Here is a 144,179-nt window from a genome sequence, read left to right as displayed (position 1 = left end):
CCCTCCCCAGCTCCCAGACGTACTGCCCGGGCGGCGGCGGCGGTGGCGGCGCCGTCACGCCCTCCTCTGCCGCGGACCCCCCTCTCCTGTGCCGCCCACGGCCCAACACCAGCTGCCCCGTGCCAATCAAGGTGTGCCCGCGCTCGCCGCCCTGCGAGACACGCACTCGCACCTCCAGCTCCTGCTCGTCCTACTCCTACGCTGAGGACGGCAGCGGGGGCTCGCCGTGCAGCCTGCCCCAGTTCGAGTTCTCCTCGTCGCCGTGCTCCATGAGTGTGGCACGCTGCCTCAATAACGCCGACCCCGGTGCCGAGCAGGGCGGCGGGGTGGGCGTCGACGCGCTCTTTGGCCCGGTGCGCCCCGCCAAGATCAAATGCGAGCAGTCGTACGTCACCAACTCCAGCGACGAGTCGGGCTCCTTCTCCGAGGGAGACAGCGTGCAGGAGCGTGGACCAGAGGTGAGTGTGTCAAATAGCTGTTATTATTTTTCATCAGTGGTTCCCCTGACCTGGGGCCTTGTCTGTTTGAGGGGTGGTCACAAATGTAAGAAAATACTGTGGCACAAAATCATTACTTACATTCACCTGCTGTCTGCCTGTATGTTCTCATTGTGATAGCAGTATATAGTCAGTATAGTAGAAAAGGAACCCTGTGGTTGTGGTGAGGGAGAAAATACTGAGGCACTCCATCTTCAGGATTTATTTTACAGATGAGCAAGGCAACAGCTGACCGTTTCGACACTTGGGTCTTCAACACAGTGTCAGTATAGTTTAAAGCTTACCACAAGCTTACAACGCATCGCATCACAGCACACTCTGAGCTTACGTAGCCGATGTACCGTAGTAAGAACTGGGGAGAGCTCCAAGGAAACAAGGCGTCGAACCACTGTCCTATCATGTTAATAATATGTAATGTGGCCATGGCACTCTGTTCCACCTCGGCTAATTAGAGCTGCGGTGGCCCCGTGCTCTCCAGGTCTGCATTAGCAGTCATTAAATCACCGTGTAGAGCAGACGCGGGGCGGTTAGGTATGAGATTTACAGCACCACCAAAGGGCATAGATGCGCTTTGATTTTATTAATCTGCTGTATGCACTGCTGGATATCTGTGTAATGAGTCTGAATGCGAGAGATCCGAATGTAGCCAGAGGATTCTGAGCTCTCTCACCGGGTGGAGGCGTGGATTCTTCGAGGAACGTGATTGGTGGAGAGGTGTTTGTGTGCATGCATACGCACGCGCGTGCGTGCGCGCGTGTGTGCGTGCGTGCGTGCGTGCGTGCGTGCGTGCGTGCGTGCGTGTCTGTGTTTGTGAGCCAGAAGGGTCAGGATTCTCTAAGGGACAGACTGGCCCTCTGATGTTATTCCTCGCAGCGTTCTCCTCCATCCCCCCCTCAGTGCCAGCTCAGACTAACTAGCTCATGTCAGCCTCCGCCACAAACCCTGACATCTATAATCCGCCTCTCATAAATATGCTCGTGATCATGCTCATGGTAGCTAGGCACGCCAGCATTTGGGCTACTGACGTTTGTGGTTGATCACCAATGTGTTGCTGTCGCTGTGAAGGTGCGTCGCATGTCACAAAGAGCAGCAGCCTTTGAATTATTGCAGTGATATTGCCTGCCGCAATTATGATTGTGCATATTTTGCATAATCGTTCGAATCGTTTCCATTATCTGTATAAAAATATCAGGATGAACATGTCATATCTCCATCTTCATCTCCATCACAACATATTTTGTGAGCTTGTAGCTCGGCTATTTTTGAGCAGTGTAAGCGCTCCAATGAATAACTTTGTGTGTCACAGTGTGTCAAGTACATACTTGGTACAGTACACTATGAATACAGTACAGTACAGTACAGTACAGTACAGTACAGTACAGTACAGTACAGTACAGTACAGTACAGTACAGTACAGTACAGTACAGTACAGTACAGTACGAGTTGTATAGGAGTTCAGTAACTATAACAATTACAGTACAGTTGCACCGCTCAGTTCACACGGGTGTGATTTTTAGGGTTAGGGTTTGAAAGTAAGTACAAGTAGGTACATTATTAATTTGAATTATCGGTACCAGTCATTGTCATTTATTTGTATATTTCAGCGGGAACCCCCTTTTGGTGGCGCGCTATGAACTTGTAGGTCTGCTATTTTTTATAAATCGTTAAAATGTGCCTCAAATCTTTCCGAAAATTGTCACGACATCAGGCCTGAATGGGTTAAAGCTGTTTCCTCTTCTGCCCCAGATTTGAACCTGGTTTCCTGCCAGAGTGCTGATGATGCTTGTTACCATTGAGCTAATAGAGCCTGATCAAAATGTGTCAGATCCTGTGTCTAGGTGAGACATGACCTTCGACATCTAAATGTCTGATGAGCAGGGAGACAATATATACAACCACCCCCATTGTATAACTTAGATTGCAATAATGTACTTCTACCATACAGAACATAAAAGTTTATTCATGAGGAGAAACATTTAATACATATTGTACAATGCATCACACCACGACGCGCCGCGTGCTTGTAGATCGGCTATTTTCTAAAACGTTTGACGACTTTTGAAATATTTGAGTAATTTATTTGACTTTGTAAATTATTTGTTACAGGGACAATATTTTAATAGAGAGTTTCTACTTGTAAAAGAGTATTTTCACATTATGATATTGCTACTTTTACGTTAAGTAAATTCTTCCTCCCCTGATGAGTGATTATGAGTGGGCAGAGAGGTGTGGAACGTTCCACCACACGCTACAGTGCTGACACGGATAGATGGACGGCCAATCCTCTAATCATCATCCCACTAATCCTGGCAGGCCAGACGTACTCAGGGCTGCCCGCTCAGCCAGACGACTGTTGTTGTTTACTTGGGGAAAGATCAGTGCAGGACAGACTAAACAGGCAGTGACAGTCACTTGTGTGTGTAACAGTTTGACGCCTTTCACTTTGCCAAGGGAAAATGAGAGACCAAATAATTGTTATGTGTCAACGGGGTAAACGCTTTGATGCCCCGCTCGAATTTCACCTTCAAAATGACATGACATTTCATTTACAGAGGGGAAATGAATGAATGAATGGAAATGAAATGTACTCATCATCAGAAGAGTCCTGCTACTGACAAGGCATTGGGGCTGCATACCACATGGGTGCAATGCCCTGATAGCCTGGCATAGGTCCCTGGTTTGATTCCCGGGCCATTGGCTCAATGTCTTTTTTCCCTACACGGTCTCTCGCCAGCCGCCACAGTTCCTGTCTCTCTCATCACTACCGCTGCCTTAAAGGCTTAAACATGCAGGGGGGGAGGGGTTATCCCTGATAGATATAAGAGCTCAGTTTCACAGTGTGAAACGTAAATGAAAACTGTAGGTGTTTAACTGATGCTCTCTCTGTGCACCTGAGCAAGCAGCCACGCAGAGGGTGTTACATTATGAGTAAATGTTTTGCACTTTCAAGCGAGTGGCGATTCCTTAATGTCTTAGAGACACGCAGAGACATATCTGGACCGTTTAGAGGTCTCCACATGGTCCGACCTATTAGCTGCTATAGTCTATCCTTTCATCCCATAATTATGCCGACTGAGCCAAATGTTTGATTCGAGCATGCAGGATTAGTTTTGATGTGCCTGCAGGTGGACAGACGAAGGTGCTCTGTTTTTCCTGGCCTTAGTGCACAAGGGGGTTCGGAGAAGAAAGAGAGAGAGAAAGGGGGGAGGGAGGGGGGGGGGGGGGGGATGGATGAGAGAGAGAGAAACTGGTGCGTTGCCATGGTGATCAGATCCATAGAGCAAGTCCCCCACTTCACGAAGAAGCCTGGTTTATGCTCTGTCGCACAACGGTGCTGAGCGGTCGAAAATAGCCGACCCACAAGCTCACGACACGTCGCTGATGCAACCGCGCTGTGAGCTCGTAGGTCGGCTATTTCCGGCGCACGGCACCGCCGCGCGGCGGAGTATGACATCCGGTCCAAAGGGGCTGGAGAGACGTGACAGGTTTGTGCCTCTGACCGCGGGGAGAGTTAAACACTAGCACACACACAGCACAGCCAGATATAAGAGAGAGAGAGAGAGCCCCACTGGTAATATGTAATTATTACCTTCATAGCCACACTCCCGGGCATGGGTTTAGATTTATAGACCTTTTGGTAAAAGGGGGCCCTTGCCTTCTGAATGCTGCTGCTGTGTGTGAATCACATTGGATTGAGTTACACAGGACTGAGCTGTCACCAAACCCAGGAGACCTGCCCCCCCCCCCCCCCCCCACCACCACCACCACCCAAAGAATGACTCAGAGACATTTCACCATCCCTGTGTGTGTGTGAGGTGTGTGTGTGTGTGTGTGTGTGTGTGTGTGTGTGTGTGTGTGTGTGTGTGTGTGTGTGTGTGTGTGTGTGTGTGTGTGTGTGTGTGTGTGTGTGTGTGCGCGTGTGCGCGTGTCTCTGTGTGTGCATAGGACTGCAAATACAGAATATTTTAGATTGTTCTAACGATTACTTTCTAGATTAATCAAAAAGGTGAGAAGCACTTAATTTCTTCATCAACTGTATTAAGCTGATTTACCACTTAAGCCCTATTTTATACTTTGTCCTGCAACTGTGCTGCACAGCTATAGGTCCATAGCACGAATTAAAGATGATTTGATTGATGATTAAATCGGCGATTGATTGTACGCCGCGTGCGTTGTACATGTGTGTGAGCGTGCGTGTGCATGCGTGTGCGTCACAGGGCACACTCCCGTTGTTGGCACTCCATTGCCACGCACAATATCCTGCTGTCAAATCTGTATTGACTCACATTCAGGAGTATCTGCCAGCTTTCCACTGTGCTATCACTGGGCCGCTGATAAGGTTTATTATGAATGAATGTTTCCCAGGCGCTAGTTTGTGGTTTTTGCCCATGGCCTTATAGCTGGGGTCAAGGCAAGGTGCTCACAACAGTGAATAAAAGGATAGACTAGTGAGTGACTGTGCAATACACACGTTCACACTTTGTTTTGTCCTTAATGTTTTGTTTTTTTAATTGAGTGATTTTAGGTTGTGTCTTACAAATCCTGTTCTAACCAGATTTTTGTAGTTTTCGTTTTTTAATGTTTTTATGGTAGCTTAGCTTCCCATCTTAACCCATTAGCATTACGTTATGCTTTAGCTATTGAAAAATAGCAGATCTACAAGCTCATAGCGCGCCACCGAGTGGCGCGCTACGAGCTTGTAGGTCTGCTATTTTAGAAAAATCGAAACATAGCTTTTTCAGAAAACTGTCAGGATGTAGAAGACATTTTTAGAATCTGATCTCAGGTCAGAATGGGTTAAGCTTTTCACATACTTGACCTGTGCATCTAGGTGACAAACAATTAAACTGAATGTAAAATGAAGCCCAGTGTCAGCTGACCCTCCTTCCGCTGCCCCTTTAGCCTTTATCTGCTGCAGTGGTTCCCAAGCAGTGGATCGGGACCCATTTTTGGGTCGTGGACCCATTTTTATCGGTCAGGCAGGAGGGAAATATCTCTTCTTAAGTTTTGTATTTCCGGTACTAAAAAAGATAACTCGAACTGGGGCAGGCTGCACGGCGAGCCCCCGCTGCCGTCCTCAGCGTATGAGTAGGACGAGCAGGAAAAAAGATTGAAATGATTCAAAAGAATTAAAAGGAAAAAAAGAAGAAGAAGAAAGATACAAGCTATCTACACATCGCTGTGACACTGTTACGTAGATGAGCTATTTTCACTATTAAATAGGGCTTAAGGGCTTAATTCATTTTTATTAATTTTTTTGGTTATGTTTGTGTGCTTGGGTCCCGGGAAGACAGCAAATGTCTGTTTGAGGTCTGGAGCTGAAGCATTGGGTGAACTGCTGATCTGGTGAAATGAATGCCGCCTCATGCTTCCTGGGTCTCTCTTCATTTTTTCCCCCAGTCAGTCAGTCAGTCGGTCACCCCTCTGAACCTGACTGTACTGTATAGGGCTGTACAAACAGGCTCAGCCCCCAGGGAGAGAGCTGCTCTCTGGCTGTGTTTGCAGAGCATAATGGCAGGGCCCCTGGTCCAGGCGCTATCGGGGACTACACGTAATGAACCACTTACACCCTTTTGGTTGATCGGAATCCCTCAGGGCTCTATACTAGTGACTTTTCTGTTTTTGCTCTAGTCTACACTATAAGCTTGCAGATTGGCCACAGTACTGCTAAAGGTTTCCCCACAAGATGCTGGGGTTTAAGTGGCCTATTTTAGACTTACAGCGCCGTACGATGGTGTATCGCATTGCGGAAATAGACGTTCTACTTCTACGCTCAAACAACACGTCTATATGACTATATGCATTCATATTTGCATGGTGATTCAAGAATTACTTTCTTTTTTGCCATTTTTGTGAAGTTAACTAAAAACACAATATTTGTGTACACACAGTTTGGACTGTTTTGTTTATGACAGGTTTACTGGTGGTCTCAAGGGTATTCCAGGAATCTGGATTATACCAGCTATTTTATTTGCCAGATACAGTATGTGGCTATATAGTTTAGAATGTTTTGAATCTGACTTAGTTTAGAGAATGTTTCGAATCACAATTTGTCAGATTAACGTAGTCATATACAGATAAACTGATAAAGTGTTGATTATTGTTATTTTATTAACATATGTAGATAATATTTTACCTGGCTAAAAGTATGTGGACTCTAGCTTCTGGAAGGCAGGTGTCTGACTGATGACCTTGCATAGAAAACCAATGCGGACATTCCTTTCTCATGACCAGTGGGGTTTGGGTTATTTTATTATTTTGGTTTAAGTGGGCACTTTTGGCAATAAACAAAAATGAGTGTCATTTTCAGTTGGCATTTTTTTATTTCCGTATCACATGTACAGTACATACTACATTGTCAATTTGATCTTTTGTTTTTACGAAGTAGTTTGAACTAGTTTGAACTTTTGAGCTTTCTCCCAAGCGTTGCTCTGCCTTAGTTCAACAGCTTCCAGTGTGAAATAAATGGCATCTTACAAAGAAAGCTGTGCTTTTTTCAAAGTTCACTGGAAATAATGGAGAGAGCAGTGCAGGGTAAGCGCTGATAAAAATAGCCTGCACTGTCTGAACTCACTGGAGACAATGAGTCCCCCTGGACCGGGAAGGAAGTTCTTAAACTGAAGCCTGCTTTGACCCAAGAGGCGCAGTCGCTCCAAGGTGGCCCGAGTCACGTGAGGTCTGCGGGGGGGAGCCCGCTTCCATCTATGGGGTGGCGTGCTTGTTGCTGTTGTGTGCCTTTTGCATGAGCCACATAATTATGTGCTAAGCCTATAGTTTCAGACCGAAGAATTCGCGACTGGACAGAACACTTTTAAGCCCGATTTATATGTTGTGCACTTTAACCACTTGAAAGGGGGGGGGGGGGGGGGGCACTGGCATTTGCTGTAGATTTGCTGTTTTTGGTGAGGAGATTTGGTGTAGACGGAAAAAAGTGGTCAAAGTACAGCTGTGACCCTAGTCCGGCTCTCTAGAGGATTTAAGTGGTTAAAATAGCCGGTCTACAAGCTCATTGCATAGAAATAAAATCTCCGCTGTCTGAATTAGCCCTTTTACACACATGCACAACACATTCACAGAGAAATCCCACTGCTGAGCACGGTTTCACGCCTGGGAAACCAAACATCAGCCAAAGGGGAATCCGCCCATCTTGGCCAGGGGAAACATTAGCTTCTCTGGGCTTACCACTCTGTTGCATTCACTCCCCTTTGGCCTGCCACCTCCATGGAGAAACTTGATCCTGGAGGAGCCCCCAGTGACACACCACCTGGATTCAGACCTGAGTCTCCCTCGTGGCATGGGGGAACCAAACAGCAACCCCCCCACCCCCCTGGCTCTATAGGGAGCTAGAATACAGCAAAAGAGAAGATGGAAATAAAACAGTTAAAAGTAAAATGAAGTAAAACTAACTCTGTATATATGCTGCATCGACATTTATGATTGAGTTTCAACATTCTGGTCTCTATACTGCCTCCCTCCCCAGCCGTTGCTCTCCCCAGGTTGGCAGAGGGAGTGCAGCGCCCAGGATTACAGTTTAGGCAATTCATGACACTGGGTCTGGGTGAAACAAAGGGGTTGCAAAAATCGTGGGATAAAAACGTAAGAAAAAAACAAGAGTTTTACGTGCAAGATTGTGTACATGATGAACGAATAGTATAGTTTTTAAGAAACCTTAAAAATCTCCATATTTCATTTTTATTTATTTTTTCATAGCCTAAATAAATGTTCTACTTTGTCATACCAAATTTTTGGACATACCAGGTTTCCACCTGACAACAACGACATATTGCTGATGCTACATGTGTGAAGAGGGACCTCCACATATAATGACTGCCACTGTAAAACACGCAATGGCGTGATTTCTTTACTGCCGTGTTTGAATGGCCTCTGCATGAGCTGCACCCGATTTGAGCTCTCTCAGTCAATGAGGTCAAGAGATCAGAGACATTGACTGGCTGAGAGGTCAGTCATTGTGTAACTCACACACACACACACACACACACACAGTGCTTTGAATACTGCAAAATGAACCTCACGTGACAACGAGAACATAACCACTTAAACCCCTTTATAGTAGGTAGGTATTATTGTGTAAATGTATAGATCATTCATTTGTTTGTTTTTTATTGATTGATCTTCTCCCACGCCTCCCCTTCTCAGTCGTCACTTTCCATTTTTATGGAAACAACAAAAACGATGGAGCTTGCACAAAACAAATGTCACCCACTATCTTACCTGTAAACCTGTGAAGTGACAATAAAGTTGACTCTGATATTTAGTTAGCCTATAGCAAGCACCCTCCTTTTCCCTTTTTTATACACGCCAAATCTCTTGTGATCTATAATCTCATGATTTGTTCTTTATGCCAAATGTTCACCCCCAGAATAGGGTCACTATGGTACTACTGTACACTGTGGTTCATTTGGTTAACTGGGTCCATAAAAGGGAAAATCTCCCCATGTCCCCTATACTAACACACAGGACTTTACTGTGCAGTCATGTCGATTGAGCATCTCTTTATGAGTCTATTCAGAAGGGCACACTTCTTTTCTCTCTCACCCTCGCTTCTCTTTCCTGGTTACTTTCTCTGTATCTCTTCCTTTGATTCCTTCTGCTTCTCAGTTGGGTTTTTTTCTGGCTTTTCTGCGGTGCTCTATCTCTCTGCTGCTGTATTTCTCTTCTACATCCCCCAGCCCCCACTCTCCTCTCTTATCTCTGTCTCTCTGTCTCTCTGTCTCTCTCTCTCTCTCTCTCTCTCTCTCTTTCACTCTCGCTCCCAGTGCAGTGTGGGGGCGTTAAGCTTGTTTCTACTAAGCGTATCGTCTGGCGGTTGCAAATATTGATCGCAGCATAGAGCAGAGTGGGAGGAGGAATGAGGAAGCAGTCCTGAGAAATCAGCACATTGTTCTTTATCAGGCCAAACATGAAACAGAGCCAAGTGGTGTGACAGGAAGCTCACAAGGCCAAATCAGTTCCGCTGTACCGCTGTGCAGCACAACAGGCCCTGTGCTGTACTCATGATATGATGTGTCTTGTGGTCTGTCATATCGCGCTGGTTCTCAAACGTTCTCATGTCAAGGACCCCCCTCCCCCCAAATTGACGTGTATTTTGGCCGCCGGACCACCTTCTGAAAACATTTTGTGACAGGGATCCCCAGAAGAGACGTTTTTTTTGTTGTTGTAAAAGATGTTCACAACTTAGCAAAATGTGTATGCTCACTGCGCGTCACAATAGCCAAAGTATAAAATATGGTTTCTAGATTCTATATTAATAATTAACTTTTCTGGGCCCGAACCACCATCATGGATGAGCAGGAGATATTTACCATTCCCAACAGAAACACCCATGTATCGGTTTTGGGCGACATATCGGCCATTATTTGACTTTTGGGACGATATCAGTATTGGCAATTATGTAGCAGATGTGTCCCGATTTCTTTTTATCACCTTCAACCTGCCATTTTGGGCAACGTTTTCTAAAATAGTTGATCTTTAATCAACTCTAGGTTTATTAAATTGGCATGCCGTAATCGGAGGGCTAGGAGTGGACTCCTCTATAATTCATAACGTACATGTACAGTAGCACTCGGGTTGTGACGTTTTAAGGCCGTGGTTTTGTTTGCATGAGTTTGAGTCACCTACGACTATACTGTTCATAGAATTTGGTTCAGAAATCTACCTTTTGGAAAATACAGTGAATCTGAGACTGTCCTACAAACTCACGATTGACAAACAATTTTACCGTATAGTGAATGTACAGTAGAAGCCTTAGTTAATGAGTATTTCCTATTAACAAAAAACTAATACTAATGATCTCCTAGTCAATGCTATCTCCTCCCAGATGAATGCAGGGTGAGGCATTTTATTTAATAGCTGGGGCGGCGGCGGTGGATCAAGGGTAGAGTGCTTGGATGGTAACCGTAAGGTTGCCAGTTCGAACCCGGGCTCCCCCAGAGTTACTGTCGAAGTGTCTTTGAGCAAGACACTGAACCCCTAATTGCTCCCGATGTGCTAGTTGGTGCCTTGCATGGTTTCCGCTGCCATCGGTGTATGAATGTGTGAATGTAATGCACAATCTCTGTAAAGCGCCTTGGATAAAGGCGCTATATAAATGCACCATTTACCATTTACCATTTATAGTGCGTCTAGCCCTGGGCCCTTTGTGGACAGTGCAGGGCAGAGCAGCTCACTACTCAGAAGACTGCACGTTAGCATCTGCCAATGAGACAACACAGAGCCTTGTGATTGGTTCACAGCATGCGGTTCTCCAGCCAGCCATCCCATCCCACTGGGCAGTGGTGGAAAGTAACTAAGTAGATTTACTTAAGTACTGTACGTACGTACAATTTTGAGGTATTTGTAGTTTACTTGAGTATTTCCAATTTCCAATACTTTTACTTCTACTCCGCTAGTACATCTCAGGGACAAATATTGTACTTTTACTACACTACATTTATTTGAAACCTTTAGTTACTAGTTACTTTGATTATTATTACATTAAACACTTCAGCCATTTAAAGGAGAATTCCATACTAAAAGGCTTTCTTACCTTTCTTTGTAGTGTTTATGTCCCCACCAAAGAGGTGTTATTTTGTGCAAAAGCTCCTTTATTGGCTATTTCCCCTACCATAAGCCCTAAATGAATTGCATTGAATTGAATGGGAATTGAATGGGAATATGGGGTGTTGTGCTAATTTGCTTATTTCCATCGCTCAAAATTATAATTTCTTTGTATATATCCTCTCTTCATAATGTAAATAATATCCCAAGCGGCACACTTTACTACTTCTTTCGATGGAAATAAGCGAATTAGCATAACACCCCATAGCCCCATTCAATTCCCATTCAATGCAATGCAATTCATTTAGGGCTTATGGTAGGGAAAATAGCCAATAAAACACCTGGACCTCTTTGGTGGAGACGTAACAACTACAAAGAAAGGTAAGAAAGATAAGAAAGCATTCTAGCATGGAATTGTCCTTTAAGGCCATTTGAAAATACCCGATCTACAAACTCGCAATGCGTCACATCGCGAGCTTGTAGGTCTGCTATTTTCAAAAGATTTTAATATATTTGACAAATTGAAATTAGACATTCTGCATAGTGAGCACTTTCTACTTTTGGCACTACATCTGACCACAAAAGATCACAGGATATATTGAATGTGTCAAACTGACATATTGAGACATATTGGGAGGGCTGTGGGCAGTTCAGAAACTAGTCTGTGTCTCATGGGAGGGCTGTGGGCAGTTCAGAAACCAGTCTGTGTCTCATGGGAGGGCTGTGGGCAGTTCAGAAACCAGTCTGTGTCTCATGGGAGGGCTGTGGGCAGTTCAGAAACCCGACCAGTGACATGTGAAGGTTGAAAAGTGGTCCTTTAAAGATAGCATTATTCCAGGGGTTCTCAACGTTTTTGGCTGGGGACCCCCGGAAATGCTTTGACCATGTCTCGCGACCCCCTAATCTGAGTTTGGATGTGTGTGTTCTCGCTCAACAACTGACAAGACAATTTTGTTTCCATTGAGCCATTAAAAACGGGAAAGCATCTGCATCATTTTAGATTTTTGGCTATTAAAAAAGAATAACAGCTCAGGGCACGTCACTTCGTACTGCTCTGTGAGCTTGTGGTGAAATGTGCGTGCAGTGCATAGGTCTGTCGTGGAGGGATCTGGTACAAAAAGATCGTATTTGCCAGTGCAAATTGCCAATAATTTTTTTTTTAAGATTTTTTTGCGGCTTACGCCTTTTATTAGTTTTTTGAAGGGACAGACAGTAGGCTGACAGGAAACGGAAGACATGCAGTAAAGGCCGTGTCGGGCTCGGGAGTCGAACCCGCGGCACACTGCGACTGGATTACCAGTCGGGTGCCCAGGCGGTTACGCCACCGCCACGATTTTGCAACCCATTTTTTTCACCCAGTGTTAATAAATTATCTAATGTAATCCTGGGCGCTACACCTCCGATATGCCAACCCTTGGGGTGCAGCAGACTGACCTCATGCTTCCTTCTATGCAAATAATATTAATTGTCTTTTAAACGTTTTTATTATTATTTAAAAAGATTAAAAAAAAACTCCAGAAATGTTACAAAACCTTTAAGAAATTGTGAAAATAGCTATATCTGCAAGCTCACAAAGAAGAACCCCAGAAAAAATGAGGAAGAGCTCCTGGTAACAGACAAGCCCTATTTTCTTTCTTTCTTTCTTTTTTTGTTGTACTATGGACCCCATTTGCAGCATAATGACCCAGTGAAAGGGAAAGTGAGGGAGGGAGGGATGGAGGGAGGGAGGGGAGGAAAAGGGATCGAGAAATGAAGAGAATGGCTGGGGGGAAAAAGGGCAGCGGCATAAAATCGGGAACAGTTGGGAGTGAATTTATGACCAGTGGTGAAGCGTACTCTGTCATCTCAGCCCTTGATGCCAAACTGGTTCTCCTGGTGGAGTGACTAAATATAGACGCACCATCCCCCTGTCCGTGCGCACACACACACTCACACTCGCGCGCACGACGCACGCACGCACACACACACACACACGCACACACACACACACACACACACACACACACACACACACACACACACACACACACACACACACACACACACACACACACACACACACACACACACACACACACACAGCACAGTAGTTGCTGCAGAGAAGTGGCGTGGCACCTGCCACTTTGCCCACCTGCCCCGAGTCCCCAGCACTCGTCTTCCCATCATCGCCGCCTGGTTACATCAGCCCTCAGCCCCGTGATTTAATCGCCAACAGAGTCATCTTATCCCTCCGCCCGAGACGGACCTGGCAGCTTTAGTGTGATAGTGTTTTATGGCTCCCCTCCCTCCCGCGCGCGCGTGGCTCCCTTTGATGCTGGAGTAGTTATGATGCTGATTGTGCTAGTGAGACTGAGAGAGAGACAGAGAGAGAGAGAGAGGAGAGAGAGCCCGCTCGTGGCCTTGAAAGCTCTGTCCATTATTTATTCATGTGTCTGCATGCAGATGTCAAGTAGAGATGAGAAATAGGGCTCCTGGGCCGAGATATAGAGAAAGGGAGAGGGAGAGAGAGAGAGAGAGAGAGAGAGAGGCCCAGCGCTTCTAATGAGGAAACCCAAGCTGTTGTCTCTCCCTCTCCCCGGGATAGATTGACATCTAGATTTGCTTTCTCTCTCTTTCGGCGGCGGGAGTCATTTCGATTGTGTCATGAGTAGGCACCTTGGTTTATCTCCCTGGAGTGCGGCGCTTGCACCGGGGGTGACGCCTCCAGTCACCGCCGCCACTGTGTGCGCCGTCTGGCTTTCCATAGGGAGGGAGAAAGGGAGAGAGAGGGAAGATGGGGGGGGTGTGGTGGCTCCGGTGCACAATTGTCCTCTACTGCAGGTGTGTGTTTTTTTTTAAACGAGGGCCTCATCAGCCCTACAGGCATTCAGAGGATGCTGGGAGTCTCCCCTGGGACCACCTGGCCCCTGCTATAGCAGCCAGCCAGGTACACGGGTCCCCCCCCACCCCCCTCTTCCTCCTTCGTTTGACTTTGTTCTTCCCCGAGCTCCAGAGACGGAGGCAGCAGCAGGCAGCAGCCATGGGGAAGGGAAAAGCAGAGAGAGAGAGAGAGAGAGAGAGAGAGAGAGAGAGAGAGAGAGAGACAGAGAGAGAGAGAGAGAGAGAGAGAGAGAGAGAGAGAGAGAGAGAGAGAGAGAGAGCGAGAGCGAGAGAGAGCAAGAGAGAGAGGCAGAGAGAGAGGCATGGTTCCACAAAGAACAATTAATTTAGTGAATGATCCTTCATGTTCCTCATACGGGTATGAAACCTTTTTTTGATGGATCGTTGAGCCAACTTTAACCACTTAAACCCTAGCAAGTAGCATCCCAATTTTGGCCATGTCTCAATAGGAAGACATTCGTCCAGGCCAAGTGCAGACACTGCCCTTGAGACACTGTTCGGTGAAGAGCATCTGCTAAATTGTTAATTGAATTATAAAGTTTATATGTTTAAGTCTCTCATAATATCTCTCTCTCTCTGGCTCTCTCTCGCCTCTCTCTTTCTCCCTCTCTCTCTCCTCTGACTCTTTGTTAAAGCATCCGCTTCTCGCTACTATCCTGTTTCTCTTTCCACTAGCCCGCCTAAAGCGAGTTGACAGCTCCCTGGTGCACACAGATACTGCTATGGGTGGATCTGCCTGTGATGTGCTTATGAGAAGGGTTGCCATTACCTGAGGCGCAGAAAAGAGACCATGCTATTGTTGCTCTCTGAAATGGTCTGGAGAAGAAAAGAAAAAAAGAAACCCAAGCATAACAAACACTCTAGATGTTTTTATATCTAGGGGAAATCATCGTCTCTTTTTCCCTCGCCTTTTTTGTCTACCATTCCCAGAGCCAAATGAATTGTTGCATTGCATTTTTACAACCACAAGTCTTTTGTTCTGCATCCCACACCTCCCCCCCCCAAAAGCAACACTGCTGGTACTGTAGTTGCCATTGGAGATAGTCATGCATTTAGAGATCACCTGACATGGGCTTGGATGAGGCTGAGAAGTCACCCGCCCCCCTTCAAAAGAAATCTGTCATATTGGCACCTCGCCAGACTGGAGGGGACAGATGGGAGAGGAAGGAGGACTCTTTTATCCGATCACCTTTTCTACCCCCACCCCCTCCCCCCGTGCTTGAGAACGGGCCACATGTTAAATATGAGGTTGAGAGGAAAGCTGACAGCTCACCAGTTCTGGTGTGTGACTCACATGGATTTGAGACGACAAGCTCTTTCTCTCTGGTGATGTTTTCCTGCCATCTTGTGGTGAAATGTCGGAATTGTCTTGACAAATTTAAGACCATGATACAAGTGTCAACAGTACAGACATGTTAGTACAATGGTAGTGGTATAGATGGTAAATCATAGTAAATAGATCTGGGCACTATACCTGTATATCGATAACCATATGTCATATGAGACTAGATCAGCTGGGTTTTGGATATAATGATAGTGTGATATGGCATAAGAGTTCCTGGTTTTTAATGTGTAAACCATTGTTACTCTTCCAACAATGTTCAAGAGGGATTTATTTTTTTAAGCTAAGCTGAAATAGCCTATCTACGTTTCTAGGCTATTTTAGCTTTTTTATTTTGATATTGAAAATGGATATTATCATTACAATAAGGTATTATCGTCACAATATTGATAATTAAGTGTTTAGTAAAAATAATATTGTGATGTTAGATTTTGTCCAAATCATGCAGCCCTAGTAATAAATAAAGTTCCCTCAATAAAATAAAATTTAAAAAGATTGTCTCCTTTCAATTGCCTTGCACCTGCCATTGACCTGCAATCTCTCTCTCTCTCTCTCTCTCTCTCTCTCTCTCTCTCTCTCTCTCTCTCTCTCTCTCTCTCTCCTTTTTTGTTCAGGTGAAGCTCCCTTTCCCTGTAGATCAAATCACGAATCTTCCACGGAACGACTTCCAGATGATGGTAAAAATGCACAAACTGACCTCAGAGCAGCTGGAGTTCATCCACGACGTGAGGCGGCGGAGTAAGAACCGCATCGCGGCGCAGCGCTGCCGCAAGAGGAAGCTGGACTGCATCATGAACCTGGAGGTGGAGATACGGAAACTGGTGAGAGGAGGTTTATATTGGCTGCATGAGAAAAGTACCCCATGTCTTTACTTTAGTACAAGAAGTAAAAATACTCCATATCTTTACTTTAGTACAAGAAGGAAAAGTACTCCATGTCTTTACTTTAGTACAAGAAGGAAAAGTACCCCATGTCTTTACTTGAGTACAAGAAGGAAAAGTACCCCATGTCTTTACTTTAGTACAAGAAGTAAAAGTACTCCATGTCTTTACTTTAGTACAATAAGGAAAAGTACTCCATGTCTTTACTTTAGTACAAGAAGTAAAAGTACTCCATGTCTTTACTTGAGTACAAGAAGGAAAAGTACTCCATGTCTTTACTTGAGTACAAGAAGGAAAAGTACCCCATGTCTTTACTTGAGTACAAGAAGGAAAAGTACCCCATGTCTTTACTTTAGTACAAGAAGGAAAAGTACCCCATGTCTTTACTTTAGTACAAGAAGGAAAAGTACCCCATGTCTTTACTTTAGTACAAGAAGGAAAAAGTACCCCATGTCTTTACTTGAGTACAAGAAGGAAAAGTACTCCATGTCTTTACTTTAGTACAAGAAGGAAAAGTACCCCATGTCTTTACTTGAGTACAAGAAGGAAAAGTACCCCATGTCTTTACTTGAGTACAAGAAGGAAAAGTACCCCATGTCTTTACTTGAGTACAAGAAGGAAAAGTACCCCATGTCTTTACTTGAGAACAAGAAGGAAAAGTACCCCATGTCTTTACTTGAGTACAAGAAGGAAAAGTACCCCATGTCTTTACTTGAGTACATAAAGTAAAAGTACTCCATGTCTTTACTTGAGTACAAGAAGGAAAAGTACCCCATGTCTTTACTTGAGTACAAGAAGTAAAAGTACCCCATGTCTTTACTTGAGTACAAGAAGGAAAAGTACCCCATGTCTTTACTTTAGTACAAGAAGGAAAAGTACCCCATGTCTTTACTTGAGTACAAGAAGTAAAAGTACCCCATGTCTTTACTTGAGTACAAGAAGGAAAAGTACTCCATGTCTTTACTTGAGTACAAGAAGGAAAAGTACTCCATGTCTTTACTTGAGTACAAGAAGGAAAAGTACCCCATGTCTTTACTTGAGTACAAGAAGGAAAAGTACTCCATATCTTTACTTTAGTACAAGAAGGAAAAGTACCCCATGTCTTTACTTGAGTACAAGAAGGAAAAGTACCCCATGTCTTTACTTGAGTACAAGAAGGAAAAGTACCCCATGTCTTTACTTGAGTACAAGAAGGAAAAGTACCCCATGTCTGTACGTGACGTCTGTCGTCTGTATGACGACGAATAAATGGCTTAAATGGTTTGTCAAACTCAAAATCTATTGTTATTTCTTTCCATCGATTCATTGACATACAAAAAAATAAAAAAATAAAACACTATTATTATATTATTTGATTCATGGAAAGGATAATAACCAGAAGAACACATGTAGTAAGAAGAAAAGAGTGGAAGGTGGCTGACTATACTGTCCTGTGTGTGACCCCCTGCGCAGGTCAACGAGAAGGACAAGCTGCTGACGGAGAGGAACCAGCTCAAGGCGTGCATGGGCGAGCTGTGGGAGAACTTCTCCTGCCTGTCGCAGGAGGTGTGCCGCGACGTGCAGCTCAGCCCCGAGCAGGTCCAGTCCCTGCACCACTACTGCCCCGTGCTGAGGCCCAACTCCACCGCCTCCGCCAGCAACAACAACAACAACGTCCTCAACCCCGCCAACAACGCCGCCGCCGACCCGGCCGCCACCAGCATCGACCTCACCGGCGGCACCGTGCGCTCGGGCTCCGCCACGCCGGAGCCGCCCGGATTCCTCAGGTCGCCCTCGGGCGCCTCGGAAGGCGAGCCCGACCAGGCGACGGCGGTGAGGAACGGGGGGCCGGCGGACGGCGCCGGGGTCAGGGAAATGATGGACGGGCGGCGGGAGTCGTCGTACATGGAGTCCGTGGGGCTGGAGAAGGCCGGCAGCCCGACGGTGACGGTAGATTTTTGCCAGGAAATGACTGACAAGTGCACGACGGACGAGCAGCCGAGGAAGGACTGCGTGAAGTAACGGTGGTTTTTCTCTGTGTTGGTGTTGTTGTTGTTGGATGTTGGTTGTTGTTGTTGTTGTTGTTGTTGACATTTTTATTTTGTTTTTCTATGTAATTTTTGTATTATTTAATTTGTGTTTTACTCTTCTGACAACACCCCCGTGTCTCGGGGGGAGGGGTGGGGGCGGGTCGTAATGTCGACACGGTCAGCCTCCGCCAGTGTTCATTGAGAAAAAGAAAAAGAAAACAAAAAAATGCTTTGTTTTTGTATTTATGTCTTTTTGTGCTGTTTTAAATTTGTATTTGTTTTTTAAAGGTCGACACTAAAGTTGTCTTAACAGCAGCAATACTGTTCTCCGGGTATATATTCTCACTCGTCTTCATCGACAGAGTGGGATCTTCTCCTCACCGAACCCTTACAATGGTGCTATGTATTCTTCTCCTCACCCTCGGCAGCAGACCTCCGCGGTGGTCTCACCACCGCTCCTCATCGTGTAAAAAAAAAAAAGCCTAATTTATGCTCCGTGGCACGGCGACGGCGGTTGCGCGGTGGAAATAACCGAGTTACAAGCTCACAACGTTGTCGTTGTGAGCTTGTAGCTCAGCAATTTCAGCCGTGGGACGCCATTGTGCCACGAAGTACGAGTTGGACTTTAAACAGACAGTCGTCTCTCAGTGACACAGGGATGGAACATGGCTTGCATCTCCAAGTCGCACCTCAACGGACCTAACAGACAGCAGCTCACTTCCTCTCCTCTTTCTCTCTCTCTCTCTCTCTCTCCCTCCCTCTCTCTCTCTCTCTCTCTCTCCGACTACCTGTGGTGTAATGCTGCGTTCACATGGGCAGATGCAAAGCTACAGTCTACCATTCATTGTCAATGGATGCCAGCGACTTGAAGATACTAAGATGCATCCGACATTTGTAGCTGCTGCAAAAGCTACAACAGCTACAAATACACTGTGTAGCTTTGCACCTTTCTATCTTTTGCATCTGCCCTTATGGAATGCAACATAAGATTCTCCGTTCTCTGCCTTTTTCTCTTTTACCGCCTCTTGTTTTCTCTCTATCTCCCACTCTGTCTCAATCTTCTTTCTACCTCTATCACTCTATCTATCTTTCTGCCTGTCTCTCTTTCTCTCTCTGGCTTTGTTCAGACTGCAGACAAATCCGATTTCTAGATCAAATATGTTCTTTTGGGCCGACCGTCCACACTGTTATTTGCATGTGATCTGATCGGACTAGGGTACTCAGTAGATTGGTGAATGACAAGTATAAATCAGGCTTCAGTGTCCAAGCGTCCAGACCAAGACACATCTTTAGAAATCAGATTTGATTCCTCTTCACAGAGGAGTAAATGATAAACAAAAACCAAATTGATTCCAATCTGGATAGGCCAAAATGGTGATTTGGGTTGACATCCTGAACACAGCCAGTCTCTCAACTCTTTCCTCTCTCTGGTTACCTTATTATCTCTCAGTGGCCACTCGTCACCGCGATTCAAACTCAGGAAAAGAATAAGAAATACACACAAACAAACAAACAAACAAACAAAAAAAATCTTCTGAATGTTCAATTCATGGAAGGACCGTGAGAACACAGCTTCTTCTGTACATGAGAATTTTTTTTACGATGCAGTCAGACTGTAAAATGTTCATATGCAAAAAAGAAAAAAATAATAAGAAGAAGAGAAGAAAATGTCTTTCTTTCAGCGTCTCACATTTGTATTTGTGTACAGCAGACGTTTTGTACAGGGCGGTTTCCCGAAACATTCCTCTTGGCCTTGCTCTCAGCACTGAATCGAAAAGGGGAAAGAAAAAGAATGCTTCTTTTTTCCCCCCCTCCTTCTTTTTAACCACTTAAACCCTATAAGTTGACCGGGGTCCCTCAGGGCTCCATGGTAGGTCCACTCCTTTTTTTCTTTTTTTTTCTCGTCTAGACCAAATCTCTTTGCTAGAAATAGCCGATCTACAAGCTCAATTGTAGATTGTCTATTTCACCCCCAGAATAGGGACGCTAGGGTTCAAGTGGTTAAAATGTCCGTTGAACGTTACGTTCCCACGCATCAGCAATACCATTGTATTTTGGACGTTGTGAAGGTGACTTTGAAGTGCTTACATGGCAGAACGTGTAATGTATATATAGTATGGAGCATGATGACCGTAAAAGTAATGTTGTACAGGTAGAGGCTTTAGACGTATTTTTCTTTTTTCACCCGGGGTTCTATCAAGCACCTTTTTGCTAAGGGAAAGAAGAAAAAGAAAAGACAGAAAGGAAAAAAAAACATTATCTACTTTGCTGTTTCCTGTCCTGCCTACGGAATATTTGCCATAATGGTGGGTGTTCTTCTACTCAGGAAATCAGCTCACAGTGCTCACACATACGTGCACACACACAGACAGACACACACACACACACACACACACACGTCACACATGCACACACATACATATAACACATAGCCTACTTCAACATAATGATCTAATGATTTCGGAAGCCCCATGCATGTATAAAAAGAAGGAAAAAAAGAACGAAAAAGAAAGTTGACATTCATAGCGAGGACGTGGCTGTTTCAAAGTGTGGCATGGGTCACGTCCTTTGAAATCCTCCTCGACTCCTCTTTAAATGTGAAAAGAGTTCCGCCTTGTGTTTTAGAAGAAAATCTTATTTCTTATCAGTATTTTAAAGATGCTATATGTGTACACTCTCATGGAATTTCTCCAGTGTTACCGTTCAATGTCTTTAGAAGTTTCATCAGGAAAGACTGAGGGAAGAAAAAATATATATGATATATTATTGAGCCCAGAATACGATTTGAGCCCAGTTCAGTTCAGGCACTTTTGTCTCCTGCCCCAGGCACCCAGACCAGATAGCACTGGTTGTCTCCTGCCCCAGGCACCCAGAACCAGATAGCACTGGTTGTCTCCTGCCCCAGGCACCCAGAACCAGATAGCACTGGTTGTCTCCTGCCCCAGGCACCCAGAACCAGATAGCACTACATAAAGGGTCATTTGACGTTTCAGATCCCTTAAAAAGTCTGAGACCGGAGCACTTAAATTGGCACTTGAAAAAAGGAAATATTGAAACACCAATGTGATTATTATAAAGCTATAAAATGTAATATCCCTGTGAAGAAAGTTTCTTTAAGAAACAAGATTTTGAAAAGCATAAAACAGGTCGTCGTCCCCCCCCCCCCCCAAAAAAAAAGAAAAGAAGCTACTGTTTTTTGTATGAGAGTGTTCACAGCTTATATTCATATTTTTTAGGATTCAAATAAGCTAATTCCGAATTCAGTTGACGTGCAAGCAATGTATGTGTTGTCAAGATGATTGGGTAATAATCATAAGATAGTAATGCGTCTTGCCCTAATTGTACATTTGCATGCTGCCTAATAGCTCTAAGCCTAGTTTGTTTATCTAGCTTATGTTTGCCTCGCAAGTTCTTGCAAGTTCTCTCTCTGGAACTGTCAACCATTAAAAAAAATTGTTTGCATTTCCTGAGTGGAAAACAAAACAAATCAATCAAATTATCTTTATCTTGCCCTCAACAAAGATGTGCTTCAAATTATAGCATATTTGAAAGAGAGCCAATGTATGATGAAAAGTTAATTAAATTGGAAGAAAAAGCTTTATCTATAGCTCTTTATATAACCCCAATCCTTGATGGGAGTATGGCACCCCCTGTAGAAACACTGCCCGAATGCTTTGGATATAATATTTTTTCCCATTTCACTTTAAAATGGATAAGCTATAGATAGAAGGATGACAGTACAGTACTGTAAGGCAACGTAACAACAGTTTTACGGATATTTCATACAGTAGCTGTAAAAACTATGATATGGCAAACCTGTATTTTGAGTCACTTACTAGTCAAGTCTTTGGATATGCATACACTTGACCAACTAAACCTGTAGGTTTGAAACAAATTCTCGAGTTGTGAAATGACAGAAAACCAATATTCTCCTCCCCTATTCCCATAGTTGTACATTTCTATACCTAGCCCAAAATATGATCTCACATGTACTTAAGTGTATTAATGATGGTTCTCAAAGTACTAGAATCTCAGCTGGTCTCAACCACAAACACATAAGACACTCGCACGCACAAATATTAGTATAAAACTGAAAAACATACACATTCTGTATACCTTCTTTTGGCATCTTTATCGACATGGTCTGAGTACAGTTGTGATCCTGATGTAATTTTCTTGTGTAAAGGCTGATTTATACTTCATTGCCTGATAGTATGACAAACCTACCATATTTTCAGCTGAAAAGGTTTTATTTTCTGGTTTTCTGTCATACAATGCCAGAGATAGAATTGTCAGTCAACAAAGTATAAATTCAGCCTTAGTGAGGCCCTTTATCTACTATAATGCTCCGTTCTTTCTTTTGTGCTTTATTACTGAAATGGAACAGTATTCAACATTCTAAAATACTATCAGGTTCTTCAAAACCAGTAAGCTAAAGAGAAACAATCTATGTTACAGAGTTGCATTCCTGCAAACAGTATGCAAGTCAGTTTGGTCGTTTTCTTTCTTGTTTATGGCATTGGTTCTAAAAATAAATTAATAATAATAATCAAGGACCCCATAATAACTCTGAGAGCGTACAAATGGAATGCTCTCAGAGTTACAGACCTGTAAATGTCCATTTGGGACGTCCTCAAGGAGGATCCCACTTTGAGAACCAATGTATGTTGAACATAATTTGGAAAGCCTGATGTTCTATTGGAAAAGCACAGACTCAGAGGTTTGTCTACATAATAGTCAGGGAAATGTAATTTTCATAATGTCCTCCATTATAGATCATTTGTTTGAAATGCCATTACAATGCTTAGGTTTTAAACCTGTGCCCCAGATGACTGTACTAATTACTTCCTCTCTTTGGGTGAAGGAGTGCTAACTAATGGACTCGCCTGGTGTAGTATTTGGTTGTATGAAACCCTGTGTAGTGAATGCAGTGTTTGGAGAGAGGTTATCAGTGGTTACAAGAGACACAACCTCACGTCACCAGACCACCATGTTAGAGGAGTGACAATAGAATTGAACATTGTCATCAATCCCCCTCTACCGCCCTGAAAGCGGGAAAGAAAAGGAAAAAGAGATGGTAGTGCAATTTGTTTTCTTTTGTCGTCACTTGTTTGATGTGGTGGCCTGTTTATCATAAAGCCACTGCTAATCAGCCTCCACACCTTCCGTGACAGGCCACCAGTCCATGACATTGACAGTCATCATCATCATGAGCATTGGTGGACAGATGAGTTTGTGTGTTATCACCTCTATTGCGCCTCAAAAGGTCTGGTTTACACCATAATATGACTATAACTTCTGCACTTGTATAACGTCTCAGGTTTGCCAAGTGTTTTGACAGTAATTCTTTGCATCATTTACTCAAAGAAAGATGTTGCTGGTTCGTTGCCAGTTAATTTGACCTCTAGATATTTTTGTAGGGACTTGCTTTGTTTGAAAGTCTGAGAAATGGTCATAGCCTACAGATGATGATTTGGTAGAATTATTAAGCTAATATAATATCATGATACAATTCAAAGCATTTCCAAATACCTCAAAGTCTTTTAATTTGATTATTTTTACTGACAAATATTATACGAAGAATCCCCAGGTTGCATTATTTTGTTCAAGCCAAACGTGCATGAGACATGCATTGGATCTCATGGCCCTCACAACAGAGTGGTTTGAGGGAATTACTTTTTCTGACTACATGTACCGTATGTGAATTTGAATGCTCTTAACTTTCTTTTTTTGCTGTGTTATTTGTCCTGTTAAGTTTGACTGTTATCCTTTTGTTTTTGTTGCTGCTTCTCTAAAACAGACACTGGTTCTTCAACTCCAAAGGTTGTTCCAAAACGAACATGAACATATAAACTTGCCTTTCTCACATATTGCTCTACTTTATAATGATACTGGTTGAATAGGCCTACACACAGGATGAGATCATTGCGTTAAAAGAATATGAATTTGAAAAAATAAGAAAAGTTTACAAAAAGGTGTCATGTCATGTTTGATCAGTTTTGCCATGTAAAATTGCTTAGGTTCAATTGGACTGAATATTGCTGTTTGGGTTTAGTTTTTTTGTAAGGAGACAAACAGATGAGTTTCCTCAACTTTGTCTTTTCATCCTAATGTTTGGGATGTCTCAGCATCAAAGCCTGATTCATACTCCATTGCATAGCGGCGTTTTGCGTCGAAAACAGCCAACTTACAAGCCCACAACACTTCGTGGTGGGCTTGTAGGTCTGTCTATTTTTGACCCGCGACACAGTTGTGCGTCAGAGCATAAATTAGGCTTTTCATGAATACAAGTGCACCTCCGATATTTGCCTTAGAACTTGCAGAGGCCATAGATCACATTCAAGTGAAGGGAGTGTATGCAGGGGTCCCGGAACCCCCCCCCCCCCCCCCCCATCATCCCTGAGTCACCAGTGCGGACTGTCTCACACTTATCTACCTGTGAATTCCTTCATACCTCTCATAACTGGTCAATGACTGTATCAGCAAACTGCATCAGGTGTTTTTTCTACATGCTTTTTACACAGATTCTATGGATTATTGTATTAGTACATTTTTGGTGCATCATTTTTAATGTAATAGCTCTTAAGCTTGTAGTCAAAAGTTGTTTTTTCTCTCATTTTTCTAGATGACTGTTTTGTGTTAATATTGTCAATTTTTGAAATAGCTGTTATTTGCTTATTCTCTACTAAGAGTTCTTACCTTTATAATTTTTAAAATGCTACATGACCCTAATGGATTAAAATGACTTAATAACCATTGTAAATATGGTATTGTGCAAACCCCATTTTCATTCATTTCAATTGCTAGTGTTATATAAATGACATTTTTGTCTAGACACCATTTCTGTTTATGAAATAAAGAAACATATCATGCATATCACGTTGTCATGCTGTGAGTTATAAGCAAACAAATGTCCATTCATTATTTAAAACAAGACAAGCTGAACTAGAAAGGTACGCAGATCTCCACCAGGAGGCACAGTCACACATGTCTGATGCAGGATCTTCAAACTGTGTCTCTCTCCCTCTCTCTGTCTCTGGTAATAACCATAAAATCACACCTGTGTGAACTGAGCGGTGCAACTATGAAACATCCAGAACCTCAGGAACGCGGGAACACGGTCGAGAAATGACAGAGTTACCATGTTGCAGCTTTCCGTGCTTCAGCCTTCAGGAGTGTGTAGTGATAACTGATAAGTAGGTTATACTGATTTGTTGTGTAATATACCGGTATAGGCCGGTAGTTCCTTTTAATAACTCACAAGCATGAATTGAAGGCAATAGCATCCAGAATCAGATTCAGAATCAGATTCAGGTCAAACAAAAGTGTGTGAAATTAGTTTTTGTGTGTAAGTCATTTTATCAAGAAAAACAAAGCAAGGAAAGAAGAGGGTGGATCGAGATCAAGGCAGGAAAACAATGAAAGTTAAGCGCTTTTTTTTACAAAAAGTACAGGTAAATGGTTTTCTTCTCTGTGTGTCTTAGATATTTACAAACTTTTAAATAAGGTTTTAAAGTTCTGCTTTTGGGTCCAAAATACAACGCTCAACAATATTGCTGTGGTGGTGGTGATTTCCATGCCTTCCATTAAAGCATGTTTTGAAAATGAACATTCTTAAGTAGGCTACATGCATGTTTGTGAAAGTTCTGTGGTGCAGAGTTCTAGTCCACAAAGTGAGTTTAGTGTTGTTTTAAGTCATTTAATGCAATCAAATAGGACTTTCTGTTTGGATGTATGGGGCTGTAAAGGCCAGAAAGTAGTTTTTTGCCACTCAGTAGGATTCCAGGTTTGATGATGATGTCACGCTCATACCCTATATTGAAGTGCTTGTAGTCTGGATTATGAGAAAACAAATTGTTACATTAGCTCACATTCCAGTACCATACGTATGTACAGTGGCATGCACAGACATTTAGAGGGGCAGGTGCTCAAGTGAAAAAAGGGCATCTTGTGCAGCGCAGGCAATTTGGAGCAGGTGCGATGATGACAAAGAGTATACAATGTGGAAGAAGGGACATCCGCACACTGCCACTTGCTAGTTCAGAGCAATTTTATTAATTGAGCAACGTTTCGGTCTTGCGACCTTCCTCAGGCTTAATTCAAGAATGGGCTGACATTGTCACTAAATACATTTCAGGAAGTGTAAACAGCCAATCAAAATGCATGTAATTTATCCAAACAGATAACAGCTGTGAAGAACCTTGTCAGTTGTCACGTGACTTGAAGGTGCAGTGTTTCTGGTGCTTTAGCTATTGAAAAATAGCAGACCTACAAGCTCATAGCGCGCCGTGGCGCGCTACAAGCTTGTAGGTCTGCTATTTTTCTTTAATCGAAGAACCACTGACATAGAAACATATAGCTTTAGATTGTGGGGGCCTAAATAATATAGTAGAAGCGTTTTTTTATCAAGATTTGATCAATGTCACCGCACGGTCCACACAAAAAAAATAAACCTTTTTTTTCTTCTTTTTTTTTAAGAGCACATTGCCAAAAAGGGCTCTAGCACCCCCTAGTGTCTATCTGTGCACGCCACTGGGTGCGGATCCTCACCAGCTGCAGCGCTTCAGCAATCTGGTGGGAGTATAAACTCTGCTCTACCCTTCAGTTCTTGTCAGATCATTGAGTAATGTGTTTGTGCTTTTCTTGAACCCAGAACCTGCGTGATTCCCTGGACTTCGCCTCACCTGCTCTGCCAGCCCAAGCCTCAAGTTTTGGCTTGTAGGCCTATACTTCAAGTTCTTGTTTGACCTTTTTGCCTACTTTTGCCTTTTTTGTTGCTCACTGGACTGGTAAATAAACATATATTTTATAACTTATACCATGCCTCTGTGTTTGAGTCTGCATTTGGGTTCACCTTGACTTTAAGTAAGTAGTAGGCCTAGTAGTAGTAGTAGTAGTAGTAGCAACTTAAGGTCATACAATAGGTTGAGTGTTGGGTAATGCGCATATGTAATGCAATAAAGGTAATATTACCGAAACGTGCAATATAATGTATACTACTTTTATAAAAATCAGTCTGCATTACTGACCAAACTTCATCCATCCACAAAGCACATTATAGGTATGTTTGGCTCATGAAGCCAGTAGGCAGGGTGCTGACTTAGTGTAGTGGTTAGAGCATAATGCTTTTCATGTGGAAGGTTGTGAGTTCGAGCCCTGCCTGGGGTCGACCACCCCGTCGACGTCAGCAAGGGCATGCAGTCGCAACGGGTTCCTAACACCATATCAAATGCATTCAGCCCTCCAGATCTGAGCAAAGTCTCCTGAGGAGGCGTGTCTGAAGCCTGTCCTGGACGGGGTATCCGGACGCAAAAACAAATCCATCCACCCATGAAGCCAGTAGGCTAACTTTTATTTTCATTGTTGGAAGAAATTGCAACTGTTCTTGTATATGAACCTGCTTTTTTGTGTTTATGACGATGTGTTTGAAATTGTTCATTAGCCGAGGTCTTACAGCAAATACGGTATGTAGTCTTGTTCTTTGTATTTTCCACATGACCGAAATGGTCCTTTACCTCATATTGAAGGTACATGGGTATCTTGGTGTTGTATCGAATCTTGTGGACCAGACACATTGCAAGATGCTGTACTGTCGTCAACCCTATAAGCCATTCCAGCCTGTCAAAGTGGGCAGGGGTGAGGTGGGTTTGGGGGGTGAGGCCCAGTAGTGGCCTGACCAGAAGGTATAGGTCTATTGTGTGTCATATGAAAACACCTACAAAAATATGAGTTAATTAACAATTAAAATAAATCTATATCTGTATCTTATAATTAATTAATCTGCCTGCACAGTGCACATCTGTTTCCAATATATAATAATAGAAAATATTGAATTGTTTAATTTGAGCATTTAAAAAAAGTTATATGTAATATGAGTCTTTCTCAGACAGTAATATGTAAATGTAATATAATATACTGTAAAGTGAAACACTAACTTGGAACTGGAAACTATACAATTTAACATTTCGTATCCTCAGTGATGTATGCCAATGTCATCATGGTTTCGGGTCTCACAACATCATACCCCTCACTTAGGTGACCCAGCCGGGTGATCAAGTCCCAACTTGCGTCCCAATAAGTAATATCCCACTAATTCCACTAATATATTAAAAATATAAAGTAGTTTACCCAACCAACACTGAATAGGTTGAAGTCCTATCTCTACTAACATTAATATTTAGAACATTTACATTGAAGACAATGTGACTAGAAGAGGCCAGCATGCAGAAATAATGCAGTTTAATGCTTAACCATAGAACACTAACATTGAAAATTGTCACACCATCACTATACGTTATACGATATAATTTCTATAAAAAATTCTCATCAAAATATATAAGTACTACAATGCATGGAAATTTGAGGTACTCTTCTTTAATATTTCAACATGAAATTGGTGAAAAATGTGGGTATTAAAAAACAAAAAAGAAGGGGGAGAAGGGGGAACTTAATTATTTGGTCCACACACATTCCTGAATCCTGGGACATGTGAGAATGGTCACAAACTAATCCCTAACGATGGGTGAAAATCACATGAAGACAGGCCTGTAGAAAAAACAGGGAAGGGGGCAGGGAAACAAACCTACCTTCCTCTACTGTATACGTCGTGAACATCCTGAAGGTACCCAAGGACCCACCCAATTCACCCAATGTTGGTGTTCTAGGTTTAATTAAATACATTTAACATGTCGGTGGCATTAGGTTGTTTCATATCAGATACATTTAAAACGGATGAATGATATGAATTATACACACATACTGTTATTTTAATTGAGAAAAATCGATACAAATAAAACAAGCAAACACCAAACATTAACAACAAATTCTGAACTTTTTTAAATTCACCAGTGCTATCACAAAGACAACAATTTTAAGAGCCCTTCTTGCTCATTCTGTGCAATAAATCCTCAAAGTTGGTCTAAAATATTTGTATTTATTTTTTTGTGGTTCCTCTGACCACATTTTGAACCACTGGAATCTTTTGTAAAATGAATTTCCCAGCAGGTCATGTCTCATTTTATGAGCAGTGCTATGTGCTGGGGTGTTGGTGTCAGCTGGAGCTGGTGCAGGGTAAACCACAGCAAACAAATCAATATTCCAGCCAGGGTTCAATTTGTACAAAAAAATATATAAATATATATATAAAACGTGTTAGGCCTTAGCCAGGTAGTAATTACAAATAGTGACAAATAGTGAAAATAGGGTGTGTTAGAAAGATTTAGAAAAATATAGAAAATAATTGAAATATTTAGAAAACTTTACTCAAAATAGCCAAGCCATGGGTGATGTGGTTAACATAGCCTTTTAATTAAAGAAAAAGTTAAATTGTGATATTATCAAACATATCAGTCTACATTTCCCAAAAGGAAATGCATGCATTTAAATCAGTCTGGCCAGAAGCATGAAAAAAGCAAATCAACACTGGCCTTTAAAATGATTTGAATGACCAAAATAAGGGGGATGTATCAAAAGCAGAGCCATGGACCCCCCATCCCCAACAGTAAATGAAACTGATTCTAGTGTACACCAGGATACTAGGTTGACACTATTTTACATTATTAACAGATTAAATTAAAATCAAGAAAGCAAACTCTGATTTGCACATGCTTTAGCAGATTTACCAGTGAGTTTGATTTGTGTCTATAGCCCCACAACAACCACCAGTGCATTAGTATAAAACATATTCATAGAACATATATGTATCAAATCCAAGACATTCATGTAGGTTATAAATTAAGCATAATTCATAAAGAAGTCACCTGAAGTAAATGTTTTTAATGATGTTTTTTAGGTATTGCATGTTAGCTATCTGTTTTGTACATTTGGCCAAATGTGGATTAATTCAGAATCTGTATAGTTTGTCTTTATATTTTCAGCCTTAATGTGGGATATAAACTCACATTATTGAAGTAAATAAAATTGTGGGAACTTTCTCATACTGCAACATACAGCCATAAAACACAGCAAGTGAAATTAGAATGCTTATTTAAAGGGAGTGTTTGGAGATAAAAGAAAGGAAATGTTAAATTGTATAGTTTCCAGTTCCAAGTTAGTGTTTCACTTTATCCTGTATCCTATATGAATTCTTTCTCCTCATTGGATTAAATGAAAAACTAAACACCTGGATGAATTGAAAATGGAGGACCCCTAGCTTTCTTCACAGATGTGTTCATAAAGATGTCTAAAATCACATATAAATTTGTTCCATCCCAACTTTGTGACATCTGCTGAAAGTTGGGGTACCATTGAACAACCAATATAAGCAACATTTTCCAAATTTGGGGAATTTTGCCTTATATTGATTGTTAATGGTACCCCATCTTTCAGCAGCTGTCACAAAGTTTCCCAAGGGAGTTGTTATATATTATAGTAGCCACCTTTATGAACAGATTTGTGAAGAAAGCTAGTGGTAAGCATTTATTTTGCAGATTTGCCACACATTTCTAAATTTTCAATCAATCAATCAAACAATCAATCAATCAATCAAAACCCCTAGCCTGGAAACCAGACGAATCAGCCGGGGGGGGGGGGGGGGGGGGGGGGGAAATTCCCATGGGAGATTGGTCTGGCACTCTGGCACATAGTTTGAATTACATTTCAGTTGTGGGTGACCAATCTGAGCCCACTATTTTAAAGTGAGACTTTTTTTGCTGTGACGTTGGAATCTGTTTGTAATCTACACAGTGATATTAGTCTGACCATGCCTGGCTAAGGGCTGAACAAACACTAGTCAATAGCAATGATTACTATCCACATATCTATCTATTTAACACTTATTTTAACAAAGAAATATCTGTTTATTTTTGGCTCCTTTTCTCAACACTAGAGGTCTTCATTGCCAGTTATTCTTTTTGGTGGTGGGGTTCTATACCTTATATCAAAGAATGTGCCTTCATAAAGATTAAAGCACCTTTTTATCATTATCACGTTTTGCTATCTCCGTTGAGCACCTGGTTAGTTCCTCTTTTTCTAAATAACTTCTTTGTTTGGACCTATTATAATATACCAGTAAATGTAAAACATACTTCATACTGCAGATATTTCTTTTGCGTTTTGTGTTACATAAACATGAAGTAACCCTGAGGACCAGAAGTTGAATATCTCCTTGGCCATGGGGATTCCCCTTTGGATGAATGATGTTTGGTATCATAGGCTTGAATCCAGGTACATTAGTTAATCATAACATACTTGAAGTGAAGCTTTTCCCACCAATGAATGCACACTACAGTACATAATATGTCATCATCAAACAAACAACCAATAAACAGGATGGTTTTCGCTTTGCAAAGGTTCAGGGTCCCTTTATGATTCCCATAGTCTTAGTATAGTTTACTTTTTCATGATGGATGACAGCTCCAGAATCATGCTCTGAAAGAGACAAGCGCACACAGCATAAAGGTTATTGACCACGCCAAAAAAACCCATAAAAAAATCATTATGGTAGTTTGTCACATTTCATATGCCTGAGACTGCACTGGATGGACAACTCTGGACAATATGTATTTGGCTCCCTGGTCTTCCTGAAATGATGGGGGATTGCTTTTGTCTAGCCTTCCAATATGTTTCTATTTAGCTCTGCTAGTGGCAGGGATGGCTGTCAGTTTGCTGGTCGGTCCATCCAGTAATTTTGTCCCAAACAAGATATCGGAAAATATACTGTGCAGTGTGCACCCTGATTCGTGCTAAAAGATGAACCCTACTGATTTTATAGCTTTTGCTGTTCCAGGATTGGCACTAATAACTGGCAGCACAAGCAGGGCTTTAATGTGCACTCGTTTAGTTCTACTTTATTGATCTCCGTGGTTGTTGAGTTGACCCATCTAGTAGGATTACAGTGTCTCTGAGGTTAGCACGGACACGGTAGCCCCACAGTGAGAAGGTCCCGAGTTCAGATCCGGTTCAAATGGGTATCCACTTTCCACAACAAAAGAGGTGAATATAGGGGCATACTCGTGTCAGTGCACTGACACTGACCCTATAGCCAGTGGATGCCCACTGCTTCACCTCTGTTGTTGTGGAAACCCATCATGAACCGGATTTGAACTCGGGACCTTCTCACTGTGGGGCTACCGTGCTAACCTCAGAGACACTGTGTCACCCTACTTTTGGTAAACTATGATGATGTAAGTGCTTACTGCTTACCATCCTTCTGACTGGTGGAGGGGGCGTTGTGGGCTCGCTCTCCCCTTGCGACAGGCGTTGGGCCTCAATGTCTTTTCCACTCTGAGTATCTCCACTATTAGATGAACTTGTGACAGTGTGTTCAGACATTCCCCGTGACATGAAACTAGCTTTCCTGGCAATGGGGAAGGGAACACTGTCGGCAGAGTCACTCAAGTCACTTAAGTCCTTGCAGGCCTTGCCCCTGCTATATTTGCGCTGTAGGTTCCGCAGGACATCTCCATGTGGTGTCTCCATGAGGGAAGCTAGCCGTGGCTGTGCCCCAGTGCACCTATGGTGAACATCGCTGTGAGGCCCATTGGACTCTGCATCGCTGCTGCATGAGTTGTTCCTGTTCTTCTCCAAGGTGCATCGGCGGCCTGTGGCCCCCAGCTGCAGACCCTGAATATCAGCATGGCTTTGCAGCCGTGATTGTCTGGGCAGTGAAAGCCGGGCGGCTTTGGAGGACGCGTTATTGATGATGCTTGGCCTCCCCTGATGTTGAGGGGTTTCCTTTGACCTAGATAGGCTTTCGTCATCTCTGTATTTGTATCCGTACAGACTCCGCTTGATTTTTTTCACCCCGAGGTGGAATATCTCCAGGAGATTCAGGAACAAAGACACCCCGGCAATGACGAGCATGAAGATCATGAAAATGTTCTTCTCCGTTGGCCTCGACACAAAACAATCTACGCTATTGGGACAAGGGAGCCTCTCGCATTTGTACAGAGGGCTAAGACCGATGCCATAAATTGCACACTGGCCAATAATGAAGCCCACTTCCACCACAGACCGGGTCAAGATATGGAATACGTACGTGCGCAACAGGGAGCCCCTGAGCGGAGCTTTCCTCTGTCTCTTCTGCTCATCCAGCCTCTTGAGCTCGCTCCTCTTGTTGGCGTCTTGGACGGGGTCTGTCCCCTCCGGCTGGGCCTTTAAAATGACTTTCTTCCTGTGCCTCTCCTTGTCCAGGGCCCTCAGGCGGTATAGCGCGTGGCCCATGTACACCAGCGACGGCGAGGACACAAATATGATCTGTAGCACCCAGTAGCGGATGAGGGATATGGGGAAAGCCTGGTCGTAGCACACGTTCTTGCACCCGGGCTGATCCGTGTTGCAGACAAACTCACTCTGTTCGTCGTCCCACACGTCCTCGGCGGCCACGCCGACAACGAGCATCCGGAAGATGAACAGGATGGTGAGCCAGATCTTCCCCACGATGGTGGAGTGTATGTGGACCTCTTCTAAGATGCCGCCCAAGAGATTCCAGTCCCCCATCTTGTCACATAACTATTTCGCTGTAAAGTGCCCGAGGAGAAAGCACAAGTGGTCATTTTAAAAGAGTTTCACTGAGATCATGTTGCTCAGCTTAATCAGCAATACCAAACAAAGATGATTTAAAAAATATATAAAATACTTACAGTATTTCGAGGACCTTTTCTCCACTTCACTCAACCTCGTTCACCTTAATTGGTAAGCCTACATTAGGGTTTCTTGTTGGTCCATGGAAGCCAGCTGACACCCCGCTTCACTCTATGCATTGCACCAGAATATTCACTACTGTCCTTCTGAATGCAAACTAGGGCTATAGAATGAAATCATTGATTGACCACGTGATAAATAATGCCCCAAGGTTAACAGCCCCCCCCCCCAGCCACCACTGTACAGCAGGATATCAAGTCAATACACAGTCAAGCTATTTTTATCTTTAAAACTAAATTATTATTATCTATTATTATTTCTCAGCATAACCTATAATGATCTTACAAATTTGAGTCTTTAACCTGCCTAAACCAATTAATTCTCTTAAAATATTTCAAAACAAAAATTGCAACCATAGTTGATCAATTTTTATTTCAGAAGAGCCTAATGCTTGAGTGGTTAAAGTCCTATCACTATTTTAACGCAATGTCAGTGGCTGACACTTTTATCAATTATCCACAGTGGGCCTAGCCTGTACATTTGATTTTGTTGCCTATCATTTATGTATTGTTTTGTAGTTTATTTATTTTCTTTCTTTTTTTAATAGCTTGAAGTACCAGGCATTGAACCCAAATCAGGTACGCACTGAACTCAGGTTTGGTTGTCTTGACTTCTATGGTAGTAGCTGGTTGAATCCAGCAGGTCATCATGGCAGCCGCAGGCAGTGGCCTCAATTTCCATGCTTGGTGGCCCACTTTGGGAATATTTATGTCATGACTATACTGTACAACCCATTGCACTGCCTACCAGTGGCACGTCAGCATGCTGTTGTAGATATTTTATTGTGATGTTGTTGACAACAAAAGTACAAAACAAACAACAAAAGTACCAGCAATACTGCAATGTAGAAATGTTCTGTTACAAGTAAAAGTCCATATATGTACAGTAGCCTATAGGGCTGAAGCGGTTAATGTATGTTTTCAAATAATTGTAGTGGAGTAAAAGTACAATATTTGACTCTGAAATGTAGTGGAGTAGAAGTAAAAGTATTAAAAATGTAAATACTCCAGTAAAGTAAAGTAAGACAACCAAAGCTTATTTTTTTTCTTAAATTAAATTCAGTTAATATGGCTGTAACAGTGATTTCCATCATTAATCTCTGATTGTATTCATTTAACCACTTTAATCCTGTTATTTTTTTGTTCTGCACCAAATCTCTTTGCTGAAAATAGGTTGTCTACACCAGGGGTTCTCAACCTGGGGGTCACGACCCCTCGGGGGGGGCCGCCAAGATTATTTACATTTTTTGACCCGTCTGAACTGAGTGGTGCTGTGCTTGAGCTTGTAGATCTATTTTCACAATTTTTGCCTCTTATATTTGACAATTTGGCCAATGTTTGACCAGTTGAAGTATACGGTAGTTTGTTGAATACTTTTGATACAGTAATGGTCTTATTTTCTTAAAAGGTATTAAAAAGTCATTAAATTGCAACTAATCAGTCATGTGGAGACCCACCTAAAATCATGTGGGGATTTCTGACCAACCACAGGTTGAGAACCACTGGTCTACAAATGTGTCGTGTCGACGTGTGAGCTAGATCGGCTATATTCAGTGAATATTAAGATTATGACATGACCAGAATAGGGACACTAATCTATGCCATGAATATAACCATGAAATCATGGTAAAACATGCAGGTATCAAAGTACAAAAGATGGTAAATGCTCATCATGTTAACTTAACCCAGATTTTAAATACAGCAGTCAAAATGTAGCTTCGTTTTGTGGGCTAACTGGCACACATAGGAAATGCTGCAACACTAATCACAGAAAAGTTACAGTATAAAGTACTAAACCTAGTTAAATAATTTCAAGGATAAATAAATAAATGTTTATTTTCAGTGAAGAAATATGTACAATATTCACATTGTTGCTTCAACATTGTTCACAAATGAAGGAATAATTAAGAAGCAACACATTTATTTCTATTAACATATAGACATGAATTATTATAAGAAAAGATTATCAACCTTCAGCAACACCACACCACACCACACCCAGTGTTGGCAAGTAACTTAAGTAATATACTACTTTCAGTAATATTATTACTTTTTTCCAGTAATATGTAACTTAACTAATTACTTTCACATTTTGAGTAATAATATTACATTTACTTTTTTTCAAAAGTAATATTATTACTATTTTCACGAGCCTTGGTGGAACTGTGGGTTTGAGTGTTTATTTATAATGGTAGACTGGGTTGAAGTCAAGTTGCTTTGCAGACTGCTGATCCGCTCTAGATCTAGACTCTAGAGCGGATATGGAAACGATGCACACTCGTCGGTACATAAGTGTGAAGTATCGGATGCAGAAGGGCGGGCCTTAAACCGTCCGGAACACGGAACAACAACCTAAACTAGTGTGTGTAACTCGTTAGACTGCACTGTTAGAGAGAAGAGATGTAAATAACAATGGAGGCACAACAAAGTGTTATAACATTCAATACTTGGAAGTATTCGCATTATTTTGAGTATGTCCGTGATCAAGACGAGATGAACATTATTGTCCGCTGCAAGTTGTGCATACGGAAGAAGCTATATTCCACGTCGAAATCTACTTCTAATCAATGTGTACAAATGGATCCATCATCATGAGTTAAATAAACACTGCAGAATAGGGGAGGGGGGACTGCTAATGTTGAAAATGCAAAGTAAGACTTTTGGGGACAAAATATGCAATTACTGGGGGCGAGAGAAAAAAGTAATAAGTAAAGTAATAAGTAACTAGTTACTTTTCTCAGGGAGTAATATGTAGTGTAACTTTATTACTTTTTTTTAAAGTAATAAGTAATAAGTAGTATATTAGTGTTAAAGTAATATTTTGCCAACACTGACCACACCCCACACACACACACACACACACACACACACTACACATTTTTACGTCATATGGTGCAGACTCCAGACGGTCTGCTAGGGCTCACAGCATGAATTCAGGAAAAACCAAGAAAAGAAAATCAAGTAGAACAGATTTATATTCTTCAAATGAGGCAAATAGATTTAGACACCGTCAAGGTCAACAGAAATTACTTTATGAGTATTGCACAATCTGGAATTATAGAAACCTTTCCACAAAAACATATGGTCAAAAGGAAACTGAAAAGAAAGAAAAAACAAACACTGCAATAGGGATATGCTATGTGTTAAAAAGGCTAAGCATGCAATTAAAAAACATTGACTGCAATTATGCAGGTCAAATAGCCCTTTGTGTTGACCTTTTTACCTTGTTTCTTAATTTTCCAAATTTGGAGTAACGTACTGTATGTTCCTGCACGTGAACGAAACGGAACACACCTAACATGTAAATAAGAGCCTGTTTGTTATGGTAGCTAGAGGAACAGTCATTCTATTCTCACTGGAAGCGTGTGATTGTAGACCACCAGTGAGTAGGAAACAAATAATCACAGGTGACTGACTTTGCAGAAAGTCTTCTCTCTACAGGATATGGAAAGCATTGACCCATCTGCAATTATCCTGGCCAGAAACTGGCAACGAAGTCTGTCTTGAAAATCAAAGATCACTTGACAGGCCATATGATGATAATGATGATTGCACCATTTCAGACAGTTCAGAAACCTGCATATTGTTTGAAATGACCGCAAATCATCAGAAGGAAACATTTTTGAACCAACCCCATAGTCCACTGTGGCAACAGAAACGGCATTAGTGAAGAGGACCCATATAGAGAGATTGAAAAAGACAAAACATTCCTGTGTGAATGGCCCAATACACTAACAACATGTTATAATTTAAAACACTTTCACACATCCATTCATTCTCATAGAAATCAGCTCGTCCCTTGCTTCTTAAAAAGCTTCATGAGTTGAGAAAACCTCTCAGCAATCTGAAGAGAAAAAGAAAATAGTTAGGCTAGCTCTCATGAGGACTACAAACGTCAGTATTATCGAGCCATGAAGCCATGAGAATACGCTGTGTCAGACATACCTGGCTTGCTGGCTTGTTAAGCTTTTCGCTCAATGCAGAGAATGTTTCTCGTGAAGCGCCTCTCGTTTTGAGGTCAAGAAGAATGGCTCGATCTTCATCTCTTTAAAAACAAGACAGACAATTAGGGCTTTTCATAATGATACTTTGATGTCTTTTTAAAACCATTTTCAAAGAAATTTGATTATTTAGACAGGGCATTTAATGCACAAAATGGTGTCAGACCCTGGACATTTAAAAGGAACCAGGCGGCTATTTGAGGTAGAGCTACAATTTCAAAATATACAGTGTATATATGGACTACTTTACTTGATTATTTTAAGCTTCAGAAAACTTTTAAATATGCATAACCAACTGCTCACTAACCTGGTCCATGCCATCACTACTTCTCCCTTTTTCCTGATGACATTCTTGGCTGACAGAGTGTTAGGGGATACTGGTGGAGATGGGGATTTGTCTCCACTCTTCTCTTCCTTTGAGCTCTTCTTCCCTTTGTCCTTTGGACTTTTGGAGACCTTCGCTTTCTTGTTCTCTTCCTTTTTGGCTCGCTTTTTGTCTTGGTGGTGCTTCCGTTTTTTTCTTGGGGTCGTTTCAGACACCATTGAACACGGCATTTCGTCGCCTGATGAGTCCAACAGACGTGATGGCGGGACTTTGTTGCTTCTCTTTGATTCTGAGCTTTCTGTGAGGTCGTTCATGCCATGAGCTGAACGTGGATGAGCTTTAGAAGGGATTTTCGTTTTCCTTGTGGAATCATACGAGACTTTCTCCTCCTTTTTGACACGCTTTGAGTTAGATTTCTCCTGGTGCTTCTTCCGTTTTTTGCAAATCCCACTAGCCTTTCTGTCACTACTCTCTGGCGTGCTGCATAGGTCCTCTACAATGCACAGCGTTCTTTCGGACATCGTTGAACTCTCCATTTCGTCGCTTGACGAGTCTGAAAAAGGTGGTGGTGGGACTTTGCTGCTTCGCTTTGATTCAGAGCTTTCTGTGGGGATGTTCAAGCTATTAACTGAAGGTGGGAGAGTTCTGGACGTGCTCTCCATTTTCCCTGAGGAATCGTCTGACGAAACACTTGATGAGGAATTTGTCCTTTTATGAGACGACTCATCGGACGACGGAGGTGGTGAAACACCTTGCGGAGTAGGTGTCTCTCTAGTGTTGGCTTCTTCCTCCGTTAATGTTCGACTCAAGCTGTCGTCAGCGGTGAGGGTGACATCGCCGTCTGCGGCTGCCTGGCGGATCTTCAGGATGAAGTGATCGTTGGAATTCTCCATCACCACCGCCTGCATCGGCAAGTGAGGCTTGAACTGGAACAAGGGCATGGCTAGTGTCTCCATGGTCATGCTGCTACTGGACGCACAGCTGGAGTTGTCCGAGTCGAGTGCGAGGTGAATGTCCTGCTCCGAGGCGTCCTCGCAGTCCTGCATGGCGTCCTCGCTCAAGTGAGCACTGAGGACACTCTCTGGAGTGGAAATCAGCTCCATGGTCATTGGATAATCCTGCAGGAAGCTGAGGTGACTGTCAGACTTGAGGGGCGATGGAATAGTAAGAGAGACGGCCAGATCTTCTGCTAGAATGGAAAAGGTCCTCTGTTGCGCCATACAGGACCGTGGCATTGCCGTGCTGATTGAGGGCACCTCTAATAAACAGTTGTCATCAAACAAAGCCGGATTTAACGGGTGCTGAAATTTTGACTGTGCGGAGAACATCCGGCCTGGCGAAATGCTTGGCCATCTTGCGATAAGTTTGGAGGGAGTGGTGAATTTGGATGGAGACGTAAATTTAATTGGGGTGGTAATGCTAATGAGACTGTCTCCAGGTAGAGAATCTTTCCTTGGGGTACCGAAGGTCCAGGCAGCACTGGCACTGCTGTCCCCAGCAGACGCACTATTCTCTAGCAGGTCAGATCCTTGTAACAGACACTTAAATATCTCCCCCATTTGTGAGTCCCTGGCTAGGTTGAATGTTAGGCTGGTCGCTTGCTGTTCCGTGAGTATTTCAAAATCTCCTCTGTCTTGAAAAGAGCTATTTTGAGAGAGAACCAGAGATGTCCTGCTCCTTCTCTCTGGAGTTGTATTAATACTGTTGAATTGCGCCAGAGATTGCGTACTAGGCCGAGCCTCAGGATTACTGTCCTTTCCCACCTGGGTCATTCTGATATCTTTACCTCTACTTCCAAGGCCTGTCTTGCAAGGGGCAATGAAATGAGGCGTGATTCTCTTCATGGCGGTTTGAACAGATTTCTTATCCTTTTGCGGACTTCTAAAATTTGGAAGCACACGTGAAGGAGAACGTTTGGGTGCTTTCTTCTTTCTGCTAGGCTCCTTGTCCTTAGCGTTTGCTTTTTCAGGGTGGTTCCCTACTTTTGCTGTATGGTTTCCCTCTGTTGGCTTACAATAGCTGACCATTGTGTCATGAATGTCCTGGAAAAGGTAGTCAAGTTGAACATTGACAAAGTCCCACAATTTCTGCTTCATATTAGGGGGCTGCTGAACAAAGATGCGGTTGACAATACCATTGGTTGACAACTTCTTAAAGACAGTGTTGAACATAATCCGAAGCTTGGATTTCAGCTCTACCACTTGACTGCATACGTTGTCAAGTTTGGCACCATCCACAAACTCTAAAAAAGATGTGTGGTAATTGTCCATTGTTCCATAGAAGGTCTTCTTTGGGAAAGTTTTGTGTTTCTTCATGTACTTTTTTCTCATCTGATAACGCACTGTCTTGAAAGTTTCCATTACTTCTTCCATGCTGGAGAAAGGGGTAGAGGAAGCTGTTGGACAAACGATTTTGAAGCGCCTATTAAATGATGTGGGGCTTTCAGTCACGGTGGCCTCAGCTTCACTCCTTTCTTTTGAAACAACCCGTTTGCGGCATATCTTTTTGGAAGACCTAGAGGCCGACTGGGGACTCTCCTCGTCCGTGGTGGGCCTCGCTGCTTCAGGCACCTTGGGAGAGAGAAGAGGAGAAGGTGTAGTAGATTCTTCCTCACTTCCACTGATGAGCTCTCCTTCCTCCAACTCCATGTCAGTGAGACTGGAAGGAACACCTGAGATATTGTCCACTTTGTGTGATTCGTGTTTAAGAGAACTTGGATGCTTGTTCTCTTTGTTCACGCCCAACTTTGTGGAATTGACGCCATCCGATGTGCTGGAGAATTCTGCAAAGGGGAGACAAAAATATTATTTTACGTTGGCATCATCAAATGATGTAATAGTACTGCAAAATAACTAATGAGAATGTCTTGGAATGTGGTAGGGTCATGAGTGCCCTCATGAAATTTGGCATATATGATATCAATATCGGCATATTCTTTCTAATCTTCCTCAGTTATATAATTCAACAATATTAGTATCTCATTCTAATATTTATTTATCCATCCCTTAACAATATTTCTGTTGGTCAGCCCAAATAAAACTTGGATTGCCAATGACGATGACTCCTACTGATTCTGGAGGCTATTAGGCCAACAATTCCACTTGCACACAAGACATCTCAAATTGAAATGGCCAGATTGCCTAAATAATTTGCATTCAAGCTCATTGAACTGAATCAGATTTTTAAAAGGATTATCTGAAAGGGGCATTTCATTATTATCTTTTTGTTTGATTCAATATTTAGATATTCATTCGACCAGCCCCTTGCCTATCCATTCAAATTCTGCTCCATGTTAACCAAGTGAGACTCAATGAAAACACATGTCCCATGTTTTATTACATTTTTGTCCAACATTAGAAAATAAAAAAAGTGTTTTCAATAATATAACATGGTTAATGTGGAGTTGAATGTTGATCGGGCTTATATAGCAAATAGCAAATTAATATCAAAATATTGAATGAAGCAGCTTAAAAACTGTCCGGGGTAGTGTCTTAACCCATTTTGGGCGGGAACCCCTTTTGGTATTAGCATTATGTTATGCTTTAGCTATTGAAAAATAGCAGATCTACAAGCTCATAGCGCGCCACCGAGTGGCGCGCTACGAGCTTGTAGGTCTGCTATTTTTGAAAAATCGAAGAACGACTGACATAGAAACATAGCTTTTTCAGAAAACTGTCAGGATTTAGAAGACATTTTTAGAATCTGATCTCAGGTCAGAATGGGTTCAAGTGAAACACCCCTGAGCGGCATAAACGGAGGTCACCGTCCTATCAAATAGTAACGCTGGACGCTCAGGGCGGAGATTAATTACAGGACGGAACTTTATTGATATCATAAACGAGCGCACCACTCAATGTAATTTCTCGTTGGGACGTCATCCAAAATGTCCCCCCCCCCCCCCCCCCCCATTTTAGTGGATGGGATTGAAAATCTTAAAACGTGAATAACTCTTTATCTAAATCAATCCGTCCAATTCTAACCAAAGATTATGTTTTTGACGGCCCATCGCAGACCCGTCGCTAGTCGCGTTAGAATGAATCATACCTCCCGTTATCGCCTCGGGGGTGTTTTGAAATGTGTTCCGTTGCTGTAAATCGCTGGGTGCTCCGATTTAACGGTCCTAAATACCCTCGGGCGTTCGGGGTGTTAACCATATGACCACTATGTCAAAAGCATTTTTTTTTTTTGTTACCTTTGTGAAGACTTTTGACATGAGCTGGCTTGCCATGACAGCGCGCCTGACTTCTCCTGGTTTGCTGAATTGGGCTCCGAAGCGGGCTTATGATGTCAGGGATGTGCTTCAGGCTGGTCAGCATGCGCATCATCGAGTCTTCATCATGGAGCAGGGGCACGCAACTGGAAGGTTCAACATTCTTCTCTTTCCCTAGATGACCTTTGCTAGAACTGCAGTCCTTTTTTGGCGTCACAGCAGGAGTGTTTTTGAGAGTTTTTTGCACCTTTTTAGGTGCCATCTCCTCTGTCGTGCTGCTTACTTTGGATACGCCAATGCAGCCCGTAGATGAACTGGGCTCACTTGCAATACTATCGCCATCTTTCCCCATCTGAGTGAAGACATAAATGGCCTCATCTAGACTCACCCTGGCTGTTTTAGGGAGCTCTTCTGGGCTTACCGAACTGGACACAGCATCCACATCTTTGGAACCATCTTCCATGCGTGTTTCTTTCTCGTGATTTGCATTGGAGGAAGCAGATGGAGGTGGGGGTTGTTGGCAGACATTGGGCAGGACACAGGGTGAGGTATGTTGAGGTTTTGGGTCGACTTGTTCAGTAGCATCAGAGACTGGATTGTCCCTCGAACACGAGTCAACTGGATCTTTTCTGGCCATATCCACAGGTGGAATTGTGTCAGCTGTAGTTGTTGGGGTCTCCACGCTTGAACTGAGCTCAATGGGTTCAGCAAGGCCAACAGCCTCCACATTTGGACTTTCAGTGATTATTTGTGGTGAAGTTTTATCTTTTTTTGTGGAATTGCAAGTCTTGTTTTCTGAAATGCTTTCACCGTCGCCAGTGAGACGAGTTGTAATCTCTAAACTTCCAGAGTCAACACATTTCTCATCTGCAGCCAAGTCCATATGTTCTATTGTGATTTTTGAGCTACTATGACTATCTGGAACATTTGAGGTTGCATTCTCAGTACATTGATCATCTGTAGCCTTGGACAAAGTAGACACTGAGGTGGTTTTATGATTATGATCCTCAAGTTGCTCACTGACCACATCACTTTCAGTCTGCACTTTGTGCATTTCCAGGGGTGCTTCTTCATCACATTTTGTATCACATTCTTCATCAGCCATTTCAGTAGTAGTTGGAGGTTCGTAACCTTCCACATGCGTCTCCATCTCCAAAACACTGCCCTCTGTTTCATCTAACACACACCACTCTTCAATATTAGGCAGGTCACAGTTGTCTAATGGTTCACCTTGTGGCAGTGGCACAGTGTCTTGATGGCTGCTGTCTGTGGGTTGCAATGTTTTCTTAATTGGTGAAACGGTGAGGTTCAGTTTTTCCATGAAGCACAATTTCCTGTTTGGACTATTTTCCTCCGCAAAACTTCTCTCTGCCACCTTAGGATCATCAGAATGGCCTTTGTGCCTTTTCTCCTTTTTCTTCCTGTGGTCTTTCATTTTATCTGGGCTGTGCTCTTTCGATCTTTTCTTCTCGCTTTCTCTGCTTCTCCCCGACGAGGTGCTCCTGTGTTCCCCCTGCCTGGCATCATCGCCCTGCCCTCGCCTTCTCTCCTCTTTCCTCTGGCGGTCCCGCAGAGGGCTGGCCTCGCTCCTCTGCTTGGTTGATCGCTCGCTGTTTTGATTCAAGCTGGACAGCTTCCGCTCCTTAGAGTCTGTACTAGTACTCCTACTGTGTCCATCCGCATGCCTGGTTCTTCTGAGATCTCGACTCCTAGCAGTAGCAGAGGAGGATCCACTATGTTCAGCAACGGGCGGTGTGAATTTGGCCTTATCACTTCTAGCAACAGTGTCTTCAGAGAGCTCCTTACATGCTATGCTTTGTAAGCGATCTACCGGTGAGCTTTCAGGCCTCTTGGATCTGTGGAGCAGCTCTTTGTCCGTGTGGTTTCTCCTTGTATGGGACTTCAGGTCATACTTCTCTGCTCGATGAGACTTTGTTTTCTCAGGCATGTTACATTCCCTGTTCGGCTCCAGGTTGTCCTTCTCTGCTCGATGGGACCGGGTTTTCACAGGCATGCGACATTCCCCGTCGGGCTCCAGGTTGGCTCTTGTTAGTTTGTGTCTAAGATCTGTCGACTCGGATGTTCTTAGGTTTTTACATTTATCGCCCCAGTGCTTAGGTTGCTTCAGTTTGTCCAACTCGCCGAGTGAAGATGACAAACCACATCTGGATTTGCCAACAGAAGAATCTGCCTGCTTTTCCACAAAAGTATTGGAGTGCTTAGGTTGCTTCAGTTTATCCAACTCGCTGAGTGCAGATGACGAACCGCATCTGGATTTGCCGACAGAAGAATCTGCCTGTCTCTCCACAGCTTCCCTTGATGACCGGGTGTGGGAGTGCGGCCGCGTGAGTTTCGCATCGATGCACGAGGGGTCAGGCCGATGAGTAGAGCCTTCCGTTCCTCTACTAGGAGGCTCAGGCAGACTCCTTTGATGTCGCTTTTGCCTGGAGGGTGACGTCGTTGGAGGCGGAGGAGGTGGCGGGGGAGGTGAGGGTGGAGGAGGAAGTGAGGGTGGAGGATCTGATGGTGGCGGAGGAGGCTGAGGTGGACACTGTGGAGGAGGTGGGGGTGGAGCAGCTGATGACAGCAGAGGTGGCTCGGGTGGAGGAGGCTTGCTGGTGGCGCTGGTTGAAGGGGTCATTCTGGTTGAGCCTGGATCCATCCCTCCATTCATACGAGGTTGATAACGAGAATAATCTCTCCCTGAACTGAGGAGACATTGTAACATAGTCAATTAAGAGATAATGAATCAGTGCAGGCAACAAAGGTTGCACGATTATGAAAATAATGTAATCTTGATGATTATAAATCACAAAAGCATTGTAAATGCACGATTTGTACAGACAGTTCCCAGGAGCTAAGAAAAGAAAAATCACATTACAATGTATTCCAATCTCTGATTGCAACTAGAAAATTCGCAATTTTAAAAAATTGCAGAGTGTGGTTGCCGCAGTGGCTTACATATGCCCCTCCCACTAATATTGCCAGCCAATTACAATTTCAAGTCACGCCTTAGATCATGCGTAAGTAATTCGGAGGGGATTTAACCCCCGAAATTCATGTTTTTGCGACAATCGGTTACATTTCTCGCATTTGCGGCGCCCCCTATGGATGAAAATGGAATTGCTTTTAGAACTTGGTTGATTGAACCACCCCGGACATGTGATTCAAATTTGGGATGGATTGGATATTCCGTTCGTGATTTATGGCATTTTTGTGATATAGGCCCCTCCTACTAACTTCGGAAGACGATTACGGCCGAACGATACGCACTACCAAAAGTCTGCATTTGGTGTTTTAATCGGATATGTCCAGAGATCATGTGTGCCGATTTCTGTGAGATTTGGACAAAATATGTAGGAGGAAAAGCAAAAAGTTTGTTTTGGACAAAATTCAAAATGGCGGAAAATCCATCATGGCGGAAATGGGCGTGGCCTATATGGGGAGATGCGTCATGACCCAAGGAATCCAGGGAAAAAATAATTTTGATTTTACGACCTACGGTTCAAGAGTTATAAGCCAAAAGGTAAAGTGGGCTGTTATAGCGCCACCATGAGGCCGACCTATAAAATTATAATTTTAATTAATTTTAGTGATAATTAAGAAATATCCCTAAAAGTTTTGTAACTATAGTGATTACAGTCTCCGAGGAAAAAATACTTGAATGTGATTTTTTGCCTTTTCCCATTCATGTCAATGGGGAAATTTAATTCACTAATAAATTCATATCAATTAAACTATACAACATTTCTCTTAACAAAATACAAGCACACGATTCCCGATTTTTCCGGTCAATTTGACATATGGCTCAAGTGCGTACAGCGTACAGTGTGGGAGGTATAAAGCGACAAAAAAAAGACTACTGTGAAATAAAAAGAATACGCATGAATAAAGTGTTACAATTACTAGTCTGGTTGCCCCTTTTGGGGCAACCACACTAATGAATTGGGCCACTGTAACATGTTCCCAAAAAGTACCTTTTGTTCAACTTCTTAATTTCTTCATCCTTTCTGAACACCTCCTGCCTGGCGGTTTTCAACAGCGCAGAGATGTTCTTTTTGAGGCGGTTGTTTTCAGTGTTCAACCCTGTATTCTACAGAAGGAGAGAACAAGGTGAAAAGTGAGCAATCATGTAAATATTTTAACTTATATAACCATATTTTCATACTTTTGTCACACGGTGAAAAGTCTATCTACAAGCCCTCTACTACAATGCATTGTGAGGCAGTTAGCTTGCACATCAGCCATTTTCACTACTTGAAACACTAAATAATGACACGACCGAACCACTTTCAGGTTGAAAGTGGTTAAATAACATAAATTACCTGCCATTTCTTCTCCAAAAACATGTTTCACAGAAGACATTCAACTTGACATAATTACAATTTCTCATGACATTGTTATGATTAGTGATTAGTGATGAGCAAATAAGCAAACCTTTATTTCCATCTGCGCTAGTCTCTGATGCAGCTCTTCAATGGTTTTATGAGCTGCTTGAAATCTTGCCTTCAACTGGAGAAAAACAAACAAACATATGATTTAACCTGATTTGTGGTCATATATTAACCTTCTACTAATGCATGTCTTGCCCCTTTGAATCAAATATACCGCAGCAACAACAAATAAATGACAAACCTCAACGTGAGAGGAGTCTCTGCTCTGACCTTCCTCTGCGATCACTTCTTCATATAAATCCATTGACTTGTTCAGCCGAGGAGAGAGGAGAGAAGGCCTCTCTACAATAAAAGAACATCAAACATTTAATTACACTGATTGATTCTCTGTTAATGTATTCTTTATAAAAAAAAAATCACAATTTAGATTGTCTTCAACTAATTTCTCAAAATAGATTAATCTAAAAAATAAAAAAGGGTTCCCACATTCTCCAACAAAAACAGAAATATTTCTGTCCTTTATCAAAGCATCTGAATCTTAAATCTTTTCTTGCACAGAAAAAGCTTTGAGCTCCGATAGAGAAAATAGATTAGGTTCCAGTAATTTTACCTGCAACAACGATTGGACTATCCAGCCCAGAATATATATCCACAGAATCCTCATCGGGCATAGTGGTTAGGACTGTATGAAGACAGAGAAGAACATTTAATAACATAAAGTTGCATGCATTTGACATTGGAACAGTGTAATAACTAATAAGCCATTTATTATATTACAAAATGGAATGGTTTCATGCAGGGTTCCGGACCATTACAAACTGAACTAGACAAAGATATGAATTTTTTTCTTACGGCTGTGGACACCATCCATGTCATCGTACATCTCATCCATTCTTTCAAATCTGTCTCTGGTCACTTTACTTCACATGAGGTACCTGGTAAACACAACAGCAGAAAGTGGCCTTGTGAGAAAATCCACACTGCACAGTGCACACAAATCCAATAGAACAGATTGAAAGATCTGGTATCTAGATCTTTAACACTTAGGATGCTATGGACGTGTATACACATCTTCTCAATTAAAACCAGGGTTTGCCTTGGACCCAGCTAGGAGCTCTCTCTCTCTCCTTGGAGTGGACGTGTATAAACGTCTTTTGGTCCTTTTTGTGGATCTTGCTATTATCTCTGAATCTATGGCGCTCTCCATGGTTTTGATCAGAACGCCGACGTTCTGTCCTCATTTCTGACCAAGCATCTCGTTTGGAATATTAACACTTCTAAAGAGAGATCTGACTTGACAGCGCGAGGTAGTAATGGAACATTATACGTCCCGGTCTTGGGGGGAAATAGAAGGCGGGGTTTTTCAGAGTAAAATCTGCCCATCTGCTTGGCACTCTAGCGCCTTTAAAAAAAAAAACTCTGGCAGCATTAATATACACATCCTTTGACACCCAGGGGTGTCAAACTCATTTGGTGGTGGGATCAAAGGGTGACTTGCACTCACTTTCAGTTATAGAGCTATGTTTTTCATGTTGTCTGAATCACTGCTACAACTAGTATATCTCTCTTTTCTATTGTTATCGTGAAGAATAGCTACTTTCATTATTGATGTTTAAGGAGCCCCAATAAACCATTTGAAAGTAGAACAATTCAATTTAAAGTAGGGATGTTGATAGTTATAATCGCCTAAATAACTAAATCGTAATTAATCTGAAGATTATACAGTTCTATCATTGGGTGGTTTTCTGTGAATGTAATGCTGTCTGCTTGTGGCCGAGGAACACACATACAAAGATGCCATTGCCTGGCCCTGTTTCGTCAATGGTCAAATAAATATTTGGTTGAGGAATATAATATGCCTTTTGTATTATTTCTGTATATCAGCTAAATGTAGATTTGTATGTTAGACATTGAGGGAAATTAGGATTCTCAGTTTTATCAACTAACCGGTTAAACGATCGATAACCTTATCAAAACGTATCAATTAACTATTAATGCATTAATCGATAATTCACATCCCTAATTTGAAGTGAAACATTTACCTCTGCAGTTTATGTTGGGCCAATGTGTGGCTATTCTCAGGTTTCAGCTATAAATCACCCGAGACTCAGAAAATATTTAGATTTTCTGTCACAATTATTACATAATCGCCTAATAGCAATTATTTTTGAGATAATCACAATTATTTATTGATTTTTTTTTACATATATTTTCAAAAAGTGGAAATAGCAAATCTACAAGCTCACAATCCGTGACGATGCGATGTGCCATTTATTATTAATTGCCCTTATTTGTGTTACAACTTACAAATAATTGTAATTTGTAAATCTAAATGTCATTATCATGACAGCCCTAATTGTAAATAGGTACAATTTTTTATCTAAAGATCTACAATTCTACATCTTCCCCAGGAAAAACACATGGCTGCCGCTGACAGCTCAATTACTGTAGTGTGTGAAAACACAATGTGCGGATAATTCCACCACCCAAGAACAAAGACATTGAATTAACATGAAGAGAACATGTTCATAGTAACATAAGATAGTATTCCTTAATAGCTACATAGAAATGTCTATTTGTATGTCTCTAAATGTTTTGATGAATTGAACAATGTGGACCCTGTTGTAAACAAGTGTAATGCTTAATTGGGTCGTCCACTCACAGTTAACAGTCTTTGTATTGAGTTTGTGCTTGAAATGTACTGTAAATTCTGCAAACTGTTAATACATATTTCAATCAATCAATCAAAGTCTGATTCACTAATTCAGTGGTTCTAGGTTCCAGGGACCCTCAGGGTTACTTGAAGGGGTCCCAAGTGGACTGTGGGCTGGGGTAACCTTACAGGTCTGTAACTCTGAGAGTCGAGTGTACACAATGGAACCAAATGGATGAAACGTTTGAGAACCAATCTAATCGACATAGATTGTGTCAGTTTGGAGCATGACAAGCTAGCTTGGCCAGGAATCGGGTATACTTTATTTGTCAACAATGGGATGCTCAGTAAGTTAAAGTTACTAGTAGTCTACTGTATTCATCCATGTTCTAAACTGAGAGGACTGTGCTAGGCAGTAGCACAGCCACTAATCAGACACAAAGAGATCACCACAGTGCAAGAGAACTTTCACCTAATAAGACTTTAGATCCACTTCCGACCTCCGTTTAGTTGTGCGTTATTGTATCAGCCAAGCTTGGCCCACGGCTTGTCGGCTTCATTTTAACGAGCAAGCTCTAAGTTAGCTAAAGTTACTGTGCAGAACACAAAGCAAGACATGTCCTCCATTGATCGGACCTTAATTGCACTTTCAACCTGGCGTGGCGTGGCTATTTTTGGTCATGACATTTTTATTTATTTATATGCAAACTAAACAATAACGAAATTAGCAGCTTTACAAGCTGGTAGATTGGCTGTTTTCGCTAAACATTCTGAAAGTATAACCTATGATTAGTATGATATGACTGTCTATAAGTGGTAACCTCTGGTCAGGACCCCACCATTATTATGCATTAAAAGTCACCTAACCCAAACACACGAGAACAGCACGAAACCACAACGTCTGCATGTCGACCATGGGACTTACTAGTATTCATAATAACAAATGACGATCCAGTTGGCCGTTGTTTTGTGCTATTTATCCGTGCTGTTATTATTGTTTACAAAAGGCTCCGGCTGTCGCGCCAACTCTTCATTGTACAGGAAGTAGCGACATTTCCCGCGGTCTGCTGTCAGCGAGGAGGAATGTTTCTTCCCATCTGGATATTTCCAACCAAAACAAAGACGTTCTAAACGCTAAAATACAAGAACCTCGCGCTCTGGTTCTGGTTCTGATCTGATCAGGTGCCACACGAAAATGATCAGACGACGACAAAAGCGTCTAAAGCTTTATAAAAAGGGCGTCTTTTCCTTTTTGGGCAGTTGGGTTGCTTCTCCACCAGAGCGAGCTGTAAACTGAGTGTGTTGTCGCCTGTTCGTGGCGTCAGCCCCAACGCGACAGCATCAGATCGACCCGGAAGGGTTTCTGCTCTGCTCACATGTGGGGACAGGGTTTTAACACGGGATAACGTGCTTGTGTGTGTGTGTGTGTTGTGATCAGACAGAGCAAAGCTAAGCGATGCGCACTCTTTATTCTGCCTTACTTCAATAATAGAACAACTTATATCTGATCGCTCCTGGACAGTCCTTGGTTGTGTAGGTTGTTGGATCGGCTCCTTCCACTGAACGACAAATGTTACGATGGAAAACCTAGAATTGAGCCTGTCATCACTGGGCACCATATCCAGACATGTTGACAAAAGTCACAACGAACTGGGCCAATATTTGGCCAAGCAGGTAAGCTAAGAGCTCTCCCACCGACTTGTTAGGAGCACAATGTTTTTGTTTAGAGCTGTTTCTGGGATTCTGAGCGTATCTTCCATGGTGTATGCACATTTATCCTCCACACACTGATAATGTTAATTTTAATACAAAAAAACATTGTGTCTTTGAATGCATGTTGCAGTGTCGTTTAGGCAGTGAGTGGAAATGAGTAAAATAAATACTGTTTTTTTTGCCTGGCTTTGTTTTGTTGTTTTGCTGTGAGCAAACAATAATGTTTCATTCTGGGCCATTTTGACTTGTACTCTCGTCAGATATGGAGCCAACAGGACAGGCAGTGCATTCTGGGATATCTGGCCAAGTTGCTGCTGGAGAAGGACTACACCTTGCTCATTGCTCGGCATCTTCGACCCCTCGTTCTGGACCTTCTGGAGAGGAACGCAGACCGGGTGAAATCAGGAGGGAGGATCAACCATGATCTCCATGAGCGCTTGTGTGTGGCTCTCAGCAAACTCCTCGGTGTCAGTCCTGATGCTCAGGCGTAAGTTGGACCATGTTCCCCTCACAGTACTACGGTTGGGATCCTTTTAGGATTTTAACCCATTTTGTACTGAGGTCGATAAAAAAGGCTTCTAAATCAAAACATTTTCCTGAAAAACCCCATGGTTATGTCAGTGGTGCTCAACCTTTTTCATATCAAGGACCCCCATAATTATCTCTATTGGGCCACGGAACCCCATCTCAAAATATCCAGAAGCAAATATTTTAGTTAAAAATGTTCGCTCTGAAATATATATTCAATGATTTGCGCCATTTTAACGACTTTTCAAAAATAGCAGACCTACAATCTCGAGTGGCGCGCCACAGAGTGGCGATTCCTAGGCCTAGGGGATTGAATTAACGATTCCTAGGGGATTGAATGGACCCTTGCATGTCTGTAAATCTGAGGGTCCATTTGGTTCCATTTGTGCACTCTCAGAGTTATGGTTGGTCCTTGAATATTGAATATTATTCGGTCAGGCAGAAATCACGTATCTCCATATTTCAACTTTTTATGTTTTTTTTCTTCTGTAAATTAATGTCCTACTTATTGTCACTGTACAGTGTCACACAAAAGTAGCAAAAATAGAAACTATTTTAGCTTTGAATCCTGAAAAGTAACAGTTCTTGAAGTTTCCCCTCCAACAGCGGTGATATCCATATAGTGGTACTAGTGCAACTAGATATTTCCTGGAATCTTATTTCGTTTTAATGGCTGTAGTTCAGTAAGTAATGTAAAATCCCAACATACCTGACTGTTCTAGCTGTTCTCTTATTTGCCTTTACCAGTTATCATATGGATATTATTGATAATTATCAAGAATCTCTTGTAAATATTTTGTGAAAGCATCAATGGCCATCCCCACAACATCAACGTTGAGGTATTTAGTAAACTAGGACGTTATGTGGACCTCCACATAGTGTATGAGCGGTTTGTAAAATCCATGTCATCTATGACTTCAGTCAACTATGCCGTAATATGATATATGACTCCAAATTTGGAGCCATTATAAAATTAAAGTATAGTATCAAAAAGTATCAAATTAATGTAAAATTGCCTATACTGTGTCAGTGTGTCCTACTGGCAAGTGGCAACGTGCATAAAAAAGGCAGTGATCTGGTCAAACTGTTTGCGAGAACACACACACTCACTCACTCACTCACTCACTCACTCACTCACACTCACAGTGTGATCCTGTCATAGACAGATAGCCTCTTGCAAAGTGCAAATTCCGGTCCGTTTCACCTGTAAGTGTCCACCTGGTTTCTATCTGTCAATCATTTAGCTGGGGACCTCTCTTCCACGGGGGTTGAACCGGTTCGGTTATTTTGTCCCACCTAATATTGAACCAGTTCAGAGTGATTCCACTGAAAATGAACTGGTTCAGAACTGTAAAAGTTGGTTTTGATTTAATGGAATCTCTCTCTGCCTTCAGGTTTGCTGCCAGGTACTTCAACGATGCTCCGCCAGTGTTCCAGAGGCTCTTCTTCACCAGTGAGGAGTCTTCCTCGGTCCAGTACGGGCCCAGGAGGATGAAGCTACGCGACCTGATGGGTGCCACCCTGCGCTTCCTCCAGAGTGACTGTGCCAAGTTCCGCGTGCTCTGGGACTGGAGCGCCTGTGTATCCCAGCTACTCACCAGCGATGTCATGGTTCGAGGGTGCGTGGTTGGCTGCTTTAGCTGGGACTTTTCCCTGTTTTTTGTTTTCATTCGTTTCCTTAACCACATTAACCCTGGCGTCCCCATTTTGGACATGTTGTTGATTATTGGCGCTGTTGATGCTCAAAAAGCAGCAAAGGCCTACAATTGATACACGTCGGTCAGTGAAAATAGCCGATCAACAAGGTCACACTGCAAGGTTTTGGGAGCTTGTAGATTGTCTGTTTTCTTTGTGGATAATGTCTTAGTTGTTGTTTATTTTTATTTTTAACTTGGCACATATGTACAGTTGTCGTTTTGTTACCATTGTTTTAAATTTGTAGAAAATAGAGGTCCCTTTGTTACACAAAGACACATTTTTTTATCACAGTACCGGTATATAGACACATTACATTACATAATATTTATTTTATTCAATCTCACAATGATGATAATCATTACTATTTTATTACTGTCACTGCTATTTAAAATACTGTAATGCGGTAGATTGCCTTAATTTCTTGCTTGTGCAATCAGCTAATACTGATGTCTTATCTTTGTGTCCAACAGGTACACGGCCCATTGTTTAGCCCTCATCTCTCACATGACGGATAATCAGAAAACCATCTTTCTTAAAAAGGTGCTGACAAGCGACGAGATCCTGCACATGAAAATAAAGTACGTTCATGCGTTTTAATGGTGGCTTTTGCATCCTGAATGGTGGGCGATAGTAAAGGATTACAGGCTAAAATACTGGCTTCTGGCTACTACTTTTGAGAATGTTCACCTATAATGACATGCCCCTTTTAGATGAGTTCAGGGACATTTTATGAGTCCCACTTCAACGACATTAGGAGTCATATTTTGCCATTTCTTTTTACAAATTGCAGCATTTATCTCCCATTTCATTTTATATGGTTATAATGTGGTTATATTCATGTAGAAAACAGAAGAAGAAATTATTATCTTATAACTAAAGATAGCAAAATAAACTAGAATAAAAAACAGTACAGTAGTACAGTACTGCATCCCGTGGATGCAGAGGTCGTTGTTTTATTGCGTCCCTTAAATATAAACTGTGTTTTGGGATGCAAAATGCACCCTATTTTAATTTCTGTATATAGCTTTTATAATCGATTTAAATTGCTTGCACCCCTCATTTCTATGGTGTTCATGGGTGCTTTCCATCCGTGTCCAGGTCTTTGGAAGAAACCCAGCAGTTGGAGGTAGAAAAGGCTCTGGTGTTGGCCAATCAGGGCTCGGTGATGTGGCGCCATGAGAAAGCCAACAAGTTCACCCGAGGTCAGGTGGTGTCGGAGGACCTGTCGCAGAATGTGGTGGCGGTGTGCGGCGTGGTACTGCCCAGGATATCACCTAGACACACAGAACAGGTCTGTGCACAGTGCACACCATGTGAATTTGAATAGAAGACTTGTTGTTATACCAAAGTATGAAATATGGTTAAAATTGTTAAACTTTTTGTGGTGCTGCATTAACCAATGCTGCTAGGTACCCCCCGGAACCCCTTCACTGCTCTATTTCATACTTGGGCAGACAGGCATATGACACTGTCTGTGAAAAATCTACAAGCACCAATCCACTATGCCATCAGCAAGTAGTGTTTTTGAATTGACATTGTACATTCTCTGTAGATCAATCCAAGGGATCTGGTGCTTGTGGACTCGACGTGCCGTAATCTAAGGAGACTGGCGCTGGCAGTGGCCTCCCAGAAAGCCGTCCTCCTTGAGGGTCCTATTGGATGTGGTAAAACCGCCCTGGTTGAGTTCATGGCTGCCGTCACAGGACACACCAAAGCTACAGAAATTCTCAAAGTCCAACTCGGGGATCAAACCGACAGCAAGGTACAGTAAGAGGAACACTGAAACCATGTTGGACTACACCATCACATCCTCTGTGTTCATTCAATGTAATGAGATGGGGTTCCGTGGCCCAATAGAGATAATTATGGGGGTCCTTGATATGAAAAAGGTTGAGCACCACTGACATAGAAACATGGGGTTTTTCAGAATTTTTTTTTGATTTAGAAGCCTTTTTTATTGACCTCAGTACAATTGATGTAACTCTGACAGAATTCATGGATACTTCTTTGTTTTTGTCGCATTCCTAAGCCAATCATTTGTTGACCGTGTCAAAGACTCAGTAGGAGTCTCATACTAGCCCCATGGTCTCAATTGAGTCTCTTACCAGAGACTTTGCCAGTCTCCAAATGATTGGCTTAGGAATGTGACGAAAAAATTAAATCTACATGAATTCAAGCCAAGGTTTCATGGGGTGTGTAATTGATATAACCTTTTGGGGGTGATCTAAGTTCTTATGGAGGATGTAATCAAAAAGTACAGTAGTCTGCCTGATGAGTCTGTAACAAGCGGGTTGCCGGGTCAAGACCTGTTCTTTGTGTAACAAGTGTATTGTACCGGTGTGTTCAGAGCCAGTTTCTACAACCATAGACTCTGGTTTAAACCACACCACAGAGCAGCAGGACGGTGCAACACCCCAGACCACAGTGTCTCCACAGTGGCTGGACCTGCACTTCCATACAATAAAAACCTTTTCAAGACCGGCAGAGTCTCCTCCTACTGACCGATGACCCGGTCATCAAGTGTAACTGATAAAATAAGTGGGCGAACTACTCCTCTTTAAAGGGGTTGTGAGTGATATCCCTGCCATTGACAGAGTTCTATGTCAAGTCTAATCCAACACTTCACCACCAATGACAGAGATCTCCGTCATGTGGTCTTTTATGATAGATCCTCACTGCCAAAAACACTGGCAGTGGCGGAAGAATTAATACATTTATACCTGCAAGTTAATGTGTTAACTGAGCAGTATTTACCAGTGTATGTTGTTGTGTTGCAGATGCTGCTGGGGATGTACCGGTGCACAGACATACCCGGGAAGTTTGTGTGGCAGCCTGGGACCCTGACGCAGGCTGTATCCAAAGGACACTGGATCCTGCTGGAAGACATTGACCACGCACCACTGGATGTGGTCAGTAACCACACACTGTGAAATCCTCACTGCTCATTTAACTCTGAGAGGGTAACATGCAAAGAGAATTAGAGCAGAAATATGTTCAGCTCAACTTTGGGGCTTTTTATGCCTTTTATTGATAGTAGACAGACAGGAAAGGGGGAGAGAGAACGCAGCAAATGCCGCCGGGCTCGGGAGTCGAACCCGCGGCTGGTTTGGCAGCCTAGGTGCCCAGAGAGTTGAGCTAACCGCCTGGGCCAAGAAGCATATTTCTAGGATGATATAGAATCTAGTATATATGCAGAAGTATTCTCTTTGTCATCCTACACCTCTTACTTACTATTGGAACAGCGTTTCATTTTAATGATCATCTCTACAGATCTCTGTGCTGCTGCCTTTGATGGAGAATAAAAAGCTGATGATTCCAGGACGGGAGGATTGCATCGACATTGCTCCTGGATTTCAGTTCTTTGCAACACGGAGGTAAGAATGTCACTTTTATTTTTGATTATTCTGATTGACGACTTATGGCCTACTTTGTTATGGTACTACAGTACAACCATATGAATATTATATCCATAACATGATATTGTCTGTGATTTTGGATATTGTACTATGGTACAATGGTACGCTATCGGCAGATACTCAAAATCAAATGATCGGAATCGGATCGGGAGCAAAAGAAAAACGTGATTGCGACATCCCTACAACGCATCCTGACTTGTTGTGCGGTAGAGCTGCTATATAGAAAGAGAACGTGACGTCATGCCATTGAAAGCAATAGCTGAAAAGCCTCACACGATGGTGCCACCTGTCAGGGGTCACTGATAATTGATTAAATCTACTAGCCTGATTAACATTTGCACACCTAATTGAGAATGTCTACTGTGTTTGTATCGTAGGATGTACTACAGTGGAGGGAGTTGGTAATGTCTACTGTGTTTGTATCGTAGGATGTACTACAGTGGAGGGAGTTGGTACAGACCTCAGAGCACCCATGCAGCTCTCCTGGACAAGTACTGGACCAAGCTCCAAATGGGCAACATGACACGAGATGAGCTGAAAAAGGTTTGACTTTGAACATAAGGCCTGTTCTGGGAAACATACATATTATTATTGAAGTTTTTCTTATTTCTTTCTTTTTTTTATAAAGCATTGGTTCTTAAACATTTTCATGTCAAGGAGTCGGACCGCCAAATTGTATTTAGCCTTAGACCTCCATTTGAAAAGATTTTGATAAGAAATTGTGCTAATTGTGCTAAAACAGAGACATATGTTTGCTTGCTCTCATTACGTTAAACATCGCTAAATAATCCCTCGTTCATATTTTGAACGAGAGGCGAGTCAGAAATGAAGACCTTAGTATATCTATCTGATCAAAATGGAAAGCTCCCTAGATTACGAGATACGAGGGATTCTTTCTGCAGGGAAGTGAACAGGTGTGCGAAGAGCAATGAGTATGGTGGCCTTGGAGGCCATTATTTTTCTCTCGTTTGATATCAATGAAAATGCGTCGTCGGTTGGATTAGTTATGACGTGCCCACACGTCGTACGGTCTGCACCAGTTAAAAGCCTAATCGTTGAAACCCTCCAGATGATCCCACTTTCTGTGAAATGTATCCTCTTGTTATGAATGTATGAATGTTAGTTTTTCCATTACTTATATTTCCCCATTAATGTCCATCCAATGGGCATACGTTGGTGTAATGGTTTGTTGCTGTATGTAGGTGTTGTGTAGCCGGTATCCGAACCTGGCCGTGGTGGCAGACCGTCTCCTGGACATCTACTGCCAGCTGACGGGAGACAGACACCCCGAGCAGGAGCCTAGCCTCCTCCATCCCCCTGAGGCGGACCAGCAGCCCACACAGGACAGCAAGACCACGTCGCTGGAGGGCCGAGGCCTGTCACTGAGGTGATGCACTGCTCAATATTAACTTACTGTTAACCACATGAACCCTATTCTCAAACACTATGGTATTTAAAACACTTCAGGGATAAAATGGTCTCAAGCACGAATGAGGAGCATGCCTGTAAGTTCACAAAAGATAAAAATGTCCATGAATTCAACGTATCGTTCATTGTGCCAGGAGTTGATAGACAAACAAACAGTTATTTGAAGTATGGTTCAGCTGATCTTTTACTGAATCTTGGGATATTTAGTGGCCTTTGTCAAGATTATTTAATGTGACTCTCTTCTGTTCATTGTCTTTCTGTGAAAGATATCGTTCATCTTTCTTTGTTTAGTCTGTTTTGCAGATCGAGCCAGAGGCTCAGCATGCAGTGATAAAATGCAATAATACAACTTTGTACAGAGTAGACCATATGAAAGAACGCTGAAGGGCTTAATAATAATAATAATAATAATAGCTCAGATTTATATAGCGCTTTTCTAAATACCCAAAGCGCTTTACATGGGAACACCAGGAACAGACTTTATTAAGAAAAAAAGATCAAAGCTAAAACATAACAGATACAGGGTTAAAAAGATAAAAGGATAAACGAGACCTCAACTGGGGAAGGCTATTCTGAAGAGGTGTGTTTTGAGTGAGGTTTTGAAGGAGAGGAGAGAGGGAGCAGCTCTGAGATGGTTAGGGAGTTCATTCCAGAGTTTGGGGGCCGAAACATAGAAGGCCCTGTCCCCCCAGGTACGGTACTTGGCCTTGCGGACCTTCAGGAGGTTAGCTTCACTGGACCTGAGGGAGCGGGGGGGGACATATGGGTCAAGAAGATCGGAGAGGTAGGGGGGAGCCAGGTTATTGAGAGCTTTGTAGGTGGTGAGCAGGATTTTGTAGTGAATTCTTTGTTTGACGGGAAGCCAGTGTAGGTCGTGGAGGACGGGTGTGATGTGGTCTCTGGCTTATGAAATACGGTACTTGATCTCAAAACAAAAAGATCAAGAAGCAAGAAACAGTTAAAGACAAGGCAAACATAAAACACAGCATTGCGAATCGCAACAAAACGCATTAAAAAATAAACGGAATTGAACTCTCATTAAAGGCCAAAGGTTGTGAACATGTAGATTGGCTGTTTTCGTGTAACGTGTCTCACAACAAAATCGGGTAAAAAGTTTAAGTGAAATTAATTGGTGTCTCGTCCTGGAATTGTCACAATGATTGCACCCACTGACCTGTTAACATGGGAGAGTCTCTTCCCGGTGTTTCTGTGAGGTTTGCCATAGTGTTTGTGAGTTTAGGGGTAAGGTTAGGTTTTGGCACTTGTTAATGTTAGGGTTTAGGCACAACCTGGTCGGCACACCAATGAAAGAGGGAGTCCCCTGTTAACATATCCACTGTGTTTAAACTGCACATGTCTCTGATGTGTGTCAGTGTGCTAATGGTACATTAACAGGGCTCTAGCCACCAGCCAAGTGCTGGTAAACATTGACCGTTGTCCATTCCCAGAGTGTTGTCACTCTGGAGGCAGGCTAGGTCATCTTCAACCAACGTTTTCCATTTTATGTTGCTGGCTAAGAAGTGTGCATGTGGAGATTGATTAGCTGTTTCATAAAGGCCAGCCATGTTGACACGCTGAAAGTCACTGACGCAAGCGTCACTGAAGCGTGTCAAGAAATGAAAAGAGGTGACCCTCTGACCCTCTGACCCTCTGACCCGACTCATTTTGGTGTGTCTGCGCCACGTGTGGACATGTCAACAGGTTTTGACATGTCCAAATGACGTCTCCAGTGAGGCTGCATAAATGTAAACAAAAAAAAAAGTGTTGCGTTTGATAAAGCATGAATCTTGCAGTGTGTCAGGGCTTTAAACGTTTCATAACGTACAGTAGCATGCTCCCAACTGGCGTATACTTTTTGAGTGCCCTTACGGAGCTGTGTGTGTGGCTGCCTGGCGGGCTGGCTAGCCGGATTCCTGGGTCTGAGCACCAAAAATAGCATGGTTGTTTTTCACCACCTGTGCGCAACCAAACACACACGTACATTAACTGTATATATGATGATTTCGGGTGTGCCAGTACAGTACAGTAGAGGGACCCCCACACGGTAACATTTCTCAACCGTTTCGGACGTGGGGCGGCTCGCCGGAATCTGACCGGCCCCTTGGGCGTGTTCCTGGGGGTCTGGAATCTGGATGTTCCGGGGACCCCTCTGGGGACTCCCCGTGGACCCCCGAAGACCCCCACATGGTAACTCTCATTTCTCTACCGTTTTGGACGTGGGACGGCTCGCCGGAAACCGGGCCGGCACCCTGGCTGTGGTCCTGTGGGTCTGGAACTTCCGGGGACCCCCTGAGGACCCCCCCACGGAGTTGCAACACTCACTTCACACGGGTGTGATTTCTTTGCTCCTGAGTTAAAACGCCTCTAGTCTGTGCACCTTCTTCTACACACACTGTGCAGTATCTACATCACTGATTCTCCCCCAGAGGTCTTTGAGAGAGTTGCGGTGGGTCCCCACTCCCCAGCTAGATGATCGAAACAGATTTACGGGTCTGTAATTCAGAGAATGAAATTGACCCTGAGGATTTTACAATGTAGATTGGGCTTCCAGAGATAAAAAATATCTATAAATGTATATTTGCTCAGTCTATGACATAAGTTCTTTGCTCAGAAACATGACGTAAATTCTCAATTTATTGTCAATGGGAATTTAATGTTTTGTGTAAGACGAAAATCTAGCTGAATATATATAGGAGGGGCTAGTGCCCCTCAAAAATATTGTATGAAATGGAGGTCCTTGGCGTAGCCTAATGCATATCAAACCAGGGGGCCCTGCAATTCAAAAAGGTTGAGAATCACTGGATTAAAATATAGACCACCTTGACCCTATTCCTGTCCAATCTGTCCCCTGGTGAGACCAGCCAGTCAGTGTTGTGGATTTTAATTAGTTGGCCACTGGGCTGTGCTGGCGCTCGATGGCCCATTGATCTGGAGGGCGTGGGGTTCACACCCACAGACCAGCACGGGGGTTGGGAGGGTCAACCTCATTAGATAAATTGATAACAGCCCCCTCACCTGGGGGAAGCATGCCACTACACATCTGCATCAACCGCTCTTTCAGCGCCACCTGGTGGTCACCAGTTTAGGCTCTGAGTGCCAATTCTCCCATTATAAAGAAAGAAAGAATTTGTAATTATATTATGCATGTAATGTGCATGTCATCACCTGTACACCAGATTAGAGGAATTTTCAAAATATGGATGAAAAAATAAAAAAATAAATTAAGATTATTTTTTTGAATTCCCAAGGGAAGGGAGAGACGTCTTATCGCCCGTGGCATCCATTACAAAGACGTCAATCAGACGTCGTGACGTTTTTGGCTACTAAACAGTTAAGCCATAATGACGATGATAATCATACTATAATTCTAACAATGTCTGAGTGTCTGTGTGTGTGTGTCACTGTGAGTGCCGTAACTCCTCAATGCCAGCACCAATCACTCCCACTTTTCACACAGGCATTGACCATAATATGGAGGGCGTAACGAAGCCCTTTTTTCGATTTGACACATTAATGATTATTAATGAATTTATTAGTCAATTACAAACGCACGCGGGCGCAGTACCCCCCACGGCCACAAGGGGGGGGGGGGTCAAATATCTCACAACGGGTAATGGCTAGTAATAATAATTTATTATTTTAATACATCAAACATAGAGCACTTTCCTAGGTTGTCAGTGAAACTTCACCATCTCCATAAGGTGAAGGTGTACTGTAATCGATAGGAAAAAAAAGTCATTTTATTTTGATGCCAGCACTTTTAATCAAATACTGTACCTTGCAATAGCGTTTTTCCACATGGTGGTACTGATACTTTTAATGCAGTGTGAAACCTGAGTCCTTCTCCCACCACTGGTTGCATTCATGAAGGATCGATGTGTCGACAGTTTTCCATACCAATGCTCTTGGCTTCAACAGCGTAGCTTACTGTATTCATTCATGGATCAATGCAATTAACTTCCATACTGGATTCTTTGCAGCTTATGTGGGTCATCATTAGGATCAGTTTTGCTGGCTGGATTTAGCTCTGCATTCGCTCAATGTTTTACATTCACTTATTGTGTAAAAGTGATGCATTTTGGTGGGTAGTTTTTACATTGTTAACCCATTAAGATCTGAGGCCAAATGTCTTCTAAAGCCTAACAGTTTTCTTAACCCATTTTGACCTGAGATCAGATTCTAGTAAAAATGTCTTTTACACACTGACAGTTTTCTGAAAAAGCTATGTTTCTATGTCAGTGGTTCTTTGATTAAAAGAAAATAGTGTGTGTGTGTGTGTGTGTGTGTGTGGTGACGCGCTATGAGCTTCTATATCTGCTATTTTGGAATAGCCAAAGTATAAAATAGAATAGAAATAGAAAAATACAGATTCTTTCCCGGTTTTATGTGAAAACCTGCCATCTCCATTTTAGGCATGACATTATACGCATTATTTGTTTTTACATAAAATAAAACGAATCTAAAATCGCAGCTCCACAACCGCAGACGTGTCACAGCTTGTAGATTGTCGCTGTTGTACGAAGTATAAAACTTAAGTAAATTGCCCAATGTTCTCCAAATGATCACATATCCAGCTATGGACATGATGCTTCTTTGAATACATGAAATGTACAGTATGTTCATTGCATTCAGTATATTGATGATGCTATTAACTTGAGGTCCCAGATACAGTTCCCTGAATAGTAATGTCAAACCTGTTCCCCCTGTGTGTGCAGAGACCTGTTGAAATGGTGTGAAAGGATGAGCAGCAGCTTTGACAACAGTGCATCAGCTACAGCACAACATGTCTTCCTTGAAGTAAGTCACCATTTCATGTAAGATTGTTTGGGCATGCCGTTATTGTCAAAAGTTTGTAATTTTCAAAGCACTGAACTGTTTTAGCTATTAAAATAATTTAAATAATAACCATTTTGCCATAGAGTTAGACTATGGCTATTTGGGGGTGCTTGACATCATTAGGGGACCCTGTACTACTCCACTGTACTGCAATCCTCAGTTTATCAAGTGTTCTGTTTTTTTTAAAATAATTTCTTGTGTCAAGACTCAAGAATATCTGAGGCAGAAAATCTGCATTTTATCCAATATATCGAGCGGTGCGCCAGTTGACGACGCCATGCTATAATGACAGATTAGTATCATTGTTACGACCTTATATGGAGTCTAGAGGCTAAGCAGCAACGCGTTTATAACTAAAGTGCCACAAACCATAGTAACCAAAACAGTGAACATTTATTAATAATCGAAAGCAGGCAAAGGTCAAAACAACAAACAACTCCACCCTACCTGAAAAGGAAAAGCGTTCCGGCCGGGCTACACCAGCCTGCGCGTGAGTGTATACGCGTAAACGTGCACACAATCGCCCAGTGGAGCGTGGTGTCAAGCAAACAAAAATGACAATCTAAGCTCCCTAACTAAACATAAGCAAAGTCAAAAATGGATTAAATGGCAGCACACCCCTACCAAGCTTCCCTTAGTCTTTACTTTAAAACACCCAGTATTAAAGTTACCTTATTAAGCACTTAGCAGCATTAAGGCATGGCACAAAGCCTACAGACTTAGAACACAGGATTGAAATGCTAGCTACAAACAAAGGTTTCAGCACATGGAGGTGACCGATGGCAAATGGGCTGAAGTGGTGTTCATCTCAGGTCTTTATCCTGGGCTGATAACAATCATGATAATGCATTAATGAACTGACCTTTACTGTTTTACTTTGCTAGGCTCTTGACTGCTTCACAGCAATGTTGTCTCGTCCAGAAAGTCGCCTTCGAATGGCCGAGGTCATTGGAAGCAAGCTCAACATCTCCAAAGAGAAGGTACAGCAGTAAAACTTGGTTCACATGTCGAAGAATCACGACCGGACGAAACCTTGCTCGTCGCGATTAGCCGAGTTTATACTTGCAACCAGTATCTCCCAAAAGTGTAGTTCTCAACTTGTGTTGTTTACCATTTCCATATGTAGCCAGTGGGTTTCAACCATTTTCATATCAAGTTCCATTATTTATTTGGCAGAGACCACAATCTTTTTTCATCGTATTTGTTTTTCTTCACATCATGTGGACAGAAATTAACAATGCTGTCCTCAAGCTACGTGCCGTCACATAGGCTACAAATACAAACATCTATTAACATGTAGTACTGTATGTCTGTGTGTGTGTGTAAAAGCTGTACATTGAACATAATTTATTTTTTAGGCTTGCTTTTCTGCACACAGAATTAATTGCCTTGTTTTGGAAGCCATCTAGAACACATTTGCCCCGCCATTGATTATGCGATGGATTAATCCATCTGAACACAAAATGATCCCGACTGCTGTCTGTACTGCTGTTTTGCCTGTAGGCCCAGCACTTCTGCCAGATGTACCAGCCTGGCATCTCTCTGACGGAGCTGGAGGTCTCGGTGGGCAGAGCCACTCTGGAGCGGAAGCAGAGCGAAGCCGTGTCGCTCTTTGTGTAAGTGTCAGTGGTGGAAGAAATACTCTGTTACAAGTAAAAGTCCAGAATTCTAAATATGCTTGAGTAAAAGTACAAAAGTATTGGCGTCAAAATGTACTTAACGTACCAAAAGTAAATGTACTCATTATTTATGCAGAATGTCTCATTTCAAGTTTTCTTCTGAAAATAGCAGATCTACAAGCTCACAATGTGTCACCCCGCAACCCATTGTGAGCTTGTAGAATGTAGATCGTCTATTTTCAAATGGCTGAAATGTATATAGCGCTGAAGTGTTGTATGTTTTGTAATAATAATCAAAATCTACAAAGTAACTACGGTAATAACAAAAGTTTTCAAATAAATGTAGTGGAGTAAAAGTAAAATGTATTTGCCTCTGAGATGTAGTGGAGTAGAAGTACTGGATATTGGAAATACTCAGTAAAGTACAAATAACTCAAAATTGTGCTTAAGAACAGTACTTAAGTAAATGTACTTTGTTACTTTCCACCAATGGTAAGTGGGGCAGACTCCCCCCTACAGTCATCCCCCTTTTCACCTCTTGCTTATTAGGCTGTGCCCACATTAGATCTACTGATAGACCCCCTGCAGCTGGTCAAATTAATACACATGGCATGGATTTGAAATCGCATTATGGCAAACTAACCCCACCCACACATGGTCCTGGCTCTTAGCTTTTAGCGCCGATCCAAAAAATACGGGTCGCTTCTAGCCATGCTCCAGTCAATAAATGCAATCCTTCCTGTCGTTAAGAGCATGCTGTATTTATGCATGCTGGATTTTGTTTAGTCAATTTACCATCGGACCAAAGAAATTAAATAATTAAAAGTACATTAAATAGTCATAAACTTCAGATCATCAGAAATATAAGTAATTTATAAGCAATTGTGTGGGCATGAGATGACAACACTTAACCCATAACATGTTTTTCTTTCATGTAAATATGTGTCATTTTAGAATTAACTTGTTGATCCTCCTGAAGCCTGTACTTGGTCCCATCCTTTTCCCCCTCTACACCAAATGCCTTCGCTTAAAATAGCTGCTCTGCCGTTGACCTTGTAGATCTGCTAGTTTTGCAGATCTAAAAGGTCTGCAAACTAGAACGTTTGCTTGTGACATGCCCGGAATTGGAGTGCTATGTGCATGTGGTTACTGTAATCCATTTTACTGGTTCTCAACATCGGGTTCGGGGACCACCAGTGGTCCAAATGGACCCTTAAAGCTCTATAACCCGTCTCTGACTGAGGGTGTACAAATCGGGTCCACTGGGTTCCATTTGAACACTCAGATATACTCTCAAATAAACACAGAGGATTTTACAGTGTAGATTAGGTGTCCCCCAGATTAAAAAGACTATCAAATGGGGGTCCCTGCCTATAGTCTAATGCTTATCAAAGTCGAGATTCTTGAACTGAAGATGAGGAAGGTTCCCTACAACCCAATCCGCTGTGGCTGAATGCGTGCTCTTCCTGTCATGTGACCAGGGAGACCCAGACGTTTGCAGCGACGCGTCCGGCGGCCGTGCTGCTGGAGCAGCTGGCGGTGTGTGTGACCAAAGGAGAGGCCGTTCTGCTGGTGGGAGAGACGGGCACGGGGAAGACCTCCACGGTGCAGCATCTGGCTGGCATCACAGGTAACCTACTCACCGTCCCCATACGCCACCTTCACATTGCACTGAATGTTTTAAACCCTCTATTCTTAGTTAAAGAAAATGACCTGACTTGCAACTGTTCATGTTTTGTTTTTGTTATTCACTGCTATTATTTTAATTGTATGCCTTTGCTTTTCTTTTTTTCTTATTTGCTTTGTAAAGCAAAGCACTTTGAGCTGCATTTCATGTCATGAAAGGTGCTATACATATACAGTTTTATTATTCTTATTAATGCACATCAATTTGGGGGTCCTTGAAATGAAAAAGTTTCAGAGTCGGTGTTCTAACAGCCACCACTATGTGCGTTTCAGGACACAGGCTGCGGGTGGTCAACATGAACCAGCAGAGTGACACCGCCGACCTGCTAGGAGGGTGAGCCACACTGAACGCATCATGGGGACTGGCTCTGCTCACTTGCATCTGTGTCATATAACAGGCCAATGTGAAAAGGGTGGGAGATATTCCTCTTTTACAGACTGTGTTCAGTCTGTGAAAGATTTCACGTAAATTGCACGCTGCGTTCATGATTTGAAGCTTTTTGTTCAAAACGGGCCAATCCTGCAAACTTTGAAAGACTATAGAGATAGTGTGTAACGATTTCTTTTTTGAGTAATAGGAGTAATATTTAAAAAGCTCTTTTTCAAAAGTCTACCTCCTGGTGGCGCTATAACAGGCCGTTCTGGAAAATTTGGGGCAGAGGTTCATCTTTGGCATCCAGGGAGTGTGTGAAAAATTTGGCACCGACCGGGTTAACGGTGCCGGAGATTAGCTGTACACAGACGGATGGACGGACACGGACACACACACACACGGACACACACACACACGGACGGACAAGTGCAAAACATTCTCTCTCCCCATGCCTTCGGCCTGGTGGAGACAATAATGGGCCTTGATATGAAAAGGGTTGAAAACCACTGCTCTAACTATATTCTGCAGGTACAAACCAGTAGACCACAAGCTGATCCTACTGCCACTGCGTGAAGCCTTCGAGGACCTGTTCTCCCACACGTACTCGAGGAAGCAGAACCTGACGTTTCTGGGCCATGTGCAGACCTGCTTCAGAGGGAAGCGCTGGCAGGACCTGCTCAAACTCATGGATCACGTGTGCAAGTCTGCCCTCGCCAAGGAGCTGCAGGAGAAATCCAACGGTAAGAAACCCTGCCACTTCCAGTAGAGAAAACTATACAGTGTCCAGTGGAGGACGAGTACGAATCCCATTTTACGCACATAAACATGGTGCACATTTGTCCACACTCAGCCTAGGCCTATGTAGGATTTTTTTTAAATCATTGTTTAAATGTATTTGCAATAATTTTTACTTTGTATTTCACTCATTCTGTTGAATTCTATTCAGGTGTGTAAACTATTGATAACTATTTGATAACCCCTTCTCTAGGCAGCCTCAGCCTACAGGGGTCCATTGTAGGACCGCTCCTATTTAATTTATATATGCCTAGGACAAATAATAAGCAATAATAAAGTAAATTACCATAATTATGCAGATGACACGCAAATCTACATATCAGTTACATCAACTGACTATGGTCCTATTGATTCCCTCTGTCATTGCATTGAGGAAATTAATGAGTGGATGCGGCAAAAATTTCTTCAATTAAATAAAGATAAAACTGAGATAATTGTTTTTGGACCACAGAAACAGAGACTGAGTGTAATTTCTCACCTTGAATCGCGGTCTCTTATACCCAAGAGTCAGGTGAGAGATCTTGGTGTTATCCTAGACTCAGATTTAAATTGTAACAGTCATATCAAAACTGTAATTTCATCTGCCTATTATCACCTTAAAAATATTGCAAGAGTTAGAGGAATTATGTCCAAGCAAGACCTAGAAACACTTATACATGCTTTTGTTTCCAGTAGACTGGATTACTGCAATGGTCTGCTCACAGGACTTTCAAACAAAGCTCTTCGTCAACTCCAACTAATTCAGAATGCTCCTGCTAGAGTCCTGACAAAAACTAGAAAATATGACCATATTACACCAATCCTAAAATCCTTACATTGGCTACCAGTGTCCCAGAGAATTGATTTTAAAATTGTATTACTTGTCTATAAATCTGTTTGTGGCTTTGGGCCCAGCTACATCTCAGACATGCTGAAGCCATATGAGCCCTCCAGAACCTTAGGTCATCTGAGGCTGGCCTACTGATAGTTCACCCGATAGCTGGAACAAAACATGGTGAAGCAGCATTCCACCATTATGCACCACATTAATTAGCACCACATTAGAAAATCCCCAACCATAGCCGTTTTAAAGTCAAATTTAAAAACGTATTTATTTAACATTGCATATCCCAATTAACTGTTTCTATTAAAGGTGGGAGTATCTGTTGTATAATGTAATGTAATTGTATCTATTATAATCTGTATTCATTTTAAAGTGCACTGTTGCACTCTGTGTTTGTTTTTATTCTGTAAAGCACTTTGAATTGCCTTGAGTATGAAAGGTGCTATATAAATAAAATTGCCTTGCCTTGCCTTGCCTTGCTGTCTAGACTGGGGATTTTTACCGCCAGCTGAAACAGCACGGCTTGAAAATAAACTTCAGCCCAGAATCAATTAGCTGAATCGGAATTGTAATTGATCAAATCCTGAGGATACCCATTTCTAATCTTTCCTCGTTGCTCCATGTTGTTTTTGTGTGTGTGTGTGTGCGCGTGTGCGTGTGCGTGCGTGCGTCTGTGTGCGTGCATGCACACAGCTGCCTTGCTCCAGGACCAGTGGGAGGCCTTGGCAGTGAGACTGAGCCAGACCCAGCAGCAGATCAGGGCTTGTGAGACGGCCATGGTGTTCGCCTTTGTGGAGGTAACCTTGGCTAACCATGTCTGCTCACTCGCATTCCTTTCATGTGCACATAAATCCCAGCTATAACCAGGTTGTGTGTGTGTGTGTGTGTGTGTTGTTTTCTCGTCCCCAAATCGTCGTTGTTGTACGACAAAGTATAAAATAGTCATCAATCGATTTAGATGATTATAAAAAATCTATTACAATTCTTTCACATTGATTAATCGTTTTATCTCTATTGGAAAAGTAGTTGATAGAAGATGGTCTATAGTTTTCCAGCCCTAATATAATCTAACCACAATGGTTGTGTGTGTGTTCAGGGAACTCTAGCCCAGGCAGTAAAGAAGGGCCAGTGGATCCTACTGGATGAGATCAACCTGGCAGCAGCAGAGACACTGGAGTGTCTCAGTGGACTCCTGGAGGGAACCACCGGCTCCCTGGTTCTGCTGGACCGCGGAGACACCGGTAAGCCATAGCATTATGGATTAAAGCAAAAACTTGGAAACGTATTTGTATAACTCCGGCTTTAGTTATTGCAAAAATAACCCCATGTCTGTGTACAGTTTTTAACCAGGATCATAGTTATTCATGGTTTCAATTGCAGTCATTTGTGATTTGCCTGATTGTCTCAATGCCAGCAATGCCAGATATTCTTTTTTTTTCTTTGGCATGATGTTCTATTTGTCTACTCTAAACCGTAACTTGTTGTCATGTAGAGCCCCTGGTTCGGCACCCGGACTTCCGTCTGTTCGCCTGCATGAACCCAGCTACTGACGTGGGCAAGAGGAACCTCCCTCCTGGCATCAGGAATAGGTGAGAACGAGACGCAGAGCTGGTGAAAGTGTGGTGAGGGGGCACGGTGGCACAGTTGGTAGTGCTGTCGCCTCACAGCTAGAAGGTCCTGGGTTCGATTCCCGCTCGGGGCGCTGTGGGTTCTGGCGGCGTGTTTCCTCCTCCGCGTCATCAGTGCCCATACCCGAAGGTGGGGTTGGCGAAAGGGCCTTTCTGTGTGGAGTTTGCATGTTCTCCCCGTGTCCCCTAGGGTAGGTACCCTCACAAAAACATGCAGTAATCCTGGTCTCTAAACTGCCTCCCCCTGGCCAGCCGGGACGCCTGATGGAGGGGAAAGGAACTGGTTGGAATAACGTGCTCCTTCCACGCGCTACGTCCAACCAGGAAAACTCCCCGCTGTCAGGTGTAAAGGAGCAACTTGGACACTCAAGCATGAAGGAAGCATGAGTAAGTCCGTTGCTCTCCCTAGGTTGGCGGAGGGTGTGTAGAGCCCAGGATCACATCACAGGATGATTGACACAGGGGTGAAAAATGGGTTACAAAATCGTGGGACAAAAAAATTTGTGGTGAGAAAGCAGAGATGGTGAAAGTGTGGTGTGAAAGCAGAGCTGGTGAAAGTGTGTTTGTTTGTCTCAAGACAGCCCTGTCTGACTGTAGCAAGCTTACACACTGGATGGATATATTTCAACCTGGCATAACTAATACAGCATCACAATCATTTTAACCCTTTATCTGTATTTCTTTTATGTTGGCTATTCTAAAATAGCAGATAGCGTGTGCTAAACGCATCTTCCCGCTGTGCCACCATGTTGCACAGTATGTCTGAAGTGAACCTGCTGTGTCCCTCCCAGGTTTACGGAGCTGTACGTGGAGGAGCTGGAGAATGACGGGGACCTGCGTATTCTAGTCTCAGACTACCTCAAGGGCTTGAACCCACACCGGAGTGTCATCAATGGAATCATAAGGTTAGGTCAACTATGTAATGTTTCGGTGTGCATGAATTGCCGGGGACTGTGCCCATAAGTCTCTTTAGTCCGACCTACGTGGCCGGTTAAGACTGATGTCACTGTTGTGACGAAAAGAGAGCTGAGCCAGAAAGCTCTGCGTTTACCGAGCAATCTTCGTTCCTACTCTCACCTATGGTCATGACGTCATGACGGAAAGAATAAGGTTGCAAATACATGCGGCCGTAATGAGTTTTCTCTGGCGGCTGGCATCTCCCTTAGAGATAGGGTGAGAAGTTCAGTCACACGAGAGAGACTCGGCCTGGAAAGGAGCCAGCTTAGGTGGTTCAGGCATCCGGTTAGGATGTCTCTCGAGCGTCTCCCTATGGAGTTCCTCGATGCACGTCCCACTGGGAGGAGACCCCGGGGCAGACCAGATCAGATGGAAGAATTAGATCGACTCACTGGCCTTGGAAAGCCTCTGGATCCTCCAGGAGGAAGTTACTAATGGTAGTAGCTTAGGTCTGAAGCTCTCTGGCGGAGCTGTTGCCCCCACGACTCGACTACGGATAAGTGATTGAAGATGGATGGGTGGATGTACACTTAAAAAACAAAAATAAAATTAAAACGTTCTCCTAGTATAATCATAGTACCTGATGATCATGTTTTAGGGGGGAGAGGATCACGGCATTCCATCTTTCAGTTTAGTACATGTTGTCTCCATTGTGTACTGTACAAGTAGCCAAAATGATGCCCTTGTGTGCAGTTTTTACTTGGCGGTACGTAAGCAGGCCAGCAGCCACCTGGTGGACGGTACGGGCCACAGACCACACTACAGTCTCCGCACGCTCTGCAGGGCCCTCAAGTATGTAGCGGCCAACCCTTGTGTCAGCGTGCAGCGCTCGCTCTATGAGGTGAGATACCAGTCCTGCAACTCTCCATTGTCTTCTTAGCAATTATAGTTTTTTCTGTTAATTGAATAGTTGAGAAGCAAATTGTTTTTGTAATGTATATATATTTTTTATATCAACGAATGATGATGTGGCGATGGAAGAATTTTGGAAATTGTGTGAGTCAACGGAGACTAACTAATGCCTCATTGACATAATTAACCACAGTAACTCTGCTACTACCGGTAGTCTAGGCCTATGCTTAATCCTGAGTGGTTATTAACCCATTCTGACCTGAGATCAAATTCATACAAGGTTTCCACTGGACACACACTGGTCTGATTAACCCATTCTGACCTGAGATCAGATTCTAAAAATGTCAGTCGTTCTTCGATTTTTCAAAAATAGCAGACCTACAAGCTCGTATTGCGCCACTCGGTGGCGCGATATGAGCTTGTAGATCTGCTATTTTTCAATAGCTAAAGCATAACATGATGCTGACACCAAAATGGGTGCCCGTTCAGACTCATTTTATGATGCAAAATGTATTCTGAGGGCATGTTTACCATCATTTAGCAAAGATTCAGACCAACGCACACCAATCCCAAGACGGATAAAATAATCAAAAGTTTCGACAGCCATGCTTCCTTCCACGTGCCTACGAGAAACATCGTAGCCTCCCCCCCTCCTCCCCCCACTGTTATCTTGAACCTGAAAACGGTATCTTCGTTAAGAACGGTGGTTCATATTCTCCCTGGTGTTTTTCAGGGTTTCTGTCTGAGTTTTCTGACCCAGCTGGACAGAAGCTCCCACCCTCTGGTCCAGAAGTTGATCAGCCAGCATATCCTGGGAGGAAATGTCAAGTGTCTCAAACAGGTGTGTCCCATCATGATGGTGACATGATGATGATGATGATGTGGATTCACAGTTCTGACAACCGCTGATTGGACTGACTTATTCAAGAAGATTTCTCTATGAATTAATTTCAATTGCGGATTAATTTCATATAACGTGCTAGTATAGTGTGTTTTTAAAGTAGTGTTTTGGTTAGCATAATTTTAAATAGCTCGTAACGTATTGTGAGCTTGTAGATTTGCTATATTTAAAATTAATAATAATATTTCACCTGTAAAGCCAAAGATACTGACACTGGTTGTGTTCTTAGCTTGCTTATGATCCTTGATGACTATGTGTTTGATGTATTACCAGGTTTTGTTCTTGCGAGTCACTCTGGATTAGGACTAGCGTCTGCTAAATGCCTAAATTGTAAATTGAAGGAGGTTAATGGTCCATTTTGCCCAGCCCATCCCAGCCCCACCGGGTCGGCTCTGTGTGCCAATGGAGGGCTACTGGGTGTCCCAGGGGGAGATGGAGCCAGCGCTGGACCCCAGCTACATCCTTACCCCCTCTGTCAAACTCAACCTTCGAGACCTCGCCAGAGTCGTGTCTGCCGGGTATGGAAAAAAGGTTTTTGCATGACCCAACCCCCCCCCCCACCCCCCCACCCCCTGACTTCCCCCAAATCAATCCCATAGATCTATGGCTGTCTAGGCATATCTACAGTAAATGCCTAGACAGCTATTTTCGCTGGGCTATTTTGGGGTCTATTCATCTATTGAGGGAGAGCGCATCCAAATGTTGATTAGGAAAATGTGACCTTATTGGATTGTATTGTAGTGAGGGGGATAAAGGCTTGTGGTGTTTGGTTGCTGGTGAAGAGCGATCATCAACAATTTTTGCATTGTCCTTGCACATGCATTCAACTGAATTGCCTTGTATTGAAAGTACACGATAGTAATGCTGTGTACTCCATAAATAAATATTGCATAACCAAGAGAGCGTCAACATAATGTCATATTATTTCAATTTACATTGTGTTGCTATTGTAATGACATAATTTGTACAAAACTATTTTTATGGAAACTTTGAAGGGTAAACAATCATGCATAACTGGAGCACATATTTGGTAGATGAGTACAGTCCAAATAAGGTAGTATAGTTATTATGTATAGGGTTGATAAAGTCTTGCTACACATTAGCTATTACAATTTAGAAAAAATAACAGTCTGCAGTCTCTGCACACTCTGCCCCTTGAGCAATGTGCTGTCATATTATTTGTGCATTATGTACGGCTGTGGTTGTCATGGAAAAGTTGTAGACAGTGCCCTTGTTACATGGGTCACTGGTCCGTACCAAATCAACTCAATAATTATCTGTCCACTCATTACACGTGCAGTGTACACGCGCACACGTACACACACACATGCAGGCACACAGACTCATCAGAAAAACCACAAATGTTATTCATAAGTCTGATTTCCAAATGCTTTTTAAAATGCCTATTTCTACTAAATGATTGCTAGCATGGAGGTAAAGACATTTGTCTGCAAAATTATTGATGTTTATTGAAAATAAATGTTGAATAATACTTTTTTGGAATATTGAAATAAGGAGCAATCATGTTTTGAATTGTGACTTTTAAAATACCTGTTTTTTTTATTCGTGTTATATTTATATACTTACCATTCTGCCATGTGTGAGTAAGTATATGTACAGAGTATATATACACACAATATAAGCAAAGTATTTGATGATGATCATTGATCAACAGTTTGATTATTGTGCAATGAAACATTCCTTTCAGAATGAAACACTGCAAAATGACCTACAAACAGTCAACTGTAACTGTATGCTTGTGCACTGCAAATAGGCGGTTTCGTCAGTCCCTTACCCCTTATCCCTAAACTTTGAAAAACACTTAAAATTGTTCAACTACCCGATCTACATCGACACGTTGTGAGCTTGTGAGCTATTTGAACAGTATTCAAAATGTATTTTCACAATAGTAAAAAAGGCAAAGAAGTTTAGGCATAAGGGGTAAGGCATTGACTAAAATATGGCTCCTAAATGTCCCTCTTTGCTGGTCTGTGCTGTGTTCTCAGGAGCCATCCGGTGCTGCTGCAGGGAGAGACGTCGGTGGGGAAGACCAGCCTGATCCGGTGGCTGGCTGCTGCCACAGGGAACCAGTGTGTGAGGATCAACAACCACGAGCACACCGACATCCAGGAGTACATCGGCTGCTACTCGTCGGACGACAAGGGCAAGCTGATCTTCCAAGAGGGTATGAGTGATGTATATTTTGTATTTTTATTATTTTATTATTATGTTTTGCTCAGAGACACTTCGTCACACAGACTGGGGGGGGTGAACCGCTGACCTTTATGATGGGAATCAAAAGGCCGACCTCATATTTAGTAGGCCTGTCACAATTATTACGTAATCGCCTAATCACAATTATTTTAGATAAAAGCAATTATTTTGCATAGCCGTCATAATTGTTTCCATGTTGAAAAATGTTTCAAACATTTTCCTACAAGCTTACAACATGTCACTTTGTCAGCTATTTCCATTTTTTCAGTAATTACTTAAGTTATTTGTCATATCTGCCCTTTGCATTTTGTGATTATGTAGAAAAATACCAAACGGAACTTAAAATTGTTCATTCATATGTTCCAAATGCTCTATACCAAACAAATAAAAATAATTGTTAATCGCAATTATTTGTGACAATTAATCGTCAACTTAAATTTGCAATCCTGATGGCTCTAATGTTTAGGTAATGCCTCAATCTAATACACCCACCCCACCCACCCACAGGTGTATTGATTGATGCCATGAGGAAAGGCTACTGGATCGTGCTGGACGAGTTGAACCTGGCTCCCACCGACGTGCTAGAGGCTCTCAACAGACTTCTGGACGACAACAGAGAGCTGTTTGTGGCCGAGACGCAGGAAGTGATCAAGGCTCATCCCAGGTTCATGCTGTTCGCCACCCAGAATCCCCCGGGCCTCTACGGAGGCAGAAAGGTACGGAAGGTCGCTCGGCACGAGGAGAGGTTGTAAGAAACTCTGGTCATACTCTGGTGGCCATCGTTATTCTTTACGCTTCCCTGCATCCATCTCTCTTTAATGTTCGCTTTTGCTTTCTTTGTCTCTTTTCTCTCTCGCTCACACTCTTTGAAGATCAATTCATGCTTTCGTTTGCAGGACAGGTGTTGATCGATGCATGGCAATGACAAAAGTGATGTAAAAAAAAAAGTCAAACTAATTGTCACAGAATACCTTCACAGTGGCATACTTCTGGATTTTATTTTATTTTCACTACCTCCACTTAACTTCTTTACATTTTTTGGCAATGCTTTTGGCAACATGGAAAGTCACAGAAAGTACGAATGCTCACAACTCATACACATAGTCACGCAAGGCATAAATAGACCATCTCACTCGCTCCCACCTGATTGACTGTCCTTCCATGGCTGTTCCAGGTGCTCTCCAGGGCTTTCAGGAATCGCTTTGTGGAGCTGCACTTTGACGAGCTGCCCAGTGCAGAACTGGAGACCATTCTGCACCAGAGATGCAGTCTGCCCCCTTCTTACTGCACCAAGCTGGTCAAGGTCATGTTGGACCTCCAGGTGGGTGACTGGAGAGTGGTGGCCATGAACCACTGTGGTTGTTTATTGCAATGGTTCTCAAAAATAATGTCCCTAATGATATTGTAGTATACGGATGTAGTACTGTATTTGGCCACAAACCCCCATCTGAAAGATTTTGTGCCAGGGACCCACATAAGAGATGATTTGTGTAATAAAATGTCGAAATTATCACGTAGAAAAAACAGAAAGGAAAAACTATATATTCAAGGTTATTCATAAATAGCAGGGAAGCCAAGGTATATGATTTTAATAGTTATTGCATCATCCAGATCCATCCGTGTGATACTTGTTCTTTCGTCTAGTCCCTGCGCAGGGGATCGTCAGTGTTTGCTGGCAAGCATGGCTTCATCACCCTCCGAGATCTGTTCCGCTGGGCTGACCGCTATAGGCTAGAAGAGCAGACGGACTCCTCTCGGGACTGGCTACAGCATCTAGTTGACGATGGTGAGTGCTTCTGTTTTGTTCCTGAACCCTGGTTGTGGTTTATTACCTCCACCAGCGGACAAGAGCGCACGTTGAGTATGTTTACCAGGCCACTTGCTTTTGTGTACTTGTATGGAGTAGGTTTTGGGCTTTACCCCTTTTGACCTTTTAGCTAATTTGATATCCATCTATCTATGCATCTTTAATCTAAAATTATGATGTTAATGCAATACATTCATTTATTGTTAAAACAATAAACTGATTGTTACGTGTATACATATATTTTTCATGGTCTTTATGTAATCTTATCAAATATACTGTATACTCAACGTAGAACTGGCAAGGTATTTAAAATTAGATATTTGGTCAAAAAAGAAAAGCCATAACCTATAACCAAATACTTGGGTCTTTCGTTTATATCCGGCTTTATATACTTAATTGACTGAGCTTGTAGATCGACTATTTTCACCCAATGTCCGCCTATTATGACATGCCCAAAATAAAGACGCTAGTCGGGCGGAAATCTCATACAGTACCTTCATATTACGATCTACAGTAACAGCTCAAGCAATGCCGTTTGAGCCGCGCAAATGACAAGTATTAACAAGAGCTTGTGACTAAATAATAACTACACTTGAACACAGGTCTTTTTTTCCATTTCCTGAAACATCACAGTTTTGGACATACGGTTTCCACTCTAAAAAGAGTTGTTGTTGTTGTGTTGCTTCTATCAGGCTACATGCTGCTGGCTGGGCGTGTGAGGAAACCAGAGGAGGTGAAGACCATTCAGTCCATCCTGGAGAAACACTTCAAGAGAACGGTCAACCCCGAAAACCTCTTCTCCCAGGCGCAGGTTACCGACCAGTTCAGTGAGTACATCTGTGCCGAGTATTCTATCCATTACTTTTTCTATAGAGGCTATGCGCGCGACATCGTCATACCCGGGAGTTATGCGGGAACGCCTACTGATCTACTTTCTGGCCTTGACAGCCCATACTGTACATCGTTAAAGTTAAACACACTTTGCCACTGACATTGCCACTCGATTTGCCACTCACTTTATACATGCTCATACCCTCTATTTATTAATACATCTAGAAAAAGACGTTTCAGTCAGCCCCAAAATCGATGACTTTATTGAAATTGATAATTTGGTGAACTTTTGACCAGAGCAGAGCTGTTTCCACTTAGCTAAATGACCACACGCTGACCCCAGCTTACACGCTTCATTAGCAGGCCAACTCATCGCATGCCGTAGCAGCATACTGATTGAAACATGGGTCAGGACTCTTTTAGAGCTCACGCAACCATGTTCATGGCATGGGTAACTAGTTAATATGTTTTTCCATGCTTCCTATATTTTTAAAGCAAACTATTTATTTTCCGAAGATTTATTTTTATTTTTTATGAATGATTCCAGGAAGAAAAATAAGTTTTATGTTTAGAAATGGTGAAAATACAACAGCAAATCCACAAGCTTTTTCCCACTTGTAATTCCTGAGTCATACAGTGAAATCCCAGAATGATTTGCAGTGCAATGCTTTGTGAGCTTGTAGATCTGCTATTTCTGGTTCTAGACACCAGCGTGCAACGAAGTACAGTATAACTCAAAGGCAACTCAAGTCGCTCTGGAGAAGAGCGTTGGCTAAATGCCTGAATTGTAAAAGTTGGTGACATAAAGGGTCAAGCAGGCTGTTGAGTGCAGTGGTGGAAAACCTACTCACAGTTATAGTATTAGACCGTTCCTCACCCAGGAATCAGCCCAGCTCCTAATCCAGACAACAGTCTTGTCAAAACTCGACTATTGTAACTCCCTCCTTACTGGCCTACCAGCATGTGCACTTAAGCCTCTCCAGCTGATCCAAAATGCAGCAGCTCGCTTGGTCTTCAACCAGCCAAAATTCTCACATGTCTCCCCCCTGCTCCGCTCCCTCCACTGGCTCCCGGTCGCTGCCCGCACAGAATACAAAACTCTGATGCTGGCATTCAAAGCAACCAAAGGTATGGCTCCCCCATATCTTACAAGTATGATTGAACCCTACAAACCCTCCCGCGCACTCAGATCAGCCAACGCAGGGAAACTGGAAGTACCCTCACTAAAAACGCCGGGCCAACGCTCCACACGTCCCAAACTCTTCTCCCTTCTGGCTCCAAAACTGTGGAATGCACTTCCCATTGCAGTCAGAACTGCAGCATCACTCCCAATCTTCCGCCGTAGCCTGAAAACCCACCTTTTCAGACTCCATCATGGCCCATAGCACTTACCCTAACCCCTTAGATAGCATTTCTGTTGGCTTAGATAGCATTTGACACAGACTTATAGCATGTTATGTAGACAGCACTATAATTGTATTGTATATAGTTATAGCACGCCATAGTACATATGTATAGCATAGTAGTAAATATGTATAGTTTATATGTATAGTTTATATGTATAGTGTATGTATAGTTTCATTATATAGATATTCCACTGTTACTTTCTTAGCTTACGCATGTTTCATGATATTGATAAATGCTTTTATGTGATGTATTCCCATGCTTTTGTTCTTGCTTAAATGTAAGTCGCTCTGGATTAAGAGCGTCTGCTAAATGCCTAAATTGTAAATTGTAAATTGTAGTATCAAGAAAGACTATTGGAGAAGTAATCTGTTACAAATAAATGTCTGATATTCAAAATGTACTTGACTAAAAGTATTGATATCAACATAATTCAACGTAATTAATTAAACGTAATTAAAGTACCAAAGGTAGAAGTACTCATTATGCAAACTGTCCCATTTTACAAGTTCAAAATGTATTAAAAGATCTGATTGTAGATCTGCCATTTCCAAATGGCCGAAATATATGGCTGAAGTGATTAGTGTGTTTTGTAATAATAATCCAAATCTACACAGTAACTAGTAACTAAAGATTTCTTATAATTATAGTGGAGTAAAAGTACAATATTTTCCTCTGAGCTGTAGTGGAGTAGAAATAAAAGTACTGAAAATTGGAAATACTCCATTAAAGTACCTCAAAATAGTACTTGAGCAAATGTACTTAGTTACTTTCCACCACTGGTTGAGCGTGGGTGGGAGACATGATGGTGGTTTACCGTGTGGCGTACCAGGTCCGTTCATCGACAGCATCGCTGGCGTTCCCGAGGAGTTCCGCCACGTGGTGTGGACCGAGGGCATGAAGAGACTGGCCGTCATGGTGGGACGGGCGCTGCGCTTCGGAGAGTCTGTCCTGCTCGTAGGAGACACCGGGTAAGGTTCAGGAACAACAACAGCAGTGATTCTACACCTTTTTAATGCCTACGACCTCCGAGTTTGATATGCATTAGGATCCATAGTTTTCAGCCTCTCTTTGTTCGCTCGCCAGATGTGGCAAGACCACCATCTGCCAGCTGTTTGCTGCCCTGGCTGGACAGAAGTTCTTCTCTCTGAACTGTCACCTTCACATGGAGACGTCCGACTTCCTGGGAGGACTACGTCCGGTCAGACACACCAACCAGGTACTACCCGGTCAGACACTCCCACCTGGTACTACCCGGTCAGACACACCCACCAGGTACTACCCGGTCAGACACACCCTCCAGGTACTACCCGGTCAGACACACCAACCAGATACTTCCCGGTCAGACACACCAACCAGATACTTCCCAGTCAGACACACCCACCAGGTACTACCCGGTCAGACACTCCCACCAGGTACTACCCGGTCAGACACTCCCTCCAGGTACTACCCGGTCAGACACACCAACCAGATACTTCCCGGTCAGACACACCAACCAGATACTACCCGGTCAGACACTCCCACCAGGTACTACCCGGTCAGACACACCAACCAGATACTACCCGGTCAGACACTCCCTCCAGGTACTACCCGGTCAGACACACCAACCAGATACTACCCGGTCAGACACACCAACCAGATACTACCCGGTCAGACACACCCACCAGGTACTACCCGGTCAGACACACCAACCAGGTACTACCCGGTCAGACACACCCACCAGGTACTACCCGGTCAGACACACCCTCCAGGTACTACCCGGTCAGACACACCCACCAGATACTACCCGGTCAGACACACCCACCAGATACTACCCGGTCAGACACACCAACCAGGTACTACCCGGTCAGACACACCAACCAGATACTACCCGGTCAGACACACCCACCAGGTACTACCCTGTCAGACACACCCACCAGGTACTACCCGGTCAGACACACCCACAAGGTACTACCTGACGTCACACATGTATTGCACTATTGGCGGTTTTGTGCAAGCTGCCTTCTGGCCAAGGAGTTATGTTTTATAGTCTTTGAAAAATATTTTACATTTTGTAATGGAAGTTAATCGAAAGTTATTAAACAAAACATATGTCTCTTTTACTGCATTTTAATTCAGAATAATTTGGGGGAAGTTTAGTTTACTTTCTTACGGAGAAGCTTTCATCTTTCCAGTGGTAATCCAGGGATCATTTTAGTCTTGTTGAACGGCTAAGTAGAAACCAGTGACTCATCACTCAGCGGTGCCCAGAATATGATATTTGGGTTTTCATTACACTTTAGTTTATTTAGTCCAGTGAATTCAAATGTTGTATCTGTGAATGCAATTCCATGCTCTGCAGAGCAGAAAACTAGCGAGCTGTGGTGGGAAATTGAGCACCGATGTTACCGAATGTAGAGAGCCATAATCGAAAAAAGTACACAATGAGTGCCGTGTTGTGCAAACTGAGGCCGTTCCTGACTTGTGTTGTATGGATGCAGAGAGATGCTGAGGACGGCAGGCTGTTTGAGTGGCATGATGGTCCCCTGGTGCTGGCCATGAAGCAGGGAGGGGTCTTCCTTCTGGATGAGATTTCCCTGGCAGATGACTCTGTGCTGGAGAGGCTGAACAGGTGGGTGGACACACGTGACACATACACGTTTGTATTACTGTAGGTCATTTTATGAATGTAAATTTAACCCTAAAGCCTGAGTTTAATTCATTCAAACCAGGAATGCCTCTGTGTCATTTTAGATTTGAACCACTTTAACCATTATTTTATATTTTGTCTATTCAAACATAGCAGTATAGAGGTTATGCACATGCATAAAGTGTCAAAATGGAGTGGCAAAGTGAGTTTAACGTCGTTTAATCAGAAGTAGTTTTTTCCCACTCTGTAGGCGTTCCCTTCCTGCATAACGTCTGTGTATGATGAGCATACCCTCTATATAAACGCATACATAACAGTGCAAACACAGCAGACCTGAATCTGTGTTGTGTGGTGTGTGTTCTCTCAGTGTTCTGGAGACAGAGAAGTCTCTGGTTCTGGCAGAGAAAGGCAGCGGTGACAACGACGACGTGGAACTGATCACCGCAGCGAGCGGCTTTCGCCTCGTGGCCACCATGAATCCTGGCGGGGACTTTGGTAAAAAGGAGGTAAAGAATAATGTTCCCTTTTTTGGGGGTTTTCGGAAGCAGAGAAAGGTGAAGTGATGGGAAGTGATTTTTCTCTGGCCTTTTAAAGTGCCTTTTTTGTCTAATTGGTCTTCATAGTTCACAGTTTTATGAATTGCCACCAGCCCGGGCCATTGTGACCTAGGGTTGCAACTATCGACTTATTTTCTTTGCGAGTATTCTATCGTTTACTGTACTATTTTATTTATTTATCGCATAACCAAGAAGCACTTTTTATTATTTATTTTATCATATCTATTCCTTTTTTATGTTCGACTACGACCATTAATCTGATTAACAACTTAGCCCTAAATAATACAAAAAGAAGCAAAAATGGCAGATCTATAATGCTGCCTGCTCATAACTCTTGTGCGTATGCGTGTGTGTGTGTGTGTGTGTGTGTTGTGGCACAGCTCTCCCCTGCGCTGAGGAACCGTTTCACAGAGATTTGGTGTCCTCAGAGCAACAGTCGCAGCGACCTGGTGCAGATCGTCCAACACAACCTCCGATCGGGACTGTCGCTGGACGGTATGTGATGACAGCTGTGTATGTTGTATCAAATAGTAAATGGTACATTTATATAGCGCTTTTATCCAAATCACTTTACGTAGATTGTGCATTACATTCACCCATTCACACATTCATACACTGATGGTGGAGGAAACCTGCACATTGGGAGCAATTTGGTGTTCAGAGTCTTGCTCAACGACACTTCGACACTAACTCTGGGGGAGCCCAGGATCGAACTCCGCTCTACCGGCCACTCTACCCCTGAGACACTGCCACCCCAGAAACCAGAAGTAACGGACTGACATGTGTCTCTAGCCATGCTCCGAGTCCATAGCGTTAAGAGTTCTCCTTAAACACAAATGTGTGCGCAGTAACCCAGGGTTTCGCAGGCCGAATACAACTAACTGACTCATACCGCTCTATCTCAACACCAGGCGGAGACGTCGCCGAGCTGATGCTGGACTTCATCGACTGGCTGCAGCGGCAGGACTTCGGCCGCCGCTGCATCCTCAGCGTGCGGGACGTCCTGTCCTGGGTCTACTTCCTCAACATTGTGTGCGAGCGCGACGAGGACGGCTTCATGACCATGGGCAACATGGAGGACGAGGACGAGGCGGAGTGGGACCTACGGTTGGACACGGTCACCGCCTTCATCCACGCCGCCTGTCTGGTCTACGTCGACGGCATCGGCGCAGGTGAGCATCGGCCATGCTAAGACGCCACTCTCTGTGGTTCTGTGCCGTTGTGTGGAACTGACCACTTAAACCCTATTTACCCCTCAGTGCTATATTACTTGTCTCACTCCTTTCATTCCCTCTGCACCAAAATCATTGCGCACAAAATAGCCGATGGACAGACTCACAATGTGTCGCGAGGCAACACGTCGGATCACATTGTGACTGATCTGCGATTTTCGCAGAATGTTAGCTTTTTATGCCATGCCCAGAATACCTAAATATGTGGGTGACACAAGCATGTTTTCAATTTAATATTGTACTTGGACAACAGGCTATGATGTGATGGGTCTGTAGGCTACTATGTCATGTGACTCTTTGTCTCTATTAACATTCGCTGCCATCTAGTGGCTGGATCCGTACTCTAGAAATGCCACACAATGTATGTGAAACGATAAGCATCTTATTTTGAAAGCCGTTCACTCGAAAACTGAAGACCGGAAGTGTAAAATCGGCTATGTAACGTGTCCCGCGAATATTATTGAATTCACCCAAAACATACATTTTGTAACCGTGATCAACGCTTTAGTTATGAGCTGCAAATCCAGGTTGCGTTTTGATCAAAAACGCAATCTGGAAAAATAATCCAAGATAAATGGATTCTGAAAAATCTGTTCACATTGACATCATAAGCACGCTGACTTTTCACTTCTGTTTTGTTTTTCCTGTTTACTTCCGTCAAACGGAAACCGGAGTGATACACATGTGTGCAGAACAGCGTTATGAAACTTAAAAAAGACGTCAAAAGACGATCTCGCGGCAAATGAGTTAAAGGCACTACGGTGTCCAGTGATGGGACATTAGGCTACTGTGTGATGTGACTCTTTGTGTCTGTTAAATGGACGACGGAGTCCAGGACATTAGGCTACTGTGTGATGTGACTCTTTGTGTCTGTTAAATGGACGACGGAGTCCAGGACATTAGGCTACTGTGTGATGTGACTCTTTGTGTCTGTTAAATGGACGACGGAGTCCAGGACATTAGGCTACTGTGTGATGTGACTCTTTGTGTCTGTTAAAGGGACGACGGCGTCCAGTTCAGATAATGCCCTGCGTGCTCGCAGGCTCTGTCTGGGTTTCCTGCAGCAGAGGCTCAGCAAGATGACCAAGCTGGACCAGGACATGCTGGACGCTCTGAGGGTCTACGACACCAGCATGCCCAGAGAGCCCCAGTGGGGCGACGACTTCTTCGGCATTGACCCCTTCTACATAGCTTTAGGTTTGGATTCTGGCATTGTTCTTTCTGAATATAAACAGGGTTCGATTAGCCTGATACTCTGAATTTTCATTTCGTTACTCTTCATTATTCAGACTGGGCAGTCTTCAGTGATTGGTTCGCACCAACCAATCAAAATGGTCGCAAAGCAGATGATCTGGTTGCTAACCAAACAAACACGGCCAACGAGCGCTACTAGTATAAACAAAAACGGTAAGGCTGCCGTAGAGTCGCCAGAAGAACGGGAGTGGCTAGCCCTTCAGGGGCTGGAGCCAGGCTAGGGTTCGATTTGTAAAAAAAAGAAAAGTAAATCGGAGTGGGATTTGTTTTTTACCACTTACGCCCTTCTACTTGTACTTGTAGATAATTATGCTATTTGAGCTCCTTTCATTTACAAAATGAATGAATAGGGACGCCAGGGTTAATATATCTCTTCAATGAAATTATTAAATTGACATATTATCCAATCCAGCATATTCGTCGTATCATTTCATATTTATATATGATATTATATCAATTTCAACAATATAAGCCAGTCTACATGTCTACAAAAGGACACGCATACAGTATATATTCAGTCTTATCAGAAGCAGGGATAAAACATGCAACCAAGACGGCCATAAAGAAATGTATGACTGCCTGGGACTCATCAAAAGCAGATCCAACCCTGATTATAAGTATTATAATAAATTATATATATCATTTCTTAATTATATATCAATTACTGAGATCTCTTTAACAGGCTCTCAGATCAAATTAACACCATCGGGGCCCATGACGTAAATCACCATCAAGTTCAAGTGCAAGGTCATGTGCCCGAGACGGAGATTGATAATCTCGGTCAAATTAGTGCTATGAAAACTGATCCATCGTCAGCAAGCCTGCTGACGATGGGCACATTTTATTAATGGATTAAAATAGGCCCGGGCCCTCAAGGTGTTAACCTAAGAATGGCGCTGTGCCAGCGGTTTGAATGAACCTGTTAATTGCTGATCCTAGGGCCCGCTGCGAGTGAGAGTCGGCGCGTGTCCGACTACGCCATGGCGGCGGGCACCACGGCGGTGAACGCCCAGCGGCTGCTCCGTGCGCTGAAGCTGCAGAGGCCCGTCCTGCTGGAGGGCTCTCCTGGCGTGGGCAAGACCAGCCTGGTGGCGGCGCTGGCCAAGTCCTCTGGGAACCACCTGGTCCGAATCAACCTCTCGGAACAAACGGTAATGACGTCTGGTTTTTAGTCATCGTATGAGTGTTTCTGTCAATCACATAATAGGGCTGTTTTGGGATTCGTTACGTTGCGATACTTAGCGACGTGATGTTTCGTGAATCTTTTATTTATTTATTATTATTAAATGAAAGGTTTTGGAAACGTTATAGTATAAAGAATACACCACCATTATGCAGAAAATCTGATTGAATTCATTTTTTATGCACAGTGCAATAAAATCGCTTCCCAAACACATCGCTTCCCAATGTGTTCCGTGAGCATGTAGATCAGCACCCTTCCCAATTTTATTCTATAATGCCATGCTAAATTATACTTTTATTATATATATATATATATATATATATTTTTTTTTTAAATGTTTAGTTGTATTAACGGTTACAGCCCTCCAACTGACATCATTGTCTCCATGGCAGGATGTAACTGACCTGTTTGGAACGGACCTGCCAGTGGAGGGAGGGAAGGGAGGAGAGTTTGCGTGGCGTGACGGCCCTCTGCTGGCAGCCTTGAAGGCTGGACACTGGATTGTACTGGATGAGGTATGGAGTATGGACCCCCCCCCCCCCCCCCCCCCACCCATTAACCCATTCTGACCGGGCACCCATTTTGGTGTTGGCATCATGTTATGCTTTAGCTATTGAAAAATAGCAGATCTACAAGCTCATATCGCGCCACCGAGTGGCGCGATACGAGCTTGTAGGTCTGCTATTTTTGAAAAATCGAAGACACTTTTAGAATCTGATCTCAGGTCAGAATGGGTTAATAATGAAACTGTCAGGATGTAATAGACATTTTTAGAATCTGATCTCAGGTCAGAATGGGTTAAGACCTGAGACCAGATTCTACAAATGTCTTCTAAATCATGACAGTTTTCTGGAAAACCAACTGTTTCCCTGGCACCTATAGCTGAACCTGGCCTCCCAGTCTGTGTTGGAGGGCCTGAATGCCTGCTTTGACCACCGAGCTGAGATCTACATCCCAGAGCTGGGCATGAGCTTCCAGGTGCAGCACGAGAAGACCAAGATCTTTGGCTGCCAGAACCCCTTCACACAGGGAGGCGGGCGCAAGGGACTTCCTAAATCCTTCCTTAACAGATTCACGCAGGTAAATATACTGTATGTCATTCAAGTAAGTATACAATACAAGTAAGTGGTTTTCAGATATTTACAAGCTTGTAAGTGTCTGAAACCACCTTACTTGTATTGCAAATAAATTAAGAGATACCCTACGAGTGTGAACAAGCTTCTGAAACCCTTTTCTTGTACTTTTGTTTTTGTGATAAAAGCGCTCAAACTTTCTTCTTCCCTGCCTTGATCTCCTTACCCCCTTTCTTTGTTTTCTTGGAAAAATAACACGATGGGAACTATGCACAAAAACAAATTTCACCTACTTTTTTTTACTTGTAAAACTGTAATGTGACAATAAAGCTGATTCTGATTCAGCTTCTAGTATGTGGTGCTTCTGTATATTTATTTTTGTGTTTCTCCCTAGCTAGCTAGCTTTGTTTTACTTTTTATTTGCTCTCTCACCTTTATTTCTGTTTTGCATTAATGTAATTGATTTCCTATTGTGGAAATCCAAATCCAGGTCTATGTGGACCAACTCACCAGCAAAGACATGGAATTCATTGGAGACTCCATTTTCCCCAACATCGATGATGAAATCATCCGCAAAATGGTGGAGTTCAACCACAGGGTAGGTTTGGCATCATTATGTAAATGGTAAATGGTGCATTTATATATAGCGCCTTTATCCAAGGCACTTTACAGAGATTGTGCATTACATTCACCCATTCACACACACATTCATACACCGATGGCAGCGGAAACCATGCAAGGCACCAACTAGCACATCGGGAGCAATTAGGGGTTTAGTGTCTTGCTCAAGGACACTTCGACAGTAACTCTGGGGGAGCCCAGGTTCGAACTGGCAACCTTACGGTTTCCATCCAGGCACTCTACCCCTGAGCCACCACCACCCCTGTCACAGCGTGACATGGGGGGGGGGGACACACACACACTAGAATTGGGGACTGATCCTGTGTTGCCAACCAAGGACAGAGCGTACCGGCATGCCAATCTGTGACCCAGGCTCCCCGCAGCTGCATCAAGAGACTGTGAAGACATTACTTGCTATTTAATTAATAATTTAATGTCACATTGATTAGACTTGCACTGTCTGGTGCAATGGAAGCACACAAGATGAGCTCCAATGAGGGCAGTTCTTCTAAATGGGCCCTAGCGTCCCTATTCTGGGTATGTCATAATACGTAGACATTGTTGGCACAGTTCTGTGTTTTCGCTATGAATACAGTTGTGCCTTGAGATTTGACTTGCCCATTGATGTGCCCACAAAAAGTTTGAAAACCGCTGAGATGTGCAGTGAATGAAACCGTGACACGTTTCACCTTCATTTTGTTTTCTTCCGCTAACGTTAGAGATCAGAGTAAATCATGTATTTAGCTACTTCCTATTATAAATATATATGCTTTCAGGTCATGGGAAGGTAAAATTAAGATTACATGAAAGTCACACAAAAATGACAAATTCACAGTACATCAGTTAAAGGTTCACCATTCATATAATGTGTGAGTCACCATACGCTAGTTTGATCACACCACAAAACAGGAACTCTTGGTGGGTACTATATGGAATGGTCTTCAAGTAATGTTGAGATCTTTGCCACATCAAAAAACAAGATGAGAGATGAGATGTTCTGCTGATTTATGGTGTTGAACACCAAAAAATACTGTATTATTATTATTTTTGGTGTAAGATACGGCAGGCATAACTCTTGGGTTCCCCGTCTACCTTCACCAGCTCATCCAGGAGGTGTCTACGGAGAGGAAATGGGGTCAGAGAGGAGGCCCCTGGGAGTTCAACCTGCGCGACATGTTCCGCTGGTGTCAGCTAATGCAGGCTGACCAATCGCCAGGGTTTTTCAACCCCGGGCAGCACGTGGGCCTGGTGTACGCAGACAGGATGAGGACAGAGCCAGACAAAGCTCAGGTACCTGATGATTTATGATAAACTCTTACTTTGTATTGATGTCACAGGTTGCAGAGGGTTGGGTCACCTGTTCATTACACATAGGCAATGTAATCAACAAGACCATCGGCCATACAACCTGGACCTGGAATGATTAATTAGGGACAGACCTTAATCTCGTATCTGTCGGGTGGAAACCTCATTCGGTCCAAAACAGTAACTTTTTGGTAAAGTAGCAGATCTACAATATCGTTTCGCGTCGCTTTTACATCTGCTACTTTTGATGCTTTTGTGTTTCGTATTAAGTAGGACATTAATTTAGGAAAAACGCAACAGGTTAGAATGGAGATAAGAGGTTTCTGCCCGACAGCAACGATATGTATGAGAAGTGTTAAAAGCTCTTCTTCTTGAAACTGGGTGAAAAAATGTATTCCAAAATCGTGGGATAAGAAAAACTAAAAGCTCTTCTTTTCCCTCCCAGGTGTTGTCTGTGTTCAAGAAGATCTTTGGAGAGGACTCTGAACCCTACACAGGCTCCAGACAGTTCCACATCACGCCCCTCAATCTGCAGGTTTGTCACGGTCCTCAGACGTCCCTAAGGGTCACTCTGCTGTTCAGTGGTGGAAAAAGTACTACATTTCTTTACTTTCTTTTAGTATTCAACATTTACTTGAGTAAAAGTATTGGCATCAAAATGTACTTAAAGTACCAAAAGTACCGGTAAGTACTCTTATTGTGCAGAATGTCCCATTTCACGTTTCCAAGTGTATACAAATCGTTTGAAAATAGCAGATCTACAAGCTCTGTCAAAATCTACAAAGAAACTATATTATCTTAAGTATAAAATAGTGGTTAATGTGGTGAAACGCCAAAGTGACACAGATGCGTTCCAGGGCTTAATGGGTTCATCTTGTTTGCCACCTTGCAGGTGGGTTTCTCTGTCCTCCAGCGCAGCGGCGGAGCCCCCGTGGCCCTGGACCCTCCCCTGTCCATCACGCACCAGGCCCTCCACCCCCTGGAGTCCCTGATGAAGTGTGTGGAGATGGGCTGGATGTCCATCCTGGTGGGGCCCACGGCCAGCGGCAAGACCAGCCTGGTCCGGCTGCTGGCTCTGCTGACGGGCCACCGCCTGAGGGTCATGGCCATGAACAGTGCCATGGACACCACCGAGCTGCTGGGAGGCTTTGAACAGGTACTGTACATATACTGTACGGTCAACATCTCTGAGCAGTGCCTAACCTCTCCAATGAACAGCTGTGTGTGTCTGTATGTCCGTTTTGAGTACAGACAATACCGCTTATTTTGGAGTAAACCATTATACTATGGGCTGTGGTCTATATGTTGCATTTTTTTTATTGGAAAAGCACTTTGGATCAACTTGTGGTGTTTTTAAATGTGCTAAGAAGAAAACATTTTGGTCCTCATCTTTCTGGTCAAGAAAATGCACCTGGGTGTTCAAACCCTGCCTGCACCAGCAGCATCGCACTACGTCTCAAGATTGTGACTTTCACATTTGATTTCACTCAAAAACTTGATGATGAAACCCCCAAACCACATAACTTTACTTAGGCCTTTGAATTCCTTTCGGAACATAGGCCATTGATGAGTCGTTTCCACCCTCGTCTGTCTTGCGCCATCCTCTCCAGCTGTTTCCACGTCAGTCCATAGACTGTAAAAAATATGGACAAAGCGTTCCCCGGGTCTAACATGAACGTAAAATGAAGCCTGTCAGTCCTTGAATTAGCCTGTCGCTAAGTCCCACCCAAGCCCGTTGTTGGCCAATACCACGTTAGCAACGGTTACTAGGTTAGGATCCCGGTCAAGCTTGCAATGCTGGTCAAAATGGTTTTGCAGTGTCAATACATATATTTGCTGATAAATATATATTAGCCTGGCCCACTTTGAATTGACGTTCAGAAATGAGGTGTTAGGAAGTTAAATACACTGAAGGGGGACTTTGTCTCTTTCTGACCTGCAGTAGGATCAGATGCAACAATCTTCTCTCTCAGCGTTACGTTCTTGTCAAAAAATCAAATAAAAACCCTTTCTAAGAAAGGCATGTTGTGTACCGGACGTGGCCAATAACGGGCTTGGGTGGGACTCGGCGACAGGCTAATTGTAAATCGCCATGTTTCTAGATCAGTTTGGGCCCAGCTGGCCCATTGGCTGGCCCAGACAACGAGGCGGGACTTCCCCCCTTCTTCTTAGTTGGTTTTAAATTTTGACTCGAGTGGGTGGGGAATCCCGATCATAGACACGCCCCTCAGAACATACGCGACTTTATGGTAATTTTTTTAATAAATGGGACCATCATTTTCCAAAAAGAATATTATGACATTAGAAATGAGACTTTAAACTAGTGACTGCAAGCAGAAAGTATTCATGACCATGTTTATTAAGGTAATATAGTCTAGGTGAAGTTGGGCCCAAATACATGGACTTCTATGGGGCTATGGGTTTTTTTGGGCCCAATGACAGCGCCACAACAGGCCATTATATGAACTTTCAGGAAATCCCGATTTCCTTAGTGGCTTCACAAAATATCATTATCTGTCTGACTGCCCCCCTGCGTCAGCCCCTTCTGTTTGACATCTAGCTCTGTGCTCCTTCTCCAGGTCTTTTTGGGTCTCCCTCTGCTCCGTTTTACTTGTGGGTTCCACGTTAGTGCCTGTTTAGTTATTGCCGTTTTGTTTTTTCTTAGTGTGTGACCAATCCAGCTCCACTTTCTCCTTATCAGCTGTATCTCTATTGTTCCTTGTTTGGTGCGTTCCCATAGGTTGATGTTGTTGATGCGTAACACAATGTTAAATTATTTAAATTGTGTACGTGTGTATTCTTCTCTCCAGGTGGACATCATGCGACCCTGGCAGCAGGTGCTGGAGAGTGTCATTTACATCGTGGCCATGGTGACGCGGCGCGGCCTGATGTCTCTGGACGGGGGCATCCAGGACACGGAGTTCCTGCTGAAGACCTGGGGCCTGTTCTGCCGCTGGCTGCAGGACCAGGAGAGGACGGGCGCCGCCGTCGACTCGGAGGCCCTCAACAAGCTGGAGGTCATCATCCTGCTGCTGCAGAAACTCAACACCAAGCTGAAGGTGTTCACCGGTGAGGAGGAGGACACTCGTACACCTTACCGGTCCATTCATGTTTGATCTGAGAGACATGGTCCGTCTACTGAGAGCAAGGGTTGGATTTGCTGGCTGGATGTGGGGAAAATACACGCCTCTGCTTTTGATATTCCCACTGTGGTCGGTGGGAATATGTTTTATCCCTGCTTCTGATCAAAAGAAAGCTTAAAGGGACATTTCACCACTGGAAGAAATTGCAGTCACTCAATGCTAATAGTATTTGTAGTAGATAATGGCCAGAAAAATAATGTAGTCTGTGTGTTTGACTAGGGTTTGACTGGATTGCTGAATTTGTACAATAACCCTAATTCTTTGGTGCACTTCCCCACCTTGTGGAGAGGGGGAGGACTCTCTTACAGCAGCATGTTCAATCTTTGCAAATTTGAAAGCCAGTGTAAGGGAAAGTGGTTTAACTGATTGTAGCCACTTACAGGTATAGATAATCTGTTCACAGGGAAGAACGAAGCAAGGGCTGGTCAGGGCTAGCAGACGGCATTCTGAAATTGAATGTTGAAATCCAAAACAACTAACTGACAAGCAGCAGCGCTTATTTATTTAGAGAATATACAGCTATGGGAGTTATAGGACCGGAATGGAAACTAGACCGCAGGGACTTTTTTTCTTTTGGTGCTATCCTTTTCGACCAAGTGTTTGACTGTACTCTAGTCTGTTGCTGTTACCATTTCTGTCTTCTAATAAAGTTTAAATTCATGCACTCACAGACTGCACACACACACACACACACACACACACACACACACACAAAAACGACACAAGCAAATGCTCGTATTTCAACGTCTGCTCTCTGTAATTTAATTGTTGTCCTCCAGACATGTCCAAGCTGCAGATGGACTTCACGCTGCTCAAGGAGCGTCTGGCCCAGCTGGAGGACGGCTGGACCAACGGAGGCTTTGAGTGGCTGGACGGCATGCTGGTCCAAGCCCTGCAGGCCGGAGACTGGCTGCTCATGGACAATGTTAACTTCTGCAGGTTGGTTAGAGCAGGGCTTCTCAAACGTTTTCAAATTACAAATTAATATATATTTGGCTGCGGACCCCCAGCTCAAAATGTCTTGTGCGAGGTACTTTTATATTGTTTAAAAAATAACGTGTCCCTTCTTGACACGTTGCGAGGCAATTCTTTTAAATAGCCGATACAGAGTTAAAGTGGTTAAACTCATTTTTATGCTATATTGCTACTGGGGTTTGTGGTGGCCATAGCTTGGTGCTCATTATAACCATTATGAGCAGCCAGCAGCTGGGTGAAGCTAAAACTGAATTCTCCCAGTTGTGGTTAATGGCGTCAAGATGTTTTTATATACAGTACGTGATGGCCAAGAATAGTTTGTTTTCTAACTAACTACGTTTGTTTGTTTGTGTCCAGCCCCTCTGTCCTGGATCGCCTAAATGCACTGCTGGAGCCCGGTGGATCGCTGACCATCAACGAACGCGGCGTCATTGACGGAACCACGCCCAAAGTCACCCCACATCCAAACTTCAGGTAGCAAGCAACCTCATTGCAGCTAGTTTGCTTCCTGAGTAGTCTAGTAGTTGTTGAGGGACAACATTTTAATGTTCAAAGTAGAATACGGTATTCTGCGAATTGATATGCCAGGGGAAGTCTAGATTAAATATAGAGTTTAACACAGTGGTGAAAATCTCTTTGCATTGTTTCTGCTACTTACTGTACACACCGTTTTAGTCCCTACATTGAATTAGGCAGAGATCTACGGTCGTCTGGTCATATGAGACTAGAAAAAGAAAGGCTAATGACACCCTTCTGTGCAGATTGTATTGTTGAAGTGTTCAAATAATCAAAGAGACTTTTACCAGCTAGATGTTGGAATTTGAAACCAGGACTTAGAACTAGCAACAGCCCCGATGAATGCCTGGCGTCCATGCAGCGACAGCTCTTAATGCCAGTAATACTTATGTAATTGTGCAGATTGTTTATGACCATGGACCCTGCGCATGGAGAGATCTCCAGAGCCATGCGGAACAGAGGGGTAGAGATCTACATCCCTGGGGAACACGAGGGGGTCTGCTGGGACATGTTGGACCTGAAGACGGTGCTCCACACCGCTGGGCTGATCGGTGACTGTGTGTGTGACCTACTCATCGAAATCCATAGAGGCATCAAAGCTGCAATTTGGGGTAAGCACAGAGATGTTTATAATGCAGTGGTCATGTTATGTTATATCTTGCCTCTATCGTTAGAAATCGAGTCCAAGCAATCTAAACAAAATCCCATAGGTGCTGAACAACAATACGTACAATGGAGAAGAAGGGAAGTCTGCACACTCAGATCTTTACAGTAGCTCTCAGAATCTGTACCAACCAATAGGAACTACAGTTGAGTGTGTGGAGTTCCCTTCTTCTTCACCTGCCTCCTTTTTTCCCCATTTGGGACAATAACATTTTGAACTTGGACTTGGAAGACATGTGTCATCCCCTGTAGCCCTCCATCTCATTCCTGTCTTGCTCCCTGTAACCCTCCCCCTGTCTTCCAGACTCCCCTGCTTCATGTGTGGCATCACTCCTTCACGCCGCTGCCCTGCTGTCCTGCCAGCTCCAGAGAGGTGTGGACTTGCCCAGTGCCTTGCAGCATGCCTGTGGAGAGGCCTACTCGCTCTGCCAACGCACCGCTGCCAGCCAAAGGGTACCAGCATGACCGTAGCAAAGGATATGCACATTATGTGCATTCATTGGGTACCTTTGCATAAGCTAATCTATGGTCAAGTAGCTAAAATAAAGCAAAGGGTAACGTTAATGCTCGTCTTGAATTAATGTCAGTCAAACAATACTACTGAATTGAACAAGCAAAACCAGAATCAAGAATGATGTTTTAACATTTCTTCAAAAAATTTGCAGATTGTGGTCTTGGCAGAGTATAGTGCTAATAATAAAACCCTGCATGGTGTGTCCGCGCAGCAAGCCCAGCAGGTGATCGAGCAGCACCTAGCCATCCTGGACACGGAGGACTGGGGCAGCGGGCTGCTGTGTGCTGGCGTGTGGCCCGATGGCTTTCCCTCCGCACTGCTCTCCACCGAGGACTCCTGCTTCTCCTCGGTCCTCCGAGACGGACAGGTCCTGTCCTTCTGTCTCAACACGCTCAGCCTGCAGGGCAAGAGGTACAGGAAGCAATGCTGTACTATGATTATGAACCTTCCCTCGTTTGTTTGTTTGTTTCTATTAATTTGAGGGAGGGGGGTCCGTGACATGGAAAAGGTGCCACTGGCCTAAATTGACACCGATGGCACTTTTTTCCACAGGAGTCGTCCTCTCAGCCTGACCGACCTGCAGAGGGCGATGCAGATCAGCAGCGTCCATGATGGCCAGGTGTTCTCTGGCGGCGTGGTGGACCTGGAGGACGGTGACGCGCTGCGTCTCATCCCCACCGCCGTGCGCCTTCTCACCGAGAGAGCCTCCCACGGGGACTGGATCCTCCGCAGCAACTGGCTCTCTCACCTGGGCAAGAGCTACAAATACGCCCCCGGTTGGTCCCCCTTTTTTGACGTTTCGATGTACTGATGACGTGATGTTTCGTTTGTTGAGTTGAGTATCGGATAAGACTCTGTGTTGCTGTAATGCTCTGGAAGGAAGTTGGAACTAGTGCTTGACAATTATTTTCATTGATTATTATTATTCTTTTCTTTTTATAATCAACAAGTTCAATTTACTGCTGCACTCCTAGTTGAAACTAGGATTGTGCTGTCGAAATGAAGTTCTCTATAAGAAATTCCTGATTTCCAGGAAAGTTTAATGCTGTCATCTGAATTTATAAATTTGTTTATCATGTGTTATGTGATATTCCTCAGCAAATACACATAGTTTCATATACATATGAAACTGTAAGGTGTGTGACTTATTAAACGAAATGTTGCAGATCCAGCGCTGGTGCAGGTGGAGGCTGGAAACAGAGCTCTGAAGGCCGTGTTCAGTAGCAAGCTCACTGCAAAGGGCAAGTCCCTCACTGAGTTACTGCAACCACACAGCACTGGTAAGACAACTGCACCTCATGTTGTCTCATGACCTTTCTGAGCCCTGTAAAAGGATGATTAAAGGTATTAAAGTATTGACACAGATGTATTCAATTCATATTTCTTCACTTGGCTGTATTTTGTTTGGATACTCAATCTGTAGATTTCGAGTCTGAAACGAATTGGAGCACAATGCGTTCCCTATAATAAGTGTAGAGATCCTAGAATAGGCTACCCTTATGAACCCTTATTGTGGTTGCAATTTGCACCGTGGAGTTTTATTGTATTACCTATAGGCATTGTCATTTCAATTAAACTGACATAATAATAAATTATGTCGGCTAATCGGCTAACCGGTCTGACCTTTCTTGCTCTGAGGTCTTCTCTGACCTTTTTTAAAACACGTCGACTCGCTCCAGTCAAAACAGGCCTTCTCCGCTCAGCACCTCTGCTTCGCTCACATTGCTGAAAATGAGATGAGCATTCTCAAATACCCAGCATGAATCCAATTGTTCAAACATTGTCAGTTTAACTTGACCTTTTTTGTTGTCAGATGAGTACAGGATCCTTGTGGACATGCGTTGGAACAAGCAGTATTTGGACATCCTGGCCAACAAGTGTAACTTTGAAGATGAGGAGAGGTACATGGAGTTTGCGGAAGAACTGAACGCGGTCGCCAACAGGTACGCTGGCCTACAATCAATTTCCTATTCATCACAGTCATCTGTAGTGTAGAGCCATTTGCATTAGAATGAGTCAATTGGTAGTAGAATGAAAATTGTTGCAGATTGCATAATTAAAAAAAAAATCACATTACAATTGCAGTGAATTTTTAGCAATTTTTCTGTACTGAAACATGAATGTACTTTTTGTATTTTCACTTGCTAGATTTGAATTAATACATTGTTTTGCCGGGGTACAGACTTTAGTTCTGACACTATAATTGGTCCGGAAGTTATTAGACCGACAATCTACCTCAAACCCTAACATAACCATCACCGCAAGCACGGGAGCAGCGCATGTTCAAGCGTAGTCCGACCGTTGTTCCCGCATGTCGGAATTACCATCGGATCCCTGTTTTGCCAACATTTATTTTCTGCTGTTGGTGCTACAGCATAATCTAACAGGCATTATTACTTAACTGGTGTTATTATAAACGCTGACCAAATGCTGTCAAGAAATGAAGACCTGGAAAAGTATGGATTTTGAAATGTAAATGTGTTTCCTAGGATTGTTCTGATGATGGACAGAGAGGAGAGGTCAGTCATCTGTACCTGTGCCATTAATCTGTCGGCACAAAACTGTGCTCTCAGGCTGGCCACAGCCTTCAGCAAAGGTAAGATCATCTACACACTCCACATAGATATGATAAGAAGGTTCTGGTTTCATGCATGTGTGTCAAGTCAATGCGTCTTTTTTTTTAATCTGCCTCCGCCATCTTGAGCTGCCCCCCCCCCCAGGCATCTAGTAGAATGGGAAAGACATTACAGACACTTATCTAGTCTCTCAAGCCAGCTTATCGCCTCCACAATCTTCAAATATGAAGGCGACTCCGGCTTGGCGGAGACAATGAGGGGTCCGCTACCAAATAAAATTACAGTATATCAATTTGGGGGTCCTTGACACAAAACACTTTGAGAACTACTGATTTAGAACTTACAGGATTTGTGGAATTGGCATCATGTTGTGTTTTTCCGTCACAGGGACTGTGGACATCGGCCACCTGCCTCACCCTGTGCTGATGCATCTGCGTACCTTCTTTGACCTGTGGGACAACTTCACTCTGCAGGCCATCCAGACCGGACTGCCCCACATCTCAGACCACATCATGTTTGAGGTGAGCCCACTGACCTCATCACGTCACGTTGGCTTGAATTAACCACTTTCAACCAGGTGTCCTGATCATTAGGCCTATAGGAAAAAAATAATTAATCTTAAAAATTATTGTAGCACATCTACATGCTGCTTGTAGATGTACAGGTAGTGCAATTTTCGCGAATTGTCGTACATCAAAAGTATAGGGCGTGGAAAATCTTACCCTGGCATCCCAATTTTGGTCATTATAATTTAAGCGGGAAAACAATTTCGATTTACTTAATTCTTTTCAAGATCATCAGATCTTGTAGGTCAGCGTTGAGCTTGTTGATCGGCTATTTTCAAAATAATTTTGAACCTTTTTTTTTTTGGTAAAAATGTAGCCCCCCCCCCCCAAATAAAAAAACTTTATTTATTTATTTTTGCCGTATGTCGTTCCAGATCCTGCAGCTGCTGCAGTGGCGGGACCGGTTCTGGGACGTGTGCAACACTCTGCCAGCGGACTCTCAGGGCGTGTCCATCCTGTCGCTGCACTGGCAGTGGGTCCAGAAACACCTCATCCTCAGGCTGGCTCCGCTGCTGCTGGGGGACGCCACAGCCACCTTCGAGTAAGGCCTTTTCAAAAGTGTTTTATGTCAGGGACCCCCATAATCCTTGAGAGTGTACAAATGGACCTTTGAGTTCCATTTGTACACAGCCCTGTAAGGGTCCATTTGGAACCCCATAAAGGAGCTCCTTTATGGGGTTCCAAATGGACCCTTACAGAGGGTTGGAGATTTCCAATGATTTCAGGCAATTTAACTGGCTGTCTGAGAGGATAATATATGGATAATTTCCATTTCAAAGGTTTTGTGTCTGGGTGACGGCTAACCCATAAGTTTATAATACAACCAGAACCGCTGGGATACACGACTGCATTATAATATACTTTTAACAATGCGTTTATTATTGACCATTATTAATTGAAGACAAGAATAAGACACTGGAGCAGGTCGGACAGTTAAGCCTCTTAATGGATGGTGCTAAGATCAGAAATGACTGACATTTTAATGTTACTGCATCTTCTCTAAAGAAGCTGGAAACGTCAATCACTTCTTGTCCCTGCACCTTCCATTAATATCGGCTGTTGTGTCCCGCTCCTGTGACGCAACAGACCTACCTCAACTTGGCTGAGGTGTGGTGGAATTCCTTTTGTACTCTGTTATTAATTTAATTTAGACAATTTTACACATATGAACATTGCAATGTGTCTTTCCAGAGGGCACCAGGAACTGCAGACAGTGTCGGCTGCTATTCAGATGGTGCTGTCTACTCCAGTGTCTGTGGCCACTGCCCTGAAAGGCATCCAGAAGACTTTGGGGAAACCGCTGCCATTCAAGGTAGGGAAGCATTGCATCAATTAGCTTATGCTTATACGGTTTTGTGCATCCCTATGTTGAAGGAAATGCTAGCAGACCTAGTATAGGGGACCCCCAGTATCCCTATTCTGGGGGATTCAGGGATTCATAAAAAATGTGATCTATTGAATAATCACTAAGAAGATTTTGAAGAGTTGCAGCCCTCTTCATTTATTATTCCCTCTGTTGTTCCTCTTCTGCAGCTGGAGTCCGTTGCTGACTGTGCGTCACGGCTAAGGGTTTTGAGCAAAGCGCTGGACGTGAGCAATCTGCGGCTGGATAGCACCTCTACCCAGTACAGGCAGGAGCTGGTCCGACTTCAGGGTGCCACGCTGGGGCTTGACACCAAGGAAAGCCTCTTGGAAGCCTGGGGCCTGGTGCTCCTAGCTAACAACCAGCTGGATCCACACAAGTCTGGTATGTGGAGGGAGAAGAAAGAACATATTGCCTGTATGCGTTTCATGAGAGAATGCAGGGCCTTTCGCGTGCAACGTCCTTTAACTGAATGTTGTCCATTAAACTTTAATCCTTACGGGTCCATTTGGTTCAATTTATATACACTCTTGATAGCCTCTCAGTCAGAATTTTCATTTCGTTTCACTTCAGAACATATTTTTTGAATGGGCGTGGCTAGCGATTCAGGGCTGGGTCCAGGTTACACTCTTAAGGGTATCTGACCCATTAAATCATTTTCGATTTTAGCGTTGCCTATTAAAAAATATCAGATATACAAGCTCACCGCGCGTCACTTTGTGCCACGCTGCATTTTTGGAAAAATCTTGAAAGCGTTTGAAAAATGTGAAATAAATTTTAATTACCGTACAAAGAGTGTAAATGTGAGAACTACTGATTTAGAAGGCATTCAACCTCAGGGTCTTATTAATGGCTTCACCATTTTCTCCCTCCTCACTGCAGGTGTCTTAGAGAGGCTGGTGGCCTGCGTGGAGCAGCAGCAGAGTCGTATGAGCTCCGGCGGTCTCCTGGAGAAGCGTTTGGGAGTGTCTATGGAGGAGGAGGAGGCCAGAGACGTAGCCCTTCCTCCCAGAGCGGAGCTGCAGCAGCTGAGACGCAGGGCTCAGATCTGGCCTCTCATGGAGGATCTGGCCGTTCTCAACCAGCTGCGGCTCAGCGTGGAGCTGCTCCACCTGGCTCTCACTCAAGGGTACGTCTCCAAACCATCCTTCTGGCTGTTGCGTCTTTTTTTTCTTGACCACAAATGTTAAGAATGTTATGTGATTGTGGTCTAGACCGATGCTACAGATGTGCCGTTTGAGAGCACATTTGTCCTGCCATTGGCAATTCAGTAGATTGTCAATGCAGAACATCGTCGGTGAGAAAGGGGGGCGGGGTATTTGCCAAGGTTTTATGTGTATCTGCTGGATACTTCTATTCAGTAGAATTATCAAGGCTAATCAGTGAATAAAACCTGTAGAGAAAACATGCATTTTCAGGAAACCTTCAGGAAAAGATTAGGAAAGCGTGACGAGTTGGAATGGCACATCTGTAGGTTTGATGTTGACCTGGTGTCCTAGTTTCTTTGAAGCACTACATTTCCCTCTTTTCTCTCCTTATGTGAATATTTACCCTGTTGATTGTTTGTGCTTTCTCTGCTTATTCTGATTTAACGACACACGTGTAATTCGCTCGGAATAAGGATGTTTGCTACATGCCTAAATTATAATTGATTGTAAATTGTAAATGTAAACCGTCCTTCTTAGTGTGCAAATGCCTATTACATTAAATTAACCAAATGCCTACTGTACGTCATTGGCACAATTAACTTACAATCGTACAGGCACACAGACATATGATACATGTGCCTCATATGATCAATTGATAAAATTCTTATTTACTGAAACCGTGCAAAGTGGTTTTGTAAACCAATTAAATGAACCCTGTGCCATCAAAGTGGTTTTGCAAACCAATGAAATGAACCCTGTGCCATCAAAGTGGTTTTGTAAACCAATGAAATGAACCCTGTGCCATCAAAGTGGTTTTGTAAACCAATGAAATGAACCCTGTGCCATCAAAGTGGTTTTGTAAACCAATGAAATGAACCCTGTGCCATCCGTCCACCACAGTGACCAGGAGGCTGAGGACAACCTGCGTCGGGAGCTTTCCAGACACCTCCGCTTCTGCCTGCAGTCGACACCCATGAACGTCAGCCAGCTGCAACCACTCTGGTTCCTGCTTAGCAGTGACCGGGTCAGTATCACTGCATTCAGCATCTACTCTAATACATTACTTTTTTATTACTCCAAAGCTGTGGTGAAGTACCGGTACTCTACAGTATATACAAATATTCGGTTGAGTAAAAGGTGACTGAGATTTTATTTTATTTTATTTTTTAATGACCAATGTATCAAATTGGGCTTCAATGGTTAATGTCTGCAAAGTTACTAGTAACTAAAGCCATGAAATCATTGTAGTAAAGAACCCATAAGTCTGAGAATCTACAAATTGTTCCATTTGTACACTCTCAGAGTTAAATAAACACTGATTTTACAGCGTAGATTGGGGTCCCAGAGTTAAAAGAATGGTATCAATTGGGGGGTCCATGGCCTAATTAATGCCAAACGTGTGGGGGTCTTTGCTCTAAAGTGATGTGATTCCCTCCCCAGCCGACAGAGGAGCTACAGTTGGTATGGTGTGAGCTGGTGTCGGAGGCCCTGGCTGCCTTGTGGAGCAGCAGCGTCACCTCTGACCCTGACCGCTGGCTGAAGTGGGACCCCCTGTCTCCTGAACCCCAGATGTCTTCCCACAAGTCTCACCATGGAACAGATAACATGGTATCAGCCATACTCCATTTATTAGAGATGCACGATATTGAAATTATGACCGATATCCGGTCTCCGATTATTTGCAAAAAATTAAAGTAAAAAAACATATTTTTAATTACCGGATTAAATTATATTAGAGAAAGACACAATTACACGTTCTGGCTCAGGCGGAGGGTGGAGAAATTAACGTAATTCCACGTTCCTGGTTAAAGAGACAGACACTCTGTGAGTACAAAGCCATTGACGGTTGTCACATTTTTATTACCTAATCCAGAAAATAATCTGGATTATTTGAATTTGTTACAGATATTTCATTTTTAAGGCTGATATGGCTGATTTCGATATGCTACGGATTATATCGTGCACCACTAAAATGTATACTATAGAGTAGGACATGATTGTGTGATCAGTGTAGTCTAGTGATTCGATTAGGCAAACCGATGTCACCCAGCACCGGCCATGCCATTTTTACACAGCACAGAGAAAACCTGCGTGTTTATGAACGATCAGGGGGGTCGCTCGTACTGGATAAAAATATTCTGTGACTACTTGAAATTTAAGGAAAAACATAAAAATGCTGGCAGTGGGTGGATTATTTATGTATTTACTGAGTGAGTTAAGGGTTTAATGATGCCTAACAGCGTCCACCTCGCCTGCTGGGTCCTCCCATGCTGAGTAAACCATATATATGATATAAATTCAGCCCTAACACAGTCCACCTCGCCTGCTGGGCCCTCCCATGCTGAGTAAACCATATATATGATATAAATTCAGGCCTAACCAGGGGGGCAGTCAGACAGATATTTTGTGAAGCCACAAGGACATCGGGATTACCTTAATAAACATGGTCATGAATACTTTTTGCTTCCAGTCACTAGTTTAAAGTCTCATTTCTAATATTCTTTTTGGAAAATTATGGTCCCATTTATAAATAAAATGACCATAAAGTCGCGCATGTTCTGAGGGGCGTGGCTACCGTTACATTCTATGAACGGGATCCCCCACCCACTCGAGTCAAAATAAAAACCAACGAAGAAGAAGGGGGGAAGTCCCGCCTCGTTGTCTGGGCCAGCCAATGGGCCAGCTGGGCCCAAACGGGTCTAGAAAGATGGCGACTTACAATTCAAGGACTGACGGGCTTCATTTATGTGTTTTATGTGTTATGGGCCTAACACAGTCCACCTCGCCTGCTGGGTCCTCCCATGCTGAGTAAACCATATATATGATATAAATTCAGCCCTAACACAGTCCACCTCGCCTGCTGGGCCCTCCCATGCTGAGTAAACCATATACAGGTATATGATATAAATTCAGGCCTAACACAGTCCACCTCGCCTGCTGGGCCCTCCTATGCTGAGTAAACCATATATATGATATAAATTCAGGCCTAACACAGTCCACCTCGCCTGCTGGGCCCTCCTATGCTGAGTAAACCATATACAGGTATATGATATAAATTCAGGCCTAACACAGTCCACCTCGCCTGCTGGGCCCTCACATGCTGAGTAAACCATATACAGGTATATGATATAAATTCAGGCCTAACACAGTCCACCTCGCCTGCTGGGCCCTCCCATGCTGAGTAAACCATATACAGGTATATGATATAAATTCAGGCCTAACACAGTCCACCTCGCCTGCTGGGCCCTCCCATGCTGAGTAAACCATATACAGGTATATGATATAAATTCAGGCCTAACACAGTCCACCTCGCCTGCTGGGCCCTCACATGCTGAGTAAACCATATATATGATATAAATTCAGCCCTAACACAGTCCACCTCGCCTGCTGGGCCCTCCCATGCTGAGTAAACCATATATATGATATAAATTCAGGCCTAACACAGTCCACCTCGCCTGCAGGGTCCTCCCATGCTGAGTAAAGCGGTGTGGTCGCGTTCCGTGCTGGGAGTGCTGAGCAACAGTGAGACGGGCGGGGGGAAGTGGGACCCCACGGAGACGTCCCTGCTCTCCTCGTCCCACGTCACCCTCGGGGAGTGGAGAGAGAGGGTGCAGCAGCTGCAGGACGTTAGCGCCGTGCTGTGGGACAACATGGCCCTCCCTGCTCTGGCTCCATTCAGGTAAGACAATCAAAGACATGGAAAGGTAGACAAGGTAGGCTGGTTAATCAGCCTGTCGGTGATGTAGCTATAAACAATGACCACTCAGCCATACATTATCTCTTAATGGCCTCCTGCAGAGAGAACAGAAAGGAACATCCGCAAAAAGCCTCAACGTTTCGACGGTTAGGTCTTCCTTCATCAGGCAGAATATAGAGGAAACAGTTCTTCCAAATAAATAAAGTAAGCTCTAAAAACAAATGAGCGGATGTTCCTTCCTGTTAATATTTGCCTTGATGTCCAGCACCTGGCTTAAATCCTGGCAAAATGATGTGCACACAATCTTATCTGAACTAGCCTCCTACAGAGCCACTTGGTAAAACAAAACCCTATCCTCTTCTCGTTGTCTAAAGGGGGACAGACTTCAGGCTCCAGGGGGCAGTGTTGCGCCGTCAGCTGCAGAGCATGGCTGACCTGCTGCCTCCGAGTCTCCAGGAGGGCTACATGGAGAGCTGCGAGAACCTGGTGGAGGACGCCGACCCCCTGATCGTCGCTCAGGAGATCCAGACGGCCTTCCGGGACTACCTGCCCACCAACCTGCTCCCAGAGGGCCTCCTGGAGGCCTGCATGACCTGCCTGCAGCAGTACGTCCAGAACAAGGTGCAGGGCACCAACCAGTTCCTGCGCTCCGGAGTGTTCTGGGTCAACATGGGCCTGCTGCAGATCAAGGTGTGGACGCCGCAGACCATCTTCGACCCGGCCGTCAAGAGGGCCTACAAGCTCAACTACGCCCAGGAGGAGGTGAGCGGAACTATGAGACATTTTATTTAATTTATTTAATCAGTCCGACCTGACCTGACCTGACGTGCTTGACTGGGGTGACCCAGGCTTTACGCTGTCACAATTATTACATAATCGCCTAATCGCAATTATTTGAGATAAGCATCTTATTTTTGCATAAGCATAATCGTCAAATCGTTTGCATGTTGAAAAATGTTCATACATTTTCAAGCTTACTTCAAGCTTAACCTGTTGTAAATTTGGAGATCAACTATTTCCGCTATTAACTTTTTTGTGTGTCAGTAATTTCTTTGTATACCGGTATTTGTCATAATCTGCCCTATGCAATTTGTCATTACAAACTAGACTAAAAGGCAAACAGAAAAAATGTATAATCAGTAATCACATATTATTCCAATGTTCAATGCTCAAAACACAATTCAATCGTTAACACTTATTTCTGTAACAATTTGTCGTCAACGTAAAGTTTTAATCGTGACTGCCCTAACAGTATATTGTATACAGTATATTGGGTTCCTTCCTTTTTTCTGTCTGCAAAATCACATTGACAAAAATAACGTATCTACAAGCTTGTAACGCGACATGATACAATCTCATAGATTGGCTATTTTTGCAGAATGTTTGGCCCAGAAAAGGGATGCTGGGGTTCATGTGGTTAAGGTGTTCTTCAGTCAAATACAATGAGCCTCTGTGTGTGTCCCTCAGTTGGCCTTGCTTCAGGAGGAATGGAGAGGACGCAGCCTGTCGTCTCAGCTGCTGACCGGAGCAGAGCTGGAAGAGAGCAGCACCACTGACGGCTTCCAGCACCCTCGCATTAGGTGAGACCCGGTCCCTGAATACATCCACGCCATGGTGTGTGTAGACTGTGTACTGTGCAGCCTCGTTCCACTAATGGTTTCCAATACCAACCTGTCCTCTGGCTGGCCCACTTTGAATTGACGTTCAGAAATGAGGTGTTAGGAAGTCAAATACACCGAAGGGGGACTTTGTCTCTTTCTGACCTGCAGTAGGATCAGATGCAACAATCTTCTCTCTCAGCGTTACGTTCTCGTCAAAAAAAATCTAATAAAAACCCTTTCTAAGAAAGGCATGTTGGGTACCGGACGTGTCACCAAAGTGGATCAGTACCAACAAAGGATCGTGTACGTCCCATCTGTGTGCCTGTGGATCCTGTGGTAATCCTGATTTACCCGTGGTAACTACGGGTCCAATTCGTACACTCTCTCTCTCGACTAAATGAACCCACCCGCGTGCCTGCAGGTACCTGTGGATCCGCATGCAGCAGGTGAAGGAGCAGATCGCCGAGCTGTCCAGGAAGCAGGCGTGTCGCCCGCACGCCCCCCAGTACGCCCGCCTCTTCCAGGACCTGCAGCACTACCTGTGCAGCATCGGCCAGTCCTCCGCCGTGGAGGACCTCCTGTCCCACCTGCTCAAAGCCCTGCAGGTATGTATAGGCCTGTCACGATAAGGGCCTGATCACACATGTATGTATAGGCCTTGGCACGATAAGGGCCTGATCACACATGTATGTATAGGCCTGGCACCATAAGGGCCTGATCACACATGTATGTATAGGCCTGGCACGATAAGGGCCTGATCACACATGTATGTATAGGCCTGGCACGATAAGGGCCTGATCACACATGTATGTATAGGCCTGGCACGATAAGGGCCTGATCACACATGTATGTATAGGCCTGTAAAACCTAAAATTATGACCTATTTTGGTCATAGTTGATTATAGGTAGTGGTCATTGTCAGTCATTTATTTTGTGTATATATATATATCGTCTGTCAGGTACTACTACTATACAGAGTTTACTTTGAACTAGTAATAGTACAAATTATTGAGTTAACGATTGAAAGAATGAAGACATTTTTGTTATCTAAACCAATATTGGACCAAAACCGGTAAATCTATAAGAACCGGAAATCGATAAGCAGAATCCTAAGGACACCCATCCCGAACCTGCAGGGCTCGTCCACGACCTCGTCCAAGTCGCGCTCCCAGATCCAGGGCCTGCTGAAGGAGGAGGCGGTGTGGCAGACGTCCCAGCAGCGCTTCTGTCAGCGGCTGGCAGAGGACTACCCGCTGTACCCGGACGTGGTGGCCCCGCTGCGCAGCGCCATCCTCCAGCTGCGTCACGGCATGAGGCTGGTAGCCTCACAGGTTAGACCTCCCACTACCCATTACTGTCTGAGCAACTATTCTGGACTATTACTTTATTGCTGTTGTTGTTACTTTGTTGATTAATCAAATAATTGTCCACATGTCGAAGTGTCCTTGGGCAAGACACTGAACCGTACATTGCCTCCAATGAGTTGGTCGGTGTGAGCTCGCCACCATTGATGTGTGAATGTGAGAAGTGAGGACGCTGGCGTCGACTATTCGCAGCTTCACCTCCCAATGTATGAATGAATGAACCATTGTAAAGCGCTTTGAGCAATGACGTGCACAAGATATTTTTGTTATAATCGATTACTTTTCATAATCCATCAAATCAATTACCCTAGTCCGATTTAACCCGTTTCAACTCTTAACCTGCAGGTGTATTCCTCACTGGCCACTGCGCCCGGCCTGCCCAAGCTGATGAGCTGCCTGCTGGCCTTCCCCTCCGTCAGCCCCAGCCTGCCCTCCTACCTGGCGCGGGCCGACTTCCTGTGCTCCAGGGCGTGCATGGACGTGCTGCGAGGCCTGGCCAAGCTGCTACCTCCTCCCCAGCAGCAGGACGCCGCCGCCTCCTCCTCGGAGCACGTGGTGCCCCGGACGTCCGTGCTGCTGCTGAACGCGCTGCGCTTTGTGCAGTGCCATGCGCTCGCCATGGGCCGGCTCGGCGAGGAGACGCTGAACCTCTTCAGGCACATCTGTCAGGTGAGCGCCTCCGTCCAGAGCCGTGGAATATATGGGCTCTATGCACACATGCCATTTTTGGAAAGAACTTCACAGGTGATACCGATGAAGGCTCCGTTCCGTTCTGGTCAAACAGAGTCAGGGCGCTGCTATTGGGCTCACTCACTGTAACTTACTGGAAACACTCTGCTTCACCAGTGTCCTTGAGTAGGTTCCAAATAGCCCCTACAGGTCTGTAACTGGCTCCACGACACCGAGTTGGACCTCTAACGTTACACGAAAGAAGAAGAAGAAGAAGAAGAAGAAGGTCTGTAACTCTGTACAAATGGAACCAAATGGACCCAAATGGACCCAAATGGACCACTTTGTTCTATTTGTGGTTGTACACTCTCAGAGTTGAAATGAAAAGGTTTGGGAACCACTGCACACTAAATGGAACAGAGCCTTAATTCGGTAACATCTGTGAAGGAAATAGGGAAGTGCCCCGGAAGTAGGAAGAGTTCTCAAAGTTGGGTGTGTCAGGGGTAGAACCCCCAGGAGTCCTTGAGGGGGTTTCCCGGGCAAAATGATCGATAGCTATGAACAAAACGGAAACTCTTGACAGTGTACAAATGTTACCAAATGGACCGTTTGGTTTGAAACTCTTGACCGTGTACAAATGGAACCGGATCTCATTTGATCTGATTCAGGCGCTGGTGAACGACTGGGATGAACAGGAGAGACGGAGGAGGGAGAAGGAACAGCTGGAGGCCAGCCTGTACCGAAACCGCAGCCGACAGCACGGCACGGGCCTCACCGAAGACCAACAGGAGGAGAGAGACTTCAGACGGCGCTTCCCTCAGTTCACCAAGGTACCACACTGTAAATAAAATTATACATGACTCTTTTATAATTAGATGTTTTTCACTCCAACCTTCATACTCAAACGTTTCACTTTCATGTCACCAGGCATTTCAGGCTTTATGAGGTCATTTTCTTCATCATGTGTCATGGACATTGTAGTATGTGAATTTAATTAAAAACAAACAACAATAAAAGAATGGAGCTTTGAAAAGATCACTAAATTCATACCGGATATATCGGATGATGGTGTCATTTGCCGAAAAGAAATGTGGCACATTGCTAGCTTTTTATAATGGCCAAAAAGATACATTGTGCATTGTCAGTTCTTTCTTTTTATTTATTTTACTGCATTGTGAAGTGAACTAAAATGAACAATTACAGATTGCGCTGCTCTCACATAATACTTGCGTCTTGACTCGGAGTCTTGTATTGGATTTACCACCCAGTAACTACTACGAGAAGTCATCCCTATAACTGCGAACTCTCTCCATGTGCATCCAGGACTTTGCAGACATCACAGCCCAGCCCAGCCTGGAGGGCCCGGCAGATGCAGAGGAACAAGACGAGGAAGGACCCGACGATGACGAGTCCAAGCAGACGTTCCTGTCTCCGGCCGCTATGAGTGCAATAGTCGACATCCACCAGCGCCTGTGTCTGGGATACGCCCAGTCCCTGTGGTACCAAAGCAAAGCTCCGGCCAATCACAGCAAAGAACACATCAAAGCCCTCGTCTCCTCCTACCAGATCGCCGCCCCCGTCATGTCGCGCTTCTACCATATGATGGGTTGGTCAACCTTGTTTCTGCACCTATTATATGTCTTCTACCATATGATGGGTTGGTCAACCTTGTTTCTTCTACCATATGATGGGTTGGTCAACCTTGTTTCTTCTACCGTATGATGGGTTGGTCAACCTTGTTTCTTCTACCATATGATGGGTTGGTCAACCTTGTTTCTGCACCTATTATACGTTCTTCTACCATATGATGGGTTGGTCAACCTTGTTTCTGCACCTATTATACGTTCTTCTACCATATGATGGGTTGGTCAACCTTGTTTCTTCTACCATATGATGGGTTGGTCAACCTTGTTTCTTCTACCATATGATGGGTTGGTCAACCTTGTTTCTTCTACCATATGATGGGTTGGTCAACCTTGTTTCTTCTACCATATGATGGGTTGGTCAACCTTGTTTCTTCTACCTTATGATGGGTTGGTCGACCTTGTTTCTTCTACCATATGATGGGTTGGTCAACCTTGTTTCTTCTACCATATGATGGGTTGGTCAACCTTGTTTCTTCTACCATATGATGGGTTGGTCGACCTTGTTTCTTCTACCATATGATGGGTTGGTCAACCTTGTTTCTTCTACCATATGATGGGTTGGTCAACCTTGTTTCTGCACCTATTATACGTTTTAGCTGACACTGCAGAATGAAAAACATGGCGATCATGTCATTAAAAAAAAGCGGCCATGTCTTTCAGGCACCCCAGAGCTCCTATTATGAAGGCATCCCGGCACCGATTGTGGGTTAATGGGTTAATGGAGATAACATTCTCTTTGGTTTTCCTTTCAGATGCTGAGCTGGAGCCTCAGCTCGCAGGCAGCCAGCTGCTGGTGGGCACCCTCCTCCAGAACAGTGTGATGGGGGAGGGTCCGGACAGCCTGGTGGTCCACACAGACGGACCCTACGACTTCTACCAGCAGCCCAACATGAGCCAGGCCCGTCTCTGTCTTCCTGTCCTGGAGCAACTCAGAGTAGCGGCCAAACACAGGCTGGAGGACTGGCCAGACCACCCAGCTCTAGTGCAGGTACATTTAAGTCCATTGGTTCTCAAACCTGTTCATTTCAAGGTGCCCCAGTTTGGTACGAGCAGGTTTCCCCTGTTCATGAAATTCCAAAAAAAGGTTTTCCTGGCTTAATCAAATGTTTTGGAAAATGTTTGGATAATGGATATACATACCTAGTTTTTGGCTATTGATTTTGTTAATAAAAACGTACATTAGGCCACAATGGCTTGCAGTCATTCTGCTACGCTGCTGTGATCTGAAACCTCCCTGTGATTGTCTTTCCCCAGCTGACTGTAGTGATAGATAGAATCTCATCCTTCAGTCTGGCCAGCCCGCTGGCCAAGTTCCTCAATGGCATGGAGATCCTACTGAGTAAAGCACAGGTGAGGTGTGCTGCCTGTCCCCGTTGCCATTACAATGCATGATGTGCTGTACAGTATCGTTGTCCCCGTTGCCATTACAATGCATGATGTGCTGTACAGTATCGTTGTCCCTGTTGCCATTACAATGCATGATGTGCTGTACAGTATCGTTGTCCCTGTTGCCATTACAATGCATGATGTGCTGTACAGTATCGTTGCTGTCGGACGGAAACATACTTATTGCAACGTTTTGTGTACCGCAGTGTCACGCAAAAGTATCCAAAATAGCACATCTACAAGCTTGAAACGCAGTGCAAAGTGACACGTTTTGAGCTTGTCGATCTGCGATTTTTGAATTGGAATCCTGAAATGTTACAGTTTTTGGACATATGAGGTTTCCACCCGACCGAGACGATATTAAAGTAAGTTATAATAATCCTCTCTTGTCAGGACTGGGAGAACAACGCCAGCCGTGCAGTCTCTCTGAGGAAGGAACTGGAGCCAGTCACCCAGGTCATCGTCCAGTGGCGCAAGCTGGAGCTCAGGTAAGAAACCCCTGGCCCTCAAATCCTCCATTTCAAAACATATACTGCATTTATACACACACACTACTTATTCTGTCTGTTCCGTCTTGTTTGCACGGTACTGCAGTTGCTGGTCAAGCAGTCTGGACAACGCCATGAAGCGTCACACGGAGAAGTCAACCAAACGCTGGTTCTCTGTTTACCAACTGATAGAGAGGTATCTGGAGGAGCAGAGGATGGATGCCAGCGCTGGTATGTGCCCACTGTTAACACTGCCCCAGCAGTGCACACAGTAATTATTGCACTAATCTAAAGTTATATTGCATTTCAATTATTCATGCAAATGAACCACACTGAAACCTAACCTTACTTACCGATATGATGGTTTGCGATCAGCAGGTGATGACGAGGAGGAAGAGGAGGAGGACGTGGAGCGTCTCTCGCTGTCGTCGGTGTCCTCCACCCTCCAGGCCTTCATGGAGGGCTCCACCCTGGGAGAGTTCCACCCTCGCCTGGCCATGCTGCTCAGCTTCCACTGTCACCTGCTGCTGGTTCCCACTCAGCCAGGACGAGGTCTGACATAGTGTTGATTTCATCAACTCTAAAACCGTGACGAGAAATTATCGTCGACTACCTTTTTTCACTGACAAAACTGCATGAAAACTAAGCTATGATGTCTAAAACTATGACTAAATAAAACTAAATAAAAACTAGACTAAAATGTTATGGAGGGATTGTGGAGAAGAGATCCAGTAGAACTAAAAGACTGCTACAAGCTACAAGCTCACAACGTGTCGGGCTGTGACACATTGTGAGCTTGTAGATCGGCTATTTTCAGCATGCAACCAAGTGTAAAATCTGCCCAGACCCCAACTATCTACAAGCTCACAGTGGGATCCCGGGACTCCCGGGTCCTTGTGGATGGAGGGGGGGAGGGGAGACCCCAACTATCTACAAGCTCACAGCGTGCCACTTTGTGCCGCTCTCCAAGCTTGTATGAATTATCTTAACATAAACCTTCTCTTCTGGGGGTCTTTGGCACAAAACCTTTTCAGATGGGTATCCGCGGCCAAATACATATCAATGTGGGGGTCCTTGAAATAAATAAATAAAAGTTTGAGAACCACTGCCATTTGTTTTTGTCTCTAAACAGAAATATGTTATTTTGCAGAGTCATTGTGCAGTCTGCTGTGGAACCTACACACCTACTACAGCCAGTTCTCTGAATGCATCCACAGCAGAATCACACAGCTCAGACAGCCTCTGGAGAAGGAGCTCAAGGTGAATTTATACATTTCATACATTTACGGCAGTTGTTTTTGTATGGATTTCGGTACTGCAGTATTTCATAATCGTTGTTAATGTTGTTTAAAAATGTATTTCAATACATATTTTGTTTTAAGTGTTTGAGTATGCTCTCAGAGGACAAACATATTAGTTTGTCTTATTAATATTTGACGTGTACTTATGTTATGCTCTGCGTGGTTCCTCAGGACTTTGTGAAGATCTCCAAGTGGAATGATGTCAGTTTCTGGTCCATCAAGCAGTCAGTGGAGAAGACACATCGGTAAGGTTATAACTCCGCTGAGAGCCTCTCGTTACAGAGATGGCTTCTTATTTGTCCTGCCATGTTCAATGGTAAACAAGAGTGTAGAGCTCTATATGGGACCCCAATCTAAACTGTAAAATGCTCAGTGTTAAATCTGGGAGTGTACAAATGGATCCATTTGTACACTCCCAGAGTTACAGACCTGCAAGGGTCCATTTGGACCCTTGGTGGTGCCCTGAACCCACATTGAGGACCAGTGTCTCACAACATGTCACATTTCGCTCTCCGTCGTCCTACAGTGTATTAGAGCTCAAGTGGTCAAGCTGCACGACACTGAGCAGGCGCAAGCATTTTGTTTTAAAAACACTAGTACCTAACAGACTTAGAACTTCAGAAACTAAAGAAAAGAAAGACATATAGGATATAATGTCCTCATGGTCAACAAGAGCCTGTAATGGCAATGCACCGGCAATAAACATTCAACTCTGCCCTTTATTGCTTATCCCCAGGACTCTCTTCAAGTTTGTGAAGAAGTTTGAGGAGGCTCTGAATGGCCCCAGTGCCCCGTCTCTGGTGGAACAGGGATCGAACGCCAACCTGGACAGCGTGGACGCCAACCCAGAAGAAACTCCCATCCACAGGGTTCACCAGGCCCTGAGGAACGCCCTGCCGGGGAAGGGACGAGACCTGCAGGTACAATACTCTCCTAAGTCACTGGCTCAACAGTGTCTGTCTTGGAATCTTAAGGTTCCTGGTTCCATCCCTGGCTTTTCCTTTGAGTTAAATCATTAGTTTTCAACCTTTTTAATTTCAGAGCTGACTTCAAGACACACCATACTTCTAAAACAATCCTTGCTCTTACCTCTGTAAGATGTTATGTGCAAGCACATCACACCTCTTAATCTCCTAATGGATTGTCCTGGGACTTCTCTAATGAATGAATTCAAAGCGTTTGGCTTCCATGTTTATTTGTGTCAAAAGTGGCCACTTATACTCCAAACTTCACAGTGTGCTGCTTTAGCTATGCTTTATAATTGTTGTATTAATGTGTTATTTCAGAGCGAGGTCCCAGACGAGGCCGCTGACGCGTCCTCTCTCCAGGGTCGTCTGCCAGTTCTGACCCGGAAGATGAAGAAGATGTGTGTCCAGTTGGTGAAGAAGAACCCAGTGCCAGAGCTCGCCGAGGACCTGGACATATTCACCGGTAAGGGAACGGCACACGGCGTAGTGCAGAAGCAGTGCGGTTCTCGAACCTTTTCATGTCGCACGGACCCCCAAATTGATATGAATCTGGCCGCGGACCCCCATGTGAAAAGGTTTTTGCCAGGGACCCCCATGTAAAAAAGAACAATATTATTGTTGTTGTCAAGGCATTGGTTGTAATTTTGCACTTGCAACTTGAACTTGAAATCTGAATTGATCTGTGTGTGTGATTTCAGGTGAGATCATCAGTAACCTCCGAGACCTGCAGAGTCTCACCATCGACTCTTCTGCAGAGAAAGAGAAGCAGAAATCTGAGGTCAAACACATCCTTCAGCAGAAGCAGAGAGCTCTCTCTGAGCTCTTCAAGATGCTTGCAGAAATAGGCGAGTCTTCTCATTCTTATATCCTTGATCCTTTATAGCTTGTGGGCAAGTGCAAATTGTACATGGAATTCATAGATAGATCTGCTGTATTAAATAAATATTAGCAATTTTATTTCAGTTGTGCTTGATTTATGGTGCAATGACCTTAACCCATTCTGACCGGGCACCCATTTTGGTGTTGGCATCATGTTATGCTTTAGCTATTGAAAAATAGCAGATCTACAAGCTCATATCGCGCCACCGAGTGGCGCGATACGAGCTTGTAGGTCTGCTATTTTTTGAAAAATCAAAGAACGACTGACATTTTTAGAATCTGATCTCAGGTCAGAATGGGTTAATCAGACCAGTGTGTGTCCAGTGGAGAACTCGTATGAATCTGATCTCAGGTCAGAATGGGTTAAATACTGGCGTTTTATGATCCATGTTACCACATTAATTAATACACAGCTCATGAAATCACTGAATGATGAATACTGTCCCTTCAGGTCTATCCTACCGTAAAGGGCTGGCGTGGAACAGGACGACTGACCCAGAGAAGACTCTGTGCATGCAGCCTCTAGAGATGACCACCACTCTGTCTGCTGCCAGGACCCAGGAGAACGCTCTGCATGCAGAGAACATGTAAACACACACATTTAAATACTATATTCTTTGATGTAGAACAAATAGCTAACATAGTCAATGTAGAAGCTCACAAAAGCTTGTAAAGCTGTTATTTTCACAGACTTTCATTTATTTTAAAAGGAAATTGAAAATGTTCCCCGGAATACAGATGCCAGGATTAATGAGATTGCAAGATCACCATTCTTCCTTTTTTTTAATCAGCTATTGCACATAAAGTTTATTACCAAAATGGTGAATTTGTTTAAGCAAGACAAAACACAACACATACCAAAAGACGCATGCCATGTTAGACCTTTTTTTGAAAAGAAAGTGAATGCACTCTAGCCAATTTACTGTATATTGATTCTATTTTGACAGTTGATTTTACCTGATGAAATTAATTGTAGTCACTGTACATGACATCAAGTCAGATTGTCACTGTACTTGTTTACTTGTGCAGGTTGTTTACAGAGTTGACAGCAGCATGGGAAGGATGTCAGACATACTTCTACCGTTCATGGGCCAGGAGAACAGTACTGCTGACTGCTCTCCAGAGTGCTGCCAAGGTACAATAGCTGCTTTTCTTTTCTTTTCTTTTCCTTTCCTACATTTTGGTATCATTCTGAGCGTGTGTTGTGTTTTTAGGAGCTTGGTCTGGGGAACATCGATCGCTGTCGTGGTTTCTCCTCTCACCTGTTCAAACTGCTGCTCAGACAGAGACGACGACTGGCCAAACTCACGGAAGAGTGGATCCACCTCAGGTCTGTCCTCGGCCGATGACTGTCGTTCGCTACTACGCTTTTATTTAAACTGTCAATTTATGACTAATAATAAAAAATGCCTTTGCCTCTTCAGGAGGCTAACGGCGAGTGTCCAGGGAATCCGCGAGCACATCCACAGCCACCCCGGGGACGCCGGCTGTAGCCTTCCCCCACAGGCGCCACTCCACGACTGGGTGACCAGGGGCCAGGCACTGGCCGCCCAGTGCGCCACCCTCCTCCAGCAGCTAGCCTGGCTCCTCCAGTGCTGTCCAGAGGATCTCCAGGAGAACCAGGGACAGCCGGGCTGCGGCCAGAGGCAGCACACCCTGAGGTGTCCGTCTCCCCTCGCCGCCCACCGGCAGCCCCCCGGTTGTCTCCTGAGGAGAGGAGATGCCGCCTGGTGCCAGCTGAGCCAACAAGTGGCTGCCATGGTGCAGCAGACTCAGAGCTCGAGGGAGGAGCTGGACGTCGTGGCGCGGGAGTCCTCACACAGTGCCCTTCACACGTGGTAAGACCTCTCCACTGTCAGTGGGCCAAAGTGCAGTGGGCTTTGAAAGCGGTAGTGTTCTGTTTAAAACATTTTGGTCACTTTAAATGTTGGGATTGGCGATGCTGTTGCAAAGCATGCCATTTACTGTCACAAATAAGCTTTCATCTAGGGCTGCAACTATCGATTATTTTACCAGTTATTCTATTGATTACCTTTTCAGTTATTTTAATAAGAGTGTGGTCCATTAATCTGATGAACCACTTAACAAAAATATGCATTCTACAAGCTCCCAATTGTGTCGCACTACCACACGTTGTGAGCTTGTGGATTTGCTATTTCTTTTACCTCTTTAAAGATGTCTGGACATTTTCTATTATTTGACAACATTCGTCAACTCCCAACACCGGCAGTAACAATGCCACTCTGCCCCACTCACCCATAGAGAGGGGGCTTCTTTCTTCTCTGACAAAAAAACACCAACCAAAATGAAACTCCCAACATTCTCCTCAGGAAACACTACTCCACTTGCTGCTCCGGTTGGGAGCGGCTGGCGGCCGTGGCTGCCCAGATGCCTGGCGTGGAGCAGCTGTTCACCCCTGCGCAGTGCGTGGGCAGTGCGGACAGCCAGCCGGCCCTGGCTCAGGCCCTGCGCTACGTCAGAGAGGAGGTGGAGGCCAGTCTCGCCGAGTTCACCACCTGGAAGACCCAGCTGCTGTCCCTGGGACACGCTCAAACAGGTTGGAAGCAAAAAAGACTACTATATCGTTCGTTCTCAAACTTTGTCTAGGACCCCCAGTTTTGTATGCAAAATGGAACCATTTGGTTCCATTTTACGTTGTCAGTGTTTCATAACGATCAGTCATTTTGTCTGGGAGACCCCCTCAAGGACCCCTGGGGGTTCCCAACTTTGAGAACCACACTGTACTACTGGTACTTTCTTAAACCCCATCTCTTTGTTTATGCTTCTCAGTTTGTTTTGCTGTTCAGCACACTCTGGTGGAAATCTGTCCACACACGCACGCACACACACACACACACACACACACACACACACACACACACACACACACACACACACACAGAAAATAGTTTTATTCATTGATATTCTAAAACTACTACTGCTGTTAATACTACTGCTAATACTGCTTATACTAAGTCTTTTTCATTTTCCAAAACTAGTGGGTTTTACAGAAATGTGCGTTTGTGGTTGTTTCTCTCCCCAGGTCAACAGCATGCCTTCTGCTCTGACTTCTCTGCTGACCTGGAGAAAAGCATCACCACGGTGCTGTGTGCTGTCCAGAACCTGGTGAAGAGACGGGACAGACCACACAGAACGGACCGCCAAAGAGGTTAGAACTCATTTGGTGTGCTGCAGTAGATCCAACAAATATATTTCATGGATTATTAAAAATAATTACTAATAATTACTATCAATCGTTTTATCAATAGTTAAAACGGTAGGACTACAAGCTCACAAAGTGCCAACCGGAAGAATAATACCTTCACAATAAAAGCCTTTTTTTTTTGGGAAGGTATTATTCTTCCGGTGTAAGGGAAAGGATGTTCTGGTTTAGAGTGTTCCGATTGCCTGATGACTACAAAGCAATGACTACAACATGACGTAACGATATCATCCGCTCCCGACCGGATCACACAGCAATTTAGTAACAGAAAATGCTTTCCTCCGAGTTGGAAAGCCTGGTGACGCGAGGTCCAGGAGGCACAACTCCCAATGAGAGTCATTGAGCGTAGTTGATTCTAAAACCTAACATGAAAAACATATGTTGCTATATCAGTGGTGCTCAAATCAAAACATTTTCATGTCAAGGACCTCCAAAATGTATTTGGCCGCAGACCCCCATCTCAAAATACCTTACCATACATCCCAACGCCTGGCTTTCAGTCTTTCAAGTCTATGGATCTTTTAATGTTTGTCTTATCATGTCAAATGATCTTCCATCCTCCAGAGAGCGGCGCAGAGGAGGAGGAGGAGGAGGAGGAGGAGGAGCAGGCGGAGGACCTGCTGAAGCCAGGCCACCTGAGTGGTCTGCTGGAGGAGGAGCTGGCGGCTGAAGTAGGCTCTCTGTGCTTAGAGGAGGTGAGCTCTGGGCTGCACGCTCTGCTGGAACGCCTCCGGACGCACCGAGACTCCTGTCAGCCGACGCAACTCCAGGTAGGAACCCAGGGATCATGGGACCATATCAAACATGCATGTCTTACATTGCATGTCATCGCAATGATCGAAGTATGTTTGAAACTTAAAATGCCACCTTTTCACGATTCCAGACGTTTACATCTGTAAATTAGGCATAACTCTTAGTTAGTGCCGGTCTCTAACCACTTCAACCCCCAGCATCACTATTCTGGGAGCGGAATGTTCTCCAAAGACCGCAGATTTTTGTGACAGGCCCGTTTTATCATTAAGTGTACAGTAGCTCAACAAAAGCGAATTAATTATTAATCGTAGTGTATGATGGAAGACAATTTCACAATAAATAAGAATCTCTGCGATACGATTATTGTGAGCATTTCTATATCACTGATAATAGCGATTATCAGTCACACACACCAGTGGTTCTCTAATTTCTTCATGTCAAGGACTACCAAATTAATTATTTTGCCCATAGACCCCATCTGAAAATGTTTTTAAGACTTTTTGGAAAATAATAGATGTACAAGCTCACAACGTGTTGCTTGTGTACCGAGTGTGATGTTTGGATAAAATCTGTAAGAGTATTTTAAAAAAATCCGTTTCCTGTGGGGGGGGTGTCATAACAGTCACATTTTGGGGTAGATTTTCTGCTCTGGCATGATTTATGTGTGCACAGTCGATCGGGCCAACGGTGCCCGAGATTAGCTGTTCACGGATGGAAGGACGGACACACGGACAGACAGACAGGGGCCAAAACATAGTCTCGGCCACGCCTGGAGGAGAGAAGAAAGTGTATCTAATGGCATTCCCAAAATATGGAGGCCAGATTGAAAGTGGTTAAGCGGCCCTGTGGTTAAGTCTGTGTGTCCATGGTGGCGTTCAGGAGGTGGACGAGGCCTGCAGGATGCTGCTGCGTGTGGAGCCCATGCTGGGGGTGTACTCTGACCTGGTCCGCTACTACATGGCCATCTCGCTGGGAGCCCACAGGAGCACTGGGAAACTACTGTCTGTGCTGGCCAGCATCTTCACCCAGCTCGCCCAGAAGGTACAGTACGCAGATGGCGATGAGCGAGTCATGTCAGGACTTCGGTAGTATATGTCCCAAACTGTTACTCTTCAGGAATAGAAATGGGGGGAAAACATATCCTGTGTTCCAAAGCATCCAATGCAGTTATTATTTTACTCACAGGCTCGTGTTAGTACTTTTAATTTAAAATATAAATAGAAGCAAAGTGAGCTTGTATTGTACCGTATATCGGCTATTTTTTGCCTCTTTGTCTGACACTGTTGTATGACGAATTAGCTAATGGGAGGTGTTATGTTTGTTCTCAGGGTTTCTGCCTGCCGGAGGAGCTAATGGGAGGTGGGGACGCTGAAGGGGCTACGGAGTTCCACGACTACGAGGGCGGCGGCATAGGAGAAGGAGAGGGACAAAAAGATGTCAGCGACAAGATTGAGAATGAAGACCAGGTGATTTACTATTTTTTATTACGCTGTAGTAATTGTAACTTTGATTTCTGGACATCCAGTTTGGTTGTGGTCTGAATCAGTCATCAGTGCAAGGCTCGTGTCTTGAACAATTGTTGTTTCTTACTAGACTGGTTATCAGCCTGATACGCTGCGTTCCGTGATTTGTTTGTCACTTCGCAACTCAGTCTGGCCAGCCTCCTGTTTGACTCATATTTCATAACGTCACCTGTTACGTAGTTACAGTTACTATTAGTAACTAGGACTGATACCTAGTCTGTGCTCCATCGTATGCCTATGTCACAGACCAGAAAACCATAGGCCTCCATCCACTAGGGTTTGTCTATGATTGGCACATCATACGAGTCTGGTCTGGAGCAGCATCTCTTTATTATGAAAAGACAAGACTGTAGCGCGTCATGTCCGTGTCTCGGTAGGTGGAGGACACCTTCCAGGAGGGCCAGGAGAAGGAAGAACAGCAGGACAAGAAGAACATCAAGGAAGAAGACAACGCCATCGAGATGTCGGAGGACTTTGATGGCCAGATGCACGACGGTGATGAGAGAGAGCCAGGTGGGTTATCAACTCTAAATACTACCATGTTACTACGATACTTATTTTTTTACTTGTGTAACAAGTGTATTGTACCGGTGTGTTCAGAGCCAGTTTCTACAACCCATAGACTCTGGTTTAAACCACACCACAGAGCAGCAGGACGGTGCAACACACCAGACCACAGTGTCTCCACAGTGGCTGGACCTGCACTGCCATACAATAAAAACCTTTTTAAGTCTCTCTGGATATTTGCTAAATGCTTAATTGTAGTGACTTTACACGGTCATTGTAAAGTCACTTTGTTTAACCACATGAACTCTAGCGTCCCTATTCTGTGCATGTCATAATAGGTGAACATTCAGCGAAAACAGACATTGTGAGCTTGTATATCAGTTATTTTCAGAAGGGAAAATTGAGTCAAAGAGTCAAAGAAGTATAGAGGGTTGAAGAGGTTAAGAGTAATCTCAGTCTTTCTTCGTCAATAATATATCTAAATAATTTATAATTATATGAAAGTAATCCAACTATAAATCTCTTGGGTGCCAATCACACAAGACACTGATGGACAGCAGGCTTGAGCGAGATTGGGTTCTCAAACATTTTCATATCAAGGATCCCCAAATGAATATGTATCTGGCCGACCCCCATCTGAAATATCTTTAGCCAGGGACCCCTGTACAATATTTCTGTTGAAATGTTTCAAAAATATTCTTTTTGTCAAAGTGTTTTTGAAAATAGCAGCTCTAGAAGCTCATGGTGCATCACATTGTATGTTGGCTATTTTCAAATAGCCAATGCATGAATGCATATAGGCTTAGCAGATTTTGATGCTATATAATAACTAATAATAACTAAGTTTGTTGGGGACCCCCTGGAACCCTCTCAAGGAGGCCCCTTTTCCACTGGGGTTGAACCGTTTCAGTTTTTCTTCCCGCCTAATATTGAATCAGCTCAGTGTTTCCACTGAAAATGAACTGGTTCAGAACCCTGAAAGTTGGTTCAGAACTGGAACAAAAAAATGACCAACAGTTCCATTAAAAGGCACCAAAGTTCCAAGAATCTAGATCGGAACCAGTTCTAGAACAAAAGTTATTTTGGTGGAAAAGGGGCCTTTGAGAACCACTGAATTAGGTAATCGCATTCGGGAAATGAGAATATTCTCCAATCCTTCACCAGCATTTTGTAAAGCGGTAGGGTTCTGTGAATGTAATGTACTAAATGTAACCACACATCTCCCGGCTCGCGTCTCTTTGACCGCTTGCAGGTGAAGATGAAGAGGAGGAGTCGGACAAGGAGGATGACGAGGAGCTGGACAAGAAGATGGGCGACCTGGGCGACGGCCAGACGGACACTCTGGACGAGAGGATGTGGGGCGACGATGAGGACGATGAAGAGCAAGATGGCAGCGACAAGGAGGAGGAGTCTGGCAACGGCATGGACCAGGTACGTGCAAGTGGTTGCGATTGTCACGGTCAGATGTTGTTTCTTTTTTTCTTCTTTTCTTTTTTATATATATATAGGGTTTAAAGTGGTTTACGGTGGGGCACCCGCTAGCCTAGCGGTACAGGCACATACCACATAGGCACATAGCATGCCTGACAGCGTGTCATGGGTTCGAGTCTCGATTCATTCCCTTTATCTCTCTCTGTTTCCTGTCTATCTCCACTATGTCCTATCGATAAAGGCAGAAAAGACCAAAAATATCTTTAACACTATATATGCCCAAGACGTCCACAGACGTCCTATAGGAACTACCGTATGTAGTGCCCAGGACGTCTGTGGATGTCTTGTTTTTTTTTTTTTTTTAACTCAAAATGTGGGTCAAAATGTTGGCACCCCACGTTGCTATTTTGAAAGAATGAAAGGGCACATAATGTGCTAAATAAAGTGGTTTACAGTGTGCACTGAGAACTATTTGACCATACTACCCACAAGGTGAACATGTTGCTCTTACGTCACAAAGTGTCGATTTGTTGTGACTTATTTATGTCAACCAGTCCATCCAAACCTCGTTTGTCTCCTCAGGGGGAGTCAGAATTAGTCGCCAAAGATGACAACCTGGACGCCGCAGACCCCAATAAAGACCAGAAGAAGAACCAGGACAAGGAGGATGAGATGGACGAGGACAAAGAGAAGATCCATGAACAAGGAGACGAGGTAGTGTTTTGGACGATTCCAGACGTTTACATCTGTAAATTAGGCATAACTCTTAGTTAGTGCCGGTCTCTAACCGTTTTACTCAACTAGAGATTGGAGAGAATGACACAGCCTTCGTTTCTGTGGGTGAAACACATTCAGAGATCATTTTCTTTTGTGCTTTAAGATTTTAAGATAGAATCAGTAAGCTTAATTTTGTCAGGGAGGTTTTCTCCTCTGTTTCAGCAACTACGTTTAGTTTAGACGTCGCCGTGTGTATCGACGCGTCAACGAGGCTAAACTCTCCCCTAAACGTCTCTTTTTGCAGAGGGAGTTCGATGAGAACGAGGTGGACCCCTACTACGGCAAGCAGGAGAAGAAGGCGGACCCCGAGGCCATAGACCTCCCTGAGGAGCTCAACCTGGACCAGGAGGACGAGCAGGGGGACCAGGACGAAGGGGACGGAGAGGGGGACGGTGAGATGGTCAACCGCTCACACTAGTATGGAGGCACCACAACTTAGAGTTCCAACATTCTAATAGACTTCCGTTGTCAATACACTGGCATGAGTGCCTCTCCTAGTGTAGTAACCTGTGAGGCTGTGTAAATGTACTGTATTTGTATTACATTTTTTCTTATATGTGATGTATTGTCTTACCTTGTGGGCCACGAGCCTGTAATAAAGCTTATGTAATGGAGAATATTCACATGATATTCAGTAACATATCGCCAGAACCAACCTACCAGTTTGGAATTTGTTTAGGTGTGCTCTGAGAGAACAACCAGAATAACAAGGATGCAGCACTCGCCATGCTACTACCTATTGTTCACACATACCCATTAAGAGAGTTCCAGCGTGGAACTCTCTTAATGGGTGTTTATGAAGCACAATCGATACATGAACGACATGATCGCATCTCGGTGAGATCAAAGGGTGTCATAACTTTCTTTCAACGGGTCTGGAAGGCACTATTTTGGGACTGGAGCTGCATAATCTTTTTATTTTTGGGAGGGGCTTAGAGGAATTAATTGCTGTGTTCATTTGACAACATATTTTAACTGTAGAGAACTTGACGCAGAAGTCACTATGAACTTGTGAGGCTATTTTTACTAGTGTGTGACCGAATTATAAAATGTGTCTGAAGTATTAAATAAAAGTTTTGCTATTTTCTTCTTCCCTGCCAGAGGAGAACCCCTTTGACATTGAGGAGAAGGCCCCGAACCTGGATGAGAAGGAGGGTGGAGAGAAAGAGGGAGAGGAGGAGGAAGGAGCCGAGGGGATGGAGGAGGACCAGCCTGGCCAACCGGGCGAGGAGGAGAAGGACCAGGAGGCCCAGCCTGAGGAGAAAGAGGAGGGAGAAGGAGAGCGTGCAGAGGAGGACAAGGATTCTGCTGAGAAAGAGGAGGAGGAGAAGGATGAAGGACAAGAGGCAGGGAAACAAGAAGATCTGGCCGTTCCAAAGGACAAGGGACAGAATCCTAAAGTATGTTTTGTGAGCTTATAGATAAGCTCCTTTGTTTGACAAAGTATAGAGGGCCTGAGTGATTGTTTTAATAAATGTTTGTCAATTTACCACAAATTGATGTCTATCATGATTCATGTTACATTTTAATATTTGGCATTAATTATAACTGTTAAAAAGCTTGCACAGTATAACTATAAGATAACACTTATTAAAGCATGCAACGCTTGGGTCACCATGACATTCTTCAAGCATGTTGGTAAAGGAGCGACTTGGACACTCATGCATGAAGGAAGCACGAGTTCAAGTCCGTTGCTCTCCCCAGGTTGGCGGAGGGTGTGTAGTACCCAGGATCACATTAGATAATTGAAAAGTTATACAAAAATTAAAAGCATGTTGGTATTACACAAAATGAATGATAGTCATTAGTGGAAGTGGAACATTTGCAATCCTTGCCGCCAGCTGTTCATGACTGTTCTGTCTACTTCCAGGAGGAGGAGGATGAAGAGGAGGGCCCCGGTGAGGACGAGGAGCAGCCGGAGTCTGCAGACAGGAAGGAGCACAACACGGACGGACAGACTGGAGAGGAGAACGTCCAGAGTGACACGGCTGTGGAGCTGGCAGGAGAGGCCTCAGAGAGAGACCAGGCTAAGGAGGTACAGTATGTCTGTACTGTATGTCTGTGGAGCTGGCAGGAGAGGCCTCGGAGAGAGACCAGGCTAAGGAGGTACAGTATGTCTGTACTGTATGTCTGTGGAGCTGGCAGGAGAGGCCTCGGAGAGAGACCAGGCTAAGGAGGTACAGTATGTCTGTATGTCTGTGGAGCTGGCAGGAGAGGCCTCAGAGAGAGACCAGGCTAAGGAGGTACAGTATGTCTGTCACCATGTGGTCATTTCACTCAAGAGAGAATACACATTTACATTTGTTCTCCCTCAGTTACTGCAACATACTAGCGTCATGTCCAGGGGGTGTACAAGCTGCCTCACGCTACAGAAACAGGAGATAGGCTCCTGCCATATGGGCCTCATGGCTCGGCAAGGCTACTTACTACTTAGTTACTGTGAGCACAAAAAGCGATCATTATGTTGTTGTTTTAAAATATATATTTTTTAATATTTCCATAAAATGTATCGATGTATCTATCTACAAAATACAATGAAGGTATACAAAAGCAGCTTAGAGGAGTAGTTCATGGAGATTATTTTGTCAAATTCCTTTAGCAGATAATTGAATCGGATTAATCTCCGCCGGTCATAAAGTTATTGGTTTAGACATGTGACAAAAACATCTCCATGCTTTCTAGGCTGCATGGGGTGTGTAATTGATAGAAAATAATTATTTGGGGGATCTACTCCTAGCTCTATTTCCCAGGTGCCCATGGTTGTCAGAAGAGAAATTCTTATGGAGGATGTAATCAAAAAGTACAGTAGTCTACCTGATGAGTTTGTAAGCGGGTCACTGGGTCAAGACCTGTTCTTTGTGTAACAAGTGTATTGTACCGGTGTGTTCAGAGCCAGTTTCTACAACCATAGACTCTGGTTTAAACCACACCACAGAGCAGCAGGACGGTGCAACACACCAGACCACAGTGTCTCCACAGTGGCTGGACCTGCACTGCCATACAATAAAACCTTTTTAAGTCGCTCTGGATATTTGCTAAATGCTTAATTGTAGATGTTGAAATAGTCCATTGCTTTTTGTTTGTCAGGAGCACGGCAGCGGGTCGGCCGATGCCAGCCAGTCAGAGGGCCACCAGTCCAAGCTCATGGCCAGAATGGCTTCTCAGAGACACACTCAGAGCAAGACACAGGTACGTACAGTACAGCCTCCTGGAGGAGGCAGGTCATCCCTGTTTCCTTTTCATCGTTAGATTGATGATAGATAGTGATGCATTTATCACATAAGCATGTTATACGTTGTTGTACAACAACTACTGTATGCTACAGCTTGAGAGCTTGTACAACAACTACTGTATGCTTGTAGATCGGCTATTTTAGGCAGTCTTTCCAAAAATGGGTGAAAATGATCTATCCATCAACAATATATAAATATAAATATTTAGGACGACCGTTGAGCCGATTCTACTCTATGGCTCCGAGACATGGACACTTTCAAAGAAACAAGAGAATCGGTTGGATGGCACTTACACCCGCCTTCTAATGAGAGCGCAAAATCTGTCTTGGAAGAGCAACCCATCGACTAATCTAATATACGGCAACCTTCCCCGTGTTTCTTCACTGGTCTAATCCAGAAGAGCACAGTTTGCCGGCCACTGCTACAGAGCTGACAATGAGGTTCTATCTTCCCTTCTTCTCTGGAGTCCTGCCTCAGGGCAGACCAGAGGTAGAAATCTGTCGTTCCCTGATATCATCACTAGGGACACATGCTTCAGTAGGCAGGAACTGGGGTGGGCAATGAAGGACCGGGAAGTCTGGTGTAGCAAAATGATGATGATGATGTCTTTAATGTCAAACCCCCGTTCCGCTCACCGTTTGTCCCGTTTCTCCGTCGCCTGCTTACTCCAGAGCTTCAAGAGGAAACCCGGCCAGGCGGACAACGAGCGCTCCACGGGGGACTACAACGAGCGCATCAACAAGCGCCTGCGCACCGTGGAGAGCTGCAAGGACCGGACGGAGGACACGCGGCAGGGCACGGCGCAGCAGGAGTCAGACCTGTACGAGCACATCAAACAGGGCGAGACGGCCTACGACACTCAGACATATGGTCAGTGGTTTGTTTTATCATGGTGCTTTATGTGCTTCTGTGCCGTGCCGGTAGAAACGTTCTTAAACCATTGAACCCATTCTGACCTGAGATCAGATTCATACGAGGTTTTCGCTGGACGCACACTGGTCTGATTAACCCATTCTGACCTGAGATCAGATTCTAAAAATGTCAGTCGTTCTTCGATTTTTCAAAAATAGCAGACCTACAAGCTCGTAAAGTGGCGCGCTATGAGCTTGTAGATCTGCTATTTTTCAATAGGTAAAGCACGACATGATGCTAACACCAAAACGGGTTCCCGTTCAGAATGGGTTAAGATCTGAGGTCGATTCCACAAAATGCCTTCTAAATCAGTAATTAGCTGATTGTACCAGACGCGATGTGAGCTCGTATATCTGCTATGTTATTTTAAAATCCTTTCCTGGTTTTAGTGGGTTAAAGAGAATGAAGTTAAATCAACAAGTAGAGAGGGAGACCTGATAGATCAATGCTCTAGTATGTTAAGTTTGTAGCCAGAGGGTCAGTAGTTCAAGGCCCACCCATGTCATTTTGTGTGTATATCATTGTGTAACACATACTGTACTGGTGTGTTCAGAGCCAGTTTCTCGAAGCCATAGACTCTGGTTTTAACACACCACACAGCAGCAGGACGGTGCGAAATACAAATAACAATACGAATAATTCCAGACCACAATCTGCACAGTGGCTGGACCAACACCTTCCCTACATTTTGACCTTGTACTTTGTATGTTGCTCCGGAGCCTTGGGAACTAATGCTTCCCGAGCTATGTGGCCCATCGGTCAGGAACAACAACAGGGTATCTGAGTCTGAGGTGGCTCAACTGGTGTGTAAAAGTGTGTGTTTTCGTGTGTAGATGTCGCCAGCACAGACCAGCAGAAACCAGCTGGGCCTCAACAAGACCAGGACAAAGATGACGACGACATTGCCATGGATACCGGGGAGCAGGAGGAGGACTTGCAGGCGGTCGACGCCCCAGAGCTGAAGCCAGAACAGCTGGACTCCACCAAGACCTCCCAGAAAGGTTTATCATTTACTCTACAATTATTTGTTTGAACACGTGTTTGTGTCGGGCATTGTTGTGTGCATACCGGTTCACTTTGACCCCACATTTGTCATACAGACACAGTACCTACTGTATGTACAAGACAATATGTCCACAATAAAACTGCATTTGTGCTTTATTGACCACTTTAAACCTAGCATCCCTATTCAGGGCATGTTCTTACATATATGTACAAGTTATGTAGAAATCATTTTGAAAATGGATCTACAAGCTTACAACATGTCGTGTCACGAGTCACCACACATTGTGAGGTGGTCAATCGTCTAGTTTCGCTCGCAATTATATGACGGAGTATACAGGTCTTAAGTGGTTAAAAGTCACATCTAATTGTTTGTAATTGCAGCAAGTGTGGACGGTGGAGAGATGGAGACCCAGACGCACAGAGAGGAGGAGGAGGAGAGACGGAGAGACAGAGAACAGGGCGAGGATGAAGAGCATCCAGAGAGATGCACAGAGTCCACCATCCACACCGTCCCAGAGCTGCTCATGGACCTGGACCAGGTACTGAATGATGATGGGTGGATGTGGAACAGATATAAACCTTAGATGGATATCGTCTCGAACAGAATGATGGATGTCAACACACTGAAGTGTGTGTGTGTGTGTGTGTGTGTGTGTGTGTGTGTGTGTGTGTGTGTGTGTGTGTGTGTGTGTGTGTGTGTGTGTGTGTGTGTGTGTGTGTGTGTGTGTGTGTGTGTGTGTGTGTGTGTGTGTGTGTGTGTGTGTGTGTGTGTGTGTGTGTGTGTGTGTGTGTGTGTGTGTGTGTCTGTGTGTGTGTGTGTGTGTGTGTGTGTCTGTGTCTGTGTCTGTGTCTGTGTCTGTGTCTGTGTCTGTGTCTGTGTCTGTGTCTGTGTCTGTGTCTGTCCAGAGAGTGGAGGTGGACCCAGAGGAGATCAGAAGAGAGATGGAGCTTCAGTTGGAAGCCTGGCAGAAACAAGCCCCCGGAGATGCAGAGGAGGTGACGTCACCCGTTTATTTTATTAGCACAAGAAAGATCACAAAAAAAGGAAGAATACACAATCGGATACAGTGCAGAAGTTAGAAGCCCATGGTATACAATCTGCAATTCCACCCGAACAACCTGGAAGCTGTCATTTTCATTGTTGGACCCAGAAGGGTATTTGACCGATCACGACAGTGTTCATGAAAATGTATATAATTTTTATTTCACTCTGCTAAGCATCTAGTGAGCTAGGGTAAGGATTAGACTTTTTTTTTTTACATGACTGCACAGTTGAAACAGAAGTTGGGGAGAGTTGTAAGAGGGTCGCCAAGTTCAAGTGTAGTGTGTTCAGAGCCAGTTTCTACAACCTTAGACTCTGGTTTAAACCACACCACAGAGCAGCAGGACGGTGCAACACACCAGACCACAGTGTCTCCACAGTGGCTGGACCTGCACTTCCATACAATAAAACCTTTTGAAGTCACTGTGGATATTTGCTGAATGCATAATTGACTAATTGTAGCTGTTGAGTTTTGTTCCTAAATAAGATATCAAGCCATCAGAAAACTTGACCAAAAGTCAAACTCATTATTAAAACCTGCATCGGCTTTTATTTCATTTTTTTGTTTTGATGACAAACTCTTGTTGTTTCTATTTGTGATGCAGGAGAGTGCAGCGGCGGCCATGTGGCATCAGTACCAGACGCTGACCTCTGCCCTTTCCCAGCAGCTGTGTGAACAGCTCCGCCTCATCCTGGAACCCACTCAGGCCGCTAAGCTCAAGTCAGTACAGTACAGTACAGTACAGTACAGTACCACATACAGTAGCTCACAAGTCTTCATGACTACCACGACTGATTTCAGTCATTTGGATTCCATAGAAGCCTCCATGTCTTCTATGGAAGCATGTCATGCACCGACAATAGCAGTTCGGATGACTTATAAAGAAGCCAACGTTAGCGTAGCTGATTTTGCTTCCAGTTCATTTTGGTGTGAATTTTAGGATCTTCAAAACAAATCATCATGCAAGCCATGGCAGGGAAGGGACTATCACTATACAGACAATTCTGACCGTAAATGAGTTAAATTCACGCCCTACTTGATCATACTACATCGTCACACAAAAGCATCAAAAGTCGCCGATCTGCAAGCCCGCAAAGCCACACATTTTGAGCTTGTGGATCTGCTACTTTTTTTTATTTGAATCCTGAAAAGTAAATTTCTTGGACAGAGACAAAATAACAGTGTTATCAGAATGACCTGCAGGCTTAACAAAGCCTTCGGCATTCATCCTGACAATACAATTAATAGGGATAGGATGTTAGGTTCTTAGCTTGCTTATGATCCTTTCTATGTATTTGATGTATTACCTTGTGTTGTTCTTGCTTACTGTAAATCGCTCCGGATTAAGAGCGTCTGCTAAATGCCTAAATTGTAAATTGGATCCATCACAGCATTGTCTGACAACGCATGCTTTGCACAGGGGAGACTACCGCACAGGGAAGCGGCTCAACATGAGGAAGGTGATCCCCTACATCGCCAGCCAGTTCCGCAAAGACAAGATCTGGCTGAGGAGAACCAAACCCAGCAAGAGAGAGTACCAGATCTGTGTGGCCATCGACGACTCCTCCAGTATGGTGGACAACCACTCCAAACAGGTCAGCACACATCCACCACATACTGAGTTAAAACAAACAGGTCAGCACACATCCACCACATACTGAGTTAAAACAAACAGGTCAGCACACATCCACCACATACTGAGTTAAAACAAACAGGTCAGCACACATCTACCACATACTGAGTTAAAACAAACAGGTCAGCACACATCCACCACATACTGAGTTAAAACAAACAGGTCAGCACACATCCACCACATACTGAGTTAAAACAAACAGGTCAGCACACATCCACCACATACTGAGTTAAAACAAACAGGTCAGCACACATCTACCACATACTGAGTTAAAACAAACAGGTCAGCACACATCCACCACATACTGAGTTAAAACAAACAGGTCAGCACACATCCACCACATACTGAGTTAAAACAAACAGGTCAGCACACATCCACCACATACTGAGTTAAAACAAACAGGTCAGCACACATCTACCACATACTGAGTTAAAACAAACAGGTCAGCACACATCCACCACATACTGAGTTAAAACAAACAGGTCAGCACACATCCACCACATACTGAGTTAAAACAAACAGGTCAGCACACATCCACCACATACTGAGTTAAAACAAACAGGTCAGCACACATCTACCACATACTGAGTTAAAACAAACAGGTCAGCACACATCTACCACATACTGAGTTAAAACAAACAGGTCAGCACACATCCACCACATACTGAGTTAAAACAAACAGGTCAGCACACATCCACCACATACTGAGTTAAAACAAACAGGTCAGCACACATCCACCACATACTGAGTTAAAACAAACAGGTCAGCACACATCTACCACATACTGAGTTAAAACAAACAGGTCAGCACACATCTACCACATACTGAGTTAAAACAAACAGGTCAGCACACATCCACCACATACTGAGTTAAAACAAACAGGTCAGCACACATCTACCACATACTGAGTTAAAACAAACAGGTCAGCACACATCTACCACATACTGAGTTAAAACAAACAGGTCAGCACACATCCACCACATACTGAGTTAAAACAAACAGGTCAGCACACATCTACCACATACTGAGTTAAAACAAACAGGTCAGCACACATCTACCACATACTGAGTTAAAACAAACAGGTCAGCACACATCCACCACATACTGAGTTAAAACAAACAGGTCAGCACACATCCACCACATACTGAGTTAAAACAAACAGGTCAGCACACATCCACCACATACTGAGTTAAAACAAACAGGTCAGCACACATCTACCACATACTGAGTTAAAACAAACAGGTCAGCACACATCCACCACATACTGAGTTAAAACAAACAGGTCAGCACACATCTACCACATACTGAGTTAAAACAAACAGGTCAGCACACATCTACCACATACTGAGTTAAAACAAACAGGTCAGCACACATCCACCACATACTGAGTTAAAACAAACAGGTCAGCACACATCCACCACATACTGAGTTAAAACAAACAGGTCAGCACACATCTACCACATACTGAGTTAAAACAAACAGGTCAGCACACATCTACCACATACTGAGTTAAAACAAACAGGTCAGCACACATCCACCACATACTGAGTTAAAACAAACAGGTCAGCACACATCTACCACATACTGAGTTAAAACAAACAGGTCAGCACACATCTACCACATACTGAGTTAAAACAAACAGGTCAGCACACATCCACCACATACTGAGTTAAAACAAACAGGTCAGCACACATCTACCACATACTGAGTTAAAACAAACAGGTCAGCACACATCTACCACATACTGAGTTAAAACAAACAGGTCAGCACACATCCACCACATACTGAGTTAAAACAAACAGGTCAGCACACATCCACCACATACTGAGTTAAAACAAACAGGTCAGCACACATCCACCACATACTGAGTTAAAACAAACAGGTCAGCACACATCTACCACATACTGAGTTAAAACAAACAGGTCAGCACACATCCACCACATACTGAGTTAAAACAAACAGGTCAGCACACATCTACCACATACTGAGTTAAAACAAACAGGTCAGCACACATCTACCACATACTGAGTTAAAACAAACAGGTCAGCACACATCCACCACATACTGAGTTAAAACAAACAGGTCAGCACACATCCACCACATACTGAGTTAAAACAAACAGGTCAGCACACATCTACCACATACTGAGTTAAAACAAACAGGTCAGCACACATCCACCACATACTGAGTTAAAACAAACAGGTCAGCACACATCCACCACATACTGAGTTAAAACAAACAGGTCAGCACACATCTACCACATACTGAGTTAAAACAAACAGGTCAGCACACATCCACCACATACTGAGTTAAAACAAACAGGTCAGCACACATCCACCACATACTGAGTTAAAACAAACAGGTCAGCACACATCTACCACATACTGAGTTAAAACAAACAGGTCAGCACACATCTACCACATACTGAGTTAAAACAAACAGGTCAGCACACATCCACCACATACTGAGTTAAAACAAACAGGTCAGCACACATCCACCACATACTGAGTTAAAACAAACAGGTCAGCACACATCCACCACATACTGAGTTAAAACAAACAGGTCAGCACACATCCACCACATACTGAGTTAAAACAAACAGGTCAGCACACATCTACCACATACTGAGTTAAAACAAACAGGTCAGCACACATCTACCACATACTGAGTTAAAACAAACAGGTCAGCACACATCTACCACATACTGAGTTAAAACAAACAGGTCAGCACAACTCGATTTATCGATTTCATTAACACAAGTCGATTCAGATTAAAAAACAATCCCCATATCATATTTTTTGAATATTCAAACTGTAGCATTGATTATTGTCACGGACAGAAGTAATTATTTCCCTTTGCATATGCACCAGAGCGCACTCGCCTATTAGTTTGCATTGCATTCAGAACGCGCCCTTAATTAAAAACCAAATGCAGCTGTGTATGTGGCTCTCAGCGTGCGGTGTCCCACTAATATTGACTGGCTGAATTTGAAGTTTGAACTGCGCTGTGTCAGAGAAGTAACAGATAGAAGCGCGCAAACGTTATCCCCAAACGATATCCCCCTCACCTCCGTGCTGGAAATAAAACGTCTGTGTTTCCGAGGCTACATCCGTGCTGACGCAATGACTGTCCTGTTTCTGGTTAAGCTTTGCGTGGGGCACATGAACCTCTCCGTCTCTGGTCAGTGCTGGTTGTTGTTTATTTGCATGGCTCAGAAAATAAGTAACAAACTAACATGAGAACGTTATCTAGTTGTTGGAGGAGGAGGAGGAGGAGAAGGAGGTTCACGTGGAAGGTAATGCAGATTGTATTCTGATGTGCCAAACTGCTGCTGGCTGCTGTGATGATAATATATAGACCTACGGTATGTGTTCTATAGGCTATTGTGTTCTGAAGGTCGGGCTGGCTGACTGCCACTAGTGTTAATGTTATATTTCTTATTGTGTTCTCGGGCCGTTGTGCTGCGCTGTGTGCCAAACTGCCAATGCGCCAATGCCACTACTTTACCTGGATAACATCATCTTTTCATTTTGACATGAAATAATAATCCTGTACCGGCACCGAGTAGCGTTTGGTTTCATTAACGCGATCGTGACAAAATAGCCTACAGCTGCTGCTGCCCGCAGAGCATACATGATGAACGGTAAAGATACCAAAGATTGGACAGTGCTACGCAACATGGAAGTAACACTGACTCGAAGCCGTTTATAAATCAGTCAGTGAACGGACGAGTCAACTTTTCACCGCCGTTTGGTCCCCGTCCGTCGTCCCCGTCGTCCCCCCCCCCACCCCGTCTCCCCCCCACCCACAATCACAATCAGAAGCGTTTTCAAAGAGACGAGTAGGATATAAAGGCAGCCTGAAAGGCAAGCATTTGCATTCCAATGGGTGATTGAGCGTCGCGCTCTACGAGCAACGGCCATCAGGTCTGGTGTTTGTCCTCTTTTCTCAGTGTTTTCAAATGTTTGAGTCCTACAAAACGACTCAACTATGACTTTACTGTCTGACAAGTCGACTTGGAAAAATCTCAAGTCGTTAATGCCCTAGTCAGCACACATCTACCACATACCTAGTTAAAACAAACAGGTCAGCACACATCTACCACATACCGAGATAAAACGGAAGAAGGCTGTATTCAAACGTTGTTGACTATCTACTTAATTGTCTTGGCCAGATTTTTCTTTTCTTTTTTTGTCACTCAAGTCGGGTACGCTGATGTCATGTGCATATAGCTCTATTATATTGTTCTTTCTTACAGCACAGATAGATAAACGGTTAAACTACTGTACAAACTGTTTGTGTCCTTTATGTTCCAGCTGGCTTTTGAATCCCTGTCGGTGATCGCCAATGCACTCACTCTGTTGGAGGTGGGCCAGGTCTCTGTATGCAGGTAAGAACAATGTCCTCACTCTGTTGGAGGTGGGCCAGGTCTCTGTATGCAGGTAAGAACAATGTCCTCACTCTGTTGGAGGTGGGCCAGGTCTCTGTATGCAGGTAAGAACTCACTGCATCAGGCTTATTGGGTTAATTTGCTCACGGGTGATGAAACCAAAAAGCATTATCCTAGGAGCCCACTTAACCTCGAAAGATAGAAAAGTGTCACAGAACATTGATTGATGTCTGGTACAGTAAGTGACTCCTAGAGACGTTGTGGACCATGGGTCTTCAAAATTGTATTTTTCAAAATTTGAAGGAGGAAAAAAAGAACGAATAGAAAATAGATGAGCTAAGCTTGTATATTCTTTATTTTCTCCACTTTTGTGTGAGTGACACGGCTGTACGACAATAAAATAGGGGTTAAGTTGTTAAGCCTGTCTGAGTACAGTTACAGTATGTGTGCTGTTATCCCCTGTCTCCCTAACATGTCTTTGACAAAGAGCTACAGTAACATGTATTTGTATTCGCAGTTTCGGGGAGACCGTGCAGCTCCTCCACCCTTTCCAGCAGCAGTTCAACGACGAATCAGGAGCCAGGATACTGAGACTGTGTCAGTTCCAGCAGAAGAAGACCAGGATAGCACAGGTACTGTCGGAGTCACACGTTCACAAAACTACAAGCTACAACAAACTGCTTCCAAACATGGACTCCCCACCCCATAGCCTTCCTTCTACAACAGGGGTGCATGTGTTTGGTTGGACACCCTACCCAAAACCCTAACCGCATGCGGACACCACGCATGATTTTTTTTAACCCACCACAGGTTAGTTTTAACCCGTCACGCATGTCGGGAGCCACGGGTGACTGTTAACTCGCAGCACGGGTGATTTTTAACCCGCAGCAAGGGTGTTGTCGGACTAATGACTATAGGACTTGGTATGTCTAACCAACGTATGCACCCCCTACAACAGTGTTTCTCAAAACGTCTTCATTTCAAGGACCCCCTATAACTCAGAGAGTACAAATGGAACTTACAGACATGTACAGTAAGTGTTCATTTGGTTGCATTCGTACCATAGACTGTAAAAAATATGGACAAAGCGTTCCCCGGGTCTAACATGGACGTAAAATGAAGCCTGTAATTCTATGGTAATTCCTGATGTAAATCGCCATATTTCTAGATCCGTTTTGGCCCAGCTGGCCATTGGCTGGCTCCGTTTTGGCCCAGCTGGCCATTGGCTGGCCCAGACAACGAGGCGGGACTTCCCCCCTTCTTCTCCGTTGGTTTTTATTTTGACTCGAGTGGGAGGGGAATCCCGATCATAGACTGTAACGGAAGCCACGGCCCTCAGAACATACGCGACTTTATGGTCATTTTTTTAATTAATGGGACCATAATTTTCCAAAAACAATATTATGACATTAGAAATGAGACTTTAAACTAGTGACTGGAAGCAGAAAGTATTCATGACCATGTTTATTAAGGTAGTACAGTCTAGGTGAAGTTGGGCCCAAATACATGGACTTCTATGGGGATATGGGTTTTTCTGGGTCCAATGACAGCGCCACAACAGGCCATTATATGAATCGCGATTTCCTTACAGGCTTCACAAAATATCTGTCTGACTGCCCCCCTGATTCGTACACTCTCAGTGTTACAGATCTGTAAGGGTTCATTTGGTTCCTTATTATCAATAATGTTGGGAGGGTCCATTTGGAACCTCCTCAAGGAACCGTGGTGCACCCCTGACCCCACTTTGAGAACCACTGTTCTACAATCATTCTACATAGCAATACACACAGGTTATTTTACAAACTACTTGTGATTTTTTTTCGTAAATAAATGCCCTGCTTGATCATGCTACAGTGTCACACAAAAGTATCAAAGCAGATCTGTAAGCTTGTGGTGAGAATTAAGTGATGCGTTTTGAGCTCGAAGATCTGCTACTTTTGCTATTTTTTGCACGTTTAACAAAACGATACATACTGAAATATTATGGCCACAGTTTAAAATAAATCTGCTCGGAAGGCAATAATTGCAACAATTTCACGTTCATTCATAGCATCATATTATGCTAGCTATGGTTTTCTCATGTAGTTTTCATAGCAAATTGTCGGATAAAGTAGATACTTGGATTCCTGAAATCAAGGAAATGTTGTTGTTTTTTTACATCAAACATTAATTTACGGTCATACACTGTACTCTAGATCAATGACTGACTGTGTCTGTGCTCTGCAGTTTCTAGAGACGTCCGCTAAAATGTTTGTATCAGCGCGACAGAAGACAGCAGGATCGCCAAACGCAGGTAATGTGTTCTACGTAACGTTTGTGCATGCACTGCAGACAAACGCACAATACAAATATTGAAGAGGTTTGGAGATTGTCTATTAGTCTGTCCTATTAAGTGCGACATGTTTTCAAGCTGGGTGCATGGCCGTTAATACGGTTTTCTGAAATACTTGTATAAAAAGAAGAAAGCACAAACTTGCGTAGTACCTTAGTGCTGACTTGAATGAAGAATGTGTGTACCAGACACCAGGAAATAATCTTTCATACACAATATTTCTTGCCACTTAAACCCTATATACTTCATTGCCCCTCTACACCAAATCTCTGTCACTGAATATGCGATACCAGTGGAGGTTGTAACATCGCTGTGTGACTGGTTTGCCTCGCCGCGTAACCTTTCTGCCCTGACTAACAGACACACTCATGAATGCACCGCTGATTGAATCCACCCCTGCTTAGTAAAATGGGGTCCATGCCCAGATTGTATCTCAGGTCCAACAAACAAGCCTTCAGTGTGTCACCATGAGACCAGGATCAGAGCCAAGTCCTCCAGGTCAAAAGCAGGCCTTTGTTGTGTCCACAAAGGCCCCGGTGGAGCAAATGTTAGCGCTGTATGGAGCTGGGCTACAGGCCATGTCAGAAACCCACTACCCAGTATCATTCTCCCAGTGAAGGTGGCTCAGCGACCTAGATGTCTATCGAAACAAAAAAAAACTAGAAGCCTTTGTAGATGGGCAGTAGAGGCTCACCTGGTAAATGGTGTATTTATATAGCGCTTTTATCCGAAGCGCTTTACATAATTGTACATTATTACATTAAATTCACCCATTCATATACACCGATGACGGAGGAAACCAACCTGCACATCGGTAGCAATTAGGGTTCAGAGTCTTGCTCATCGAACTGGGAACCTCGCGGTTCCCATCCAGCCGCTCTACTGGCCACTCTACCCGTGTGCACGGATAGGGGGAATGTCTGTTTTTGGCCACTGACAGATAAGTTAAAAAAATAAAAATTGATTGTGATGATGCGATTTCGTCCGTTTGTGCCTTTCTCTGTCCACAGAGACAGCCCAGCTGTTGCTGGTGGTGTCGGATGGACGCGGTCTCTTCCTGGAGGGGAAGGACAAGGTGACGGCCGCTGTGCAGGCGGCGCGAAGCGCCAACGTCTTTGTCATCTTTGTGGTGCTGGACAACCCCAACTCAAGGGTAAGGGCAGTCTCAAATTAATACATGTTGATGTTGTTTGTTGCTTTTGTGTAGATCAGTGCCTTTCTGTGCCCCAGGGCACACCAATGGACTTGTCAAAATCTCAAGGCACACTATTCATAGCGGGAATAGTCAATCTACGAGCTCTTATTTTTTGTTCGCCTATTATAAAGCCATTAAAACCGGGAGAGCACTAACGATTTAGAACGCGTTTGTAGATTCGGACAATGGTCTCAATGGGTTGAAAATGAAATTATGTTCTCCAACATAATTTGTAATGCTTTTTAAGCTGATGTCTGTTTTATGGTAAGTGGAGCTTCCCAGCGTAAGATTGTCCCACGTACGTATGTGCCTGAACAGTGCATCTAAGTGACAAATGAACTGAATGGGAATGTCTCTACCCTCTCGTATTGACTCCCTTCAGGACTCCATCCTGGACATCAAGGTTCCCATCTTCAAAGGGCCGGGGGAGCTGCCAGAGATCCGCTCCTACATGGACGAGTTCCCCTTCCCCTTCTACATCATCCTGCGTGACGTCAACGCCTTGCCCGAGACCCTGAGTGACGCGCTGAGGCAGTGGTTCGAACTCGTCACGGCCACCGACCACTAACGCCGCCGAACGAGAAGCCATTGTTATTCTTAATTTTTGTTTTGTTTTTCTTTTTGTTTTCCCCCCAAAAAAACTGAGAGGCTAGGGCGGCAGCCAGCCACCTGCACAAATGCCACACTTCGGGCCGCTACACCTCTCAAAAACCACAGAACTCTGAAAGAAAACACATAAATAAAACGAGGACTCCAAAAAGACGGATTTTCCGCTGTACATGTGCCTTTATTTTCTTATTTTTACTCTGATTTTTAGTAGACTCTGTAGAGTTTGATAGCGAGACCCTTTTGCCGTTTTCTGTCTTTGTCTTCATCAGGGGAATTCTGGAAGTTAACTCTTTTTTGTAATGTAACGAGGATTGCTTTAACTTGCACGTCTCTTAAAAGAAATGATAGAAAATGAAATGTGATTCCCTTGCGTATGAATACACCTCAGTGAAGAGTCCAGTAAAATACCTCTTTCTCCCACCTTGTACTATATACCCCCTCCTTCCCCCTCCTTCATGTCTGTGTGGATGTCTTAGTCAGTGTTGCAATTGCTCATCAGAATCACTCATCTTTCAATGTGCACACATCATAAAGGCCCCTTTTCCACCAATAGAACTTTGATTCTAGAACTGGTTCCGTTCTAGATTCTTGGAACCTTGGTGCTTTATACGGGACTGGCTGCGAACCGGCTTGCGTTTCCTCCAGTTTTTAGCAGTACTACTGTTGTCGGGAGTCCCCAGTTGCCCCAGGTTCGATTCCAGGCCTGGCTAGCAATGTGTCAAATATGACAGTTCGAAGTGTCCATTTCAAGGGGGAAATTCAACTGTCAATAGCAGTTACGGTTTACCTTTCTTTAATGATGATGTTTCGATTGCTTTTGCCATTGTATATCACATCTGTATCTTCCAACCTGTAACATAGTGACACCCCCACTTTGGCTTATTTTATTACTTTTAGGATTCTGTCTTCTGAACCAAATCATTTTCAGTGGAAACACTCTGAACTGGTTCAAAACTAGGCAAGGAAGAAAGAACGGAACAGATTCCAACCTGGTGGAAAAGTGGCCACAGAGTTGTGAACTTTGTATGAAAAAACAACCCCCCTTCATGATGCCATGACTAGGGCTGCAACTATCATTTATTTAGTCAGAGATTAGTTTATTGATAACTTTGTCGGTTAATCGAATAATCGAGAAGCGGGTTATTTTTTAATACAAATCGAAATTTTGGTTTGACTTTTTTTCTTTTTATACACTTTGTTAAGAGTGTAAAATGTTGCACAATGGTGTCACACAAAAATAGCAAAAATAGCCAATACAATATGAGCTTGTAGAGTGGCTATTTCATTTTTTTTTATTGATTATTATGAATCGATTGTTTTTTATTATCAAGAATTATATTGATTAGTTCAATTAACTGTTGCACCCTAGCCCTAGTCATTTACGGACATCACGAGTCACTTAAATTAAGAGCTAATTGTGCCTTGGAGAGGAAATGGTATTGTAACCGTATTGCATCTCACATTTGCACCCAAATCATCTGTTGTTGTAACGGTCGCTTACAGACCCGACCACGACTCTGTGAAGGTCAGTATTTTTAGAAAATACAGTTCTTATGCACTTTGAACTAGCACAGGGACTGCTGCGGACTTATCCAATTTTGATAGAACGCTCCAATAACTCAACTTTTTGTGGTCTAAAGACTCGTATCTGCCACTTTCATTTTATAAAGTGTGTGTGCTTGTGTGCGTGTGTGTGCGTGTGCGTGTGTGCACTGCTGAAGGAGAGTTTAGGAATACATCATGTCCCAGATTAGGAGAAGATTCGACAGTGTTTGGATTGTGCATTGAAATGTTAATCACTGATGTGTTTTTGTTTTTGCATTATGCACACAAATGTAAGCAGGCATCCCTTATATTCAAGAGGTTGTTTCTTCATACTACCCATCCATTAATCCATAACATAACACGTTACAGTATGATTCTGACAATAAAACGTTTCAAATACCACTTTGTGAACTGTGAGTGGACGACACCATAAACATAAAGCATTACACTTGTTTACAATAATAGGGCTCGTGGAGATTTGAAAGTTTGAGAACCACTTAATGTAATGTTCATTCCTCTCCGGCCCGCTAGATGGAGACAGATTCCATGTTACTTTTCTTTTACTGGGGCAGCAAACCCGGCTCCGTCTTTTGAGCTAATTTAGAACTTCCTGTCTGAGAGCTAGCTAATTTAAGACATCCGGTTGCCTTCAGAATAAAATAAGGTTATTTAATTAATAATTATTACATTACATTATTAGTATTATTATTACATTACAGTTATTGTAAAGACACAGATTATGTTTCTGTGTAAAAATAAGTAATTAAATAACATCAAAAAGTTATCTAAATGGATAAATGCTAGGCTATTCACTGGAGTGAATATTCTATTATATTCTAAAAACGACTTATAAATCCTAAAGCCTTGTTTATACTTCACTGTGCAACGGTCCTATGCTGGACAATAGCAGATATGCAAACTCACAGCACATCTCATTCAAGACACTGAACTTGCAGATCTGCCATTTTTGAACACACTATATTACTATAAAGTTAACCATTTATCATGCTGCTCTACGTGGCACTGCATTCTGTGACATTAAACCAAATGGCATTTTCCACTCTATGACACTACCGTTCTACATTTTTGTCTAATAAAATAGGCTATTAATTTAATCAATCAAACTGCATTAACTAACAGAGATACTACTAACCAAGCTATCCATGTCAACATGCTCTATAGGAGTCTCAATAACAGGTATAAGTAACGTTTAATGTTTAGTAATGTTTAATGTAGCAGAAGAGGCCATTCATTGAACAGAGTTTTGCACAATTTTAACATCCCAGATCGATTGAAATATGAATCTACTGTGCTGTGCTACACCATGATATATTAAGAGTAGGCCTACAATAACATTCCATTGTGAATAAAAACCTATTAACCACAGTGTAGGTTTCATCACAGGGCTGTCTGCTTCATGTAATATCATTAAAAGTGTTGTTGGTGAGTGACAGTTATATGAGTTGGAAGCATTAAGACCCATTTTAACCCTCAATGGCTTCCTTTCTGACAAATAACGTTATTGTAAAAAAAAAAAAAAGATTCACGCGTTCATATGTAGCTATTTTGCAGTAGAAGCGGATGGGACCAAGGTACCCGGATGTAACGTAAGAAAACTACAATATGACTACAATAGATTCGCGGTTAAATCTCGCGGGCGTGGCCTCACACCGGAAGGAAGTGCCGCCGCCCTCAAATACGGAAGAGACGCGTGGAGGTAGGTTTGGTCAGTGTTTGTTTGGAACGTGCCACGTCACCATCGCGGGTCCGTCTTCGGAGCAAGTAAGTGATTAAATGTTATTTAATACTTAACGCTGTTGTTGTTTGTGTGTTCAAACGTCTATCACTTGAAGTTACTTGTTATGATGTTTATATATGATGTTTGTACGAAACTGTAAAACAGTGTTTCAGTAGCCGAATGGTTAGTGTCGAAGGTTTATAAACAACTATGCCCGGCCTCAATGTTTACTAACCGTCGACAGTACCCACTCGACTACCGAAACACGGCTTTAAAGAGTAGTATTTACATATCTAAACACAACAAGTAACTTCAAAAGTGATAACATGTTTGAGCCACGGACCACCATTTCACATTAATAGACTCTCACAATGGTGGTCAGTGGCTCAAATGGGTCTGAGAGACTAGATGGCCTCAAATGGTGGTCCGTGGCTCAAACGCTGAATAAATAATCGACTAGAGGTGAAAATAGTATTGTTTGGTAGGTAAAAGGACAAACATTCTGTGAAAATTGGCACGAAGCAACAAACATTCTTTGAAATTGGTGGGAAACGATCCCGGGCACTCATGTTAACAAAGCTCAGTCACTAACCACTATGCTACAATCAGCATTATATAATCAAAGGATCAAAAGTAGCAATCTTCTACATTCTCTAATTGTGTAGTTTTTTTGGAAATTAAGCAGATGCTTAACAACAATTGAACTATTGAGAGTGTAAAGATCTACTATTGGGGTCAATTTGGTTACCTAAATTAAATTGCTCTGTATTGAGACAGTAATCATTGCTATAGTGTGTGTTCAGTAACAGTGTTAAATAGCTCTATAGTGTGACAGTAATCATTGCTATAGTGTGTGTTCAGTAACAGTGTTAAATAGCTCTATATTGTGACAGTAATCATTGCTATAGTGTGTGTGTTCAGTAACAGTGTTAAATAGCTCTATATTGTGACAGTAATCATTGCTATAGTGTGTGTTCAGTAACAGTGTTAAATAGCTCTATAGTGTGACAGTAATCATTGCTATAGTGTGTGTTCAGTAACTTGCAACACAGCAGCCAAGTATATGCAGAACACATATACACGCATTTGACATAACACAAACAACAAGACAATTTACATACATAAAGACATGAAGAAAAGAGCAATATCCACCGCTTAGATTATCCTGTGGCTACTACAACTCCTGATTAAACCCTTTTCTATTTATTAAAGAGCTGGAGAGACAGGAATATTCCTGTTACTGAACACACACTATAGCAATTATTACTGTCACAATAACTTTGTACTTTTGCTACTGATGTTTGTGTGCAACATTTGAGCTGGTGTCAAGTCACCTTAATTCAAGTGATAGATTATATACAGGGGCATGCCATATGGTCTACCTGCACAGCCTTTGTGATTACTGGTAGATCACGATGTACCTTTTGGGCACCCCTGCAATACAGGATTCCTGTCCAGAATTGTTTTTTATTAAATATAGAGGGTTTAAGTGTAGGGTTTGTCATGTTGGTGTTCTCTATAACTTTTCGTCCTGGGCATGACGTTAAACTGTCCAGTGTAACTCCAAGTTACATGGGGTGGGTATGGTTTGAGAGTTTGTGATGCTCAGTTCTTTTTTTGCGTCTCGGTTCCTCAGGTGGAAGCTGCATAGTTGGGTTTTTGATGGGTTGGGTTTCAAGTGGCTGGTCGTTTGTTTAGATATTGAAAAGGAGGGGGGCGAGCGCGCTACCTTGTGGGAGGCCGTTCTTTTCGGCTTTCCATTTACTCCTCTGGTCATTTAACTGAACATAGAAGCGCCTGTTGTTGAGGAGGCTTTTCCTGACCATTGTGCGGTGTTGGACAGTGTCGTAGGCAGCAGAGAGATCTCTGAATGCTGCTCCAGTTATTTGTTTCCCCTCAAACCCATCCTCAATGTGTTTGGTGAGGTTGAGCTCTGTCCAGCACAGGAGCGGCTGGGACGGAAACCAGCTTGGTCTTTAGTCAGCTTGGTATCTATGAGTGGCAACAAGGCGTTGGAGTAGCAGCTTCTCATATAGCCTTGTAGGTGATGCAGAGGGAAATGGGTCGGTAGCTCTTTGTGGATAATGGGTCTATGCCAGGTTTAGGGATTGCAA

The 144,179-nt window shown here is 43.6% G+C and overlaps 4 protein-coding genes across 5 annotated transcripts in view; 2 read left to right on the top strand and 2 right to left on the bottom strand.

Moving 5' to 3' along the window:
• Positions 1-25,042, top strand: part of bach2b (BTB and CNC homology 1, basic leucine zipper transcription factor 2b) — a 128,785-nt gene extending 103,743 nt beyond the window's left edge. Inside the window, exons 3-5 of the mRNA XM_083790679.1 lie at positions 1-458; positions 15,891-16,097; positions 17,610-25,042. The exon at positions 1-458 is cut by the window's left edge and continues 1,156 nt beyond it. Coding sequence (XP_083646805.1) covers positions 1-458; positions 15,891-16,097; positions 17,610-18,158 — 1,214 coding nt within the window. The 3' untranslated portion in view covers positions 18,159-25,042. The remainder of the gene's footprint in view (positions 459-15,890; positions 16,098-17,609) is intronic.
• A 6,453-nt stretch (positions 25,043-31,495) lies between these two features.
• gja10b (gap junction protein alpha 10 b) lies at positions 31,496-33,604 on the bottom strand (the record flags this gene model as incomplete). The annotated part of the gene is made up of 2 exons (XM_083790054.1): positions 31,496-31,534; positions 32,309-33,604. The coding sequence occupies 2 exons, from the start codon at positions 33,602-33,604 to the stop codon at positions 31,496-31,498; spliced, it is 1,335 nt and encodes a 444-aa protein (XP_083646180.1).
• Positions 33,605-36,690: 3,086 nt separating this feature from the next.
• On the bottom strand, positions 36,691-50,659 carry casp8ap2 (caspase 8 associated protein 2). 2 transcript variants are annotated; one of them, XM_083790677.1, is made up of 10 exons: positions 50,316-50,659; positions 47,590-47,672; positions 47,348-47,419; positions 46,979-47,079; positions 46,781-46,855; positions 46,321-46,436; positions 42,326-45,051; positions 38,116-40,915; positions 37,753-37,852; positions 36,691-37,651 (listed from the first exon to the last, which is right to left on the bottom strand). In XM_083790677.1, the coding sequence occupies exons 2-10, from the start codon at positions 47,627-47,629 to the stop codon at positions 37,595-37,597; spliced, it is 6,087 nt and encodes a 2,028-aa protein (XP_083646803.1). In that variant the 5' UTR covers positions 47,630-47,672; positions 50,316-50,659; the 3' UTR covers positions 36,691-37,594. The 2 variants fall into 2 exon arrangements, with proteins under 2 accessions (XP_083646803.1, XP_083646804.1); XM_083790678.1 differs by lacking the exon at positions 50,316-50,659 and adding an exon at positions 50,212-50,252.
• A 136-nt stretch (positions 50,660-50,795) lies between these two features.
• Positions 50,796-140,053, top strand: mdn1 (midasin AAA ATPase 1). The gene is made up of 104 exons (XM_083790687.1): positions 50,796-51,064; positions 51,364-51,590; positions 53,026-53,250; positions 53,800-53,907; positions 54,428-54,620; positions 54,882-55,091; positions 56,107-56,238; positions 56,600-56,703; positions 57,174-57,288; positions 57,948-58,132; positions 62,889-62,970; positions 63,894-63,989; positions 64,513-64,625; positions 66,110-66,258; positions 66,588-66,648; positions 67,216-67,427; positions 68,999-69,102; positions 69,402-69,546; positions 69,798-69,894; positions 70,725-70,838; positions 71,584-71,731; positions 72,476-72,583; positions 73,010-73,161; positions 74,650-74,828; positions 75,365-75,573; positions 76,032-76,178; positions 76,502-76,643; positions 77,357-77,491; positions 79,732-79,870; positions 79,986-80,118; positions 81,380-81,510; positions 81,896-82,034; positions 82,466-82,580; positions 82,997-83,257; positions 84,317-84,514; positions 85,511-85,722; positions 86,147-86,269; positions 86,637-86,834; positions 87,318-87,425; positions 88,550-88,738; positions 89,199-89,288; positions 89,646-89,909; positions 91,564-91,822; positions 92,676-92,835; positions 93,229-93,345; positions 93,790-93,998; positions 94,355-94,503; positions 94,776-94,975; positions 95,117-95,340; positions 95,731-95,844; positions 96,378-96,507; positions 97,054-97,160; positions 97,528-97,661; positions 98,081-98,247; positions 98,898-99,018; positions 99,240-99,453; positions 99,952-100,198; positions 101,118-101,241; positions 101,658-101,825; positions 103,679-103,896; positions 104,289-104,676; positions 105,382-105,494; positions 105,937-106,120; positions 106,652-106,846; positions 107,225-107,548; positions 108,217-108,378; positions 108,872-109,154; positions 109,947-110,182; positions 110,449-110,544; positions 110,974-111,068; positions 111,175-111,299; positions 111,444-111,620; positions 112,219-112,328; positions 112,541-112,614; positions 113,106-113,289; positions 113,656-113,800; positions 114,036-114,182; positions 114,668-114,803; positions 115,246-115,351; positions 115,431-115,546; positions 115,641-116,054; positions 116,547-116,773; positions 117,260-117,385; positions 118,004-118,209; positions 119,072-119,233; positions 119,521-119,658; positions 120,093-120,228; positions 121,475-121,653; positions 122,236-122,367; positions 122,675-122,822; positions 123,532-123,830; positions 124,301-124,465; positions 125,518-125,619; positions 126,335-126,533; positions 127,409-127,576; positions 127,962-128,119; positions 128,487-128,576; positions 129,228-129,343; positions 130,044-130,218; positions 134,573-134,646; positions 135,164-135,278; positions 136,873-136,939; positions 137,989-138,131; positions 138,556-140,053. The coding sequence occupies exons 1-104, from the start codon at positions 50,969-50,971 to the stop codon at positions 138,739-138,741; spliced, it is 16,671 nt and encodes a 5,556-aa protein (XP_083646813.1). The 5' UTR covers positions 50,796-50,968; the 3' UTR covers positions 138,742-140,053.
• Positions 140,054-144,179: the final 4,126 nt, after the last annotated feature.

Source organism: Protomyctophum parallelum (assembly GCF_964188405.1).
Source record: "Protomyctophum parallelum genome assembly, chromosome: 19".
NCBI classification, from domain to species: Eukaryota; Metazoa; Chordata; class Actinopteri; order Myctophiformes; family Myctophidae; genus Protomyctophum; species Protomyctophum parallelum.
Note: the sequence above shows the minus strand (reverse complement) of the source record. Positions and strands in the feature narration are given on the sequence as shown.

Coding starts and splice junctions, on each gene's coding strand:
- casp8ap2 (XM_083790677.1), bottom strand. CDS start 47,629: ATGGATGAGATGTACGATGACATGGATGGTGTCCACAGCC. Junction 45,052..46,320: donor ATTAAGAAGTTGAACAAAAG/GTACTTTTTGGG, acceptor ATGTCTCCTCAG/TTCAGGGAGAGATTATTCTC. Junction 40,916..42,325: donor TGTCAAAAGTCTTCACAAAG/GTAACAAAAAAA, acceptor TCCCCTTTGCAG/AATTCTCCAGCACATCGGAT.
- mdn1 (XM_083790687.1), top strand. CDS start 50,969: ATGGAAAACCTAGAATTGAGCCTGTCATCACTGGGCACCATATCCAGA. Junction 108,379..108,871: donor GCTTCCCTCAGTTCACCAAG/GTACCACACTGT, acceptor ATGTGCATCCAG/GACTTTGCAGACATCACAGC. Junction 115,547..115,640: donor GAAGAGTGGATCCACCTCAG/GTCTGTCCTCGG, acceptor TTGCCTCTTCAG/GAGGCTAACGGCGAGTGTCC.